This window comes from Erigeron canadensis, chromosome 3 (assembly GCF_010389155.1).
Source record: "Erigeron canadensis isolate Cc75 chromosome 3, C_canadensis_v1, whole genome shotgun sequence".
Taxonomy (NCBI): Eukaryota; Viridiplantae; Streptophyta; class Magnoliopsida; order Asterales; family Asteraceae; genus Erigeron; species Erigeron canadensis.
In genome coordinates, this window is record NC_057763.1 from 23,054,503 (window position 1) to 23,161,996 (window position 107,494).

The 107,494-nt window shown below is 33.0% G+C and overlaps 8 protein-coding genes across 10 annotated transcripts; 5 read left to right on the forward strand and 3 right to left on the reverse strand.

Moving 5' to 3' along the window:
• The first annotated feature begins 19,385 nt into the window (after nucleotides 1-19,385).
• On the forward strand, nucleotides 19,386-23,701 carry LOC122594463. 2 transcript variants are annotated; one of them, XR_006323005.1, is made up of 4 exons: nucleotides 19,386-19,504; nucleotides 20,760-20,890; nucleotides 22,353-22,771; nucleotides 23,459-23,701. XR_006323005.1 is itself a non-coding variant. In XM_043766915.1 (3 exons), exons 1-3 carry the CDS (start codon nucleotides 19,490-19,492, stop codon nucleotides 22,675-22,677), a joined length of 471 nt encoding a protein of 156 aa, XP_043622850.1. In that variant the 5' UTR covers nucleotides 19,386-19,489; the 3' UTR covers nucleotides 22,678-23,070. The 2 variants fall into 2 exon arrangements, 1 of the variants encoding a protein (XP_043622850.1); XM_043766915.1 differs by lacking the exon at nucleotides 23,459-23,701 and having other exon boundaries at nucleotides 22,353-23,070.
• Nucleotides 23,702-27,409: 3,708 nt separating this feature from the next.
• On the reverse strand, nucleotides 27,410-33,966 carry LOC122591706 (RNA cytidine acetyltransferase 1-like). The gene is made up of 20 exons (XM_043763954.1): nucleotides 33,745-33,966; nucleotides 32,580-32,894; nucleotides 32,207-32,343; nucleotides 31,632-31,726; nucleotides 31,275-31,398; nucleotides 31,110-31,197; nucleotides 30,913-31,012; nucleotides 30,271-30,317; nucleotides 30,003-30,179; nucleotides 29,896-29,933; nucleotides 29,675-29,780; nucleotides 29,410-29,592; nucleotides 29,203-29,311; nucleotides 28,865-28,937; nucleotides 28,624-28,768; nucleotides 28,387-28,515; nucleotides 28,168-28,293; nucleotides 28,001-28,066; nucleotides 27,531-27,698; nucleotides 27,410-27,496 (listed from the first exon to the last, which is right to left on the reverse strand). The coding sequence occupies exons 1-20, from the start codon at nucleotides 33,964-33,966 to the stop codon at nucleotides 27,410-27,412; spliced, it is 2,535 nt and encodes an 844-aa protein (XP_043619889.1).
• Nucleotides 33,967-35,758: 1,792 nt separating this feature from the next.
• LOC122593163 (NADH dehydrogenase [ubiquinone] 1 alpha subcomplex subunit 1) lies at nucleotides 35,759-40,879 on the forward strand. The gene is made up of 3 exons (XM_043765532.1): nucleotides 35,759-35,950; nucleotides 36,045-36,155; nucleotides 40,578-40,879. Exons 1-2 carry the CDS (start codon nucleotides 35,840-35,842, stop codon nucleotides 36,135-36,137), a joined length of 204 nt encoding a protein of 67 aa, XP_043621467.1. The 5' UTR covers nucleotides 35,759-35,839; the 3' UTR covers nucleotides 36,138-36,155; nucleotides 40,578-40,879.
• A 14,907-nt stretch (nucleotides 40,880-55,786) lies between these two features.
• On the reverse strand, nucleotides 55,787-57,626 carry LOC122591156. The gene has a single exon (XM_043763374.1). The coding sequence runs from the start codon at nucleotides 56,963-56,965 to the stop codon at nucleotides 56,030-56,032; it is 936 nt and encodes a 311-aa protein (XP_043619309.1). The 5' UTR covers nucleotides 56,966-57,626; the 3' UTR covers nucleotides 55,787-56,029.
• Nucleotides 57,627-61,717: 4,091 nt separating this feature from the next.
• Nucleotides 61,718-74,698, forward strand: LOC122591155 (actin-related protein 4). Its single transcript, XM_043763373.1, has 20 exons — nucleotides 61,718-61,833; nucleotides 62,030-62,121; nucleotides 64,334-64,480; nucleotides 64,571-64,644; nucleotides 64,732-64,812; nucleotides 65,851-65,911; nucleotides 66,030-66,079; nucleotides 68,548-68,602; nucleotides 69,041-69,118; nucleotides 69,213-69,266; nucleotides 69,437-69,490; nucleotides 69,568-69,628; nucleotides 70,420-70,471; nucleotides 70,551-70,617; nucleotides 71,581-71,643; nucleotides 71,746-71,808; nucleotides 72,012-72,074; nucleotides 72,590-72,654; nucleotides 74,294-74,362; nucleotides 74,443-74,698. The coding sequence occupies exons 1-20, from the start codon at nucleotides 61,821-61,823 to the stop codon at nucleotides 74,486-74,488; spliced, it is 1,308 nt and encodes a 435-aa protein (XP_043619308.1). The 5' UTR covers nucleotides 61,718-61,820; the 3' UTR covers nucleotides 74,489-74,698.
• A 1,768-nt stretch (nucleotides 74,699-76,466) lies between these two features.
• LOC122592653 (RING finger and transmembrane domain-containing protein 2-like) lies at nucleotides 76,467-81,029 on the forward strand. 2 transcript variants are annotated; one of them, XM_043764934.1, is made up of 9 exons: nucleotides 76,467-76,672; nucleotides 76,886-77,574; nucleotides 78,279-78,364; nucleotides 78,490-78,658; nucleotides 78,948-79,036; nucleotides 79,139-79,303; nucleotides 79,405-79,482; nucleotides 79,698-79,801; nucleotides 80,694-81,029. In XM_043764934.1, the coding sequence occupies exons 2-9, from the start codon at nucleotides 76,920-76,922 to the stop codon at nucleotides 80,797-80,799; spliced, it is 1,452 nt and encodes a 483-aa protein (XP_043620869.1). In that variant the 5' UTR covers nucleotides 76,467-76,672; nucleotides 76,886-76,919; the 3' UTR covers nucleotides 80,800-81,029. The 2 variants fall into 2 exon arrangements, with proteins under 2 accessions (XP_043620869.1, XP_043620870.1); XM_043764935.1 differs by having other exon boundaries at nucleotides 78,288-78,364.
• Nucleotides 81,030-81,519: 490 nt separating this feature from the next.
• Nucleotides 81,520-83,020, reverse strand: LOC122591707. Its single transcript, XM_043763955.1, has 4 exons — nucleotides 82,761-83,020; nucleotides 82,403-82,579; nucleotides 81,915-82,079; nucleotides 81,520-81,825 (listed from the first exon to the last, which is right to left on the reverse strand). Exons 1-4 carry the CDS (start codon nucleotides 82,971-82,973, stop codon nucleotides 81,520-81,522), a joined length of 861 nt encoding a protein of 286 aa, XP_043619890.1. The 5' UTR covers nucleotides 82,974-83,020.
• Nucleotides 83,021-92,364: 9,344 nt separating this feature from the next.
• LOC122594050 (NDR1/HIN1-like protein 2) lies at nucleotides 92,365-93,352 on the forward strand. The gene has a single exon (XM_043766531.1). It carries the CDS (start codon nucleotides 92,477-92,479, stop codon nucleotides 93,110-93,112), a length of 636 nt encoding a protein of 211 aa, XP_043622466.1. The 5' UTR covers nucleotides 92,365-92,476; the 3' UTR covers nucleotides 93,113-93,352.
• Nucleotides 93,353-107,494: the final 14,142 nt, after the last annotated feature.

Here is a 107,494-nt window from a genome sequence, read left to right on the forward strand (position 1 = left end):
AATTAGGAAGAAAATGCATGAAGAAATGATGGGGAGCAAAGTGGAAATGTGACTAAGGAAAAAAGATGGGAGGCTGGCACCCTCCTGTAATGCCACGACCCAAAATAAAAATAGTGGGTATTTTACCCGCTATCCGCTAAAGTTCCAACTAAATAAACCCCATATCCAAAAATAAAATACTAGGAAATTATTTTAATGTAAAAATTACAAAAAGGGGTTAATTTATTTATCTTAAAATTATTGGGGTGTTACAACTCTCCCCCACTTGAAACGGATCACAACCTCGTGATCCACGCTATAATCAAAGATAATGATGAACAAGCACATCATTCTCGAATCTTCCAAGTATCAACTGTCATTAGTCTAAGCTTTCACCGAATCTTGTACGATCTCACAATTTACTTTAAACTCTTTTACGTTTTTCTTCTACTATGGCCATGGCTCCTCAGCCTAGTTCGACTTATTGTCAACTTCAATTTCTTCCAAAGGCAACTAAGTAGCATTATCAGCAAGGCACCTCCTAAGACATGGCATGTGAAAGGTAGACTAAACACTCGAAAGCTCATCGGTAACTTCTAAATGCTAAGCAACCTTACCAACTCTCACAGCGATTTCTTCATTATCGACTACATAACCACGAACTACACCTCTCTTATTCACAATTCATGATATCGGTATCGTGCATAACGTTTCTCCTTGCATACGATTCTAGCACCTCCCATACAAGAATCTCACAATTTGCTTGTTCCGGAATAAATGAATATAGCAAAACAATTTCGGTTTTGTTAGGTATGGGTCGACGAGCGCGTTTCTTAAGCTTCATGAAAAAGTTACATAACGTCAATAAGTCTAGGAAGGAATGATGGAGATTTCAAAATGACTAAAACAAGAGCGAAAACAGTGTTGGGGTTGCCTTCTTTGCACACTGAAATGGTTGATCACTAGAACATCGATCTATATTAGAACAATATGTAGCTCCTTGCCCTTGAGTTGTATAGATCACCGATTCTTGACAACGAATATGCGTTCTTGGTAGTCACCTTGTTGAATTCGAGATGATCGTTATACATCCCCTTGCTACTATCCTCCTCTTTGTTGAAAGGAAATAGCACACTTTAATGAGAGTTACCAAGATGAACGAAGCCTTTGTTGAGAAATGCTTGAACTTGCCTCATTACTTCTTGCGTTCCCATTGGAATCACACGGTAAAGATTTTAGCAATGGGGATAGTCCCCGGAAATTAAATCAATAGAAGGTTTTACTTGCCGTTTGGAAAGAATGCCCGACAAGTCTTTGGATAAAATATTGGCAATTTCACAGACAAAATGGCTTATTTTCACTATATGAATATTTATTTTTAATCTCAAAAATATGAGCAAAGTAGGCTTGACAACTGCAAGAATAATAACGACGACACGAGCAAAAGTACAAACGCTATAGAACGCACCCTTCGATTGTCAACCAAATTTCCTCCCTTAGAAGTCTTAAGTTTCACCGCCTCGTCATCGCAGATACAACTTACCGTTTCACGAACTTCACCGGTTTATACCTAATATTACAACCATTCTACCATCGGGATGGGATTTTGGGTTATATTGAGAGAATTTTGGTGATACATTTATTATACTCGTCCATCACTAACTGCATTTTGCTGTTCCTAACCTTGACTTGTAACGCGGTGCCTAAAAGTAATTTAAATACGGGAATAATATGAACCAAATAAAATGTAATATCCCGAACTTTTAATTAACGGTTGACTTGAGTCGTTAAGTCAACACAACGTGTCCGTTAAGTCTCTAAGAGATTTAATGTTTATGTGTGATTAATGTGCATTATGTGTAAGGTTTTAAAGTCTTAATGATTCATGTGTTAATGTGTTTAAGATGATTAATTGTGATTAAAGTGTTAGTAAGTATTCCCGTTAGGTTGTTTAAGCCTTAGATGTAAAGATGTGAAGTGAAGGGCTTGAATGTAAGTTTAGAAAAGTGTGTACAGCAGGTTTAGGGGTAATTAGACCCTAATTCCTGTCATTATTCAGTTCCAAAAACACATTCTTCAAGCCCTAGGTCGTCCATCCTCTCCTTGATCAATTCTTGTGCGACTTCATACGTTTTCGGGTGTGTTGATCAAGCCTTTTGCATCCTTTTTGTAATCTACAGGTAATATAGCTAATATTCTCCTTGAAATCTGATCTTATGAGTCATAGATGAGTATTCAATCCAGGCCATGGGGTTTGGGTTGGGTTAATTGATTAAACGGTTACCGATTTCATGTTACTCGGGTGATTCAATGATTGATTTATGTGGTAAATGATATAAAGATTAATTGGTATTTTCAATGAGTGATTTTGGTCTTATTTTAAGTGTATTTGATATTCATAAGACCTGGAGATGTTTTAAAGTCGTTTGAGATGTGTTTGGTTAGGTTTTGGGGTTGTTTTTCACGACTGGTCGTCGTAACTCCCGTTACGGTTGTGTAACTCCCGTTAGCTGGGTAATTGCGATAACACCTCCACGGTAACTCCCATTACAAATTTTCATAACTCCCGTTAGGTGCGTAACTCCCGTTACAAATATTCGTAACTCCCGTTAGGGACTAATTTTTGTTAACATTTTTAAACGACCATAACTTTTGAACCGTAACTCCGTTTTTGAGGAATAAGCTATCCACGGAATCGTGAGAGAGTCTACTTTCTAATGGTAATGCTTTTTAAAGTTTAGGATGATGTCAAGTTTACAGAAATGTTAATTTAGTGAGTGATTTCCATGTTCCGTCGAGTTATGTAAGCTCTAAAGTATTAAACGAACCTCCGATGCATCAAGTCTTGTCATGGGTGATATTTATAGGTATCTAGACTTGAGTCATGACCATAAATAGTGGGTAATTGATAGCTCATTATGTCGTTTAATGATTATAGGTAGTCGGGAATACTTGCAAAGCTCGGTAACTTACGTTATCATTTGTTGTGTGCTTCTACGAGGTAAGATACACTACTTTGACACGCTGAGGGTTCAACATAAACATAGTTTTCATATAATAACATCCCAAATGGTATCTTGGTTGCTTATGGGTATTCGGGATTATACGGGAGGTGATATGGGCTATGTAGATGCATATAAAAGCCTGAAATGCTACCCCAATGATACGTATTGCTAAGAGATGTTATGTATGCTTAATAGATGATATGATATGAAATGATGTACGATCTAAGATGATAAATGTTATGCAATGTTGTAATGATATACGATATGCAATGATATATGACGATGTACGTGATGTAACAATGTATGCGATGTGATGATATGAAATGAAATGCTATGAAATGTGATGTATGATGATGATATGTGAAATGTGCATGATTACATGGCTTGTTCATCTAGTTCACTAGATTTATTAAGTTGCCATGACACGTGCACGTTTAAGGGCCCAAACGTAAAAGATGTATATGTGATGATTGTTTAGGTTGTGTAAACACCTAAACTATATGTGATGTGAAATCGAGCTCGTAAATTTGATGTGAAAGTGTTAAGCTTAACCCGTACTTGCCCTAGCCCGGTTAAGTGCGTTGATGTGGTTGCTTGGGTGGCTCCTTGCAACATGGTACAACGTGAAGAGTAATATGGGAGGTCTTACTAGCCCCATTGTCATTGAACATACGGATTACTCCTGGATTGGCTTGCTATTCCTTAACGACATTGATGTACTACTGAATGGTGGTTCATCTAGTCGGGTGCGACTTATGTCACACTTAACGAGATGCATATGTTATATGAGATGCGTGACTTTTGTCACAATTATAAAGATATCCAAATGTGATATGTGATGATGCAAAAGATGACTAGGCACATTTAGGATGACCCATCCTAATATGAAAGATGTTGATGCTATGATATGTATGTGAGATGATATGTTTGATGATATGTGCCTTAACGACTTAATATGACTTTTATATAATGTTTTAAATGGACAAACGTTTTATAAACCATGTGTTATCTTACTTAGCTAATTCGTTAGCTAACACTTGTTTCTTGAAATGTGTTGTGCCCTCAGGTCCAACATAGTGAGCAGATAGATGTGAGAAGATGTGAGGCATGGGTAGATGATCTTGAAGCTGGCTGTAGTTTACCCATAGTGGTTGTTCGCATTAGATGTTCATTTATGTTTAGATATTTACGATTTGTATTTACTATAATGTCGGTTGTTTAGTGTTGGGCAACCGATGGATTTCCATTTAGACTTGTTTTGACGATATGACTAGTAACACCATTTAATGAATAAACCAAACTGAATTTATTGGACAAGAACTCCTCATATGTCGCCCTTCAAAACATTTAAAACACATGATCGGCTTCTCCGACCCCGCCCTACAATCTCGACTCATATGCCCCAGTTGTCCACAATTATAACAACCCTTCATTGATGCCATGCACACACCTGAATGGTTCCTTTACATTTGACAAATTTCAAAATTAACAACTTTTGTTTTTCTTCAAATTTGTAAGTCGAAAGTTTGTCTTAGTATAAGAGAGCACGACTCTTGTTGAAACAAAGGCCGTGCTCTCACTGCTCATATCTAGTTTATTCACCAAGCGTTCGTTACATATGCTATTGACCCGAAACTTGTTCCTAAGCCTTATAGTATCATTCTAAGGTGTTTGAAAGTGTCAAATTAGAAATCTAAACACTTTGATTGTTCACCAAAATTTGGAGGCCAAATTTTTTCAAAGTGTTGAAGGTCAATAAAAGTCAAGATTGTTGGAATGGTCAAAATTGGTCAAGAACTTATATATATCAGATTTGTATTTGAAGTTAGTGGGATTGTGTTTCATTTTCATTACTCATCTTGTGACTATCCCATTCCCCAAATCTCCCTCTCTTGGTAAGCATCCTCTTAACTTTCTTTCCTTATCTTTTGAAGTTAATATTGGTTTAGGAAAGTTATTGTTGTAGTGGGATTTCATGGGAGGATGCAAAGGCTTTTTGTAGATCTCCAGGAAGAGCACAACTCTTGTTTGAAGCACAACTCTTGTGCCATGGAGGACGACCTCAGTTAAGAGCCGTCCGGGTCAAACGGTCATAAAGCATTCTTTGATTATAAAATGATGACTTGGGCTCATTTGTACCTCACCTCTTGCATCTACTACTCCTGGAAAATACACATTTATATCTCATATCTCATATTAAAGATCAATCTAGAAAGAGTGATATAATTGTAGTGAGGAAATATTTGTGGAATATTGATTAGCCTACAATTGTGTAATTTATCATAATAGTGAGTGTGATAGTGGGTTGAAGTTCTAGTGGTTAGGATTTCATCTTCATTGATATCTCTAGTGGTTAGAGATTGTATGTTCATCTCTTGAAGTGTCAAGAGTTTGGTGTATTCTAGTGGTTAGAATACTTGGTGTAATTTCGGATTCTCCACCGGGTTTGGAGAGACTAGTGCTACAAACTCTCGATTCGTGAATCGGGGAGTGGATTACGGCGAATTCGTTAACATTCGCCTGAACCACTATATATCGTGGTGTCTCTTGATTTGGTGATATCTTTCTTACTCTTGTTTTTCATTTTAATCATATTTGCTATATAATTGTTGTTGGGTTTTATATATTGCACAAACAAAGGATTGAATTGATATTTTACAAACAATCTTTCAAAAAGAAGTTAAAATTTGGTATAATCTATTCAAACCCCCCCCCCCCCCTTCTAGATTACACTTACAATTGGTATCATAGCACGTTGCTCTAATTTTTGCAAAAATCGTAGTTTTTCAAAAAATCTTGAGTTTGAATCCATAGACAACAAAAGTGATAATTATAATGAGGGTTGCTCAATGCAAAGACCTCCTCTCCTTGAGGCGGAAGGTTTTTGTTATTGGAAACAAAGATTTGAAACCTATGTTTGTGCAAAAGACATTGACTTATGGGATATAATTGTCTCCGGGGATTATGAGCCAAAGGAATGGTCGGTTGCGAATAAGGTTTGGGTTAAGGTTGAAAAGAAAGATTGGAAACTCGAACACAAAAAAAGAATTGCTAAAAACTATGAAGCTAAATTAATGTTGTACAATGCTTTGCCACGTAAAGAATACGAAAGAGTTTTTATGTGTAAAAGTGCTAAAGAAGCTTGGAAAACACTAATTGTCACTCACCAAGGAAATGCACAAGTTATTGAAAACAAAATTGAACTACTTGTTGCACAATATGAACAATTTACAATTGGGGAGGATGAAAAAATAGATGTAGGATATTCAAGATTTAATACTATTTGCACAAGTTTGAAAGCTCTAGGTACAACCTACACAAGCAAGCAATATGTTCGGAAATTCTTAAGAGCACTACCGGAAAAATAGAGACCCAAGGTGACCGCCATTGATGAAGCCAAGGACTTTGAAAAATTGACCTTGGATGAACTTGTGGGCAATCTCAAGGTTCATGAAGTAATCTTGGAAAAAGATGAAGAGATTAGTAGATTGAAGAAAGAAAAATTCAAGTCCATGGCACTCAAAGTCAAACATATTGAATCATCTAGTGATAATGGAAATGATGAAGAAGAAATGGATGAGGATGAAGAGTTGGCTTGCATGGTGAGAAACTTCAAAAGAATTTTTCAAAGAAACGGAAAGTTCATTAGACAACCTCAAAATGACTCAAGAAAACCTCCACAAGATTTGAAGAAAAGAAACACTAGAAAGTGTTTTAATTGTGGTGATCCAAATCACTTGGTAAATGAATGCACCAAAAAGAGAAATGAAAGGGCATATGTGTACTCACGTGTTTTGCACGTGTGGAAGTTAACGACCATTTTTTAACGACGTGTGGCCAAGGGACGTCAATTGAAAAACTTTGCCAAGTTTAAGGTCAATATTGTAATTTTTCACTTTAAGATGAAAAGTGCAATACGTGCTAACTTCAGGGACAAAAAGTGTAATTTACTCTTATATAATTGTACACAACAAGGACAAGGACATGATATCACCACAAATAATATTACATTTGTTCATACTTTTAGTTAACGTAACAAAAAAGTTATCACGTTTTTATGTGTGTAAAAATATGAATAACTAAAAGTGTGTATAAGTTAATCCACACTAACTAAAAGTGTGACAAAAGTTTTTAATTTGTTCACACTAACTAAAACTGTGGACGTATGCAACAATATTTGTAGTGTATGTAATACCAGTAGTATATGGACATCCTTTAAAGTTAAAAGCAACTTTATAGGTGAAGTTGATGATCTTGACTTTTAGCTTAAAATTAAAGGTTAAGATTTATATATTTACTATTAAATTTTGACCCTTTAATTTTATCTAAAAGTCAAGGATCCCTTGACTTTAGCTATGAAGTTACTTTGAACTTTAGAGAATCTCAACCCGTGGTATATATATATATGTGTGTGTGTGTGTTGTGTTCCCAGTTCCACATATATACTAACTGGAAACAGGGTACTCTGCTTTAACTCAATAGGCAAACTTAATATGGAGAACGTAGACCATGATCCAAGTGTCCTTACCGCAAGAGATCGAGATGATCAGCTTCCGGTTTTCATGACACTTGAACGCCCAACTAGGTGACTCTACCATTTCCTTTTCTGTTTAAACTTTAAATTAGCTGTCTACTTGTCTCCGCATCAATCAAATGCCTCAATAACAATGATAACCGTTTATATATAGGTTTTTGATGGTCATTTGATATAGTTTCTATAGTCAACTTAGATTTATATAAATACTATAGTAATAGTTATAGTTTCCCTCATAGAAAAGTTACAACATGATAGTTGGCAAACGGGCAACAAGTTGCGCCGCCACCCTTTTCTAAATAACAAATTCTATCTTATTGAAAACAAACCCTTGGTCCCTGGCGGTCAAGAAATTGCTACGAACCAGTTTTTAGTGTGATTTTAATTGCTTTGCTCTTGGTAAATTGTTTTAAAAAGTAAAAACGTATTCCTCAATGGGAGTTGATCGTAGGTATTTTTCTAGTTTAGCCAACGTGCTTAATTTCATATGTAAGAATACGAGATTAGTTTACATTAAAGTGAATCAAGACTTTGATGATGATATCTCTTTTGATTTTGTTGTTCATATTTTGAGTATTTTGTCAGATTTCACGAGAATTCAAAAATGCTACGACATGTGTATGCTGGGATCTTTTTCGTCATGTATGTAGCATTGATTGGATTCATTCAAGTGAAGTCTCAAAAGCAAAACTACTCCCCTCTTGAAACTCATGGTTTCTTTATAATTATCTCACTCACTGCATTGCCTTGCAATAATAACTTCAGGGATTCTGTTTTTTACAAATGATGATCGATTAAAATATACCGACGGGGAAAATATACACTACAAGCTCCTAAAAGCTGTATTCCTCTTTTCAACTATTCTTGCACCGCTCTCCCTTATTCAGGTCTTGTTCATTCCATCCGAGCTTAACTGGATTGGATATTTGATTATATGTACCTTTTTTTCGGCCATGATTGCATATAGCTTTTGTGGTTATGCAAGTTTACCCTAGAAGAAGCATGTATCCAACTTTGAAGCTCATCAAATGGTCTAGAGGCGGGGGCAAGACCAGTATTGTATTTGACAGGAAATGGGCTCCGATTAATACAATCCCTGATCATGTACAAATTGTGTAGTATCATTAATTAATACAATGTAAATATATGATGCAATTACTTTCTTTGTAAATATATTTGTGGTCATTGTTACTTGTATGTAAATGTAAATTACATTACCATATATATGCCATCGGTTGTAAGGTTTTTATTAGGTTTGTTTCTTACTAGAAAGGAACCCGCGCGTTGCAGCGGTACTTCTTACAAACTTGTGGTTAAGTGTGACGGTACGTGTTGTTAGGTGAATATACGAATTAACTCATGGCTTTTATATAGTAGGGAACACACTAATATGAATAAACATGATTGCACCTGTTAATGAAAATAAGAGCATATACCGTTATATAGATTAATACATGTAAAAAGAAATCATACGTTTACATATGTGGAGAGATTTTTAAGATAATGAGTATTATATTGTGCAAGCTTTAGAATCTAGAACCTGGAGGACAGTAGGCGGTGGTATTCATCAGTATCAGCAAGCTAATAAATAGGTTGAAATTAAAATGTACTTCACAAATGAAAAGAATTGATCAAAAACTTCAAGGATACAAGGCTAAAACAGTCACGATAATTATAGACAACACTACATTTCAAACCTGTTGCAGAAATTCTAGAAGATCCATGTTGGTTAAATTGACATCCAAAATAATAAAATAATGAAGATATTTTACCAATAAAACCAGTACAACTTGTTTTCATTGTAAATTACAAACAGGGAAAGGTCATTATATTTGTACGCCAGAACGCAAAAGGATCATTTAATTAAGATGAACATATAATAGGCAATGCATTTAGAACCGGGCCGGACAATAAACTGGCTCAGTGAGTGGTTCATATGGTCCAACCGGTTGTACTGGACCGAAGAACGGGTCTTCCTTTTAAAAATAATACATATACATTCAAAAAATAAGCTATATAGGGTAGTTCAAGTTTTAACAACAAAATCCAATGTGGTGCAAGTGGAAGGGCCACAACCTTTCATGCACGTGGTCAGGAGTTCGATTCTTAGCAGCTGCTACCACTTTAATTAGTTTTTGCATTAACAAAAAAAATCTAATTCTTGCATGAGCATAATTCTTGCTTGAGCGAACCGGACCATTAGAACCCATCCCATTGACGATCCAACCGGATAGTGAAAGAAAGAGAAGGAACAGGGCAGGAAGATTAAAGTGAGGGGGAATTTTGTAAGGGTATTTTAGTCCAATTCAATAGATGGGTATATAAAGATATATTAAGATGAGGGGTAATTTAGTCTTATCAGGTTCTTAATTAAGGGAGTCTAGTTCCCTTTATAAGGGAGTATAGAAGTAATAAAAAAGATAATGAAATTCTGCTAGGTAAATGATAATCAAATGTGAAATATATGTATATGTAAGAATATTTAATTTATATGACTGAATTGATAAGATATCAAAAAAACTGTTGTTGATGGGGTAATCTTAATCTGTGCAACTATCTAACCTTGACTTCATATAATCGTTATCATCTTCATATAGATAATTATACATAATCAATTCTTATATATAGGTTAGTTAGCCGAATTCAAGAGAATGGATCGTCTAATATTACAAAAGAAAAATACATAAATAGGTAGATTTGTGTTACAAAATCCACATAACAATAAGTGAATTGATTCATTACTTTGGTAATAGTAAAGAAAAAAAATTAAAAAAATAAGCACCAATAACTTTGTGAAGCAAAATCACAATGACAACATCTACATTTACATATATTACGTCCCTCGTAAATATACTTTTTAAAATATATCGGATGAAATAATAAATAAATTGTAATTGTATATTTGATATAATCTTTACCTATCTAATCAAATCTATTTATCTATTTAAATTAAATAAATATATACAAAAAAGTATGGAGATGCTACATAGGATAAATCTTACGTGACAATGTTTTAAGATGGGTTTAAGATTGAGGAGGGCTTTAGAAGGCTAGGTTTCCTACTCTTTTAATATATATATATATATATATATCAAAGATAAATATCAAAATAACAAATAAAAAAACAGGTGAAAAATAACTGTTTGGACCTAAAATAATTGGCTCAGTCACTAACAAGATTAAGGCACAATCACTATGACTCCTGATAAATCAGTGCGAACCTAACAAACTCTTAGCGAGTCTAAGGTGACAGTGATTGTGTGATGAATTTGATATGATTGATTCTTGATTGACTATAAGTATTGAATGCGATTGAATTGAATGTGTCTTGAATGTGTTCCTGACAAAGTATTTATATATGAATAATCAGGAGGGTGACAAACCTCTTTCTAAGATTCACCCACAGTAAATATCACTTTTGTAGTAATAATGTAACGTGTACGTATTTGTAAACCTGATCATTTATAAATGTGCTCATATATATCAAGTAAGATATAATGTATAAGAATTGCAAGTGAATTAGGCCAGGCCCATGTGTTAGAAAGGCTTAACAGCCATTTTAGTCTTATGATGGTGTATTCGAGCAACACATATATTTAAAGTAAGGAAGCATTGCTTTGTTATCTCTAGGGCATTGTCATATCCCGAGTCTACTGCATCTCGAGGAAGGTACACATCAGGTGCCTAGTGTTATCTCGAGCCCCTCCTTTCCTTGTTACATCTTGAGCCCCTCCTTTCCTTGTTACATCTCGAGCATATCTAATTTCTGTAAGTCCATCCCTTAATTTAAAACTAAATATATACCCTATATATTAGCTTGAGCAAGCATATCTCGAGCTTCTTGTTTACTCGAGCCAGGTAATTTGTTTCTTGTATCTCGAGCCTCCTTCCTTTGTCATATCTCGAGTCTATCTAATATACGTGGATCTTTTTAATTAGAAACTGAATATATATATATATATTCCGGGTACTCGAGCCCTTTAATTAGAAGCTAAATATACATATATATACTCGATCTTGAGCAAGCCTTCAGACCTTGAGCATTATATTGCAATTAGTGTATGTCATATCTCATACCTACCTTTGCATCTCGAGCCTCTTTGTCTCGGGTTATTTGATAATTGCTTTTATCCAATGGTTTGCTTTTATCCAATGGTTTTAACATTATGCTTAATCTCGTGAATATCCATACACGATCAATAACAAAACATGCAAAAAAAAAAAAACAAATGTAAAAGAATAAACCCTTTTATAATAGAAGAATAAGTCATAAACAAACTACAATTAACAACAAACTAAATAAAAGAGATGAAAAATAACAATAACATTGCAATTAATCAAATAATAAACAAACACAAATAAAATACCCAAAATAAAATTAAAGTGGGATAAAAAAAGCCGTATGTTTTTTTTTTATTAAAAAATTTCCTAAAATTGATTTGTTTATTAAAGATAGAAAAGAGAAGAATATTACGAATAAAAATGATGGTGGCAAAACATTAAAACATGGTGGTTGTTTTTATCATCTCCATCCTCTTCAACTACTTGCTTTTAGTGTGAACTCGAGACGGTATTTTTTATTGGTTTAACATTGGTGGCATTTTCACCCGACCTGTCACATCATCCTGTGTTCGTGGAATACCAAGGAACTTGTTAAATATAGGTACGATAGCTTACAAGGTTAAATATGAGGTTCAATGCACAACATTTGATATAGAGTAAACAATAACTTGATGTTAAGGCCAATAAAATGGCAACTCGTTATAAACTTGGAGATCCACATTTGATGGGGCAGCCTAAAATAGGTGAACAAAATGAGTTAGCATAATTGAAATCAAGTAAATGAGCCAACTTAAAAGGTTTTCTATTTTTTACTTTATTAACAGTTGCCCTTTTATAAGGATAGCCTCGATAACACTATCCTCATCGGAGAACTTATTCATTATGTATACATCATGGTCTCGAAATTGTAATTTGAAAAGTTGATTTTCCAAGCAAAACTCTTACCAACAAAAATATCGGTTGTTGTATCTTAATATAGGATAGTAACTACATTTAGGAAAGAAACTATGAATTACCTGGTACATTCGAAGTGGATGACCCATTATGAAATATTCACAGAGGAGGATATATTACTCGCGAAGAAGGAGAATATAATTGTAGGGAAAAAAGAATTGACAAATACGGTTTGATGTATATGGGGTGGGTTGCATGAAATTAATATCCGCCTACATGGATGAGGATCCATAAAGGATATTTGGATCAATATTCTCTGAAGGTAAAATACGTCTTCTATTCACCGAACGGTGATGTAGCTTGGAAGGTAGTATTTGTGGTTTAAAATATGCTTAAGCTCGCTAAATGTGGCCTACGTCCAGGAAAAGAGTTACATGGTCTCCTTTTTTCGGATAAAATAATCCTACGGTCCAATCTTGCTTGACTGCAAAAGTAAAGGATCCATTGCTGGAGGTTTTCACATTTGCTGAAATAAAAAAAAAAGAGGGAAGAAATGGTGATTATATTTGATTTTTTGAGATTTAAAATTGCACATGGTGTATGGAAATGGAAATGGAAATGAAATGTGTTAATTATAATTCAATCATTGTGATTCAATCTATAATTCAATGTTATGTAAATGTATTTATAGTTAAGATGTCGATGACATGTTTCTAATATTGGTATTTGTTTCCATGTACATTTATATAATATTTAGTAATTTACTCAATTTAAAGTAAACAGATTACACATATTGTAGTAAATTATCATTCATTATATATATAAAAATAAAATATGACACTATAATTGTAGATACGTACCCCTTACAGTAATGTTGTAAAGTGTATAGTAGATACAATTATCCAAGGATCACCAAGGCAGAGTTCACTTGCTCGAAGCTCCCTATTCATTCCATCCGGAGAGACCATAACCAATGAGCCTTGTAAACAAAATATAGAGTTACATTGATTGAAATGAACATAAACATGGAATCCATGCTTTAAGCCAACAATGGTCAGTTTGAGTTTTGCAAACGCGATCGTGACTAAGTCTGGCCATCCTTACGATCAACACAAAGGTAAAAGATATTAAGAAAACCAGATGTAAGACATAAGCAGTTTGACTTCTAGAGTCAAACCATATGATGTGAAAGGTTAAACCATTTATGAAGATAACACTTGATTTGATCTCAATCATTTCTAGTATCGGGCTAGTGAAATAGAAAAGCTTAAAACTGGTTGGGCAAGGATTAAAAAACGTGAGCAGAAATACTGCACTGGTTCAGTAGCAGAGCCCCGCGACTAGCAAATATTGACGATTTAATAAATCACCAAAAACTCTACGACTATTATCACAAACCACAATCCAAACTTGGTAACAAACTTGAGCGTGACTTAATTGTGTAATAAAAAATAAAGAGTTGAACTATGGTTTCACATATCACAAAGCCATCTTAAGATACTGCAATAGTTTCTGTTTATATTGAGAACCAAATATTATATAAACTTGAAGCATAAGGCCAAGAGCGATGGTGAACACCGGATCATCTTTCTTTATCAGCAATGTATACCAAAAAAGTAAATTAGTAGTCTTCGTATTTATCAATTCAACTTACAAACCATATAAATTTTAGTAGCTTATTAGCATACATCAAATTCCAATATTTCTCTTATTAATTTAATTCGGAAGTGTACCTTCATATGGATGGTTGAGGAAACTTGCGTATCATATTTTCAACCCTATATTTACAAAGGGATAGCTTTGTTTCAAAACCTAGATGCGACATCAGCAAGCATATAAGAGAAGAGATAATACATCAAATCAAATATGTTATTGTCAAACATACAATCAAAAGAAAATGGGATACCTTACCAGAGTCCAAAGATGGTGTAAGCGTGTAACTAAACTCGAAATTAAATCTGTTTTATTGTTATTAAATTTTTTTTTGGTTGATCGTAGTGAAGATTTAGAGCATGGAGGTTTGATTGGAATCTAATTTCAGAAGATGGGATGATTATGCTTTCGATATATGGTTGAAGAAAATGACATGGGGATAAACAAATATGTTGTTGATCATTTTGGAGAACATCCATGGCAGGAGAAGATGTAAAATAAGGTAGAAGATAAGAAGAATTGAGAATAAACTCTGAAGAAACAAAATTAGGTAAAATAAGATAAATACGTCATTGCTTCTAGAAAGTTGCGTAGGAAAGGGGTTGGGGTTTGCCACGTCATAATTTTTAATTTTTTTTTTTCTGGAAGCTTCTTTATAAATAAAAGAGATTGGGTTTAAAATTTTGTTTGGTGTCAATGTAATAAATAATGATGTATAGTGTAGAGTATACGAGATGCTTTCCTGTTTTAGTAGTGAGATGGTGGGCTTAACACCAGTTTCTTGGGCCTTGAAGTGTTCAGTACCAAATGGGTCGCTTAAATCACATTGTAGAATTAAAAAAGCTACTGGACCAGCTTCATCGTGAAGCCTGTAGTAGTCGAAGTTAGACCTTTTCTCATTGTTCATATTTTTAAATCATCATATACCCATGTCGTTGCATATTGTATCACTACTCATCTACCGGTCTTATTGCTGGCTATTTTATTCTGTTAAACCGCTCATGCCCATGAGAGTATTTTAGTTTTCTTACATCTAGTACACCCTCTCTGTTCCTTCATCTTCTTTTTCGGATGCAATTTGATGAGTGTTTTTTAAATCCAACCACCAAATAATCATTCAATTCTATATCTCATTATACTTCTATAAACCAAATAAGCATTCACATAACAAAATCGCACAACAACAAAATGCAAAATATTTCATTAACAGATACACAATAATCAAAAATCCAAATTAAAAATACAAACTTTGAAATTAACATTAAAAAAAAAAACCTTTGAAATTAAATTCAATATTAACTGTGTTAACAAAGAGAAATGATTCCCTCTAAGTTAAACAAAATACACCAAGTATATATCATCAAATGAGATGATGCCCAGATATCAAATTTAATACTTACTACTACTATTCTTTACATTTCTTTTTAATTCTGATAGCACGATGCCTAGGTATCTCTCCCCCTCTCTCTATATGCATATACATCACCAAATTTTGGTGCTTTTTTTTTATTCTTCAATTTTGTGGGGAAAAAAAAAAAGAAGATAGTTTAATATATTAAAAATAATTTTTGGATATTTAGATTATTTACTTTGTCAAATGGGTAGTCACCAATCAGCCCAGATTTTTAGCATTTTCCCAAACGGGAAACCGGTATCCAAAATTCCAAACAGTGGCCTAAAGTTACAGGCACATAATTAAATAGCCACGTATGAGCCAACAGTACTTAACCTGGCACTCCTCATCTGAAGGAACACTCTCTTCTCTTTAATCGCCACCAACCAACTAATGTTAACTCGTATGACACCATTAGAGTTAATACATAATCTCATTCACAGTAGTCAAATCAGCCCCAAACCTTTGCCGGCGTCTAACCCAATATAAATTAACTAGCTTTATACCCGCGCGAAGCGGCGGGACATAGGAAAAAAACACTGGTTATTTAGTGGTACCTGCGCGATTACCGGATCACCGTACCTATGTGGAAATGACGACTATTTTGGGGGGCGATGGCTATGTGTGTTTTAGGGGAGGCGGTTTGTGGGGATGTATGTGTGTGTTTTGTTCTGAGGGATGTATGACTGTGTTTTTTGGTATAATATGTGAGCAGCTTCAAAGGAAGGGAAGGGAGACAAATTGGGCGTAAGGTTTTCTTAAGTGTATTTTCGATATTTCAGGATTAAAGTGTTTGGTGGTAGTGTAAATTAAAAGGGTAAAATAGGGAATTTAAAGGTAGAGTGTTTAATTTAGAGAGGGGTAGTTTGTTTATATAGGGAATATAGATATCTCTATACTAAATAAAAGACAATTGTCTTTTAAAAATATTTTTAAAAAAATTGTGAAGCAAGTCTACAATTTTTCTTAAAAAAGTCTTTATTTTAATTATGATGTCATAAATATATTATAATATTTTAAATTAAAAATAGCTCACTAATACTTATTTAAAGTTCTTAATCTTTTATTACAAATAAATAAATTTTTTTAATAATTATTATGTTATTCATTTCATCATCTCCATATCGATTTATAATATATTAATGACAAAAATTACATGCATATTTTATAGTTTTATAATTTTAAATAAAACGTTCGGGTTGAACCCGGGTAAATTCGCTAGTTTGTTTCATAAAATTTAGAAAGTACTCGTAGTAGTAGAAAGAAAAAGTTCTGAAAACCTGTTAAATTTCCACCGATTAATTGATCACTGCCACCGTTTCCTAATTACCTCCGACGTCCACGTAAATTCACTCATAAAAAAGTAAAAACCTTTTTATTTTATTATTATTAATTAGGTTACCAAATAAAACCAAGATTAGAATTTGACTCATAACCTTTAAAAGTCAATTTGAACTAACTCGATCGGATCGTAATCAGTGAAATCTCACAAATAGTTAATTTAATGGGATGTCTCCTTCACTAATTCAATATGGCCGGTGGTGTGCTAGTGCTAGGACTTTTTTTAATAATTTTGGGTTTGTTTGGCGTGGGGGGGAATTAAAATAGCCTTCCTTGACACATCAGCAATGAAAGAGTATTAGATAATGGACAATAATCTTGATGTGGGAAGCTAGCTAGTGCTTAGATTTGTAATTAAGCTTTCTTTTTGCATACTGGTTATATATAATACTGGTCAAACCGCACGCTTCCTTACATCTTTTGTTAACTGTACGTTTTACCTGATCATTTGAGTTTAAAATGCATGCAGCTAGCTAGCTAGCTTGAACAACTAATTAATAATTATATATATATAATTATTTACGGCATGCATGATTTAGTCGATCGTAAATAAATTTCTCATCAGGTGTTTTTGTTTTTCCTTGATGAAGGTTTGAATCTCCTGATAGCCAAAATGAGCAGCCTATGATGATGACAAACTTAAGCATCCAAGATTCATCACATCATGATGATCATTCAAGTATTATTATCGAAAGAGCTGAAACTTCACCGGTAATAATGAAGAAGATCAGAACATTCATCCAAGGCCGCTTACAGAGTAAGTTCTCTTTAATTTGCCAGTTACATATATATATATAGAAATTTGAAGGCAGGTAGCCGTACATGCGTGTATATATGGAAGAGTATTTGAAGGCAGGTACGTACGTACGTATAGACATGTATTTTTTTTACCGTGGACTTGAGTGATCAGATAATCTTTTAAGACCTTTGGATTATATAGGGGTTTAAGTTAGGGAATCAATTATGTTAGCCAGGACTCTCTAACACGAACACGGCTAAGACAATATATACTTGTCATGTGAAATATATGAAAGTGGAACAATGAAAGATTGAAAAGGCACTGCTTGATCCGTTCCGAATTTTTGATAAGTAATGATAATTCTTTTTTAATCCAATAAAAGGTATATACGTGCGCTTTTATGGGTTAAATTATATGTTTTAGTTTTTAGATAATTGTTAAAGTTTACAATATACATAAATAATTACACACGTATATACATAACAATAAAACTAGAAAATCGCCCCCCCTAAAAAATCGGGCCTCGGCCCGTCGGCCACTTTGGCCACCCTCTAGACCGCCCATGCTAGCGATGGTAGAGAGCCCCTTGAACTAGAAATGCCTATTTCAAATACCCAATTGGAGGAAAACCCCCTACTAATTCGCCCGAAGGCACGACGATTATTAGGGGTAAATCCTGCCCCCTCATACTTGAACTTAGGTATACCTAATTAAGTCAAACCCTCATAGAAGGACTACCTATATCCCAAAGTTGGTGGAATTGGGATTCGAACCTGAGACCTATAGGTCATTAGGGGAACTCTTAACCACTACACCAACTCATCATTGATACGGAAAAAGATAAATTTTTAATATGGAAAGTATAACTTTCTTTATGCACATTAATAGCAACTTCTAGGGCTATAGTTAACATTTTCCATTTTGTATTTAACTCAAATGCTAATTAACACATAATAAAATATAAGGAAGTTATTGTCGGGTATTATTGATAACTAGATGCATGTTACGTGATGCAACGACTAGTGTAAAGTATGAAAAAAAAAGCGACATTCTATATTTCTTTTCTTTTTTATTTTTACTTTGGTTGAAAAAAAAATGTTGATACGTGATACATATTTGAAGGTTAAGGTTGAAAGATTCAATAAAGTAGGTAAAGGGATAGATGTGGTTATTAATATAAAACTACTCGTAAATGATAAGATGAAACTTCTTTGACATCAACTTTTATTTACGCACTGAAAATTTCAATTCTAGTATGTATGCACTAACTAATTTAGTGATACACAAACTTAACACATTAATTTTTTTTACCATTAATCCTTACAGGAAACTTTAGTTTGTTGGTTTCATATTATCATTTATATTATCATTAAAAACCACATTATATTAAATTAAAAATATATATTTTAAATTAAAAAACACATAATATTTAATAAAACTTGTATCATCAATTAATAATTAAAACTTAATATAAGAATTTTTTTTTTAAAAAATTTACAGTCATCTCTAAACATTATAAAAAAAAACGATCAGCGAAAGTATAAAATACTTGGGGGTTGAAATAGTTATAAGATAAATAGTTAGAGGGTTTAAGTAAAAAGTCATAAAGTCATGATAAAAAGAAGACAAATAGACAAAATTAAATTAACCTTAAACAAACATACACGGGGGAATCTTTTTTTCTTTTCTTTTTTTTAGTATCATTTGATTACAAGAAATATGTATATACCCCGATAGACCCATCACATGCCCAAAATCACAGCGCCATGGCCGCGCGCTGGGGACAACGCTGGGGATGATTGGATGAATATGCTGAAGCCATTAACCAATTGCGCCGATTTTCGGACGTATTGGACCGAATACACAGAGCAATACGCCTGGCGTTAAAGATGGTTTTAATCCAGGTATCTTCACTTTGTTGTTTTGCTGAGTTTATTCAATAAACAGAAAAGAGAACTATTATCAGATTCTATCTTTTTGAGAGGGCATGAGCTTGATTGTGTATCATCAGATTATCACTTGACAATTTCTCACACTAACACATATGACATTATAATATATTATACATAGGGGTGAGTATTATGGTCCACATATTTTTCGCACCTTTGTATCTATTTAGTTAAATAAGAAAATTCATCCAAAGCATTCAAAATGCTTTATCTCACAAACCCGTAAATTGTTAGATGAAATAAAAAGTATGGGTAATCTTAAAATTTCGTCCTCTTTCATTTGAGATGCAATTAGATTTACTTTTGATGACTTTTTCATTTTTGTTTTCTTTTTGATACTTACACATAACCTACACATATGTAAGCTGAACGATAATTGTGATTTGGAACGGGCTTCGCCCTTAAGGATCTTCATAAAGGGTAGCTGGTGGGGTGATAGGGGATAGAGGGTAATAGATCAGTGGGGGTGAGAGTGATCTACCTAACGGGTTTTGCCCTTAGCCGCTATGGCTCCGCCATGGACTGACAGGCTCCGCCCTTGGCCACCATGGCTTCGCCATGGATTGACGGGCTCCACCTTTAACCTTCATTGTTGTTTGCTGTGTACAGATGGTTATTTACTAATTTAAATGTGAAAACAAAGATTCTACACATGTGTAGGTACACAAGTACAAAGAAAAAAAACAATAACTAAAAAGTCATCAAAAGTATATCGAATTGCATCTCTAATGAAAGAGGACGGAATTTTTAGACTACCCATATTTTTTTTCATCTAACGATTTACGGTTTGTGAGATAAAACATTTTGAATAATTTGAGTGAGTTTTTTTATTTAATTGAAGAGAGAGAAAGGTGGGGAATATATGTGGCCCAGAATTGTTCTCGCATTCTTTTTTATTTGTGAGTTCTTAAATAACCCTTCCTCATTTTACATAATCTCATATTGGTTATTAAACGGACGAATGACCAGTTGAACTAGCATTATGCGAAGCTTCTAGAATTACTCATCTATGATTATTTATATGAGTATCCTTAGATGAAGCCCAAATTGTAGTGTAACTGTAAGTTAGTGTTTTAGTTCGACACCTTAGCAGTTGAGCTACATATAAGATCTCATGTTACCAAGTAATTGCTTCATCGGTCCCTTTAGTTCATTATTCTTGTATCATTTTCTTTTTTAAGATTTGATATAAGATAATCTTATTCAGTAGGAATGTGCACCAGACATTGAAAATCAGATTGAATTCACATTAACAACCATAGAGAATCCAGAGAATGATTCAAGTAATTATCCCCCACTGCCACTACCGACCCTGATTGCAACGACCCCACGCACTGCGCTGTAAGCTCTTTATCCTCTGTTTTCTGTTTTATAGATATCTTTTTGGAGGTGTTTATGCTTAAGGTTCATAGGTAGGTATTTTATTTTATGGATGTTTTTAGTGTTTGAATATTTCTTTATCTTTGCCTTATAAAGCTTTCTTTATGAGCTTATAGCGACTTGCAACGCCTTTTAATTTTTAATGCAATTTAATAAAGAAAAGCAAATAACATATGTCTTTGTTTTATGTTGATTCCCTAGATCCCCTGTGTTTGTAGTACTCATTTTGAGTATCATATTCTATTAATTTCCTATGTAAGTGACAGAGCGGAAATTAGTCCATGTCTAAACAATGTAGGTTTTACCCCAACTAAAATAACTTGACACCCAACATATCATAGCACTTATGCTTGGTAGCAACGAGTTTGAAAAAAAATTGTGATTCCATTCCGACTTAATTTTGAAATCTGAACTTTATTATAGTTGCTATCAAATCTTTCATTGCTATTTACTCAAGTAAGTTAAATTATTCTCTTACATTTCTATTAAACCTTCTTTTATGTATTATTTGAGTATCCTTATAGCTAGTTCACCTTTGTGGATTTTGTGACCAAGTTGATTAATTTTTAATCATACTATTTATTAATTAATTAGTAATTTATTTGATTGTTCTAATCATAGTTTACTTATACTTCGAGTTATCAAACTCATCTAAAATGCTGTGAAATGTTGATAGTCTGCTTCTTTGTATTGGGAAAAATATTGATGCAACTTTTAGTTTAAATTTAGTTCTGAATTAATCATGCCCAAGCTGTATTTGGCAAATAGGTGATAGTTTTCGTAAGTAACAAATTTATTACATTTTAGTGCTTTTTTACCGTACATGGATTTTTGGATAAATATATGTTATCTATTCTTTTACTCAAAATAAAAGAAGTCTTGGCTAAGCTACTGTGGTACCTGTTGTGAGTTCCATATGGTTGTGATGATTAAGTGATTATAATGCATTTGCTTCCTTGCTTTATACCAGTTTGTTAGAATGTATCCTTTTGCTAGCTAAGAGATTTCATGCTAATATGTTGTTATCTTGCTTACATCGACATATAAATGTTGTCAATAAATTTATCCACTTTTTTTAGCCGTTTTTTCTATGGGAAGAGGACGGGATGGCCTGATTTTAGTGGTAAACTGTGGGATTGAGATCAATGAACATGATCTCATTTTTGAACTCTTTTTGCATTTGTTTTCTTTTTTGATTGGTCAGAGACTCAGAATGACATACATAGAATTCTTTACCCAAAAAATGACATACATCGTCAGCCCATCAATCAAATTGCATTTATTCATTGTCATCTTTTTACATTGCACGTACAGACGTACTACTTTTTATTTAATGTATAATTCTCTATATTGTTGATGTGTTAGTAAAATACAATCTCAGACTATCTATCTTTGTTTTTTTTTTTTTTTTGTCTCTATGCAGGTTACATAATTACTCTAATCCTAAAATCGCTACATATTTTATTGGAGTGTATCCAGCATTTTTAGCATACACACAATTGAAGTTCATAGCTGCAATGTATTCTCCTTTTGACACTCACAAATCCTTTATGATCCTCTCCATTGTTGCTTATCTCATGGCTATTTTGGATTTAAAGATTCTATTTTGCATATACGATCATCTAAAAAAACCATCTAATCAACACTTCTCCCCTGTACATTACAAAATCCTAATGCATGTTTATTACATCTTGTGGATTCTTGCAATGTTGTTGGTTTTGCCAGCATTATTCACTCCTCGACGCTAGATTTGGTTTTCAGTCTCAGTTGCAGATGGTCTTGGCGTCACCACTCACCAGTGATCCTGCTTGGTGTACGTTAACTAATAGCAAAAGTCAAAAGGTAAACTATTGGGTCTATTATGTAGTGAACAAGTTATATATTGGGTTTGTCATGTAACTATGTATTTATGTAAGGGTTGATTACGGTTAAAAATCAAGTACTTAACCCCCAATAGTTGTGTCTATACATATTCGGGTATGAACCATTATAAACAACGGGTTCTTATAACTCGGTTATAGAAGTTATCTATTAACAATAGGTAACACCGGTTAAGGATGTACCGGTTAGAGGGTATAAATACCCAACTTTGTAACAATTTCAGATCATCACTTTCATAAACAAAGTCAGATTTACTTGCATTGTTCTTCCTAAATTGTGTGTAAATTTATTGAGTGGTTATTTGTTGCACAATAGATGTGCACAGATAATTGAGTTCAAAGCCCTATGTGATCCTCCTGGGTCAACACTTAGGATCTCTACAACTTCTCAAAAGAGACAACACTTTACTGCATACTAAATTATAGGCATAAAACCATCTTATGCAGAACTTTTGATTTATTGCTATTGTATTATTATGGGCTTATGTCAATGTAATTTAGTTTTATGCTGATGGACTCATGCTTGAGTCTTGGAAAATTGAATATGGTATTGACAGATTGTTTTTCAGTAGATTTAATGTGCTCGGTCAGTATATATTCGAATTTAATAAGCAATTGTTTAATTTTTTTGTTGTTTCTTTTCTTTAAGGTGAATCAAGCAACTCAGAAAAAAGGATGTGTCGATTAGAGCTTGTGATTGTAGAGAGTTGTTTGAAAAGTAGTTAGTTGTCAATGTTACATGGTTTTAAGGTTTAGATTATCCCGAAAGACATGGCTCTTAGTATCTTGGTTCAATCGTTGATTTTGCTTATAAACAGGTCATTTTTGGATATGTTAAAAACAAAATTATTGTATTTTGAGTAGTTAATATCTAACATGTTTTGATGTTTAGCAATAAATATGGGTAGTAAGGTCATGCCAAAGTTTGTAATTTTTATGGATCGATAATTTGTGTTATTTCTAGCATGTGGCATAGTTACATGTACATATATCGAATACATATTTACTATATGAAAAAAATATAAAAGTATAAGTTCTAAATTAGGTATTATTCCATCTACCCACACAAGTGACAATTGGACCCTTTTGGTCTTGCCCATCTCATCTTCTTGGTGATTCACGAGCCAAGAAGATGAGTTACTATTAATGACTTTCCCGTAATGAGTTGGAGACGAGCCCACAACTAGACCCTTGGCATAGGTCTAAAGAAATAACAAAAATAACAATCTTGTAAGTAGTTTTATTTTCACAAAATAGATTAAGGACGATCAATCCCGAAAAGCACGGCTAAAATTCAAGAATAAAAAGATTAAGTTGAACCGAGAAATTTGCAAGTTGAAAATAAATAAATACGGAGTAAAATATACATGAATCAAAACGCCGGTGTGTGAGATGGCTATGTTTGACACAAGCTTTTCAAGAGCTTTTCAGGAGCTTTAGCTTTTTATTTTAAACTAAAAGCTCCTAAAACAAATAAAAGCTTTGTTTGGATGCAACTAACTTTAGCTTTTATTTGAAAGAAAAAGCTCCAAAATGAAACGCTAATTGAAGTAACGTTTCAGGAGCTTTAGTTTTTCGAATGAACTTTTAATCTTTAAAACTACACAAATACTTCTTGAAGTTGCAGCTACAACTATCATACCAAACACTTTTAGAAAATAAAAGCTACAACTTACATCTCAAACAAAAAATTACAACTTACCGCTCAAACTAAAAACTACAACTACTTTTGCTAAACATAATGACATAACTTTCATAGCGTCATATTCACAGCAAATTGTGCTATGACCAACTATCCTAACGTCATGCTTACCAAAATTGGATGACGTCGCCAACAATGACTAGTATCAAACCGCTTCATTGTATGTTTTTTTTTTCTGTTTTATTAAAATAAGAAGTTTATTTTCACCTAACCAAATAGCCTAATAATCCTTCTAATATATTAAGAAGGTGATATGTGATATCCACTAATTTTCATTCCTAATCTTGCCCCCTGGTTTTATACGTGTCATCATCTCATAGTTAGGAAGATTATTAGGCTACTAGGTTTTTGGCCCGTGCGTTGCACGAGTTAACCGAAATTTCTAACGAATAACTTAACAAAAACTCGATATAGAAAAACAAATTTCATAGAAAAGTGAACATATTTTTTGAGAAATTCAAGTAATATGTCAACAAATCACAAAATAATAAAACAACATTATAAGAAAAAAATTGTAAATATCATGGTGGACACCCTGTTTTCCACTCCTCTTCATTTTTTTCATCCCTCTTCATCTTCTCCCCATTTAAAAGAAGACAAAAAAAACAAAAATAAAATAAAACAAATAAGGTGGAGTGTGGGGAAAAAACTGGACACCACCATCACCACTTTGCTCCTCGTTTTATAGGTACCTATAAGGTGGGGCGGTGTTCTACCCGGTTACCTGTCAGTTGCCACTTTGTTACCTTACGTACTCCTGTCACTCTAAAAAAACTAAACATAAAGTATATAGAGACATATGTTCAACTTAAGTGAAGACAATATTTTTCATGATAACCCGTAATATGAATAATAAATAAAAGGGAATACATTATGTATTAAATGCTTTGTATACACTTATAAACAACTTTAACCATCTCACTCTCTTATATAGTAAAGCTATTTGGGAGGTTACACATTCCTATGTGCTCACATACACTCTAATATCTTTTTTTAGATAATCAATCTTATTTTATATAACATGCAATAACTTTAATGGGACGGTAACATAGACTACAACTATGAAAAGAATAATAAAAAGACCACCAACAACTATCCTTTTGATTATTTACACATAATAACATGTTTTGATAAAAAAAAAAAAAAGTTGGAATGCTAGTGGCGGGATCTAATTGGGGATTGCGAGTGTGCTCTTTAGGCGGACTCAGTCAAAACAACGTCATCGAATTTGTTCACTCATTATTAAAAGTTTGATGATAGTTATATCAATAACGAATTTTTTTAGACAATCCCTATTGATAAATTATTCACATTTTTAATTATTTTGAATAAATTATAAAAGTTCATCAAGTGGCCGACCCTCTATGGGGCCCTCTATGTTGGCTTGGTGACCAGGTATAGAATCTCAATTTCTCATGATTTCGGGCATTACTTCTTTAGATGCGTGCAGGGCGTGTTATCGCACCCTTGGTCTCCAGGGATGCCTTCGGGTTCCAACCGCTGGCAAACTACTCGCTTGGATATCACTGTTAGGGTTCAAACCACTAACCAACTATCACGCCGTTTTAAAAAAAGAAAGAAAAATGTTTGTCATGCTTTTATGTGTGTAAATCTATATTGAACTAAAAGTGTCTACTGTGGACAAAAATGATGTGACAAATTAGATATGAAAATCTACACTTAAAATTTTTTGATTTTTAAAACTTGACATTTTTTTAGTTTGAATATAATGTGACACACTTTTATAAATTGTTCACGCTAACTAAAGTATGGATAATTGCAATATCATTTATAGTGTTATATATATGTTTTGAGATTTATATAAATATTTTATACTATCTTACCAAATTTTATCTTACCAAATTTAATCTAGATACAAATTTGCTTAAAAAAGAGAGTATTTGATCAAGAGGTTAAGTTGTATGTTACGACTTACGTAAAGCAATTAAGGGATGGAGGAATACTTTATTAGTTATGGGACATGTATAAATTAGCAAACACTAAATTAGATGAATTGGTTAATACAATTTTTATAAGAAGTTGAGCGCACAGGTTCGAGACCCATTATGGCTTTTTATATATTTTTAATAATAGAGATGTTATAATAAATAAATAAATACAATATGTGTTGGTGGTTGCTTACGTGTCGACCTCTGAGATACCAACAACGTAGGAACGTCACGTAGGAAAAAGATGATGTGGCGATACCGGAGATATGCCACATCATTACTTTAAGATAGAGAATTATATATATATAGAGATTTGGTTACGGGGATTAATCATTTTCCATCTAACTAGTCTTAATACTCGTACACTATACGATTGCTATATAGATTGTATCATAAACAAATTCGAATATGTCTTTTACATAATTCGTGAATATGATATAAATTGTGGTTAAAATAAATCGATGATCGAAACTAAATTATATTAAACAATGATGAATATAATATATGTTTAGTTAGAATTTTGGATTTACCATAAATTTTTAAAACCACGTCAAAATCGGAACTTGTAAGCATAGCGGATGATAAACAGCTTTGTGATTTCGAGATGTAAACTTAACTTTTTGAAGTTTTCATGTTAATAAGTTATTATAATTAATATAAGTAATAGGAGTTAAAGAATTTTGAAATAAAGACAATATATTAGTGACACTAAAAAAAAAGTCATTCAGAGACAAATTTAGCGACTTATAATTAAAAGTCGTTATTTTGCGATGTTAGTGGAGACTTCTTTAAAAAGACGATTCATTGTCGCAACTTGAGTCGAAAATCGAGTCACAAAATATTTCTAGTTTACAAAGTCGCAAATATTGTAAAGGCGGCGGCAATGGACGACTGATGAAGAAAATGAAAATGGGGGCCTCTCCTATAAAGACCAATGAGTAGAATATAATTAGTCCATTAAAGATGCTTTTCTTTTCTTTGTTGTTTTCCCGTCAGTACTCTTGTCTAGTTTTTCTGACTTGGTTTTATTAGACTTGACACTAACTATACCATCCCAGGGTAAGTGGAATTTCTGACTTGGTTTTATTAGACTTGACACTAACTATACCATCCGAGGGTAAGCTTCCACTGCCGCCATTTTTCAAAGCATTCTCAAAATCCACGTCTTCGTTGGAAATAGCATATCTATGATAAGGCTCTGGATTCAACAAAGCACCACTTTTCACTTTGAAGTCGTCCTAAATTATATATCATCAGAAGACAATTCATGTAAGTTCAAAGATCAGGCTGCAAGGCTCTTAAACTAGTGACGACAATTATGACTATGTTACCTACGAAGACGATCAACAAACTCCTTAATTCATACTTATTATTTAGCGCGCACACACACACATATATACACACACACACATGTCCATCAAGATTCAGTAAACAATGAAAAGAAAAGGAAAGGGATTTTCAGGTAAATACGGCGCAACCATTTTTGCCCTCGATAGCAGCAATGCAGCATAGGAAGATAGAAAGTGAGGCCAAAACAAACCTTGACTTTCTTTGCGGCTTCAGCAAGATCTTCATCAACTGAAACCAAGTGTGGCCTCAAGAAAGCCTGGTAGCCAATAGACATGCAAAGGAATAATTAATCCATGTACATTGTAAAGTTTGGGGGAAAGGAGCTGCAAGAGGAATGTCTAGAATAAAACTTCCTACTTTTTTGACTGGGGGCAAATTTGCGCTAAACTGTTGTGTAGTTACCGAATCCAAATACTTGTAAAATTTCTTCATGACTTTCATGAAATACGACAATATTAGATGTTTTTCTAACGACATCACCCCCTGTAGAAAATAGGCAGATGGTATACAGCCAAATAGAAAAAACTATTTAGAGTTAATTTAAAACAAATCAATCGAAAGACTTGAGGAACAAACCTCGACATAAGATACATCTTGGTTCTGCAAGCCCATGCATAACAACACAGAAGCCTGAACACGCGATAAGTTAACCGGTAACTTCTCTTGGAAGTACAGGTATGCAAGTGGCAGTTTGAGATCTGATATCTGTCAAAGTTGGTATATATATATATATATATAATGAAAAGGATTATTATTGATACCATATGCTAAGTAGACAAAACTGGTTTGCAACATTTAAATCTCTTTAATTACCAGATGGTGATGACCAAGAGAATTCACATAAGCTTCTAGCTTTCTCATACTGATGGGAGATTTAATGATATCATCATATATACCACCATGTGCGATGGTTGATGTAGACTTACTATCTGTGAAGTCGAGTTTTGGATGCAGAATACTACAAAAGAAAACAAAACAAAGAAAAAAACAATATATATATTATTTAGAGCATATCAAATTACCAGATGATAAGCTAAAATTTCCAACAAACTACCTCATTGCAAGCTTATAATCCATTGTATTAAAACTTGGAGAGCACAAAAGTCTAGTAAAAGATGACCTGAAAGCTGAGAACATGAAAAAAAGAGAGAAAAATGGTCAATTGTCAATCTCAGAAAATCCTAGATCGATTTTTGAAAATTAAGGAAAAAAAAAAAAAGTTTAGGTAAAAGTGGATTGGCAGACTCATTTAATGAGCACTAATCTCCTATGTTGTTTTACTCAAAGATATAGATTTTAAATGTAACTATGTATTTTTTATATCATCATTATATATTAGAACATTGGAAGCGCCACATCTACAGAAAATCATTATTTGATAGAAACGCAAACCTCGATAGAATGGACCAAAAAATCCAAGATCATCTGAACTGTTAACTTCGATATCATCCGTGTCCAGTGTTTTCAGCATCATACACGTATGCTCTCCGGTCACAGAATTCTGAAAAGCAAGCATAAGCAAAGTCAGAATTGAGCAATTGAATGGAAATATATGTATATGCCAGAAATTAACAAGCTTAATTGAAGACAAGACTTAACTGGAACTTCACATATGTAAAAGGGAAGAAACTTATGTTTCCCCCAGAAACGAAACAAGTCCAAAGTAAGCCCAAAAGAGACACCCAAGTAGTGGAGCTTCTCAGGTTGTTGTCTTATATCAACACGCTCAAAAAGCAATGGAAGACCCGACCTGGGCTTTATGTTTTCTTCAAGCAATGACGCCTGGCATCCATACATATAATTTTTGTCAGGAAACAGTAATACTGAAAGAAAAAAAAGCTAACCACTAACAATAAGATATTACTTGCTTGGCAGCTTCAGTAATCTTGAGAGGTACAGATTTTGGAACGTTCATGACATCTGCTTCGGATTTGGAACTATTTGTCTTTACAAATTGACCCTTGAAGTACCTACAACAATATATCATAATTCAGGCTGTGTGTTACCAGTACACTTGAGACTACTAGCTAACACGTTATAAAAATTCAAAAAACATTTAATATGAACAGCACATGTGTATGGTACCTTGCCAGCAATTCTATCGCAACTGATCCGTATCCTTGCTGCAATAATGAAATATGATGATCATTTACACTACAAACATATATAGCGAATAAAAGAAAATAAAATACCCTCATTGCATCTGGATGTGTCGCAATGCGGACGATTCTAGCACCAGAAAGACTTGCAAAGTTTGTATCTTGAAACTGTTCGCAAAACTTCCATGGAATTTGGTCTCCAGAAGGTTGATGACCAGCACTTAAACTTCTCATGACTGAAGCCTTGGAAATATTTCCTTCAAGACATACCTTTACAACAATCACCAGACAACTATATAAATATGAAGCTCGCACCGTCGGTATTAACTTGTAAGTTTTTAAAAGAGAAAGAAAAGCAGACCTGGATAACACAAAGGATATCTGGGTCCTTTAACTTGTTGAAAGGGCCTGCATATTTATAACTTCTTAGTAATATAATGTAGGGGTAATAGATATGAAGTTATGAATGAATAAGCAAAAAGAAACAAACAACCTATGTGTCAAACTATAAAATGTGAAACAATATTTAAACTGTTTAGATTTCTGAAATATGATAAATATAAAAAAAATCAAGAAAAAAGTGTACCAAGTAGCAATTTAACATAGGGCTAATAGATATGAAGTTATTAAGAAATAAACCAAAAAGAAACAACCTACGTGCCAGGGTGTCAGACAATAAAATAAGTAAGTAAACACCCAATGCCGTCTTCCACGGGGTTTTGGTCCCAATACCGTATGGGGGAGGTTGAAATGCAGACAGCCTTACCCCTGCCACGACGGTGTAGAGAGGCTGCTTCCAGGTTCTATCTAAATGATAGAAAAGGACCTACAGCCTTGCAAGGCATGAGGAAAAAAACCTTGATCTCTGTCTCCAGAGGCAAGGGTGTTAACTACTTATCGAACCTGGCTGGTTGTGTTAGACAATATAATGTGAAACAATATTTTTTACTGTTTTTCAGCAATACGATAACTATAAAGAAAAACCAAGAGGAGAAAAGTGTACCAAGTAACACAAACAATTGATGAGCTGGTGCGTCAGCCAACAATTGAAGATCATTTGGAGAATTCTTGTAATGAGAAGCAGCAAATAAAGCCATCATACTCTGAATAAAGAGTATGCGTGAGAGAGACTACGTAAACAGATCTAAACATGGATGATTACATACAACTAAAAGCATGATCAAATGGAACCGTCAATACCTGCAGAAATAACTCGGTCGATTCATGATATGAGAAAAGCGTATCTCGATTAACATAATAAAGATCACACTCACTGGGGAGAGGCAACCTATTAGAACAAACAACAGAATATTGGTGAATATAAGCAGCTTAAGTTATCACAAAATTTTTAAAAAGTTTTCCCACCTTTTGATTTCAGGGACGGAATTTTTTATGTCGAGACAGAGTAAATTGTTAAGCCATGATTCAACTGGATCACCAGGTGCATATCTGATAGCTTCACACAACTCTATCTTACTGAAACGTCGGACTGCAATTGCACGAATCAAACCAGATAAGATTATTGTTGGATCATAAACCCGATGTGATAAAAGTTAGTATTGGATCATAAACATTATTTGATCAAAACTCAACTAGTTATTTCAGCCTCTTTCATATTAAACCTCTTAAACAAATCAAGTCTAGAAAACTCTCATTGCTAATAGTTATATGCTATCGATAACTAATGCATGCTAAATTTTCTAAATCACGACAGTTTCATACCAGAACGAACATCACTCGTATCTGTAGATGTTTCACTTTGCTGTTCCAGTGGCTGCAAAAGCTTTAAGGATAGAGATCGCCCCGTACCTTCATAGCTTCAAGAGATAAAAGATACACACGAGTTCAAGATTATGCAAAAAAATATGTGAGGTATATAAAACATATTGCCACCACCCCCACTGTATGCATGACTCATGAAGGAAAGCCACGAAATAGATGGTATCCAATATGCGTTTCAGTAGTAAAATTTGGATGTAAATGGTTTCGGTAGAGACCAGTTTGGTACTGGTTCAGTACCGGAAAAACCAAACTTGGTACCAAAAGTTAAGAATATAAAGGTTTTTATATCACCACATGTGTTTGACATTTTATTACTTTTGATAAGATGTATAAATTCGGTTCCATACAGTACCATATCGTAAAACAGATTCTGGTACCGCCTTCCTAGTCCAGTTCGGTCTTCAATTCACAGATTCAGTTTCTGTACGGGATTGGTACCGAGATCATCTCTACCCACCGTATGTACACGTATTTTGTAAGTAATAAAAATGTGTGTGCATGTGTTATATTCATACCCATTAACTGTGGAAGAAAGAAAAACCAAATAAGGCCCAATCAAAGACTTGACAACTGACAGTGGAATAGCCGCAGCTTCATCAACAACCAAAAGTTCAACTTGAGACAGTTTACCATGTTCATGAGGTTGTATATACTACAAGCACAGAAATGGTTGTAAATATCGAGATGGAACTGATCCAGTTCAGTAACCAACCAATAAGCAAAATCAAATCGTGCAAGAATGAAGCACCCGCTATAAGAGATGACATAAAATTGTGAAACAGCAACTTATCACAAAACAAAGTTTGATAAGTTACACTTCCCCTTGCAAAAACTTGAAATACTCGTTGTCCTTCTTCTTTTGAACCTCAGCCCGCTCCTTCAGTATACTTGCCTTCTCGGTCGTATGGGTTGATAAGGTATCACGAACCAAACAACGGCTTGATTCTTCACTGGTAGCCTTTTTTTCCCCCTTGATTGGCGGGATGGAGCAGGATCTTCATTGAGACACGGCAAAGGAACGTTGAATTCCATTTCTTCGCCCATAGATGGCGGTGTTGGAGTAGCGTTTGATCCAGATGGTGGTGTTGGAGTAGCGTTTGATCCAGATGGTGGAGTTGGAGTAGGGTTTGATTCGGCAGACTTTCTTTTTAAATTCGAACTCGACGACTCGTGCCCGCCACCAATACATGGTTGTTCTTTCCACTTCGGATTATCTTTCACAATGTTTCAAGCCAAGATGTGAGTAAACGTCTTCTTGTGTTGTCTCTCAAAATCATCATTCGCTTTGTTTCGGATATTAATCTCATTACACCCACTTTGCTTCATACGTGTCTGCAAAATTGTAAAATGGTAACTACATATAGATATATGTATACATATAGATTCGACAGAAAGCAAGAACACATATATATACATCTATACATGTTCAACAGAAAGAACAACCATAGATACATATATATATGTGCTCGACAGAAACCATAGATATATATGTATCAAAGAAAGCAAGAACACATATATATACATATATATATGTTCGACAGAAACTATGGATATATATGTATATATGTTCCAAATCAACAAATTTCAATCACATAAACCTATTCAAACAACTTTCAATCCATAAACCAAATCAAACTTCAATCGCATTTCTATGTATATAACCGAATCACATTTCAATCCAAATCAAATCACCAACAAATTGAAACATAACAAAATCACAAAGCAAAACGTATTCAAACATCAAGCAAACACATATATATAGAAAACCGAATCAAACAAGTTGAAACATACCACCGCTTGATGGTATCCATTGAATGATTGAATTAACGGATTCATAGCATTCCATTTCGAGTTGAGTTGATACTTGGTGCGTAAAGTACCCATAACATGTCCTTGAAAGTGTTTGAGAACCCGCTTCCAAAATCCTACCTTTGTTTGACGGTCACAAACAACTTTGTCAACCGAAACTTTAATCCAACACTTTGCTAGTGCCTCTTCTTCTTCTTGAGTCCAAGGCTTCCTATCCAATTTTTTTTCCTCCCATGGGACGCACCTCGGGCACTTCTTCCACTTCCACTTCTTCCTCTTCGGCTTTGTCTTCCCAATCATCCTGTGTTTCTGGAATGGCATCAAGTCCTGCAAATTCTTCATCTTCCTCAGCATCGGCAATGGCCTGTGGGTCGCGTGGAATCCAAAATGGGTCGATATCCACATTGCCCATTTCAGCCGCTTCAGGCCCGGTGGAGTAATAAATGTTTGGAGATTCGGGAACCATTCGAGGACGATAAACAGGATGGGAATCGATCGATTGTCCGCGGGTGGTTTGAGGTGGTGTTTGACGGGTAGGGGTTGGAGTTGGGGTTGGGTTTGGGGTTGATGTTGGACTCGGCCACGGGGCGATCTGATAACACGTTTGGGTTTTCTTGGATCCATTTTTATGAAGATAAATGGAGTTGAAGAGGAATGGAGGTTGGAGGAGATGAAAGAAATGGGGGTGTAGGTGAAGAAGAAGAGGTGATTAAATAAAAAAAACCATTAATTTCGGTCAACACTCTTTTATTTAGTCGTTGGACTACCTCGATTAACAAAGCAAGCGAGTAGTGGACCGCGTAGTGTGACCACGCATTTTTACCCCGCCACGCGTGGTCAGGCGTTGGCGGTGGTGTTCCGTCATGGTGCCGCAGTGACCACTCGTCGATAATGCACCCATTGCCAACCCCCTTAGTTAATTTTTATAAAACTATAACTAAACGTCAATATTTGAATTTAAGTTAGATATTCAAAAAAGGTATACTTTCTATCTTTACCAGTGAACCCGTGAACTATCCGACAAAGAATTTGTGTAAGCTAAAGAGCATAGAAACCATTTGCGACATTATTTAACTTTATACAAAAAATAGAAGGGCCATTTATGCAGATATGTGAATTTATTTAATTTAATACAAGTACAAGAATTATTGAAGAGTGGGGAGTGTGGGACGGTTAAATGCAATTAAGAAAATTTGTCAAGACCAAAGCTTGGTTTTTCTTTAGGCGCCGAGACACCGAGTGGCGGCATGTTCAATCTGTCATTTCTGTTTGCCACCCATTCCCACTACTTTTCTTTGTTTATTCTAATTCTTATTCTTGATAAATTAATATTTCAATATTATTTTTTATTCAAGATTATATATTGATTTTACAACTTTCAAAATCAATTTCATACTAACTTCATAATACAAAGGTACTAGTAGTGACGACGTTTTGGTGGCAAGGACAATAAGGTTGGCCACAATGTCAAAGTGATATAGACTGAGATGTTTAAAAAGATAATAATTTAGTGTGAAAATTAATAAAATAAAAATTTGAAGTGTAAATTATTCTATTAAGGGCAGATTGCGAAATTTCTAATAACTATTTTCATTAGAAGAAATTCATCAATCACAATTTTATCATTTTCAATGTAAGAGTTTTTTCTTTACTATATCTAAAATGAGAGACAAAGAATTTCTATAAAGGAGTAGAGATCACAAAGGATGGTCTTTTTGCTTGTAAATATATCAGCTTGTTGATGTTTGGAAATAAGAACGTGTTCATTTGGTTAAGTTCTTTTGGTTCATGAGGAGTTAAAGGTTGACATGTTCTCATGTAATATGTAAATGATAGATTGTTGTTGTTGTTTTTTTTTTTTTTTCATTTTTGGTCGACGGCCTCTCAAGCCTCATTCTCAGAGCACCCATAATGGTAAAAAGTCTTTCAAAGCTTTTTCACATGCCACCTTATTAATACATTAACTTCAAATAATAAAAAGCTATCTTTTCCGATGGAAAGCTTTTTCCAAAGCTTTTTTCTTCCCTTGACTTAAAAAAAATTCTCAACCTATCCATAAAAAAGGTCATCCAACCTGTGATCTAGAAATGCAAAATAACCTTGACCTGTGACCCGGCACGCTAAGGACTCGGGTGGTCCGGGTTGGTTACGGGTGGTCCGGATTGGTTACAGGCGGGCACGGGTTTACGGGTCATTTTGTACACCGTAGACGAGAATCAAAGCAATACACTCGACCCGACCTGAGTGAGTGAGTATATCAAGTTATCAACTTGTACACCAGCTAAAAACAGAAAAGGAAAGTAAAAAACCCTAAAATAAAAAGTCAGAAAGAGAAGGAGATGGGAAAGTTCCAGTTTTTGGAAGCGGTACTGCCGTTGGGAATCATCGCCGGATTTCTATGTATCGCCGGAAATATCCAGTACACCATCCACAAAGCTGCTCATGGCCGCGTAATCATCATCTTCCTTTTTATATTATTTTATTTTTCTAAAGATCCCTCTTATTCATACTACTAATCATTTCATTGTTATATATATAAAACAGCCAAAACACATCGGTAATGATATGTGGGATGTTGCAATGGAAAGACGCGACAAGAAGATCGTCGAGGAGAAACTTTCTCCTGCCTCCCAATAATTTCGGCCCCTTTTTAAGGTTTGACTTAACATTTCTGCTTTTATTGTTTTATTTTTTTAAACGGCCAACTAAAAAAATCGCCCAGGTACACCTTACGGAATGGCCAATCTAGCCTCACGGATACCCCAAGTTACTCGCGATCCGGGGGAATATCCAATAACTTGGTCTGTTAGTGCCTGCTTATGTGGATACTTTGTTTGCAAACCAAGTCGGTAGTAATGTATGACCCTAGTCTTCCCTGATACATTTTGAATAACTATAACGATTAGGCATTTCCATCGTTCTTGAATATAGTCAAATGCTTTTTTATACTGCTATTCTGTATCTAAGAAAGTAGCAGATGTGGTCTTTTTAGCTCTGTCTATGGACTCATAGATTCATCCAATGGTTGTCTATTTTCACATCAACCACTGTAAGAGACCCCGCCAAGTTAAGACCATATACATATTTATCCCACATTTTTCTGGGGGCTCTACTCATAGATATGCTTTAAACATGATATCTCATTTGTGTTTCCTTAATTAAAATCCCAACATACATGATGCAAAAAGTGTGTCTAGTTGGAAGTAGCTTTGAGGTGCCCGCTATAGACATTGTTGCATATAATGTTGATGGGTATCCAGTTGTACCTTTTTTCGCACATAATGTATTGGATGCAATGTCTCTCAATTCGGATGCATATTTAAAAACAAGATTCATGTACCCGTAGTCCGTACTTGGCTCTAGTTCCCAACTTCCCATTCTTAAATCATGCTCTTGCTCTTAGTCTTTACTAAACGTGTTGTTCATCAGCCTCTTTCCAGCTTTGATACTTAGCTCTTGTTCAAGTTCAAGTATGAATTTCTCCTAGTTTGTGTTTCAGTATAGTCTGTGTTACTGGTCCTTGTTCCCGCTCACTGGTCTCTGTGCCAGTTTTGTTGCTGTCTTTGCTGATCTTTCTCCAGATATTCTTGCTTAATAAGGAGGTGTTGTGCAACTTCGGATTGATTAACATTACTAGTCCCACTTGAGGAGGAGCATCAAGGATTTCACATTTTTGTCAAGCATCCGTCTAGTCTCACTCTGATATGTATCAGACCAATAATAAAGAAGAAAATAAAGTTATATGATAGATAAGTTATTGGATTTGATCTCCGGTAGCTCCACAATGTCTCATACGACAGTAATAATATTCTCCACACTAAACACGGTGGCCTAGTGGCCTTATTTAAGCAGGCTAAGTTGTCGCCCTAACTTGTACCCAAAATAATTACCAATTATAATTAAATAACTATTGTAACTTGACACTTAACTACCCTAGACTTTGTTTCTGTTTCCTGATACGTATCATTACTCCCCCCCCCCCCCCCTTCCCAAAACACCTTGTCAGGTGTTGATTGGAAGACCTGCGAATAGTAATTCCTGGATCCCATATTTTGATGTGTAATGCTGCCTTTTGTGGATTAGAGGAATGCAGTAAAATAATTGTTCTTTTTGTTAAATAGTAATATTAGGCAGCACATTAGTAAAACTCTAGTCATGCATAGCTGTATGTTTGGAAAAGATGCATGATATAGTTAATGATGGAGTTGTTAGAAGTTGGATCAATACGATTCAAGTGATACTTGGTTAATTTTGAATTCGTGAAAGACATGTAGATGTAGTTAGAAAGAGAAAGCATTTCTTGTGATCTCGTCTTTTAGATGTGTCGGAAAATAGTATTTTAATACATCCATTATATTAATAAGCATTTGTCTTCGGGATGATTTAAACTTCTGATTATATTTATTTAAAAAAATATAATCATCAAATAGTCAATCTACATGAATTAGGTATATCTTCATTTCTCTGTAGAGTTTTAGCTAATTTTTAAGGATTCATTATCTTAACATATCCATAACCCAAGAGTCTGAATTGGGGTTTCTTAACTCTGAGATTGGAGGCAACATATCAGGGCATTTTCACATTTTATGAGCGTTAGTGTTTTTTTTTTTGAACGGCTTTATGAGCATTAGTATTCCTCTTATTACTAGTCACTTAGCCTGATATCGCTAGTCAGCATCCCTGTTGCTGCTACCTGCTGACGATTTTGCCACTAGTGAGCAGCCCCCTTGCTGCAGTTATCGACTCTCTTGTTGCTACTTGCTAGTCACCAAATCTCTTGCTGCTAGTCACTGTCTCGCGGATCCTATTACTACTACTTGGAACCCTTGTTACTATTAGTATGCAGCCATTGTTGCTACTTGTTACTACTATCAACAATTACTTCTAGGCCAAAGGCGCCAAAAGACTCTGCTACAGAACTGGAATCAAGAATCTAAATCCAAATTTTGTCACACATTAGGGACGGATGAACTTAGTGACATCACATTATCATGTGCTTTTAGTTACTCAGCTACACCTATAATATTGAATTCAACTAATTTAGCTCGACATCATTTTGTTCAACCCGAACTTGAAAGTCGGGACAAAGATATGTATATGTTCAAGATAATCTAACTCATAAACATTGGTAGTGGAAGCGCCTTGATATTAAAATTCCTTTTGGGCCGATGGAATGTGATGGAACCTCTTAATTTGGATATAGTCTAAAATTACCTTCTACAGAGAAAGCTGGGGAGTGACAGCAGTCTTTTTCTCGGCCAAGGAATTCCTGTCCCATACTTGCATGCTTTTCATGTCCTACTTTAGATACAACTATGCAAGTATGGTGTCGCAAATCTCCAATAGTTCACTCTAGACAGACTAGGTAAATCTTTGTTTCTTTCTTGAGACTCTAATCATCCCCATGTGCTTCATATGTTTTGCAGGGTTTAGTTTGGGGTGTAAGGCACTAAGGCATCCAAAACTGTAAAAAAAGGATTGGTGAATTTGGTATGATATTTATAAGAATTGATTTTTGCCACATGCCAGGCCAATAAGCCTGTATATTAGGTGATAGGTGTGAAAGTCCAACTCTTTTTTTTTGAGAGAGAAATAAAGGGAGGGGGGAGGGAAGGCATGCTTTAAATAGTATTATAGACAACTTTTAAGTAGAGATGGCCTTTGGACCCAAAGGGTCGGTTTGGGTTGTGTTTTGTATCGTGTGAGTCGAATCAGTGTAACGGATTAAAAGTTGCACAGAACCTATTTTGGCCTCATTACCTAAGCCATTGGACGACCTACCTTGCCGCCTTTAGTTGTAAGTACTGGATGTGGGTTGCTCATGTGGAACTAAGGAGTTGTCATCATGACATGACTCCGCTCACATGGCCCTGTGTTGGTCTCTTGAAGCAGGGGCTCATCCGGATGCAGGCAGGCGTAGATCCTCGTGACTGTTTTGAAAGTGGTTGGCATCCACGCTATTACACAACTTTGAGCTGGACCAGTCACCTTGATAGGGTTAGATGTATTCAGAAAGACTAAAGAAAGATGTATGACAAGAATTTAATTAAAAAACTCCATAGGGATAGACTCGATACCTCGCTAGCATAGGCCTGTCAGTGGAGTCATGTCTGGTGGTAGTTGCAGATTTGCAGGCAGAGATCCTCCTGATTCTTATGATGTAGCTGTCATCCATGCTTTTACCCTACTTTTAGTTAAATCAGCAACCTTGGTAGGGTTAGGTATAGTCGGAGAAGACTAATAATAGATGTATGCCTAGAATTTAAAAGTAAAACTCTCCATGGGGGTAGACTAGACACCTCACAGTGTTGTTTGGATATCGAAATTGGGAGTTCCATATATTTCTGGATGTATAGTACTAATATAATCTATTGATTTGTCCTCAATTCTTGAAAAATATTGTGAACTGAAAACAATATTTCAAGGATAATTTAGATAATGAGCTATTTTTGAGGAGACTTATTAGATTTTTATCAGATAAGTGACACAAGTTCAAGTTGGTAGGATAGGTTCTTTCATTCTTATCTGTCGTTAAGTTTTCCATTATAAGTAGGCTGTTCAAAACTTCTATTATTATAGATAGAGGCCTAGTAGGTGGTTTCAAAGAGTTTTTTTTTTTTTTGAACGGTAAAGTTTGATTAGAATGTAATTTTGTTAGCAACCATATCTGCTGGTTATGTTTTCTTTCCAAAACAAGAATTTTGATTCGCTAAATATCTGATTCTTATTTGTTCTCATTTTTTGAGATAATTTTACACCTACTAACAGTTCCTTTGCTTTCATTTTTTACTTTAGCAATAGGAGTCTCTAATTACATACTAAAAAATGTAAAGCTAATTACAGAAGTGGAAAGACAAAACTACCCTACCAGCTTGTATTTAAACCTGGTTGTAATCCATTTTGAAATATTACATCCGCCTTGTAAATAATCAGGAAATTTGCTTTGCCTTTAGATATAGAGGAATCATTCTTTGTATTCGATGAAAACTAGGTGTTATTTAATGTTACCTGTTTGTTAAATTATGTGAATCTAATTTTGTACATTTGAGTTGCTGACGTGACATGTATGATCTGCAGGAAGCTTTGGCAAAATATGATGCAAGAAATGATGGCAGAATTGAATCTACGGCAATGTGGTCACTTTTGTTATGATGGAAACATATTTCAAACTTGAATAATAAATTTGTTTTTTTCTTTTAGTTTGGAATTTCGAAGTGGGTTTGACAGATAGCTGGATTTAAAGCAAACAAATTATAATGTTGAAATTCATGCTTTGCTACATCATGGATAGCACTAGCACCAGCACTAGTAATTGTGCCATGAGACTTTGTCAATGCTTTGTTCTTAACAGATAACACATCACATGTGTTTTTTGTTGATCCCAGGGAAAGTGGTACTGTTTTGCAAAATGATTTAAAGTTCTAAAAATGTGGGTGTAGCCGTGTAGGTCGATCGGTTTTCTTATTTTGATGCGAATCACTATGAGATTGTCGTTCCTAACAAACCATTAGAGTCCCTAAGTTATGAATGATACTGTTCCGCTTTAGTTGTGTCGTTTGTGAGGAAGATATGGAAACCATCACTGTTATTCATACATCATTTTTACATAGCAACTTTATGCACAACATTATAAAATATAACTTGGTGGCATACGAATAAAATTGGTGGTACGTGCGATGTCCCTTTTATTGTATAGCATAGTAACAAGTAAGAGTTAATTAATTGGAAATCGTTCCAACTTACGTTCATTTTTTATTGTATGTGTCTATTTTTCAAATTTTTCTGGTACCCATTCATATGGGTAACCGCGTAATGCAACGGAAGTGACGGTGACATGCAGCGGCGTGATAGCGCTGTTATTAATATAAAAGTAACTAATGTAAAATGGGGTGCAGTTATTAAGGGTTGATTGATATATGTTGTAAATAATTTTATTAAGGATATTATAAGTACTTTTTATAATATAGTTTGTTTTATAAGAGTAAGATGATGTTTGTTTCATGACTTAATAAATAATTGTAATTTAATCAAAAATACTTTATCCATTAAGTCATTAAAAGTGTTCGTTTGTTTTTTTGTTTTTTTTTTGCATAATAAACAAAAAATAACTGTATTGACGTAATGCATACAGACAATGTTTTTTAATTCAGACATTTTATCAATTTATTTATTTAAATACTCAAACAATCAAGCCCTAAAAGATACTCCATTTTACTGTATGCATTAAAAAAAAAATTTTGATTAAAAACCATTTAAAATACTAACAATGATTTTTTTCAAACTTTAATTTAAAGTTTTATCTGTAAAAAATGATATTAATTTTTCAAATAACCATTACCGTTAAGGCATTACCACCACACTTCTTACAAACATTTTTTTTTTAATTTTAAATATGGTATGTAATGGTTTCGCATATACTCTATATATTTAGGCGTTAAATTGTTGAAAATGTTATCTGAAAATGAGATCATTATGAGTCATATCCAGGTTTTTTTTCCCATTCTATCATTTGCTTTGTATTATGGACTTTCAAGCTTTGCAAAATACTAGCCCTACATAAATGTAATCTTTTTTTAACTCTTTCAAATTCACATTGTCCGTTGGTCTTGAAGTTTAAAATTATCTTGAAAACACTATCATTTTCAGCTAACAATCATTGACTGAAAACCTAATTTATAAGAGCCATTCTGTAAGAAGTCCTATCTCAAAAATGGTCTCGTGATATTCACAAAACGTTAATTTTGACGAAACCAAGTATTTTAACTAGTTAACCCGGACGTTGCCCCGGGACAGATAACGCTACGTAAAACATATAAAGGAAAGAAAATGAAATTTTCGTGGTTGGAGTTGGAAAAGTTAAAGTTATGTGGTAAAAAGTTAAGAATATAAAACTCTGTTAAGAAAAGTTAAAAATCCAAAAGTGGTGAAAAATAAGGAAAATGGAACTTTCGTGTCGAAAGTTTTAAAAAAAAAATCATAAAAAGCAACGAATAGAAAATTTTCGTGAAAAAAGTTATAAAATCGAAAGTTATGTGACGAAAACTCAAAGTTAAATGGTAAAAAGTAAAAAACAAAACTTTGGTGGCTGAACTTGAAAAACCTAAATCTATGTGCTAAAAAGTTAAGATAATGAAACTTCGTTGACAAAAGTTAGAAATCTAAAAGTTATGTGGTAAAAAGTAAAGAAGATGAAATTTCGTGTCAAAATTTAGAATTAAAAAACGTATAAAAAGTAACAAAAACAAAACTTTCGTGCAAAACGTGAAAAAAATAAAAGTGTAAAAAGTAAATTAAAGAAAACTGTCGTGCAAAAAGTAAAAGAAATGAAAGTGATGTGGCAAAAAGTTAAATGGTGAAAACTTTAGTAAATTTATGTGATAAAAAGTAAAGAAAATGTTCCGTGCCAAAAGTTAGAAAAACTAAACAAAATAAAACTTTCATGCCAAAAGTAAAAGAAACTGAACTATGTGAAAAAAAAGTAAGAATGTGAAACTTTGTTGACAAAAATTAAAAAGTTACGTGGTGAAAGTAAGAAAAATGAAATTTGCGAGTTGAAAGTTAGAAAAGGAAAAGCGTAAAAAGCACGAAAGTTTTGTGGTAAAAAGTTGAGAGAATGAAACTTTCGTGGCAAAAATTAGAAATATTAAAGTTTAAAATGTTAGCATCTTTTGTAACTTCAGTTAAACACCTTAATAGAGCATAAATGACCGTTAGCTAATGAGGATCATTGTTGCAAAATATTTGACCACAGGGACTATATTGATAGGACTGTAAACGAACCGAACAGTTTATGAACCGTTCAGTGGGAAGTTCGTTCGTGTTCGTTCGTTTAGTTAAACGAACGAACATGAACACAAAAATTCAACCTCTGTTCGTTGTCGATAATATGTTCGTGAACATCCGTTAATATTAATATTAACATTAATATCTAAGTATTATATAATTAAAGAAATATTAAATATAACTCTGATAATGGGTTCAAAGTTGTAGCTTTTAACTATGTTTTTTTTTTTTTGAAATGAGAGGATATAAACCTCTTTTTTGGTTAGATAAATGAAGTATCTTCGTATCATAAGCAGGAAAGTTTCGTAAAACTTTTAGCCAATCAAGTATTTTGTAACCTTGAATATGAAGTCTAATATTTCTAATTATATATTTGTAAATATTTATAGTTATATGTTTGTAAATATTAGTAGTTATATGTTTGTTCATTCGTGTTCGTCTGTTTTCGTTGTGTTTGTTCATTAGTGTGCATTCGTTTGTGTTCGTGAACATTCATTCATGAACACTAATGAACGAACATGAACAAACCATTATGTTCGTTCATCTGTTCGTGAATACAACATTATGTTCGTTTATCCGTTCGTGAACCGTTCGTTAAGTTAAACGAACGAACATGAACAAGCTCCCGTTCGTGTTCGTTCGGTTCTTTTACGGCCCTATATATTGAGAGAAAATAGTTTACAGCCGTTAGCTAAAAAAGACCATTGGTGCAACAAATTTAACGACAGGGACTAATGTTGTAGAAAGAAGCAGCAGGACGGATTTCAAGTAACTCAAATCTATATAAATATTAAAACAGTAAGAATCCTAGCATTTTAAAGCCCTCTTAAATTTAAAGATATTTTTAAAAAATTGACACATAAAATTTTATCCTATGTGGCATCTTTATATTTTTTTTACAATATTTTTAATACATTTCTCTAATATATCGTCTCATAATATATGTCTTAAAGAACTCTTTCTTATCAAAAGATTCACTTTCCAAAACACATAGAAAGAAATTGTATCAGGTCCTATAGTCGATTGTAATTATATCAATTTTGTTATAGAGTTCATATAATGCTATGGGAATGAGACGGACATGTAATAGAGATATTAGAAGTTTGAAAGATAAACAAAAACAATTTCATATACCATTTGTCATTTATAGATTGAAATGATCAAACAAAAACAATTTCATATACCATTTATAACTAATAGATTATTAAATTGATCAATCATATTTTCTTCTCAATAATCCCAATCAAGCATGTTTTTATTGATTTTCCCCCTCACATAACATATTGAATATCCTCTCATTTTTCAAATAAAATCGAAAGGATAATTTTTTTTATTGGTTTATACTCATTCGTATGATATGGTAGTTATGAGTGTTTCACTAAATCTGCTATGCGGGGCCTCGGAGGAGTTTACTCCAAGGTCTCGAGTTCGAGCCTTGGTAGGTTCTCCTCGACGGTATTTTCCAATTAAGGAGGTGGTATGGTGAAAAAGCTATTTAAGATCCGCTTAGTGCGATATCCTTTCGTTGTGCGATTAGCACACATCATACGCGTCTGAGGTAAAGTTCACTTGTCAAAAAAAAATATAACTTATTTGTTATCACATGTTCAGTAATATATTGCCTTGACCATGCAGCTCTTTCGATGGTAGTTTTTGAATTTGATAAAATTAAATCAAAATGTATGTTATTTCTAAAAATGTTGCTTTTGTTCTTGGTCAAGAATGTGTTAAGTAATTTATGTTTTAATATTTAGTTGATTATGTCAAAGTTATCAATTAAGAGGGTTAAACATATTTGTGCATTGTTTGCTAAGTTAGTTTATTTTGTCACACAGCAACTTATGCCCATTTATGTTAATTGTTTATTGTGAGAAACATATAAAAAAGAAAATAAGCATCAAGCTAATAAAGTATTTCTTTTATAACTTGCACTCTTGCAGCACTTCGATATCTCCATACAGAACTTAAGTTAAACTAACATTGTTTACAAACTCATGTTCGAAGAAAATAAAATTAAATCAACAAAGACTTTATAATCACTAATATAACTATACTTTTGACTTCAACAGGATATACAAAATATACAAAATAAGCAATAGAAATACATATGATTGTCTTCCGTGATAAAGATTTCTTTTGTATCTTACCAAATGGTTATGTATAAAATGGTGAGATGAAAAAGAAAACACCCAAAACATTATCATATTTATCTAAGCTTTTATTTTCCAACCTTTTTAAACAATAAATATAACAATCCACACAATATTTATCTAAGCTTTTATTTTCCAACCTTTTTAAACAATAAATATAACAATCCGCACATCGTGCGGGTAGAATACCTAGTTATATATATATATATATATATATAATAGAAACAAATGGATACTAAAGAAGGTAAACGTTTTGGCATATTAATTAGTCCAACTTACATGATGTAATATTTAAGGGTATTGTAATCATTTTTCGTAGGTTTTAGTCTATTAATAATGCATATAATAGAATGAAGTCTAAAGATGAATGCATATAATAAAAATCTTGAAAAATAGATGTATACAATAGGAAATAGTTCAATGCATTTTCAATTAGTTAATAGCTACCTTACAAATGGAATGTTTGTAAGTTAATTCTACTGAATATTAGCCAAGATTCATTAGTCTATGATGGTGATTTGTGAATTTTGGAATCTAAAGTCAAATTCTGATTAGTTTTATAAAATGGAATCAAACAAAAAAGTTTCAGGTATTCTGTTTTCAAATTTGGTTTGTGCCCTCCATCCAGTAGTGGTTACAACAATAACAATTTTTTTTATTTGTTTCTTTGTTTTATTGTGTATGTTAACTGTTAAGAGAGAAAAACGGATTCTTTATATTATATTAGATTCAAACACTTTTATTATCTCCAAACTATAATCATATGGTTTTTGAAAAGAGATTAATACATTCAAATGTAACTGACCTTATAAGAATTATTTATAATATGTATCGAATTTCAGTCATGTGTATTAATATGTAATGAGCTTTCAAATATTATTTGATATTAATAGAATTTTAGAGAGTACACTTTGTACTAAAAATGATTGATACAATTATACATTATACTGTTGAACCTCTATAAACTGCTCCTCGATAAACTAATAACCTCGATAAATCTAATAGTTTTTTCGGTCACAATAATTAATAAAACAATAAAATAATAACTTTTTTTAAATCTCGGTGTATTTATATTGATCACAACAAAACTATAAATTAACAATTATTAGGAACTTCTAAATTTTAAGATGGCTTATTAAAAAACCACTTGTTTTATTGTTTAACTTCAAATCTATATTGGATTTATCTATAAATCTTCTCATTGTACTCAAGAGTTCCGGCATTGTTTTTTTGTATTGCAACAAAAAGTTGTGAAGAGCTATTGCTGTTTACAATGCTTCTTTTTTAAATTTATTGGATCATCTTCAACTTCGTCATCAACCAGATTTTGAATGATTTCACTATAATTTCTTTTATGCATTGAACCTCATAACTTTCATTATTTACATCAGGAATTAACAGGCAAGTGATTCACATTTATTTTGTGCTGATAATGCATATCCGTAATTAAGTTTTCAAGCTCACGAATGTCTTCTTTACAACTTACATCATAAAATCTCTTTAAATTAATAAAATACTAATTAATCAATATAATAATATTTCACTAAATTAATAAAATATCTCGATCTCGACAGACATTTTACTATATATATATTGTTGCCGGTGCGTGAGAGTTTTTATCTATTTATGTCCATCCGATTAAGATTAGAATTAATCATAGCCTTTGAAAATCACCCATTTAAAACGGATAGTTAGTTACTCATATACGAGTAATACGCATGTGGAAAAAGAAAAAGAAGATAAACAACTACAACTCCTATTTTTCAGCCATGTAACATTATCTTTTGATCTTCATCTCTATAAATTGAGACAATAGTGGTTTTTAAATCCTTGCAGAGCCTCATTCTTTTTTTTGATTAACACCAAAAAGTAGTTTCCGGTGGTTGTGGTCTTAGGCAGTGTTGGTTGATGGTCACCGGCGGTGATGGTGATTTTTGGTCATCGACGGCGATGATGGTTGAGATAGAAAGCCATGTTTTTGAGTGAATATCGTTGTGTTATCAAGGAAGGATTCCTTACAAGAGAATAAATATTGATCGAATAAATTTTTATCACCCGGATCGAAGAAACTTTTAATGTGTGTTTGTGTTTTGATTTTTTTTCCCTTCTTAAACAATTAAAAGATATTTTTGTTGCTTTTTTTATTTTATTTATTGATTGATATGATTGTAGTTAATCTTTATCGAGATGTTAGGATTTAGAGAATAAGAATACAAGTTCAGAGAGAAAAAGAAGAAAGTTTATGTTTGGTACAAGTGAGTTTGCGTAGATCTTAATCAATGCACAACTTTTCTATCTGCTATGTGTGTGTGTTTGGACTTGTGGATATACGTTGCAATCTGTTGAGCAATCCACTGCACACTTCAATTATTACAGTTTACAATGGAATACAAAATAGTTTACACAAAAAATAAAATATATACAAATAATATAACAATTTTATCATTCTTATTATTAATTAAATCTATATTTAATAAAAAATATATATGAAAGAAAAAAAAGGATAAATTTAATTTTGAATTGATAATGTTACCGGTAATTAGCAAAGGATCAGAAGTACCCTCGGGTTAAATTATATACCAAGATTATGCCATATTTAGAGACCGACATTAATATCAGGTTCATTTTTAAATGATATAACTTTTTTTGTGTTATGTTTTGGCTAAGATAATTATGTCAATGGGATTGATGATTAATTGGTAAAGTATTTTACCTTATACGATCCATCTGAATTTGAGTCTTACTGTATATATTTGTTGACATTGATTAATAAGGGTTTTCTAATAACAAAATGCGTATTTAGGAGTAGGATCCAGTGTCATAAAAAAATTTATAATAAGATATTCATTAATCAAAGTATATAGAGTATAAAAGTTATCGGTTGAGTTGTGTGACTTATAAAAAGTAGTTTATTAAGTTTAACCTGGACAACGTATGGGTATTGTGCTAGTTATTTAGGGGAGTGATAAATCTACAACAAGATTTTGTCATCTACAACAATGCACGCTTTATACAGTTGTACACTGTGCAGTAGTATAATATGTAGATATATCATTCCCCTATTATTTATCAAACTTCTTGTATAATCGACGGAAATTATTCTTTCTCTATGTGGTTACACGCCGAAAGCAATCAATTATATATATATATGGCTACCATAGTCAAGAGAAAAAAAATAATTTTATCTTTTGATCTCAACCTTTTAAAATAAACTAAAATTCTAATCCTTCCCATTGAAAATAAAAACCTAATATAGGCAAGTAAGTAATTACACCCAAAATTTTCTTTTCAAACTTAAATGTTGTGTTACAAATAACATATGATAGTTCCAATGTTTTGACTTTAACATTGATTTAAAACAAAATTGATTAAATATGTTTATCATGGAAAGTAATTAAAATCATCAATATGAAGTAAAAGAAGACATTCCATTCTCCATGCCTTCCTCCAATGTTGTCCACGAAGTGACTTCAAAGCCGAAGTTATACATACAGTCTCTAAGTTATATTATTGGTTGGGTTATTTTTTTTCATTGATGTTCATTTATAATTTAAAAAAATATTAAAGGTTGCAATTAATCATAATTTGAAAATAAGATTTTAATGATACATACAGTCTCTAAGTTATTATTGGTTGGGTTATTTTTTTTTTCATTGATGTGCATGTATAATTTTAAAAAGTATTATACGTTGCAATTAATCATAATTTGAAAATAAGTTTTTAATGATAAGACAGTACGTCATTTAAAAAAAAAACCTTGAGCAACAAAAAATGTTAACCATTGTGTTTACTAAAACGTATTGCAAAGAAATATCCATTTAGCTTATTATGTTTATCAAATTAATTTCCGCCAATATATTTCAACATTGACCATTTTTTATAAATAAAATCCAAATAAATCAGGTTAATAGGTTGGAGGATTGAGTTTCATATTGTCAGGTCAAATAGATTGTTGTGTTGATTTCAAGTTAAACATGTCATTTGGGTTGTGGGTTAGTGGGTTGATTTTAAGTCAAATGGGTTGTAAATTAGTTGTTGGGGTGACGGGTCAAATGGTTGGCGGGTTGACTTAGTAATTATTTATAAATAAATAATCATAATTGAAAAAATGATTTTTAGAGTAGGATAGTATGTTGTTCTGAAAAAAATAGCAACAAAAAACGTTAATCAATGTGTATACGTTGACGTATTGTAAGAAAATCCATTTAGCTTATTATGTTTATCAAACAAAAAAAAGTCTCTTGATGAAGTTTAACATTTGAAAAGGGTTTTCAACATTGATTTTTTTAATGAAAAATCCAAAAAATCAGTTTAGCGGGTTGGAGAGTTGACTTTTATGTTGATGGGTCAGATAAATTGGTGGGTTGATTTAGGTCAAACAAGTCATGTGGGTTGTAGGTTGATGGGTCGATTTTAGTTCAAATGGGTTGTGGGTTGTAAGTGTCCGGGTTGACAAGTTAAATCGGTTGGGAGGTCGACCTATTATGATTCAAATTTTTTAGGTTGTAGGCTGACCTGCAAAGAGTCAATCCGAGCTTAGCCCCCCCGAAAATTAAAGTTGATGGGTCAATATTTCATAAACCTAACCTGATTTTTTTAAATTGTTTTCAAGTCGGGTTCAAGTTGAGACGAGTATTCACATCTCTTATATATGATGTACTTTCGTACTATGTAGCACCGAATCGGATACGGCAAAGGGGCACTGGAACGATACGGGAACAGGAAACGGCAAAACTAAAAAATTTAGGATACGGGTACGGCAAAGATACGACAATAAAAAATATATATATATATTGATTTTATATAGAGAAATACTTGAGACTTGAGATATTATGTATAATTATATACATATAATTTTATAACATATGCTTTATGGTGACCGGTGATCACAGATTAATTTTTTAATAATCTTTTTTGGAATAAAAAAAGCCTGATGGTGATCTCAATTGTAAAATGTAGTTGATTTGTGTTTGGGGTATGCTTAGTTGCAAGATAACAGTCGTTTTTGGAATAGCTAAAGCTCATTAAAACCCTAATATTAATTAGATTCGGTAAGGAAGCTTCACAGAAACGTTTCGGTATAAATGGAAACTTCAAGGAAACGTTTCGTATGAGTTTCGGTTCTCATGGAGTTTCCGAAACGGGTACGTATACCTGTATGGAGTTTCGGTGCATCATAGCTTTCGTATCTAATTAGTTATAAACATTGTTTAAAATATCATGATATATATGTACTATATAAAGCACGGAATTTTCAAAGCAGGGCAAAAGTAAACATTTATTTTAAAAAAATTATAAGATCTTTTTGTGTTTTCAATGTGTAATAAATAAGATGGTGGGTTGATTTTAGATTACATGGGTTGGTGGGTTGGTAGGTTGACACTTTAAATGAGTTAGTGGGTTAGCAAGTTGATGCGTTAAATGGGTTAGCAGGTTTCTTATTAACACCAAAAGTCAACCTAACCCCAACCCAAAAATATCAAGTTGAAGGGTTAGCAAGTCGAGATTTCACAACCCTAACCTAATTTTTCGAGTTGGTTTCAAGTCAAAATTCGAGTAGGATCGAGTATTAACAATTTAAATATATATCAAAGTGATTGAATTCGGGTAACTCTCTAAGGAGGATCCGGTTAGGACAATTAAATTTTATCTCTTTGCAAATTTCACAATGTCATCTTATACCAATGACGATTTCAATGTAAGATTATTTTGTTTAAGATTTTATGAGATAAAGTTGATCGTGTTTTGTATGCTTATCAATATATTTTATTGATTCTAACCCGGTCAACGACCGGGTATAGATCTAGTTATCCTTGACCCCGCATCCATTATTTTGATATCATGAAAAAGAGGATAAATTATACAACAAGCTTTATTCTGCAACTTTCTATTCATATGTAATTTCGCTTGAATTTATAATATAAGGGTTTGGAAATGTGGATGTGGAAAAACAACTCAGATTACCACTTTATTAATTACTATCATCACTAAAATTAATAGAAAAAATAAAAAAATTTAAGGGATGTTCCACTTGATTCGGTTGTCCAGACTAGAATCACATCTTATTCCTATGTGATCACCATACATACCATATATATGCAAAGGACTTGACAACTATTAGGTAGTTATGAATAAGATAAGATTCATCGATTTGAGTTGTCCGTACAAAGTTTGGCTAAATATACATATTGTTATTTACATTAGAGCAAATATGGAAATATGCCAATCGATCAAACGCAGTAATAGTCTAGTGGCACATACATGTAGCATAAAGCTAAACTACTTGGTTGGAGGTTTTCATTTTTGAAATTAAACAAATACTCTTTTCACATTTTTTTTACTGTAGATTTTGATATTTTCTATATTTGTTAATTTTGTAAGTACGTTGCCGCTATAGTTACCGTGCCAATAATCTATAAAAATAAATTTTCTAACTAATAGTTCTTAGAGGCTGCCTTATACCAGACTCATCCTCAGGAGGAATAGGCCTAATCAGCGTCACATCAGCAAAATACCATCCAAGGACTAATCCACCTAAATCCAACTTTATACCTAAGACTAGTATTAGACCAATCTTTTATTTAATTTTACACTTTCAATCCCTCCAATATTTAAACATAAACTAAATAACACACATAATTTATTTCACATTACAAATACAAACAAAACACACATACAATTTTATTTTTAAAAACAAAGTACTTAGAAATCAAGGCTACATGAAAATAAAAAGACATAACAATTATTAAAACATTTGATATTGTCGTTCCGCCGATTTGTTCCAGTTCCTCAATGCGAAAGTCGCACTGTCAAGTTGTTCAATCGCATTTTGGAGGTTGTCGATCTTCCCTTGCAAGTAATCTATATACTGAAACTCAAGCTCAGAACATTTTAAGTCCCCCCAACGTTCAAATTTCAAAGTTATTTACATTTCAAGTCCCTCTAACGTTCAAATTTCAAATATAGTTACATATTTAGTCCCTAAACGGCTACTTATTTATTTGGCTATATAAACACGATTCCAACATAACAGGGACATCCCAAATTCATTTCAATTTCAATTTCAATTTCACGCTTCATATCCAAATGGCATCATCATCAAACAACGTTCACCGACCTCGCATGACTGTGGATGAGATGTAGACACTAATCATGGATGATATCAAAGAAGACACCCACATTTAGCAGAATTATCTGGGATTATGGAAGGTTTAAGGGAGAAAAGGCGACGTTGCGAAGGCATGTCGAAGGAATTACAAGCGCCAAACCATGAGATGTCAAAGCATGAAGAGCAATACTGCTATTTTCTAAAGGATGAGATTATGGGGATCAAGCCTGCAATCAAGGATGTATTTGATGTCGCTCACACGTCGGGAGACCAGTGTACTTGGGCCGAATCGTACCATGATAATTGCGGCGAAGACAAAACCATCGAAGAAGTCAGAATGCCGCCACATGACCTATGGTGGCTCGACCTAAACGCTCACCATGACATAGGAAGTATGTCACTAGAGGATCGTCGTGAGTAGTTAATTATTACGTAATGCGTTTTTATTATGTAATATATTTTTATTATGTAATGTGTTCTTAGTTCATGTAATGTGTTTTGTTATTAATAAAATGAATTTATTTAAACCTTTGTTTATTTAAAAGTATGATTTAGAAATAAAAGGATAAATAAACATAAATAAAAAGGACTAAAGTTGTCAAATAATTAAACATAATTTTATGTATTTAAATTTCAAGGGACCAAAGATGTAAATCTGGAAACTTAAAAAAAAAAAAAAACAAGCCGCAGACATTCGTTCGTGGGGGGACGAGCGAGAGGGGGACGAATCAAGGACGAGTCCAACACCGTGGTGTTGGCTTGTCCTTGAGGAAGGGACGAATGGAGGACGGAGGCATAAGGAAGCCTCTTACAAGTTACAGATCCAGCTACTATGTCAAACATACTGTAATTAAAATATTACATCATTTTTTTTTATGTTATGATATTAATTAAGAACATAACCTGTAACTAATCAAAATATTAGCATCTTATGAAGTGTTGTGCATGTTGATCAAGGGTGAAACCGCTGAAACGTCATAATCATGTGGGGTTTGAGGAGCAATGATATAAAGGTAAAAATACATAAACAAAACAAGTACATTTTTGTGCATTTAACGTTTGTCATCTTAGCAATATTGTAAGCTTATGAATTTCATTTCTACACTATTATGGGGGAATTGATTTTTGATGTTTGCCATCAATATTTCACTTTTAAAAAGGTTTAACCAACAACTAATGATGTACTTAAGCTATAGCTACGTATTCGATAAAATACTTATCTTGCTCATCAAACTTGTTTTTACCTTAAATGACTAAATCTCGAGACATCATCAAAGTATCAAACCACATAACTACTATCACGTTAACACCACTTTCTCATCCTATCACGTTCCTTTTTACCCTAAATCATTATTAACCTTTTACCTATCACACCCTAACTATCAACTCCCCGTCTATTGTTAAACAGAAAAATAAAAAACACCTCCCTCACCTCTACATGATCACCTCCCGATTATTAATACTTTGATAATGAGAGTTGATCTTCGTATCACTAATTTTAATTAATGTACCATTATATATAAACTTTATAACTCACTGTATAAGTCATTAATGCATGAAACTTTATAACTCACTGTATAAGTCATTAATGCATGAAAGTGTTGAGAAGTGCTATTGAAAGTAAATATACTACACATGTCTTTTACCTGATAAATATATCAATATTTCTAGTAGTAACATTAATTCTCAATTTTTAAAGATTACTCGGTTATTAATTTAACAGATTACCCTTTTTTAATTCATGGTTTAGTTCGTGCAAGTATTAAATGATGAATGTAGATAATGAACAGTCGGCAATCGGCAGACGACCCGATCTCAACGTGTTTGCTGCTTTCTTTGACTATCTAATCTATACCCATTCCTGTTAACAATCTTTCACACCCATTTTTATTTTTATTTTTTATTCGTTAATATAATATTTATAAGAACTTCAACCAAATGGCATATTCTTTTTCTGCAAACGCTCAGTTAACCTTTTTAAGAGGACTTTTTCCTTTTGTAGAAAGAGATCACAGGTTCGAACCTAAGCCCTAACGTTGAAAGATCGTAAACATTGTGCTCGCAAAGAGTCGGGATAGGTACAATGTACCATAATGTTTTGTTTTTTTTTTGTGGAAATAAAAACTTGTTTGGTTTCAAGTGTGTTATCTAACCTAAACAAATAACTCAAATGATAACTGGATACAGCGAGTATACTAAACAAAAGCAAAATAAACTAGTTATTAATAATATCATGAGTACATAGTTTAATGTCTAAGAAAGGAAAAAGGTGTAAACATGATTTTAATATGTATATAATACAAAATATATATGTAATATATAAAATTTGGAAGAAGAAAAGGTTAAAGACAGCCAAAGGGGACAGCAAGATGTGGACTTGTGAAGTGTATATAATATGGAAGTATAATACATGTGTGTTTGTATAAACATGATTTTTAAAACACCAACTTTTCTTCTCTTTATTTTATGTATTATGTTACGTTATATATTTCACGAGGCTATTACAGACTAGTAAACCCAAAGTTAAATAGTAGCATTTTAATCAATAAGGTATGACACACCGACAAACAAAAGAAGGGGTACAAAATGTGATCCTCCCCACCTTGAATTTTAGTTGTTTTCAACGGGGTTTTTTTTTTTTTTTCTCTTTCCTTTAATATATACGACTAAGTATTACAGAACAAAAATTAGTCACATACAACAGAAAATGAGTTTTCCGTAGCATTCGAACTAGTTGTGTATGACAAATATGTATCGTCTCTCGGTATATAATCAATAGTAAAATTTACCCGCTTCATGCATACTTGTGGTTCGTTATGAATAACAGACCAAGGTTCAAACCAAATGACGAATGTTCGTCTTGGACATAAGTACATTCCTTATAAGGATAAGAGTTCGTGTGAATGATACGGTGAAAATGAAGATTATATACCAAATTCGTCAACAAAAGGTCGGACACCATGGTTAAATAATGCCCACCAAGTTTTTTAGGCAGATAATTGTAACATGATTTGGTTGGTTTGACTGCTGGCTGTGGTTATGAATTTTGTTCTAGTATGCACAGATTGTAATGCAATAATTGATGCCAAATGCCCCGAGCAAAAGCAATTCAAAAAGCAGTCTAAACTACTCTTTTTAATCATTAAAACTTGGCCTTCAAGATCAACAATCATAAAAATATCATGTCTTTGACACATAGCTACAACTGAAATCTTGAATTTTGAAGAAAAAAAATACAATCAGACTGCTAAAAAAGGAGAATTTATTCTTTGACAATGTTTCACAAAATTTACTATGAATAGAATTATCACTCTTGACTAAAAACCTAGAATTCACACACACTCAACAAAATGTTAAACTATCAACAGGTTTTGTGAGATTAAAGAGGTAGTTATTCACACAACATTACATCACAAAACATTTACCAAAAGAATTATGTAACTTGGATGAATACCTTTTTATGATCAATGGACCAAGAAATATGAACATCAAGGGACGTATTCGGTTTCCAAAGTTGGTTGTGTTCTTGTAGTCGTAGCCAATGGTGCTTTCGTGTTTCCAACCATTGTCATATGCAAAGCTTCACCTGCGTCTGCAGCCTTTTCCATTCTACGCATTTTCTTCCTCTTGTTAAATCTCCAAACCCACAATATCAACAATGCCAACAACACCAATAACGCAATGCCACCAACTATAGACCCAACAATAATCCAGACCCGAGAACCGTTCCCTCCACCGCCCTGATGGGACGGTGTTGGTCCTGGTGGTTGCTCTGCCGGAGCAGGGGAAGGCGCAATAGATTCAACTACAATTGAGAAATGCCCTTGTTCATATGTCACACACTTGTTCCCGGACTCCACATTTGTAAAACTCACAGTACCATTTAGACCAAAAAGCACACATCTTGCAACTGATCCATCAGGCACACTTCTTGTTAACGTAAACTCAATCTCAATAGGTTCTTCAGACGCACGTATTTCCAATTCTTTTGGATTCTTGGCTGTCAAATCCGTCGCATCATATGCAAGAAGACCCAAAACAGGAGCTAGATACACATAATCAGTTAAAGGGTAATACACCATAGACCAATTCGCAAGATTTTGATAAACCAAAACTAGCCTCTCAACATACGGCGTTTCTATAACCCCAACCGGTATAACAAACTCATTATACATTTTCACACCCCTAGTAAACAAACTACCACTACGTAGCCTCATTACCGATACCCGAATCCCTGTCAAGTTCAAAGGGGGTACCCCATCATACTCAACACCAGTTTTTGGTCTAACAAACGCACGATAACCATAATCTTGCAGAATAGCATCTAGACCTCTTGCAGGTGTTGTTTGAGCTTCTGTCCACCCAAACAACATAACACCAACAATCACAAGCAGCATCGTGAGACTTCCATTTAGAAGTCCCATCAATGCTAATATATATATATATATATAAAGGGTGAATGCCCAGGAACCCTTAGTCCCTTAGAGGAATTTTTCCTCTCAAGCTAGTGACCCTGCGCTGCCTGACCGTGAGACCCAGAAACGTTGGCCGGTTGAATATGCTTTTGCAGGGTATATCTATATATTTATATTTATATATTAAGTATATGTATATATCACCACTAATAAATCTTGAAACAACAATTGGACCAAGTTATATAATTATCACAGGAATAAGAATAATCCAAAGGGAAAAGGAAGAAGTTTAACGGATAACTAATAAAGCAAATACAGAATGCTTTAAATGGCTTTTCAATGAAAAGCATTATTTTCTTTTACAATGTCATATAGAATCACATTATTTGGTAATCACCTGATTAAGACCCATAATAAAGTCTTTGACTTTCCATCATATAATCACATTATTTGTGAAATTAAGCTCATTTCAAGGCCACCAAGAAAACCCTAAAGCGAAATTGTTGTCAACACCCAGCTGCCGAAACACGTGGCAGAGTGAAATTAAGAGCTGATATGAAATGGGGTTTTTTAAAGATTGAAAATTGATGGGAGATTGTTGAATAAATTGTTGAAGAAAGTGAGTGTGTATACAGAGAAAAAGAGAGAGAGATAAATGATGAATGGAACCAAATAAGAGAGAATGAGAAGAAGACAGAGTGGAAGAGAGAGAAAGAAAGGAGGAAAGAGAAGTGTATAGATATATGAATATTTGTATGTATCGATGAGAATTTTTTTAATTTACAGACTGTAAAAAATGTTTTGTGTTATATTTGTATTTTAGAACAATTGTTGTTTGTTGTTGTGTTAAATGACATTGGCATGTTTTGTGTCGACAAGGGGTACAGGAATGGGTTGTACTCGTACGTACAACTATTTATACATATGGGAATGACAAAGGGTCTAAAGTTTTTTTAGCGTGGATACGGTTATGATAATATATGATAAATTACTCACTATGAATAATTCACATCTTTTTAAAAAAATAATAAATCAGTTCAAGCCAATGAAACGCATATTAACTAATAAATTTTAGAGATCATGAGAAAGTCGTTTTTCAAATGCAGGTCTTGGTTCGACTCCTTATAATAACAAGTTTGAAAGATTTTTTTCCCTTCAATTACTTGGTTGGATTCTATATACTGTTCCGGTTCGAAAATTGAACGTTAGAAAAGATCAGTTGTAGACCAATGTATCAATTCGACTGATTTAATAAACCAGATTATGTCATAATTACATTGTTTAGTTTATGGTAACATCATGATATCAATTTTTAGTTCTCACTTTGTTTCATTTTAAATGTGTCATGCCTTCCGTAGCTGTTAAATTGGTGGGTTTTCCCTCCCCTGTGGTCCCAGCCTGACCTCGTGGATCGGTCACTAGTGACTGTCTGCCCATATGTGACACGAACGTTCAAAAAAAAATTCTAACTTTTATATTATTTTTTTAAATTTTGACCGTTTATCATTTTGTTTCTATTATATATTAGTTGGTGAAATATATATATTAATGAAAGGTACATTAAAAACTTAATCTATTCGTCTATTCATTTTATCAAGTGTTATATAACACAAACAAAAATATATATTTACGGTTAAAGTTAAAAAAAAAAAAATTTAAAAATCAAACTTGGATATTTAAAATGAGACGGAATGAGTAAATTATTAGTTTGCTCGATGTTACTATGAATCAAACAAAGACAGATTTACATAATTTATAATGTAATTTTAGTTTGTTATAATTTAATTTGTTAGAATAAAAATATCTATCTAATCAAACAATATTATAAACCAGAGTTTAGTTTATGCTAACACCATGATATCAAATTTTAGTACTCTTTTTGTTCTATTTTAAATGTCCAAGTTTAACTTTTATATATAATTTTAATTCTGACTATTTATCATTTTGTTTCTATTGTATATTAGTTGGTGACGGATATATAAATAAAAGGTAAATTTAAAACTTAATTTATTTATCTATTTTTTTATCAAGTTTTATATAACACAAATAAAAAAAATTACAGTTAAATTTTAAAATTTTTTTTATTGAAAATCAAACTTGGATATATTAAATGAGACGGAATGAGTAATTTATTGATTTGCTCTATGTTACTATGAATCATTGAAAGACAGATTTACATAATTTTTAATGTAAGTTTAGTTAGTTATAATTTAACTTGTTAGAATCTACAAAAACATAAATGGCTGATTAAAAAAAAATATCTATCTAATCTAACAATATATTAAAACGGGTTTGAAGCTTTCGTTGATCGACACTTGACCCTTTCGTTTCTTATCGTGTACATGATTATGAAGATGTTGGAGATCGCCGATTGAGTTTTGCCGGAAAACGTATTCTTCATTCAATCATTTGGTAGTGTCGTCACACAATGTACAAGTGTTTGCAAACTATATCTGCTCCGAAATAGAGATTTTTTAAAGATAATTAGTGAAGAATTCAGTTTATATAAAAGAGCTCAAAAGCGACGTTATTTTTGTTCGCGGACGGAAATGACACAACCGTGTCATGATTGGAATTATATTATACTCCACTACTTCAGAAGAGGTGAAAAGTGCAACAGACATGATTGAAGAAAGTTTAAAGATGAAAAGTGCCCTTATTGCAATGTTTTGGAACCATATGATTGCTCTTATTGAAGACTCGAAGGTACTATATAAACCATATTATATATAAGATTTGATTAACACTCACTGCACTAGTTGTATAATGTGATTCATCCGTCGGTAACATGTTAAGTCTCTAGTACGAAAGAGTCAAATTGCAGTCATTTTCAACAGTTTTTTTGAAGTCGTTTGCATTGTTGATTACTTACTGTACTTTATTTTGAGGACAATGTTGTTATTTTGTGGAAAATAAAAAATTAAAAAATTGCTAACTTACAAAAACAATATTTGCGCTTTTTGTTTTCTTTGCTATCTATTAAATTCTCCTCAAAGTGGCTCAAACCTTGTGATTGTAATTTCTTTTCCCCACCTACCGTTGCATTTTCATTGAGAGTATTATCATTTCGAATTTCATCTTGACTAACAATATTAGTTGTTTGTTGTGCATTTGACTCATTAGCTACTTGCTTGGATACTTTCAATAGGAAGGGAAATATATAGTAGAAATCTCACCTTGCGTTTCGCTATTAATATACCTTACATGTAGTATTATTAGGTACCTGAACTTTAAGTAAAACAAATTGATTGATAAACGTAGGAAAGCATTATTCAAAAGATAGTTATTATTCAATAGAATTGAATTTTATATGGCAACTTGTATCAGACGGCCATTGAATGAATAAAGGTTAACAAGCATTATTTTCAAGCATTTTTTTTATAATACAAGTGAAAGCAATTAAAAGTATAATGATGGGGAATTGTGGGTTTTTCCTCCAATTTAATGTTGTGCCTTCTGTAGCAGTTAAATTAGTGGGTTTTCCCTTCCATGTGATCCCTGATTTCGTGGATCGGTCGCTAGTTACTGCCTGCCCGTATAGATGTAATGGTTAGCCGTCCCGTGACATGAACGTTTAAAAAAAACATAAATACATGTTTATTTATATTAATCAATTTAATTTTATTAATACTTTTATAATTTAGCAATAGCATGAGATGACTACATAAATTGAATATTTTTAATCAAATTAATGAAAAAAAGATTTATAGTTATGCCAAATCAGCTTTTATTTAGCTAGCAAAGTCTATTCCCAGGGTGTGACGGGCGGTATATACAGGGCTCGGGTATATGTTCACGATTACTAACAATTCCAACTTCATGTTTCCTTTAAGAGCGTATTTGGTTCATATAATATTTTTGAAAGAATCGAAATCTTTCAAATAAAATGAAATCTAAAAGAATGGAATTTGACGAAACGTTTTTGATTTTTTGAAAATTCAAGTGACGGGAGTAGAGGTGTAAATGAGTCAATCCTGCTCACGAATTATTCGAATTCGATTCGGAAAAAGCTTGTTTCGAGCTGAGCCTAAACGAGCTCGAGTCGAATTCAAGCTTAACTATTGACTCGTTTACTAATCGAGCTCGAACTTCGAATACATAACTCGTATAAGCTCGTGAGCCTATATATAATATAATAATATATTAATTAATATGCAATAATATAATAATATATATGCATATTAATTAATATATTATAGACTATTAATATATTATAGACTAGCTTATTTCACGAACTTTTGATAATCGAGCTTAGTTAACTTACCAAGCCCGAACTTGTAGAGTTTTTTTGACAAACGAGTCGAGCTCGAGCTTTTTTAAAGCATCGCGAGTCGAGCTTGAGCATAAACAATAAGGTTCGATCAAGCTCGAGCTCGAGCCCGAGCTTCTAAAACGAATTCGAGTTTTAGCTCGAGCTTGGCAGTATTCGAGCTCGGCTCGGCTCGTTTACACCCTTAGATGGGAGGAATGAAACTCCTTCTTTCATCCTCAAGGAATAGGGATTCCATCAAATGATGAAATATTTACATTTATACGGAATGAGATTCCTATTTTTTTGAACAACCAAACACACTAAAAAATAAAATTTATATTCCATCAAATTCAATCAAATTTTATGAACCAAATGCGACTAAAACATTTGGTATGAACTTAATTTCAAAACAAAAAGAACAGATTCTCACCAAATTAAATCTAGTAAAAATATTATTAATTTCCTCTTAAATAAGAATAAGAAAAACTAGCAATTGTTGTCACGTGCAGGGCAGCTTGCGATTCTTTCACTTGCAAAACAAAAACCCCAATCGCCCCACTCTCCAAACGAAAAACCCTTTCAATTTCAAAATCATATCAAAAAAATCAAATCATGTACGGTGGAGGTAAACTAACACACTCAATTTCTATACCTTTTAATTCAAATAATATCTTAAAATTATTACATTCTTTTGCATTTTACTATTATTATTATTACTACTAAACCCTAGTTTTCTCACATTCATGAATTTTGTTTGTTTTTCTTTTGTAACTTTCAATATATATATATATATAATATTATTATTATTATTATAATTACAGATGAAGTATCTGCAATAGTAGTGGATTTAGGTTCACATACTTGTAAAGCTGGTTATGCTGGTGAAGATGCTCCTAAAGCTGTTTTTCCTTCTGTAAGTTCTCCCTTTTTTTATATAGTTATGTTACACTAAGATTTTGGTTCTCGATTTTACGGAAACACGGCATGATAAGTTAATTTAGGTGCCGTGAACTTTCCGGTTTTAAGTATGGAAGGTGCATTTTGTAGAGTTGAAAGTTCATTTGTTGTTTAGAAGACCCAACTAAATATGTAAATTTGAATGCTTTCTGGGTCATTACCGCGTATGATGTTGTAATAGTTTCTGGGTACATCATGATTTATAACGTCTGCAGGCTTTACGAAGGCTGAAGCCGGTTATATATATATATATATAGTGACAATCAAATGAGAACACTTAAAAACTACATTTTGATGCATTAAAAGTCCATAAAACTGACATAGTGCATAACTAATTATCATTATTTAAGTGTTTAACAACACATTGATCCGTCAAAATCGAAAAAATCTCGTTTTTTGTTGGATGCATCATATTGATGAATATGCATCCAAGATGGATGCAAAAAAAAAGGGTGATTTTTTCGATTTTGACGGATCAATGTGTTGTTAAACACTTAAATAACGATAATCAGTTAAGCACTATGTTAGTTTTATGGACTTTTAATGCATCAAAATGATGTTTTTAAGTGTTCTCACCGTTCTTATTTTAAAAGTATTCTCACCGGAGTGTTATATATATATATATATATAGGGCAGGGTTAATGTGAGAACAACAAATATGGAGAAAACCGTGAGAACCACTAGTTTCCCTCCCGCTCTCTTCTTTTTGGTGTGGTTTATAATTTTTTGAATTTTTTTTTTGTTTTTTATTTTCTTTTAACAAAAACCCATTCCAAAATGTTGTTTTTTTTTTTTTTTTTTTTTTTTTGTAAAAAATCATATGGGTTACGTGTTGAAAATGTATGGATATCCCTCATCCGTTCTAAAGGGGTTGTCACCGGTCACATATGGGAATGATATGGATTTGATGGACGGCAATCCAAGAGATGGTGGCGGTTTGATACGGTACAGACGTAGCCCTTAACTCTAAGGGCTAAGCCCTTAGAGATGTTTTTTTAGTGGTTTTCACGGTTCTCACTTGATCCCTTCACTATATAATATGAATGTTAAATCACTTTACAACGAAACAATCTAAGTTTTGTGATGATATAATGCTGTTGGCATAAGAATGTACACATGTTGATTAAGTTGTAAAGGAAAACTCATGTTCCAGAGCTATTGAGGCTCGAGTACAGAACTTTGTATTTTAACAACAATTCATCTTTATTACCCGTTGAATGTCTGTTGTTGAACCTGTCCAGGTTTGTTAAACAGCTTGCCTATTGTTTATTTTACGTACCTGCAAACTTTTCTCGGTTTTCACTAATACACATCTTCTTGAACTGAATGAATGATTTCACTTGTCTAAACTAAGTAGCAAACTATGCAGTAGATAATTCTGGTTAGCCGACAAGACTGTTAAATGCTTAATATGGTACCATGAATTTTATATGGTTCAACTGGGTATTCTGACGAGGATAATGAGACGTGATATGAAAATATATTTATTGGGTTACATGCAGGTCATTCATAGTAAGGTATTAGGATTAGAATAGTTCCGTTAAAAATAAAATTATGGTTGTATTCATGCATGTATTTCATAGATTTATTGTTTGATATCTATACATATTGCTAAAGTAATCCTTACAGTGTTCTGAAAATTTTCATCCATCAATTAAAAAGAGCTGAATACCGCTAAATGGGTCAAGCAGTCTTCTAGTACTTACTTAGGGATTTTAAAGTGAACACACTAGTAATTCATCATAATCTATAAATTATTGTTACTTTTAGATGATACAACGTAGCAATGAAATTCTAAGTTGTAGAATGTTGATTTGCTACTAGAGTTTCTTGATACTTGGGAGTCTCACTTCCAAAGTCTGTTTAGCAATCGTTTTCACTGGTTTCTAACTGTTTATCGTTGTATATATTTGTTGCATTCTCCCGCTATTTAATGTTAAAGGTAATTTGATAATAACTAGGGTCTTAATATGCCATAATCATGGATTTGATCATCTAGTTGATGCTGTTGCAGCTTTTTTAGTTCTCAGCACTAGAGATGTTTCATTTTGTTGAGATCTGTTATGAACATTATGGCTTAGAACGTAAACCAAGAAATGGTTGGCTCATCTATCGTTTAGCTGTTTCAGTGTATATCTCTTATCATATCCTCGTTTCTACATATGTAGGTCGTTGGAGCAGTCGATCAAATGGAAGTCGATGAGAATGATGACCCAGAAAAGAATAGTGGTGCTATTACAGACCCTAAGTCCAAGGGAAAACGCAAATTGTATGTAGGATCTAGTGCAATGGGATACCGCCGGGATCATATGGAGGTTTGTTTTTCAAACATGAGAATATGATAATTTCTGACATGTATCATAGAAATATAATTTATGATCTGGTATCTGTTGATATTGATCCAGGTTTTACCGTCAATAAAGGATGGAATTGTTACTGACTGGGAGATTGTGGAAAGCATTTGGGATCATGCCTTCAGGTAATCAGTAAATTGTTGCTTGTAATGTCTGAGTCCTGAGAGTTCAATTTTATTTTACTTTTGTTAATCTTGGTCTTCAATTGACAGGGAATGCCTGCTAGTTGACCCTAAAGAGCACCCAATGCTACTTGCAGAACCATCTTCAAACACTCCACAACAAAGAGAAAAGTAAGCAGTTACGATATGTCTTTGTTGTCGACATACTTTCTGTTGATATATCCAACTCCTTTTTATTTATTTATCCAATTAGTTTTACTATCAAAACTCTGTTACATGTTACATATATTGGAGTTGCATGAATTATTGTAATTAATCGATTAGCTAATAATTTGAATGAAGCATACAGAGGTGGAAGTTTCAGGAATAGTTACCTTCAGCATATTCGTATTCTATAAGATTAAAGTTTTTATTTCAACTTAATGAAGAATAAGCAAAAGCATTGATTATTTTTCTGTGAATCAACTGCAAGAGAAAGCAAAACTACCCGAGAACTTTTTTTATAACAGAATCTGAGCACATTTAAACAGCTTCATAATAAATCGAATCAGTAGGATTTTATGGATATCCGAGTATCCGAGTGATATCGTAGGAAGTTTGCCCAAGATTAAAAATGTTGCCTATAATTTGGGACCCCCCAAAATGGTAGTTCCTTTTTTTTAGTGGTTGGATGTTTTGTCTTTTGACGCAACATATAACGTACGATTATCAGAGATTATACCAACTGTTTGGGGAAAAACTTTGTAGTGCCTCAAGCTGGTAGCCTATGAACTGACGACTAAACTGCCAAGCATACATGTAGACTGTTAGTAGGTCCGAGTTCTTTTGTCGTTTTCTATAGAGAATTTGGATGGGTGCTTGTTCCTCATTACAATTTGTAACCGGTCTATATTACAGATTGGTATATTTTGAAGAAATTGTATGTCATTGTGGATCGTGTCTAACTATTTAGGAATAGAAGTATCTCAATTGGGGAAGATTACTAATCGTTACTTTGCTGTTAAACCGGTTATAAATAAAAAGGATTACAGATTACAATTCATATGCACGGGCTCAATTTGTTGGTCTTTTCTCGTTAGTTCATCTTTGCTCTGTATTCTTGGATAATTGATGTTAATTCATCCAAATCCTATTAGCTTATTCACTCTATATCTAAAACATCCTATGCGGTGCATCTTATAATTTGTTTTTTACTTGTAAATATGACAGGACAGCGGAACTTATGTTTGAAAAGTACCAAGCTCCTGCATTATTTCTAGCCAAAAATGCTGTATGCTCTGTCCTTTTCGTAACTTTTTTCTTGTAAATTGATTTGTAAGGCTGAAAATCAATAGATTTATCCGTCTTCAGTTTGAACATACGATGTTATCTTGATTGCTTCTTACCAGGTTCTCACATCTTTTGCATCAGGACGTGCTACCTCATTGGTGGTTGACTGGTATGATTTATGAAATCTGCTTGTTAACAGTCTTTCAACAAATCCTATTTGTTTTCTTTATTTATGATTGCAACTTTAAAATTTTGCTTGTTAGTTCCTTTTGGGTTAATTGACCTGTTGATTTATTGATAATAGACAAAAAATTTGACAATAGCCTGGCATCGTTTTAACATATTACACCTTTTTATAGTGGTGGCAAAACTGGTGGTTGGTTAATCTGTCTAATTGGACTTGCCATATGGTAATATTCTAGGCATTTTTGAGTAGGTTGTCCTCTTTTGTTCCTTAGTTATTTAAATGTTTCGAGTATTATAAGTAGGTTGTCCTTTTTTGTTTCTTAGTTATTAAACATATCATAACTGTCAATGTTTTAAGTATGATATCATTGAAATGCGAATCTTTTAGAGGCTGCTGTATGCATTTTGATACACTCCGGCTCACTTTCCATTTGCCCAATCCGTATGGACTGTTACATTTTAACTAAGTTTCAAAAGATTATTCATTTGGTGTGTTATGGATAAAATATAATCTGGATCAGCCCATTTCTAGGTGAATAGGTGAAGATGACAGATCTAAACTTTATCCATTTTGGATCTCATTTTTCTTTCCTAGGAGGCTAGGAAAGATTCTGCAGCTACTTTTCCATGTCATTACGAGTCACTGCAACATACTATGAGCCTGTAGCTTTTAACCAAAGTTGTTAGCTAGAGCTTTTATTTTTTAGAGGCGTTTGGTATGGTAACTGTAGCTACAACTTAAGAGTGTAAAATGACAAAACTGGATTTTAAAAGCTCTAACCGAAAATTATGAAAGGGATTTTTGTGTAGTTATAAAAATTAAAAGCTTCCAAAACGCTACTTTAAGTAGTGTATCATTTTGGAGCTTTTTCTTGCAAATAAAAGTTCAAGCTAGTTGCATCCAAACAAAGCTTTTAAAATAATAAGAGCTTATTGTTCAAAGTTTAAAGCTAAAGCTCCTTAAAAGCCCTTAATAAACATGCCCTTTATGATATAGCTTACATGGTGAATTAAGAAGATTTAAGTAGTGTTGGTGAATATAGATGATTCGGAGAATCTGAAGTATTTGAAGATTCTTGTGTCACATGTATATTATCTTGTGGCTGGATATATATAGAAAAGGACATTCGTAAGATTAGAAAATGTTGTTATAGTTATTGAGATGATCATCTTTTATCAGATTGATGATCATTAGTTTTTCTTTCTATAGACGTGTATTTAAATGCAAGGAAAAAATCTGTTCAGCAGTAAGTATGTTACGGAGTCAGAGTTCAATGAACTTATATTTAAGGTTACTTACATCGACTACCATATGTGTCCTGGATACCAAGGATTCAGATTAGGAGAACCGTATGGTAGTCAATGTAGGTTACCTCAAATATAAGTTCTCTTAATCCGAATATTTGGTACCGGAGGCATGTATGGTAGCTGATGTAGGTTATCTCATATACAAGTTCATTGAATTCTGACTCACTGATGTGCTTAGTGGTTGGACAGTTTTTTCCCTATATTTAAAGGCACATGTGTAGAAAGAAATCTAATGATCATCAATATCAGTAAGTATTACAATTCTTCTCTAATAACTAAACATTTCTATATAAATGGTAACAAAGGTTTATCATAATATAAATGTTAAAAAAAATATAAAACGTAACGAAGTTTTGTCATAATATGTACTATATAACATGTACGTGGGTAGAGTAGGAAATTCCAATAAAGGATTATGTACATATCTAAAATATTTTCAGTTCAGCAGTTTTTGTTTGGGTTAGCCCGGGCCGGACAGAGGACCGTTTTTTGAAAAGTAAGGCCCGTGGATCGGGCCGGTTATAGGCGGGCTTTGTTAGGTTTCGGCTTTTTGAGGGCCAGTTCATCGGTTTTCTCGGGCCAGCCTACGTTTTGATCACCCCTAGTTATAACATACTTTGTTGCCTTGATAATAGCATGAGATTTGATCTGCTTCATAATAATCAATAATGTTACCGATCAGTTTTTTGCACTGGATAGAGCTAGTAAGTTGAACTGTTAGCTAACACAAGAATGTACATGTTACAAATTTTAAATGATATATCTACTTTGTGAGTTCTCAACTCCTACCGATAGTCCTATCAGCGAATAGAGACTACAGAGGGAGGTGCAGTATGATTAATACTATCCACTAGTAATGGTAATTTATGCAATACATGAATATTATACCCATATGCTTGACTCCAAGCACTCATGGTCATGTAGATTCATTTGGAGTGTGAATACTTTCACTCATTTTTGACCAACACTAGAACAATATATGATATCATGAACATGAAGTGTGAATTTGAAAAGTCCATGATGATCCAGAGGTAAAGCTGATTTATACAGGCTTAATTTCATCTGCTGTTGGTATAGTGTATATTTTCATTTTGCTATTACTTGAATGGATTTTAATGCTTGGATTGCTTAATGATTTTTCAGTGGTGGAGGATCAACTATTGTTGCCCCTGTTCATGATGGCTATGTTTTACAGAAGGTATGCATTTCAGTCATAGAAATTACTCCTAATTTGAATCGTGTGTTTTGCTGGTATATGATAGAGTATTTTCTGTGCAAAGTTTAGTAACCATCTTTCTTTAGTAAATTGTAAAGGGTTATCAACAAGTTGAATGGACCAATGCAAATAACATTAACACAATACAACAACGATACCCAATCCCACTAGGGTGGGGTATGGGAAAATAAGTCACTATAATACGATAAAACAAAATAATTTTGCGACCGTAAGCACGACCCAAACGCAGATTCATTTACATTGTAGGCTACTACCCAGCAGAAAGTATTGTTGCAAATTGGGGTTACATAACCCATATCTGCCTGTAGAGTATATATACAAATGTTGAACTATCTAGTGAAGCATTTAATGATATATTTTGCATATAGAACTGATTTGAATGTTTTAATCTCGCAATAGGCTGTCTCAGCGTCTCCAATTGGAGGAGAATTTCTCACAGATTGCTTAATTAAAAGCTTGGAAAGCAAAGGAGTTAAAGTGAGTTCCTGTTTAGTACTGATTGGAACATATCTTGCTGATGATTAATGTGGCATACTATACTTTTGTGTGTTTTTGCCTATTTCTGAAACAGATAAGGCCTCGATACTCTTTTAAACGGAAGGAAATTCGACCTGGAGAGTTTCAGGTAAGCTATAACTTTATTATATGCTTAACGATCAAATTCTGAATTTTTGAATCACTTGTCTCAATGTAGTATACATAGTAGATACAGTAACTAAGCCGTGGGTTTCTTTTATTGATTATGTGGATGGTGTTATGAAACTATTATCGCACTTACAACGTTGATTTTGACAGACTGTAGATGTTGATTTTCCGAACACAACTGAAAGTTACCGGCAGTACTGCCAGGTTTGTTATCATGTCGTCTAATATTTCTTATGGATTTTGTCTGAGATCTGTTTGTAAATGTGACGTATTTTTGACAGAGGGTTATTGCCAGCGATATAAAGGAATATGTGTGCCGTGCCCCTGACACTCCATACGATGGTGTGCACTTCTTTCATATATTTTTCCATTTCATTTGATAGTGTGTCTATGTTAGGCATACGCATATGTTTTCAATGGAATATTGATTTGATATTTTCATTCTCTTGTTTTATCATGGTAAAGTTTTTTCGTTAATCTTTTCCATGAAATTAAGAGCATGAGAAATCTTTTAACACTACCAGAAGTGAGGTGTACTGCTACATAGTCTTGACAGTCCTATAAGTATGGTGTCCGTCACTTTGTAAGTTTACTAGGTTTCATTGAGCTGTGTATATATATATTTGAAAGTATATCTTCTACTTGAATGTTATCTTATAAAAAATGTCATTTTCTGCTCTTGTTTAGCAAGTATGTTTACTTTGTCTAGCAGGTAGGTCTACTATCTATTTCAAAGTTATTAGTATGCATTCTATCTCAGGGGACATAATGGAATACCATAATTATCTATAAGATTATAACAAATTTATAGTTGAATTTGTTGGATTTTTAAGTCTTTAGAGAACTAAATGTTAAGTAAGGTTCATTATTTAATAGCACCATGAATTAATGATCGACTGCTAGATAATTTTTGCTTCCATAATTCCATTCTTTGGCCATTGAAACTGAATATGACTATTGACTCCTAAGGAGCTAGGATGCCCCTTGACTCATCATAAGGCATGGTGTTATTTTACACTCGATTACAACTGCACAATCTTAATATCCTTTTATTATTATTTCTGAAAATAGCAAGTAATTCCCTTGTTAGAGGTTTAATATTCTTATCTTCTTGTATCTTGTTTTGATTTCAGATACATCCTATTCAAACATTCCGATGACATCATATGAACTTCCTGATGGACAGTAAGTTTAATGCTTGATATTGGTTTTTGGATTGTCTATATTTCTAGAGTTACTGGTATTGAATCTGTTGGATTCACAGGACCATAGAAATCGGTTCTGACAGGTTTAAAACTCCTGATGTGCTGTTCAATCCGTCCTTGGTAAAGGTCAGTCGATCATATTCTCAGATATTGGTTATTGTTGAAATAATCTATTTGATGCCATTGAGGTTGCATTTGTTGTTCATCAAAGTAGTTTTTTTTTATCAAAAAAACGTCCCACCAGGCTTTGTACCTGCTTTTTTTTTTAATATCTATGTCTATAGTTACTAATAAATCACTTTGGGGGTTTTATTTTTAGAATGCCTTAAAAATTGAGTTATTAAAAATGGCCATATTACCCCTCTTCTTATTTACACCATATATCCATTATTATCTAAAATACTTACCCCCCACTTCGTTTACATCAATTCCTACACTACCCGGCGCCGCCACCACCACCAGTCACCACCACCACTGCACCGCAACCAGATACTCCTCTAGTCTTGCTCAAGTTGTATTAAATACCAGTATGTGTTAAATTCTGAAGTGGATGCATATACGAAGGGAAAACCGCTGCATATGAACTACTTACAAAAGTAGAATTTTAGAACAACGCACCACCCAATTTTTAATCAAAGAAGTCATGTTTTTGTAGTTGCGTGAATAAAGTACAAACCCAAAGCTGAGTACTAAATACTCTTTACCTGAATATTTTTATTCTTATAAATCCAAACGTGTGATAAATAATGTATATATTTGTAAAATATATATTAACATGCTGTCTCACAGACTATGCATGTGGTGTATTGGACATTATGCCCAAAATAGTTTGTGTGATGTGATACTTATTCTTCCAATTCTCCACTTTGAAACAAAAAATCCCTTTGTTATTGCTGTTATGGTATGAATAGGGTCAACACAAAACAGAGTGTTTTAACTAGTTTGTGAAGTTCAAGCAAAGGGTAGAATGATTTATGGAAGAAACAAATAAAAATGTGATTTGTACTGATTTATAAGTACTTGCATAATTTGAGAAGGTTACCCTTCATGCAGTTTTGATGATGTATCTTGTTCTAAATTTCATCTCAGACTATACCTGGTATGGAAGGTTCTGTAGATATTGCTGCTTCTGTTCGTGGCTTGCCACAAATGGTATAACATTTTAAATTTTGTATAGTTATTAGGTATGAATTTGTTTTGTTCGTTTTGTTTTCCAAGTAATCAACTATGTGTTGTTTCTTTTGATCTTTCCAGGTTATAGAAAGTATAAATAAATGTGATGTTGATATCCGAAGAGAGTTGTTCAGTAGTATCTTGGTAATACTCAGATTTGACTCACAACTTTAAGTTTTTAACTTTGTTAAATATTTGTAAACAAGCTAATATAGAATCGGGTGGTTTTAATTTGTGCTGTTTCCCCCTTAAGTTTTTATTTGCTGAGTGCTTACTATTATTGAACAGGCTATGAATGTCCTAATGGGTTTGGTTTTAATCTAGTTTTTTTCCTTATGTTTCCGCAGCTTGCTGGTGGCACAGCAGCAATGCAACAACTGAAAGAGCGCCTTGAGAAAGACTTAGTGGAGGTTCAGTTTTACAACTCATCATGCACACATTATAAATTTTTGCAAAGCAAAAAGGATAAAATATTGTTTGCATTACCCTCACATCAGGGCTATTTTATACCTAATAAACGTGTGACCGGGGATTTTTTTTCCTCTCAAGGAATATTGCGTATAGAAAGTGTTTGGAATACCCTTATATCAGGGATGGGGAGATGAGTTGGTTAGGCAACAATCCTTTTTAACACAGATCGAGATGGATTGGATAGACCAACACACACTTCTCCATTTTGCAAAATTTTCATAGATAATTAATGCATTAAGTATGAGCACAAAAACATTAAAATACAAAATTAATGAAGATCTTCGAATAAAATGATTTATAAAGGTAACTTTAAAATTAGCATCCAGGTAACTATAACTGTTTGATCCTTTTTAGCTAAATTTCTAAATTATAGACATGTGGAGCAAACGATTTACGGAATTACAGCTATGATGTAATATACATGTATTTGATCCTGTTTTTCTAATCTTTGTAGGAATCCCCTCAAGCTGCTAGAGTAAAAGTTTTAGCTAGTGGCAACGCAACTGAAAGAAAGTTCAGGTAGAATTTCTCATTTTTTTTTTCTTTCTCAAACTATAGAATTCTTGTGATTTTGCATTGATGGTTTTCATGCGTTGGGAAAGTTTTATGTAGCTTCCTAGTAATTGATTTTTATTAATCAAATTCATATTTTTTGTTTTAAATGAGACCAGTTCTGCAAAGGAAAGACACATTTTTGATGATAGTCCAATCGTAATGCTACTTAACTTTGAGTGCAAACTTAAGTATCATGTTCTTCATGTGGAAATATAGATTACTTTAAGAGGTGGCAAAACAGGTACAGGTAAGGTAAGGGGTCAAATTGTGACTGATAGAAGTAGTCCAGAATAACTACTGCAGCTGCCGTGTAGCTTGCCCTGATCATAAATATTTATTTTATGTCACCAATTTCACCAGCAAGTATAGTTTTGGGGGGTTTGGCTAAGCCTTTCTGAGTGGTTTTGTAGCTTTTGTGTTTAGATAAAAGCTAAAAAGTCCTTTTCGATGGAGACAGTTATCTAAACAGCTTATGCATAATAGCTTTCAGAAGTTTGAAGCCATGTTTTCTTGGCATTTAAAGGATGCTTTTTTACTTGTATATCCTTTTTTTCTTCATGTTATATTTTCTATGTGAAACTAAATAAAGTCTAATTTTTTTGTATATTAAAACAACTATTATAAGTTATACACCTGTGTTTTCTTTATTATGTCTACTAACAATATTTTCTTTTTTAACAAAGCATAACAATAGTAAGTTATTGTAAATTATGTAATGTATCTTCTTAAAAACGCAAATTTGGGAGAATTTTATGGTTCTAAAAACTAACATGGAAAAGATGGCGTTTCTTGGGTGTGGTTGACTGGTTGGTTTATATATGGGAATGGAGATTGGTATAGATTTGATTGAAAAGAACAATAGATGGAAAAAAAGTATTACTATAAAAAAATCATGTTCTTTTTGGTCATTTTACCAGCAGAAACAGAAATCGTCAAACACTGTAAACAGCTTTTTAGCTTATTGTGTTTAGATACAACATAAGCTAAACCAAACACTATATCCTATATTGTGTCATGACAATATATAAATTAAAAAGTTAAAAAACAGTAACAGTTATAATAAAAGCATGGCCAAAACCCCCTTGTTTCTATAGTTCTATTCTTGAAAAAAAGAAAAGTGGGGTGGTGAGGATCAAGGGTTAAGGAAGTTAATTACATGCATTGGTGATATTGAAATAAAAGTTAAGTCAAATGCATTGCATTTTTTTAATATATTTACATTTGTGAATCGTTAATACAAGAATAATATCTCAGTTGTGTCCCTTGAGCGATGAGTCATACTAAGCCCACTTTTTTGCAATTACGTGATTGCCAAAGCTTTATTGTAACGACAATAGTTATACTTATTTTATAAAACAATTTAGGTTGTTTATGCTATTTAATATATATTTGTCAGTTTTGGACAGTTTCAGTCTGTCTTTTATTTATTTATTTATTTTTCCAGTTTAGTTCTATTTGACCCGTTAGAGATAAAACATACTCAGTTGTATGTAAGTAGGTCAAATGGGTTCTTTAACTGATGGACTTGCTTGTTTTGTACAATGATTTGCTTTTATTGATTTTTCAAACTATTCTGAATCCTTTGGATGTGGCATTATCACAGCGTGTGGATAGGAGGGAGCATCTTAGCATCTCTTGGGTCCTTTCAGCAGATGTGGTTTTCCAAATCTGAGTAAGTTTGACCTAGAAATACTGAAATTCCACCAACTAATTTATACTATCAATTTAATCTAAACGATAACTTGATAACAGGTACGAAGAGCATGGCAGTTCTTACATTCAAAGAAAATGTCCTTAAGTCTTGTTTGAATTTGGATTATTACTTGGTGTGGTAGTAGTAGAACGATAATCTAGAAGAGGGCTAACAACTTGTTCATTGAATTAAATGTTTGATGCAGTTGAAACTATTTATCTAGACATGCATCTCAAATTCCTTATGTTGTATAACCATATTATTAGTTCTATGGATGAACTTACTATTAGCTTTGGAATGAAAGTACTTTCTAAATGGACGTACTATTCGTTTTGGATTCATTTCTAAAAGAACTTGGCATAATACACGTATGATGGGTCGGAGCATTGTTTTTTCTATTCATTCTAGTGCAGGTGAAGTGTCTGATTCGGTTGCAATCTCACTGAGATTTGCACATAAATTTATCACAAGCACACCTTCTATAAACCCCAATCTTGTATAAAGTTTTCATAAGTACCAAGCTCATCATGTCTGGATCCGAATTATGGGAGCTGATAACTGATTGTAAACCCAGCAGATTACTGAGAGAGCGTTGAGCAAAGCGGTGTTATGTGTTGATGTTATCAATTATATTAAAATTGAATGGTGTGGGTTTTCTCCATTGATTCATTATTGCAGTCTTGCAGATTTGCAGCTTGTCCTCAGCAGATTTAATTTGTTTAGAAATGAGTTTGAGTTCATGTTACATAAAGTTGTCGAACGTCTCATAATTAGTTATATTTAGTTTTTTAGATTACATCTTTTCACTCACAAGTATTATATAAAACGCATTTACACGAATATAAACTCTCATTGTAATTTTTATAAAGAAAAGTTAGCCTAGCTAGTTTTTATTATATGATGTATAGTCTGGAAAGAAGCCATGCTTCACGGAAGTAATATATTGACAAGTTTAGACAAGTTTAGTTTAAACAATCAGTTATTATTTGTCATCAAGTCACACTTTTTCATATAATGGTTTTGTACGTATTTTAAATTATTAGATGTAGACCATGAGCTCTTACACATAATTTAGTAAAAAAAAACCATATTTGTCATTTCAAAGAATAAATTCAAGAACTGTACAGAGGATTTGCAGGCTTTATACAATTAGTGAAAAAAAGTAAATCTTGAATGAAAACATATAGATGATATATCAACATCAACATAAGATATAACAAATAGTTTCACAATTAATTGTAGGGAAACTCAATTAATATAGTGACTTTTTGTAACTGATTATAGAAATTTTACAACAAATGGAATTATGGAAAACAACAAATATAGTAATGTTACAACAAACGTAGTTATTATCTAGCAACTAGATTGATCAAGAGTGGTCAACTCGTGCCAAAAGTTTTCAACACCGCCCCACAAAAAAATTTAGTACTTCAAAAAGGTAAGGAAAAAAAAAAAATACAAAAAAAGATATTAAACAAGAATTTGATACGCTTTAGGGTAAATAGATCATTGTCAAGAACCTTGCAAAAGTTTGAAGCATGAATAAACTCTCACGAATCATATAAAATTACATCATACATATGACAAGAAAATAAACACCTCTTATCCATTTCAAAGTCGAGCAATTAAATGAAATCACTTTAGTGTGTATTATTTGACAGTGTACGGGGAGGTTGATATATAGACAATCCTACCTCTCCCAAAGTTAAAGAGACTGTTTCCAGGTTTTCATAAAGATAGAAACGGACCCCAGCTTTGCTAGGCATGAGGATCGAACCTATAATCTTTGTTTTCAGATGCAAGGGCTCCAACAACTGATCCAACCCATTTGGTTTTTAAAATATTTGTGAACAACATACTCTTAATAATGATTAGTTTGCAAGGTTTTTGTGTTTTCTTAATGTTATTCTAAGCATTTATACTAATTAATGTGTTTATATTTGACTTTGGTATTAATAAATAAAATGTGTTTTTGATTTGACATAATGTGATTGTAACTTTATATGATATTATTAAATATTAAATATTATTGTATAAGATAATTTATATACAAGTTTTTTAGGCATATGAAACAAACAAGGGAATCAATTTCTTTTTCCCAAACGTTTGTTTAATTAGCAGTTAGCAAGTACTCCACTATTTTTTACTTACTAACTATAATAATATAATAATAATAATAATTACCTCCCTCCCCCTCCAAAAACACACACACAGACACACACACACAAATAATTACCGTGATAATAATATTTACAGCGACGGATCAACGGAGCTTCGATCAAACTCCAGGCAATCATTTCTTTAATTTACATTTCCGTTTCATTCTTATTTTATTTAATTATATATTTACTTTTATTAATTGATCGATGATAACAATCGTATATATTATGTAATTATAATTATAAATATTGTTTATATAGTTTTCTGTGTTTTTTTAGATAATTATTCTTTTTATCTGAATGTTCAACTGATTATAAATATTATTATTTTTTGTGTGAATAGAATTAGTGTTAGGAATATTAGGTATAGGAATAGAATGGAAACGTCATCATCGTTATCGTCGTCATCCGTTACGGCTTCGGTTCGAGGTTCTTCGGCAAGCACAAGTAGTAATTCCACTAGTAGTAGTAGTAGTATTGAAGATAATCTCTATGATGTTTTTAGAAGAAACAATAACAACGTCAACAATAGCCGTTTCTCGACTTCTAGATTTTTTCGATCACCTGTGTCGACATTTCTAGACTATATTGGCGTATTGCAGCCTGCTACGACTCGTTCCCAGTCATCAGATAGTTTGAATAATGGTGGAAGGATACGGAATGATGATGATTCTGGGGAGTTGTCCTCGATTAGGATTGTTGGTAGTGGAGAAGAACATAATGAGACGGTTAGGCAGAGTGAAACGTTGGTGCAGTCGTTATCTAGAACGGTTTCTGCAATGGCGCTGGATAATCAAGGAGAGTCGAGAAGTGGTTTAAGTAGTATTAGAGGTAGTTCGGATACGGTTGGTAGTGGGAGTGTTGATGTGGAAGCGGGTGCTGCTGCAGACGGTGTTAATAATATCAATAATAATAATAATAATAATAGTCCTTATCAGAGATATGATATACAACAGGCCGCTCGGTGGGCTGAGCAGATTCTTCCGTTCTCTTTTTTACTACTGGTCGTCTTCATTCGCCAACATTTACAAGGTACATTAACACACATAAATTTTCATTTTTTTTGCGTATATATCTATCGTATTCTTCAACTTTATACACTGTCTGTCAAGAGTCTATTCCAGTTTTTGGATTTGTTGGAATACCAAAAACAAGAAGACTTTGCACCTTACATTACAGAGTTGAGTTAAGACGACCACTGTTGATGTATAATACTTTAGCTCTTTATTTGTTTGAGATTCCTTAAGATTGGTACCGGTTTCTACCTTAAAAATTGATAAACTAGTTTAGGCGAAGAAAATAGCTGGCGATATGTGAAAGATGATGTGTCTGACATCTACCATGATTTATTTTTTATTTATTCATTACCTCTAACTGATAAACCTCGTTGGTCTTTTAACTTCAACTAGCCGAGGGGATTATTTGCGTATCTATTTGGATTTCCTTCCACTTGCTATTCTGATTTCAGTTATTCAAAAGCTGTGAGTGTAGGCTGAACCTTCATTCTGGCCGGTCATATTTGTAACTGAAGCTACATAACAGCAAGTAAAATGGGGTTGATACAAATAATACTAAAATATGGGTCATCCATTAAGTGTCAAAAAAGTGTATTTCTCAAAAAAAAAAAAAAGAAAACTTTTCCGTGTTTTAGCATTAACCAGGATTCAAAATATCTAATACTTTAATAAGGGCCTTTTGATTACGACCGTTTCTCTCATTTTGGTGTCCTTTGCAAGGGATTACAGGTTTCTTTGTGACATTCTATATTGCTGCTTTTTTGTTCAAGTCCAATGATATTCTTCGTCATCAGACTTCTCTTAAGGTGCAAATGGTTCTGAAGTTCTGGTTTCTATAATCTTATCTATACAAGGAGCTTCATATTGTCTCCATTTCATCCTTTTAGACAAAATGTGTTATTACTTATGAGGTACATTGAATGGTTTTCAGGGAGAGAGGAAGGTTTCAGTTCTTGTCAGTCTTTCTTTTGTGTTTACGCTTCATGTGGCATGGGTATATTGGTGGTGTCAGAAGGATGAAGTACTGAACCCATTAGTCATGCTCCCTCCTACAACTATACCTCCTTTCTGGCATGCAATTTTCATAATAATGGTGAATGGTGAGTTCCTGTTATCAACCTATTTAGTAAAATTGTATTTTGATTGTGGCATACACATTTTTTTCATCGTTAGATACTAGGACTTCCGCACATCCTACAATGCAACAATTATCGCTGAAAGTTACTGAGTTATGGCTGATAAGCATAAGCTTATTACATTTAGACTTATATGATTCTCATGCTAAGGCTTTGGTTTTTCATGAGAAACAAGCTCCATGTATTTGATTTCTTATAAGGGAAGCATATCTGGTGTCTTCAGGAAATATCCTAAAGTTTTCTTGGTCTTCAGATACTATGGCAAGGCAAGCAGCAATGGTGCTCAAGTGTTTTCTTTTAATGTATTACAAGAATAACAGAGGTCGAAATCGTCGAAAACAGGTACAATAAGATACTTGAAACAGACCTAAAAGCATAAATTAATAACCCGTATACATTATTGCTTAGCATATACATACTTTGACCTGAGTTTCTCATTGATAGGGTCAAATGCTGACTTTAGTGGAGTACTTATTTCTGTTATACCGTGCTTTGCTGCCTGCTCCAGTGTGGTATCGGTTCTTTTTGAACAAAGAATATGGAAGTCTATTTTCGTCTTTAATGACTGGATTGTATCTTACATTTAAGCTGACTTCTGTTGTCGAGAAGGTGAAATTACTCAAATTTAATTTTATTATTATTGTCTCTTATAAAGCAGAAGCTCATCTTCATGGTATTTTTCTTATCATCTAACTTGCTTTGGTCTGCAGGTCCAGTCATTCATTTCTGCAATTAATGCATTGTCACGTAAAGAGATTCATTATGGAGTTTATGCAACGTCTGAACAGGTAAGCTCTACTCCAATAAGTTTACACATGTGAATCATAACTAACTCAGTGTTATATTGTTTCTGTAAAGTTGGTGCCTGTTAGAACCATGATCAAGGGAATCTTTACATAATAAGAGAACCCTTATTATTAATCATTGTTTTATGGCAGCTTAAACTCAAAACCTGTGAAGATTGTAAGTCACTAATAATGTCTTTAACTTATGATAAGTGCAGGTAAATGCAGTTGGTGACCTTTGTGCTATATGCCAAGAAAAAATGCATGCTCCAGTCGTGCTTCGTTGTAAACACGTCTTCTGTGAAGAATGTGTATCAGAGTGGTATGTTTTTATTTGCTGATGTTCCAGTATCTTTTTTCTTTTAATTCTAAACATGGGTTCGTTTAACTATCAAGTAATTTTGAGGTATTTGTTTTGTTGCTTGCTTGAGGTAGCTTACTTTTGTTGAGTTATAAATTACATGTGAAAAATGTTTGTTAATCTTTTTTAAATATATGTTTGCAAGAAGAACTGTTCTAAAATAATTATATGGTCTGGAAATCAATAGTAGGGAAATTCTCGTTTTATCAGATTTCTAAAAAATGATCTTTAGTTACCCAGTTAATCCAGAAAATTGGATAAATAATTGCTGTACCAGTTTTATAAATCATGGAATGTGATATTGCTTCTAAAAACAAGTTACATAAAACACAGAGTAAGCTTCGCTGTGAATCCTGTAAAGATATAAACTGAAATATTATTGAATTGATAATGACACGTCTTGCCTCAGTAAGTTGCTAAAGACTTTATGAATGACCTAAATAAGTAAAGTTTATGCTCTTGTGGCTGCTAGTGTTTTTGGATGTATAACCTTGTCACACAAATTCCAAGAACACATGTTTGGAGTACCCTAGAGTAGATTTGTCTTGGATTCTACCATATAACCACTATCACACACTGGAGATCTACTAGTGCCATGATGAAACATGATTAAGACATTCCACTTTGATAATAACACTCATTCATAGTGTTGGCTATTTGGCTTCATAAATGGAATTGAATCGTGTGATCTGAATAACGGAAATTAGTTGTGTCAAATAACCAAGTTGGAACAGTTATTTAATTTCTAAAGCTTCAGGATATTTTTTGCACTTAATTTATGTCTTGATCTGATGCGTTTTGGTTCTTATAGATAAAATTAATGTTTTTAATAACATTGTTGATAATGTGATAGGTTTGAAAGGGAAAGGACATGCCCGTTGTGCAGATCATTGGTGAGACCTGCAGATCTGAGATCGTTTGGTGATGGATCTACTAGTCTATATTTTCAGCTGTTTTGAATTTTGAAGCCCAAATGTTACAACACTCAAGCAGCTTGTTAATATTATATTTTCTAGAGTTATATGAAATTTTGCTGCTGCATATTCTTGTGAGTTTGGTAGATGTGTTAGGATTGCGTGTTCATATGATGCATCAAAAGGTTTTTACGAGGTACTATGTAATGCATTCGCTAAATATTTAGCAATAACTTGTATATGGTCACATTGCCTTCACAAAACTTTTCTTGAAATTATTGTTCTTTAGCCTTCTCTGAAGAACTCGCACCGTTTTATTTTTATATGTTGCTAATATTATATTCTAATCGACTTTTAACTTGGGTTTATGTAACATTAGAGCTCATGGACACCCACGAAACAATCTATAGCCATAACGGTTAAGGGTGTACAAAAGGGCCAGGTATACTTAATTTTGACAAATAATAAAAACAAAATATAATTATCTATATATAAGACCCAAATTCACATCTCACCAAAGGAAAAGTTGCATTGATGATCTAGTAGCAGGCATAATTTTACATGTTATAGATTCACATCTTGCAAGTGTTATCAGCTTCTTAGAAATGATCCTTATTAGTCAAGAGGCCTGAAACTTTTCGGGGCGATAGGAGTACATTTAGGTGACCCTTTGACATAGAGACCAGTAACTACTTGATAAAAGTGACAAAGCACCACTTAAAGTTGCCGTGCAGTGTTATTGAGACAGGCAATTAACAACCAAGCCTAACTGCCACCACGGTTTGTGGGAATTTTATCTAGCGTTGGAATATCATTAATTTCTGGAATACTTGTCTGAGACAAACGGCGTGGAGATGAAGGCAACGGTGGTGAGACAGAAAGTGTCCTGGATAAACTTGGATTTACTTCGGCAACCTCTTCGATACCCTCATCCAAGTACACAACATCTTGCATACTCAGGTTGTGGTACTTTATTATTTCCCTCAAGCAGCTATTCTCACGTATATACACTGAGTTCTCATGGGCCAAACGAGCCTTCTCTGCTAAAAGGGTCTCAAGTTGGAGCCGTATCTAATCACACAAACATCATACATAAGTAAATTAACTAAAGTTCAAATGAAAATGATTAATTCAAGATAATACAATAAGTAAAGTAATACCATGTCATCGTCTGCTGGATGGTCTCCTTTTTCACGAGCCTCTCGAAGTATTTTATTTTCTTCTTCGAGCTGACAACTTCTTTCTTTTGCAAAAGCGAAATCCGCTTTCACAGTTTTAATCTCCCGAAGAAGTAACTTTGCTTTAGCAGCTGTTGCAATCGCCACCTATCACACAAAACAAGTGGCCACATTTAGAAGTAGAGCTGGATTAATGGACAGGTTGGGCGAGACGGGTCAGAGGTCAACATGGGTAATCTGAGTCTTAGTTTGTTGGGTTTGTCAAACAAAAAGAAAACTACTTTCTTTTTTTCAAAATGGGAATTTTAGTTTATTGGGTAATTTCAACCCATTTGATATCCTTTTCTGTATATTTGACAGTGGGGTGCTAAGAGTGAGGGTTTGAAACTTTTGTAAAGAGAAAAACTTGTATCCAGATTTCTAAAACTTAGACCATAAATATGCAATTACACATTAATTTGCCACCTTACGTCGCGAGATGCATTGAGTTGATCCTGGCTTGTTTGTGGTTTTGCAGATTGGGTTATTCTATTATCCTGCCATTGATTCTGCAAGAAAAATTCATCGTTGTTTGTCTCGATTATCTTGTTCTGCAACTTGTAAGCTTCTTTGGTATCTTGACTTCTCTTCACAATGCTACCCCCTCCCTAATAACAAAATTATACAACAAAAGTTACAAAACATTTATACTAATATGTTTCATGACACACAAGTAAGACACATCAAACATTTTGAGTAACCAACACATCAAAAGTGCGAAAAAAATCCTAAAAACATTATCGTTGTACATATAATGAAACATACTCAAAGAGAAACAGAATGCAAAACCTTGGATCTGTTGTGCAAAGAAGATTGAAATGCTGAATTGTTATGGCCAGAGGATAATGGAGATTCGCGGTGAGTATCAGAAACCCGGCCCCCCTGAGAGGCGAGAGGAGACGTGGGAGCAGAGTTGGAGGTGGTTTCTTCTCGAGGAGGACGACGAATGTCTTCCTTGAACGTCGCGGATCTTGTAATGCCATGTTTTCTACGGTACGCCATGGATCGGATTGATTGTGATTTATAATGCAGGAAAAGGAGGCTATGGAGGCCCGGGAACCATTGACGACACTCTTAAGGCTTCATGGCTGGTGGTTTTCTTGAAATCATTGTCTTTCTAACTAACTGTCCGAATCTCATGTTAACCGTTATTTCACAAATAAGAAATTAACATTTTTGGTATATATTTTTCTGTTTTTTTTCGGGTTGTATAGCTTAATGATTTTACGACTTAAGGTTATGAATAAGCGAATAACACTTTAATATATTGCATGGTCTAAAAATAGTTCTCAACATTCATGTACAATTCTTTATTTTACAATGAAGTAAACGGGTAAACAATTTTTTTCCTTTAAAAACGGCTAATATTAAATGTTTAATGATGCAAACCAAGCCAGTAACATCCATGGGGACAATAAATTAAAAGTTGGAACCCTCACACTAATGCAGAAAGTTGGAACCCTCACACTAATGCAGAACTGAAGTGATAACACATATGTCCACACGCTCAAACGGTAAATGCCCGAAACTATGGCGAATCAAGATTCGATTTCGGGTCTCCAAGCCAACATCCTCTCTGCTAGTTTCCTAAAGAAGGCTTTTCCTATTCCGGCTTATACGAAAATGGCGAGTCGCACACCCACATATAACCATTCATGGTTGGTTGATCGTTTTATCTAGATAGGAGAAACTTTAGAATTGATTCGAAAAAAATATATATCCCCATGTAACACGAAATTAGTCCCCATTTAATTGTGAACTCTAGCAAATATTTTTTAAGGCAACATGAATAAAAGATTGTAGTTTCTATATTTAAAGCACCTGCTTAATTTTATTATGTCTACAACTATTCTACACAACTCAACTACACTCCACATGACTCTATTATTAGCAAAACTTTTATTATATTTTCTAGAGTATCGACATAAATCGTTCATGTGGTTTTCTAAAAACCTCATGTTTCATTTCTCTAGTTTAATGACCTCATTGATAGTTATAAACAATAAAGTTCGTGTTTCATTCTCTAAGTTAATGACCGTTATCTCACAACAATATTGTGCCTCACATGTGAGGGTAATTTGATACTTTTCAAAGCATACAAGACCAAACTTGATACTTTTTTCATCTTTTCTTACAACTTATTGTGCCACATCTTAGATCAGATGGTGCCACGTTAATATCCGACCGAATTATTACACGATTCATTTAATTTTGCAAGTTAATCACATACAATGATCCAGATAAAAGCTGTTTTCATACAATAAGAAAAGCGTACAAGTTACATACATTCCCAAATACTTTGTCCTATAATTAAAAATACTACCATATAATTATCTTATAGATAATTGTCAAACAAATCGTCATGATATGATCTACTTTAAAACATGCATAATAAGCCACTCTAATTTTTGTTTCTTGCCTTTGTAATTTTATTGAAAGTTCGCACTCACATTTAAGAGGGCTCTCCTTGGTCGTACCAGAACCATTCACACCCCCAAGTTCGTGTGGTTAAACTGATCGGGAAGAATCGAACCTAAAGCGTGGGGTCTTTAATGGCATCGTCGACTTCAAAATCACATCTACTCATCCCTCCTTTGCTATTACACGGGGTCCTTTGGAGTTTGGCCTCACCAAAAAGGAAAGGTTGATTCATATTTTTCAATCAAGGTTGACAGGAGACATGTCTTTGCCTCTAATTCACTCATTAATAAACTCGGGTATATATGCAACCCATGTTTCCTCTGTTGTTGACAACCTAGTAAAAGGTGCACGCTTGTTAACCCAAGAAATCGCCCCCATAGCGGCCAGGCTCCTTATGTGTTAGAATAAACATGATTCGATTCGAGTGATAAAACATCCCAAATCATTCTGTGGAACCCGTAAGAACATTAAAGCATAATTGCTATTGATTTCGGGTTCCCATAACAAGGTGATTGAGTAATAATGGGATGAGTAATTCGGCTGGAACATGATGCACGAATTTGAGAGGAATATACACACGAATTTTAGAGTTTATTATGTGTTGGGATTAACCTTAACTTAGAGTTAATTACCCTCTATTTATAATGAGAGTAATTATACATTCAACCCTTTAGTATTTACACATTCAACCCTTCTGGTGTTTAATGTGTGTATCATTAGTCCTCTTAGTTACAATCACCTAATGGGAAACCCTATACTACGTCTCTAAAAGTAAATACGCCCATCATATATTGACCTAGACATAGGGATTTCAGTTATCGTCAATTATCATATCAGGAATGATACATGATCAGTGACGGTCATACTAACGTGGTTCCAACATTCTTCCACTTGTAACACCCATCATTTAAAAACATGGATTTTCAAAAAATTTCACCTAATGGTGTCAAAGAAAGCGGAAAAAACATTTAAAAGTCCAAACCAATAATTTTAGTTTAGTTTATTCATCAAAATGGTGTTACCTGTCCTATCATTGAAACGAGTTTAAATGGAAATTCATCGGTTGCCCAACATAAAACAACCGATCACAAGTCATTACAATTCATAAACGTCTTAACATAATTCAAAGGTCTAAAGGAGCAGCCACTATGGGTAAATTATGATCATCTTCAAGCAATCTACCCATGTCTCGCTCTTTATTCATCAACATTCAAAGCTTGCTAAACTTGAGGGAACAACACATTTCAAGAAACAAGTGTTAGCTAACGTGACATGCGGCGGTTGTCGTGGTAGCGACGGTGTGGTTGTAGGAGCGATTGTTGGTGGTGGAAGCGATGTTGAGTTGTGCACATAATTGACATAAAAGTGAATGATCTAAAGGGTTAAAGAAGATATTTTAAAATATAAAGGACTGATAGTATAATATAGAGAAAATTACATCAATAGCCAAATTTCGTTGCAATTGTACCAATATAACCAACATACAATGCAACGTTGTCGGTTGAAACACTACTATAATTCATGAATCCATCAACATCTTCGTTGTCATCTAACAAATAAACTTTGTCATCTTTCAAATAAAATAATTTAATCTCACTTTCAAACTCTAAACTCAACTTCTTTGCAACATGTAACACTAACCCTTTATAAGGTTAAGTTTTTAAATGACAATTTTAGTAAAAACATTTATATATAATGGTAAATACTGTAAATAATCATTCACATTCTCCCATCATCTTCCAAAACATTTGATGGTAAATACTAAAAAACAATACGATTACTCTTTAACGTCATCGTCTTTGATTGACATTTTTCCTAATCCACGGTAAGCTGTTTCATTTGCCCACCACTTGCTGTGTTCTGGGCATTTGACTTCCCATGTTGATTTGTCTTCTCCGCAGTTATCGTGGTACGATTCCGCCTAAGTGCATTGGTCGGTCAATGTGTGACCGGCCTTAAAGACATGGTTGATGGCCCTCTTCACCCTTTTACTCTCATCCTGCAGAAGATAAGAGTATGTCTGTTCATGTTTCGACACCTTGAGGTCTGGTGCTTCTATTTCCTGAACGGCCTGGTCGCATTGTTGTCTCTTCTTCCTTAGGTAATCCAGGACCCCAGAAAGTTCAGTTTGAAGGAGGGTGTCCTCTTTGATATCCGCCATGATTCGTGTTTTCATCTCATCTTCAGTGAGACGAGGTCGGTGAACATTTGTCTTTGATGATGATGAAGCCATTTGCAATGGTGAGTGAGTTAGTCAGATGAAACAAGTTTGTAGAATATTTTGAGTGGAATGGTGATGAAACTGGTTAAGGCTCTGGGTAGCTATTTATAGATTGATAATGTAGGTAGCCGTTAAGGACTGTAAATGTAAATATTTTGAAATTTTTGGCCGTTTCAGGGACTGTAATTGTAAATTTTTTGAAGTGAACGTTGGTAGGATTGTAATTGTAAATATTTCGAATTTTGAATGTTGGAGGAGCGTCTTTGACTTCAGGCTATAAATATTGCCTCTTTACCAGATCTTTCTTTTCAAAACTCAAAATTCTATACATCTGCAATGGCTTCTTTATCAAATGCCCCTAACCTGAAACCACTAATGACTGTCGATCAAGTTGATAACAGTATAATAGCTGATATCCTAGATCACCAAAAGTTAAAAGAAGACCTTGTTGAAATTGGTGAAAAACTTCAAGCGAAAAAGAAATGGTATGAAGAACAAATAAAGTATATACATACGGGCCATTGTACAGAGCTTGAGTGTCAATACTTTACTTATTTGCAAGGGAAGTTTGACAAGTGTAAAGAAGCTGTGGTAGAAATTGCTTGTGCGATCATGATCTTGAATGAGTTCATCAGCTTTGCCAAAGCAGTTTATGCCCAGAAGAAATAAGCAGGCTCTTTTAATGTTATGTTGTATGTTTTTATTTAAGCAGTTTGTAATGTTTTTAAAATTATGAATAAACTTATGTTCTTAAAGTAGACTTATTTTATTAAAATACTTAAAAACATTACAATGAAAGTAGAAACAAAACACATAATTCAAACTAAAGCACACTTAATAAAAGTACAAAGTCTACTTCATAATCCAGAACAATCTAAAACGCAACAAAGAGAAGCTGCATGAAGACATGCTCGTATTTGAAATTCCTCCCATGCTTCTACTGATACATCCGATTCGTCGTTGCATAATATTCCTCATCATCTTCGTTCCTGGGATGTGCAATCAACTGCATCCAAATTGCCTCAAACTCTTTACATTCTCTCCTCATCTTGCTCCAGTGACCATCCAAATTTTTTATGCTTCGTTGCATAAAAAATTGTTTTTTTTAATTTCGGACCCACCTCTCTCCTTCCGTTCGCGTCTGATTTCGGAAGCAACCTCCCAGACGCCGCCCGGACGCAGCCGGTGCTACTAGCGTCTGGGGAGAAACCCGCGTCGGACGCTAAATGGACGCACGCCTGGAAGTTTATAAGGTGCGGCCTTAGTATCAAATATAGGGAAGTGATATTGATTTCTTGATTTAAATTATTGGGTTAAAAGTGTAAAATTATGATGGAAAACCAAAAAGTATATATTAGATTTAAAGGGGTATTTTTATATAATCATGAAAAGTATAAGTATTAATATTGTCAATTAAGAAAGATAAAATAATTGAATTTGATCTAATGACTCTAAATTAAAGATGAAATTCATCCAAAGGTCCAAAATACATATTAAACTCTTTGCATTTCCTCCTCATCTTGCTCCAGTGACCATCCAAATTTTTTATGTTTCGTTGCATAAAAAATTGTTTTTTTTTATTTCGGACCCACCTCTCTCCTTCCGTTCGCGTCTGATTTCGGAAGCAACCTCCCAGATGCCGCCCAGACGCAGCCGATGCTACTAGCGTCTAGGGAGAAACTCGCGTCGGACGCTAAATGGACGCACGCCTGGAAGCTTATAAGGTGCGGCCTTAGTATCAAATATAGGGAAGTGATATTGATTTCTTGATTTAAATTATTGGGTTAAAAGTGTAAAATTATGATGGAAAACCAAAAAATATATATTAGATTTAAAGGGGTATTTTTATATAATCATGAAAAGTATAAGTATTAATGTTGTCAATTAAGAAAGATAAAATAATTGAATTTGATCTAATGACTCTAAATTAAAGATGAAATTCATCCAAAGGTCCAAAATACATATTAAACTCTTTGCATTTCCTCCTCATCTTGCTTTAGTGACCATCCAAATTTTTTATGTTTCGTTGCATAAAAAATTGTTTTTTTTTATTTCGGACCCACCTCTCTCCTTCCTTCGTGTCTGATTTCGGAAGCAACCTCCCAGACGCCGCCCAGACGCAGCCGGTGCTACTAGCGTCTGGGGAGAAACCCGCGTCGGACGCCAAATGGACGCACGCCTGGAAGCTTATAAGGTGCGGCCTTAGTATCAAATATAGGGAAGTGATATAGATTTCTTGATTTAAATTATTGGGTTAAAAGTGTAAAATTGTGATGGAAAACCAAAAAGTATAAATTAGATTTAAAGGGGTATTTTTATATAATCATGAAAAGTATAAGTATTAATATTTTTAATTAAGAAAGATAAAATAATTGAATTTGATCTAATGACTCTAAATTAAAAATGGAATTCATCCAAAGGTCCATAATACATATTGTACTTTAAAGTTAGTAATGCAACATTATTGCGATTTATATGGTACTTTATTAGATGGATACATACGATAGTTTAAAGTTGGTTATCTAATATTTGATTTTGTGTAAAGAAAAAAGATTATGTTTTTTTTTATAATTATATTTGTTACACTAAATAAAAATGTTTCATCAATATTTAATTTTACATTGTCATTATAGAAAAATATATAAAATTGCCGAACTATTTACGATAAAAATTATTTTCTAATAACAATATTATTGTTCTAAAACCATCAAAGTACGTGTAGCTAGGTCGGCTATTATATTTCAACATGTCTTAATCTTTAGCTACTAATTATGGTATTATGAAAATTTATCATGTTTATTTCGCGTATTACGCGGGAAAATAATCTAGTTATAATTATAATACTTTAACCAATGAATTAATTAAGTTTTTTTAATTCATCAAATCATAAGAATATATAATCATTGGAAGGTGATTATAGAAAAAAATCAAACAAGTTTTTTTGTTATTTTATTTTTATTGAACGGCAGAACAATCTTTAATATTTTATTAAAACAAAACCCTTAATTTTAAATTGAAAAAGTAAGGACCATTGATTGAATTTCAATCTTTTATTCTCCACCATTAGATCATTTTGATGACATCATCATTGACTAAAGAATTGATCAATTACCCTTTTGGTCCTCATAGTTTTATATAAATAAATGTGTCATATAAAGTATTCTATATTTATTTATTTTAGTACAATAATGATAGTTCATAGTCTTTAATGTACATAACTTATAAATAAATAAAATCAATTATATAGGATATTATATTTTCATGTATACAAAGTTTATATATTTGTATTTCTAATGTGGTGCAAATGATACGAATATTTGACAAAATATCCATTTAGAATGGGTTGATATGTCTATTACATTTCTTTTTTCTATGTGATTGCATAAATTAATCTAACACCTTTGGTACTCCTAATATGAGAAAAAGTTATGTAGTTATAACTTAGTGTTAATAAAACTATGTATTTAATATCTCATAACTAATATAATGGCGAACTTGGGATCTCACCCAATGTTGCAGGGTCGTTAGCTTGAGATGAAAAATTATTATACGGGACTAAGGGTTCCTGGGCATTGACCATTTTTCTTACACACTTATTGGAATATACGTGTTTTATGCGTATTTTTAGTTTTATGGCTGAAAACATTATATGTTAACCTTTTATATTGGCAATGAACATAAATATTATTAATGTGGTTCAATAGTTTGTAAATAGTTATTTAGATGTTAATCATTTTATATATTAAAAGTTTTTTATTATAAAAATAATGTAAAAATCCCGCGTATTACGCGGGTAATAAGCTAGTTTGTATTAAATAAGCGCCAACTTTATTTTATTTAATACTCCCTCCATCCCATTTTAAATGTCATATTTTGATTGGTCAAGTCTTTTTCTTCCGACTTTGACCGTAAATATCTTTATTTGTGTTATATATTAGTTGATAAAAGTTATATGAATGAAAAGTACATTTAAAACTTTATCAATTCATATATGCTATATGAAGTGTTAGATAACACAAACCAAGGTATTTACGGTCAAATTTGAAAGAAAAAGACTCAAAAAGTCAAACTATGACATTTAATATAGGACAGAGGGATTAGTAAAATTAAGTGTTTGATTTTACTTTTGAAAGGATACAAAATTTTGAAAGGATTCTGTTTGTATTTTTGAAGTCGTTAGAAATTAAGGATTTTTTTCTTGATTCGGTTTGCCTACTTCAATTCTCATGCCCGCCACCAACACAGTTTAAGTAATCTATTATAGTACCCAAATTATTAAGGGTATTACTTGTGTTAAATCGGGTAAGTCCCCAACTAATTAATGAAAAAGAATAATGAGATATATATCCATCACCATTGTAATACATATTCCCAAATCTACACAGCTACCTCCCATGATCAATGATATATGTGTTGGAACCACATTAGTGTCACCGTTACTGATCTTGTATCATTTTTGATATGATAATTGATGATAACTAAAATCTCTATGTCTAGTAAATATATAATGGACTTATTTACTCTTAAAAACGTAGTATAGGGTTTCCCATTAGGTGATTGTAACTAAGAGGACTAATGTTGCACACATTAAATACCAAAGGGTTTAAAGTGTAAATACTCTCCTTATATATAGAAAATCATTAACCCAAAGTTAAAGGTTAATCTCTACACACATAATACCCTAATTTTCGTGTGTCCCTACTCTCTAAATTCGTGCATCAAGTTACAGCCGGATTACTCATCCAATTATTACTTAATCATCTTGTTATGGGAATCCAAAATCAATAGCAATTATGCTTTATGCTCTTACGAGTTCCACAAAACGATTAGAAATATTTTATCACTTGAATCGAATCATGTTTATTCTAACAATAAAAATATGTTCCAACGACTCGTCCTCCAAACCACACTACTCCTTCAAAGAATATGTACACATTACCTGAGCAGATTATTTTTTTGAAAGCGGCTTTTCCCAACCACAATATCCTTGCCAAAAAGGTAATTTGGCCCACTTTAACGATACAAAACTATTATCGATAGTACTTTGGTCCTAAGAGTACATGCCGAGTACCTAGCTACATAAACTACAAACATCATTTCTCTAGGTATCCCTCTCTCCCCCATCCCAAGACAACATTGCATGCTTAAAATATTCAAATTCAAGTCATTTTGTAAACTTAAATTGTATCAAATCGCCATTATAAAACCAGCCGATGTCATACCATAAGGGTATTTGTTATTGTGATTACAAAACAGATTTTGCGTTTTCAAAACTGCGTTTCGAAAAATCAGGTAGGTACATGCTTCTTTAATGCGTTTTCATAGCAGATAATCACTTTTTTCACACAAACACTTTTTTAAATTATATGCATTTTACGAATGTAATAATCAGATAATCACTTCAAAACGCATTTCCAAAAACCATCCATAACTAACTTAATTAACATGATTTTATCATACCGTAGTTCGGGTTATACAATGTTTAAAAATAAACAACTTTTTAAAAGTTTGATGAAAGTATTAGTTAAATAAAAAAGGTAGACAAGTCGACCAAATAATTGTATTTAAAGGAAAAGAGAATCTTAAATTGAATTAATCATTAAAGCTAAAGGAAATTGAGTGGATGAATAAAGTCTTGGAAGAGTTCCTATCATCATCCTCCAAGATTCAAAAGTAGTACTTGTATTTATTATAAGAGCTACAAATACTTAGGAAGTACACAAGTGTATTGTCCAAACCCCCAACCGTTACCAGATTCCATTCAATTCCCAATACTTTAGTCAACAATCTCTCCATCCTTACATATTTAATTCAACAACTTTCCTAAAACAAAAACACAACTCATACACACACACACAAAAAAATGGACATAGAGAAAAAAGAAGAAAAACCTCTTACAACAATCACCACCAACCAACGAAAACACAAAAGTCGTAAATGCCTTTGTATATGCATATCACTAACAATTGGAATTATACTTACAATCGGTATTATCATTCTCATTCTAGCTCTAACCGTATTTAAACCCAAAAAACCCGTTACAACAGTTAATTCTGTCGCGATAAAAGACTTAGACGCGTCTATCAACCTCCTTCCGCCGCGTGTTTCATTAAACGTATCACTTGATCTAAACATCTCTATAAAAAATCCTAACAAAGTTAGTGTCAAGTACCGAAACAGCTCAGCTAGTATTTTGTATAAAGGGGACGTTGTTGGTGACGTCCCCATTCCTGCAGGGGAAATTGGCTCTGATACCACGAAAGAAATGAATCTTACGCTTACGGTTTTTGCTGATCGTTTGTTGACAAATATGGATGTTTATGGTGATGTTGTAAAAGGTGAGTTGCCGATTTCGACGTATACTAGGATCGTGGGTAAGGCCAGGATACTAAGTTTGTTCAATATTCGTATTGTTTCGGTTTCAACATGTGATTTGGACATTAGTATTACAAATCGGAGTGTTGCTAATCAAACTTGTCATTACACGAACAAAGCATAGTGATTTAAGATATTATTTATTGTGTAACAATTCATGATTGGTTTTTCTTTTGGGGTTACATAAGAGTTTTAGATCTTGTTCCACTATGGTCATTTATATCGAGGATGTATAATGTTTTTTTAATTTTTATTTTATTGTAGCTAATTTTAGTTTATAATAGAATTATTCTTGCTATGGATCTTGTCATCTATTGTACATGGAGAACGTAAAATTTATACTTTGATCTAAAGTTATATATTTTATGATTTTAGTCTGTCGGTGTTACTAAAAAATGAATTAAGTTAAAGTTTACTAAATAGAATAGGTAAAGAAGAGTTCAAAGACTCTTGAATTTGGGCTAATTTGATGGGTTTCTTTCTCATGGGCCAAAGAAAAAAACAATAACCCAACAGTAAGTCAGCAACATATATACAAAACATTGATCATTAAGAATGACTCAAGGGCCTTCAATAAAAAAAGAAAAACGGACTCAAGTTGTTACATTTACTTTTATGTAATTGATGTTAATTCATTAAGCCGACTAGCCCAGCTGCTTAGATCTATTCCAAATTTACCCAGGGACTTGTTACGGCTCACAATCAATATCTTGTTGTCTAGAGTACATGCAAAACTTTCCCATTTTTACGGTAAGGTTTCTTTGATGTTGGATCCTAATTGAATATTCCGGGGGGAAAAATCATTTAAAAGTATGAACAAATTCATTTGTTTTTCCCCTAAATCAATTGCTACAATTGTAAATCACCTGATAAATCTGTCTAAAATTCTATATCATGTTGACAACATAATTCCCGTGAATAAAACTGATTGAGTTTGCCATTAATAAGAAAATAAAATAACTGTACTGATTGGTTAACCAGTCGGTAAAACCTGTGAAGTAGCCTACAATCGGTCATTCGGTTCACCGTAATCGTTCTTTGAGTACTAAATGCATCAAGAAAATAAATTTGATAAATATAAATGTAATTCTCAAACTCAATGTAAATTTGAAAATAATTTTCTTTTAAACCGCTTTAAACTCTTGTAATTATAAGAAGATATTTTATTTACTAAAATTTTTTTTACCTAAAAGTTGAGGGGAAATCGAATATGCAGCGGACTGCAGCTTTCATGGCTGTAGTCATGTACAAAATTTTAAGTTTTTTTGTTTTACAATTTAAACCTTTTAATTTATACAAATAAAAAATGTTCCCCTAATTTCCATCTTGCTGCAACCATTTTTGGCTGCAGTTGTTAAGCCTAAAAGTTAAAAACTAAAAGATCCTCAAAAGCTCCTTACAAAATCGTGGCCGACTTTTTGGAGGCTAGAAAGGGCTTAAGTAGTCTGGGCTCAAAATTATGAGGGGCCCAAAATTGTAAGTAAATTTTAAACAGAACTTGAGGAGATAGCTCGTATTACATTACATGGAGACATGGAGTCATAGACTACGGAAGAAACAAAAAACTTCGAAAGATTTCAAAACTATTATGAATAAATATTAGATGGAAGTCCATATATGATAACTAGATATTTGTATTGTATTTAGAGATTTGTTTCTTGGAGTAGACTCTTCCTTTGTATCTATATAAACATATGTATTGGTGATGTTAATGATAGATTTCTCCATTGTCTCTACTTCTCTTGTCTTTTTTATTGTTATGTTTCTTTCGTTTTACAACACGTTATTAGCACGCTCTAAATCTTAAGTTAAAATTTTGACCGACAAATTCGTCTATTTTCAGTTCTTGTAAAATATGATCGGTTTAAACTAGATTGCGTCGGCTGTAAATTTTTTATTTGTTTTGGATTTTCATAGTGGATGTGTGTTGGTGGTCTAAGTTTTTTGTGGTCTTGTTTATGGCTTAAATTTCATTACATGGATATATATATTTTTTAAAAGTTAATACAGTATCATACAATATAATATTTTTTATTTAATGGTTTTGCTTTAATTCCACCGCATCTTTTACCACTATAGTAGTATGCTTGTAATTTTGTTTTTCAAAACAAGCACAAATTAATTTTACTATTTGAGGCTATCTTTGACATATGGATCTTTATTCACCTGTTATTCATCATCTAAGTTTGTTTTTGGTTACGAAAGAAAAGATTTATCTAAATTATGGTTGATCGATAAAGCATAAGAATTTGTCTATCTTGAGTTTGTTTTCGCATTAGTATTATGCTTACAATTTTTTTTAGTCCGCAATCTTTAAAGAAAAATAAAAAAGATGTCAACCGACTTCAGCCGCATCAATAAGCAATAACACTGAGACAAATCAATATGGTTACAAGTTCCAAATCTGATGAGATTGAAGTTCACAGGCGAAAAAGGTATTATCAGTTGAGGTAAATCTTCAACTTTGTCACATGTACATCTATTACTGCAACATTAAACTATTAATTAACCGTTTGATCTTATTAAGTAGCGTGAAAATCTTGATTAAATATACTCACGTACGGAGATTTCATATGTATATGCTGCATGAACTTCATCAATTGCTTTGGTATATGCTTCACACATTCATGATGTTTGCATCTATATCATCTTTGTATTATTGTGTTTAACTTGTGGTATTGTTGAGGTAAATTATCCACTTATTTTGATGCTAATCTAATTACGAATCTTTTAATTAGTTATAATTTTCTACAATAAATATATTATTCCTTTATTGCATCGATCTATTTTTTTAATCAAAAAGAAAAAAATTGGAGTTATATATGATAATTAAAGTTTAAAAACTTGAAACCAGGCATGGGTTTATATCAGAAAATACATGGCGAGAGTTTTCGTTTAGAATTTCTATTTTATGAGACACTATTCGTAGTTATATATTTTTCCATTGATATAAAAGATTTAATATATTATTTGATTTAATTATCTATATGTATGTATTGAATGATTTAAGTTAAGTATTTGCAGATGATTTGCGAATAGATTATATGGCTTATCTATTTATTAGATTTTGAATATTACAAAAACGACATGATATCTAGCTAATTCAGTTTTTTTAAGGCTAAGATATAAATACCAAATTGTGATTTGTTTTTTTTTTAAGAAGTTCAGTTTTAGTCAAAATCTTGGCTTGCAACTAGCTAGATTATAAACAAAGACAGAGATTATAAGTTTATTTGGCTAGAACGGATTAGAATACATGCATGGCGGATCATATTTAGTGAAATAGAATATATACTTGATAGTAATTGATCCGTAAATAATTCATATTGATTGTGTTGCCATAATATATATTTTACATGATGATACCGTAGCTAATGGGCTAGTATTGATCATAAAGTTAATACGAAATCATAAATAAATATATACATCGCAAATAAATGATATAACATCTCGATTGATTTTGGTTGATGCATACATATGCAAGTTTAAGTTTGTGGTATAGTGATTAATGTAATGAGCATGGTTTAGACATGTTTTATTTGTTCCTATTTGAAATATTTTGATAGTCCAACAATGATAAATATATATAACTCGAATTGTATGTTCACTTTATATGACTATAAGTCAATGAAATATTGTACTTTTAAGTTTATTAAATTATGTGAAATCTTTTGAGGAACTACTATAAATTTACATGAGAAACAAATGTTTTGAGATATACAATTAGCTTGTACGAAGCACAATGAGTCTAACGAAGGTTTATAGATTTTGATTATTTGATTAATTGGCATGACCGGTTTGACCATCCCGGGTCAATGATGATGCAAAAGAGTAAAGAGATTTGAGTATTTAAATTGAGGTAATTTGCTCTATAAGAAAGTATATGCCAAGAAAGATAAGGACTGAATCCTTTTAAATTAATGGAACATATGCGAAGGAGATGTAAGTAGGCTTATACATCGTCCGAAAGACCATTTAGTGTTTAAAATCGATGCGTCGTCTAAATGGGTCACCAAAGTCGCAACATGATGTTTGCGTAATTAATTGCTTATCTTGTAAGATTGAGAGCATGTTCCATATTATATTGGCAATAATGATTATTGAGAGCAAATAAATGACTATAGATTGGGGCCATGTTACTTAACATGCAATAATATGAACTTGCATCATGCCAATAATGTTCCTCCCATTGAAATTGGTTTATGGTCAGAAACCAAATGTCTCATAAGAGTTTTGAATGTGCAATATATGATTAAGTTGCTCTACCAGAATGCACAAAGATGAGACTTTGAAGAATGTTGGAAATAATGTTGGGAAAATAGACGTGCCTTGAAAGTGTGTAGGCTCATGCTTTAATTCAGTTCGAAACGTCTGATTACACTAGACATTAGTATGGCTGTTTTGGGTATGAGTTGAAACATGAAAGAGGTGTACGTATTCAATAAAGCCATCATTGTAATATTTGTTTATGGCTTAAGTTTTTCATTGACATGATTTAATTTTCCCAACATTAGGGGGAGATGTTCCCAACATTAGGGAAAGTGGAAAGCAGCTAAAAAAAAAAGTAAGAATGAATTATCAAAGATCCTCACACCAATGAATATAAGCTTAAAGTTTGTGGGATAATTCATTCAAAATATTTAGTAATTGCCAGCAATGTTAACTGACCAAAAAGCTGCTTATGCTCCGATTGATAATGAGTGATAGAAAAGTCGATTCCAAAATAAAGCCTCGAAATAAAAGGAGCATAAAATTTAGATGGTCAAAGTCGAGGTACGAAGTCCCCAAAAGAGATTGATGATGAGAAACTAGACATGGAGGTTTTTGATAAACCCTGGGTACCCGGAAATAATGAGATCTCAATGAGTGTATCATGTCTAGAGAATTGTGGAATCGAAATATAAATAAAAACGATGTCGAGATTGATTGAATATGATAGCGCTAAGAGTATGTATAATGGTGATGATTTTGAAAGCATGCATGCACATAAATTGATATGTTTGAATGATTGGCCAAGATGAAAAGACGCTAGTAGTTTGGGACATGGAGTCTAAACACTTGAAAGTGCAGAAATTATATGGTGGAAGCAACTAAATTAAAAGTCAGGCAAAAATGAGAAAGTATTGATTCGCGTCTAGAGTATAAAATTATAGCTCATTTGATATTGAGATTACATGAGGGATATAAAATGCATGAAGCATGTCTCGTGATTAAAAATGATTGAAACGCGTGTGGAAAATTCTCGAGAATATTGTTTGTCGATGAAATTATTATGGTTGAACTTTATAAAGAAATAGGGATTTGGATATGATATAAATTTCATGCAATTTTGATGGAACTCTGAGGGAGTGTCCAATGGTGATTGAATGAATGAATGGGAGATGAAAGACAAGGTTTGTCTTAATTTATGAATTTTAATATCTTAAGAATGAATCAATGTGCATCATGACAAATAAGAGAGAAATGTAATAAATATACTTGATACTGATAATGAATGACGCTCATGATTATGAGGTCACATGATGCTTAAAATGCCCCTTTTATGACTTTTTAGATAATGATCACATTATTGGTTTAGAAGTGTCATTGAAACACTAATTATTCTCGCAGTTCAAACATGGATTATACATCATTTACATTGAGTTTATTGGCAATGTGTAACTTGTGAAGTACGAGGATGTACTTAAATGAGATGCATGATGTATTACTAATCCTCAAACATGGTATGTGAATATATGTAAAGAGAATAATATTTGAGGATTTCATTTGTACGAGAAGCAATTAAATTTATATTGTTAAGATACTTCATATGTCAAGCATTGAAAACATTTGGTAATATTGAGAATTTTTAAGCGATGTGATCATGAGGGGGAGAAGATACGCGTTGCACTCTTTTTCCCTTGAGCAAGGGTTTGTCCCACTGGGTTTTCCTGTCAAGGTTTTTAACGAGGCAACATCCCCAAGCGTATCAAAAGAATTATGTACTCTTTTCCCTTCACTAGAATTTTGTCCCATTGGGTTTTATCTAGTAAGGTTTTAACGAGGCATAATGTTTTTAGTCGATGGACATCCAAGGGGGAGTATTATGAATAAATATTAGATGGAAGTCCATATATGGTAACTAGATATTTGTATTGTATTTAGAGATTTGTTTCTTGGAGAAGACTCTTCCTTTGTATCTATATAAACATATCTATTGGTGATGTTAATGATAGATTTCTCCATTGTCTCTACTTCTCTTGTCTTTTTTATTGTTTTGTTTCTTTCGTTTTACAACAAAAACAAATTTTTTATATCTTTTTGACGAAGAGAAGTAAAAGGTTTTTATTGTTAGCTTTCGAACAAAAAATAACGTTACAAATGCTCATTGGATTTTCTTGTCTTTCTTTGCTACTAGAATATTTCAATATTATTGCTTCAAAAAGATAAAAGTGGTCTTTAGGGACGTCTATCATTTAGTTACTAAATAATAAGTGTTTTTTTTTTTTTTGTCATCATTAAAAAAATTTATCTTAATTTGACCATTAAACAAAATTAGTTTCCTGGAAAATAACCTTTTGTTTGGTTTCTAATGAAATTGTGACGAGTGAATAGTGATAAAAAAAATGATCACTGAAATTTTGGTCTCTAACATCAATAGTTTATAACATCAAATTTAGCTTTTTAGTGATGAAAACTTGGTCATTACATCGAATTAGTTTTCGTCACTAAGACTATGAGGAGTGGAGAGTGAAGAGAATGCCCCTCCTCCACTCCTTGCTTGACATGTGTCCACTACTAATTATAAGGGGCATTCCCCCATTCCTTTGGGGTGGAGGCATTCCCTTATTATTATTTTTTTTTTAATTTTGATTTATAAAATAATTTAAATAAAACATACTACTTTTTATTTTTTCTAAAAAAAACATACTACTTTTTATTAAAAAAAACTTCACACTAAAAAACATTACATAAAAACTCGAAATAAAACTAATCAGAGTTGTCGTCGTCGTCGGTGTTAACATATATATATATATATAAATCCAGGGGCTAAATTGAAAACATATATAAAATAAAAATATATTATTTAGATTATATATTATAAAGTTAATACATTTTAAATAAGTATTAAAAATAAAAATAAAAACTTCCAAAAGTATAAATATTTATTTTGTATATAATTAAAAGTCAAGGGACTAAACTGAAAAAAGATATATACATGCATTGGAATCCGTTTGTATTGGAATCTGTTTGTGTTGTCTTCTTCATGCTCCCACCTGCATCTTAGTTAAAAAAAAAATAACCTGCAACTCCAAAAACAAATTTTGAGCAAACCTTTTATTAAAATCACTTTGATATTCATATATGTATATATATATATACTATATATATATATATACGATATCCATCACAAATTAACCACCCAAACAGCCAAGGCCCCACAGAAAAACCGCCCCATCTAACGCGTTCGAATTTGTACGAGGCTCGCTTTTTAAGAGGGCGGAACGCCCTCGGGATCGAGATAGGGAGTTCTGGGGGCGTTCCGGGCAAGGTTGTGGAAGTCGCTAATCGCTCCCAGGTCGGTCGATGAGCGAGTTGGGAGTACTCGGGTATATGCGGTGAGTACTCGGGGGTCAAAGTGGCCAAGTCGGGGAGTACTCGGAGTAATCGGTTGACTCGACACCTTACCTTGTAGAGAGTACTCGGAGAGTACTCGGCTCTACTCGGTGGGTTTTACAACAATGGTTCCGGGGAGTTACGCACGAAAAAAAAGAGTAGGAATGTCCTCATAGTCTAATTAACATCTTTCTTATAGTGACTATTGAGACCTCCTAATATATTGCATGTAAAGATCTTAGAATGCTATCGATCCACTAGTTCATCTTGGAGGTCAGAATCTTGTTAATGACAAAATGCTTTTTATAATTATATGAAGGTGAGTAAATAATAATTGAATTTGGAAGATGGGATGTACCTTGCGATGAACGGTGAACAAAGGACGGCCAGAAGCATTCATGAGATCGAACGATCTCACTTTTTCCTGGGGCGACATAGTTTGTCTACTAGATAGGCTAGATTAATTTCCTTTGGAGTCAATACAGTTGCGGGTACACGTACACCTTTGTCATGATCACAAATTAACGAAGTGCGTATGTAAAATGTAAAAGCAGATCAGAAGGAAGTGATTGAGAATGGTTTAGATATTTTGTGTTGTTCTATATATGCACGGGTATATGGGGAGATCGTAACGAGGTTCTTGGTGCTTTTATCATAGGTATGCAAATAACGTATATGTGCGGTATACATCTATGTTGCACGGGAACTGGTACGGCAACGGGAAACGGGTAAGATACGGGAACAAAAAACGGTAAAACTCAAAAAATCAAGAAACGGGTACGGCAATGAAAAATATAAAATATAGTTATGAAATTGAAAAATAAATATACACCATAGTTTCTATTGGGGTTTTATATATAAAAATAATAATTTATAAAATTATCTATAATAAAAAATTAAAAATATATTAAAAACTTGAAACTAACATAATTGTTTGAAAATATAAACATAATACTTCAAATTTAGAAAATTAAATACAAGATCAGTTAATATTAACAAACATATATAAGTTTAAATAACTAGTTTAAGTTTATGCTTTAATTAATAAATACCCGTAAAACAAGTTAAATATAATTGGTATTAAATAATTAAGTAATTAGATAGATATAGATAATATCTATATATTAAATAATTAGATAGATATAATTAGTCATGAGTTCATGACAGCTTATATTTGTCATTCCAAAAATCAAAAAAAAAAAGAAAGAGAAAATAGCGTGAATACCCAAAAATTACTTTAAATATACGAAAATACTCAACTTTTTTTGAATTTTCATAAAATACCCATTAAATCGCAAATCGCAAATCAGATTTGCGATCTACGATTTGCGATTTTGAGATTTTTTAAATTCATGCTTGATATAAACAGATCGATATCCAACTCCATTACATCACCTAATGTTAATACTTTTCTTCAAGTGGCAAAGGCAAACGATGTGTCGATGTTTTGCTTTAATGAAAAGGGAATTCTATTTTTATCCAGCTCCATTGTCCACCGTAGCAATGTCAAAATGTCTACTTGTCTTCTAGTCTAGTACAATACAAACCCATGAAACAAACCATAACTTGATGATTTGATCGATATTAATTTCGGCTATGACAAAGTGGCAACTGGCCAAGTTCACGTTCTTCATTAACTGTCTCACTAGCACAATATACCGGATGCAGACATATTCACCAAAGTTCTACAATCATCCCCATGGACCCTATTTTCTTAATTTTTTATTGCAGTTTCAATGCAAGGGCGTATTGATATTTACTACTACTACTATTATTGATATATTTAATACGAGTAATTTTGGTAGAATAATTTTCTTGTTATGATTGAATTACTTGAATACAGAGTTTAATAATATCGATATGTATATATGAAATTTGTAACCCTAATTCAAACCAAAGCATCGACACATCGTTTGCCTTTGCCATTTGAAGAAAAGTACTAACATTAGGTGATGTAATAGAGCTGGATATCGATCTGTTTATATCAAGCATAAACTTAAAAAATCTCAAAATCGCAAATCTGATTTGCAATTTAATGGGTATTTTATGAAAACTCAAAAAAAAGTTGGGTATTTTCGTATATTTAAAGTAATTTTTAGGTATTCATGTTATTTTCTCAAAAAAAAACAAAAGCTGACACATAGTACATATAGGGGTATAAAATACTTTTTCCCCCCTTTCTTCCTCAACAGATCTAGCAACCACCACCACCAGAGACCACCACCCCGGTGCAACTTTCCCACTGTCTCTTCTAGCAAAGCTTCGAACTACAGTTTACAGTCAACGATTCCGGCGAGAAGCTTATACAATACGCCTTGAAAACTTACAAGAAACGCCCCTGGACTTCTGGAAACCTTTAAAAAACATCCCCAAAAATAGAAACGGTTCAATAAACGTTCGTTGACTTAAGGAAACGGTCAAGAAACGTCCAGGAAACGTTTCCAGCCGTCCCCGTACACGTTTCCGTCCCCGGGAAGTTTCTGGTACGTGGGACGGCACCTTCTTGCCGTTTCCGTGCATCAGAGGTATAAATTAAACATAACTTATAATAATAATAAGGAGAATCTCAGACATGTGATGGTTTGACTACTATAAACGTTACTAGTCACGTTTTAATCTACTAAAACATGAAATGATTTCAAGATTTGCATAATTAAGTAAGAATCATAGGGCGTGATATATATATATATATATATATATATATGCTAAGTTGACATTACATGTATAGCAGCCGCAAAGCTCAACTGGTCAAATTATCCTTAATTGGTTTTTTCAAAGGGCTTAAAATTCGACTATTTAGAATGACAAGTCTATAGGTTTTTCTATAAAAATTACTTGTAACGACTCATGATCTACATCTCTTAATCTAGAGTATGTACAAGCCCAAGGTTTCACCATAAATGGTATGGTGATATGTCCCTTGATGTTAAATAACGATTGACTGTTGAGAAAAAGATATATATTGCAACCCAGATCAATTTATAATTACTTGGAAGTTAATGTAAAAATATAGAGGTTTTTACCGCTCGAAACCTAACTGATTAAACTTGTGATGATTTTATAAACAAAATTCAATGACGTATAAATTTATTGTCTTTTAAAAAAATGTAAAACAATATTTAGTGTAAGAATGATAGAGTGACATTAACTCAAGTTGACCATCCCGAAAGCCAAATTATCAATTGTTAGATGCACCTGGGTTAACCCACATGTTATTGATTCGAACGTTAATTAAGTTGACATACATGTGAAATCTTTCATTGGAGAGCCATTAATTCTACGGTAGAACAAACCCGGTTAAAATAATATATGTTGTTAATTTGACCGCCATCACCCTTGTACGCAGTGGCGGCCTTGAGAAATTTAACGCCACAGCCGAGCAAAAAAAATTAAGCCCCTAACTTTAACCGAATTTAAATACATATAACTTTTTTTATAAACGATAATTAGCATTATAGCAAAAAAAGTATATATGCATAATAAGATCATAATTTTAGAATTACATACATGGGGTTAGGTATTGTAAAATAAATAAAAGAAATAAAATAAGACAAGATTTTGACCGTTAGATCATGATTAAACTGATACACGAAGATTCACGAAGCAATTGATGCACGATTATTTTCATGATACACGGTGATTTTCAGTGAAGAAAAAACTTATTTTGTATTTGTTTCACTTTAATGCATAATAAGATCATAATTTTAGAATTACATACATGGGGTTAGGTATTGTAAAATAAATAAAAGAAATAAAATAAGACAAGATTTTGACCGTTAGATCATGATTAAACTGATACACGAAGATTCACGAAGCAATTGATGCACGATTATTTTCATGATACACGGTGATTTTCAGTGAAGAAAAAACTTATTTTGTATTTGTTTCACTTTAATACTAATTTTATTTTACCTAAAACCTACATACCCGATGATCTGTGAAGCTCTCCTAGCATTTTTTATAGCAAATTGGTTAATTAGTTATTCACAATTTAAGTTCTTTAAGATTTCGTTCTCGATAGCTATCATGGCCAATCCACTAAGTATTTCTTGAGACATTGTTGATCGTAAATAAGATTTCAATAACTTTTAACACATCTTTTAACATATTATACATATTATATTATATTATATATATATTTTAAAAATATATGCCCCCAAAATTTATGCTCCGGCCGCCTTAAGCCTCCCTTGCTTGTACGTACGTTAATTTAGTTTCAAAATACACCAATAAAAAAACTCAAACCATTAGATGTATAACATTAATTTGTGTAAGAATCATACCATGATAACTCAATTTATTTTTCTTTTCTTGAATTTTTTTTCTTTTGAACATCAAATCTAGCTAGTCTACTTATTTATTATTCAAATATAAACACTAAAAATTGGTGTCACTTAGTTATTGAGCCTTAATTTTTTTCCGCAAGAATGTAAAAAACCTTTTCTCAATTATCAATTTAAAGTGATATATCTACATTACTTTTTAGCCATCTACAATAATTGCATATACTTTACAGTACAATATATAACTGTTACATATATTGTTGTAAATGACAAAAAGTAGTTGTAGATATATACACTTCCCATTTAATTAATAAACGAAAGTGGTTTTAGAAAACATCAATTAAACTGGAGACGTGAGACTTAATTATGGTCTTGGGTTTTGAGAGAAAGGTTTTCCCGGAAAATAGGTGGTTTCTTATGAATAAATTCCAGATGAATATATCGTTTCGTTAAAAAAGAAAAAAAATGCTTATTTTCATTCGATGGATATATATACAATTTGTCAATGCACTCAAGGAGTTGACTGTAACTCAGCCGAGCAGAGCTGCGTAACAGAATCGAAGCAACCACTACTATTCAAACGGGAGTATTTCTCTTTAAAATTTTGTAGATTAATTACCTATTAATAGTGTAGGTAGCTTAGAATAATCACTTTCTATCGAAATTGCTAATTAGTGAGGGGATACGATGCTTTAACTTTACTTGTGTTAGTGTACATTTCTTTTCAAAATTCGAGACTAGCTAGTGCAAAATAATAACTTGAGTAGTATTATATATATGTCTTTTATAAAGCAATCTAAATAATGAAGAAATTTTTTTTGAAATAGTAATTTATGAAGGGTGTTTTGTCAAACAAGTTTTTGAAATTTTTTTTTAATGGAACCGGGTAAACCGGCTTTTGAAAGGCCGGGTTCAAAAAAGTAGGCTTGAAACCGGCTTTCCAAAAGCCGGGTTCAAAAAAGTACAATCGAAACCGGCTTTTCAAAACCCGGGTTCAGGTGGAGCTGACAAGTTGCAGGAAATCTTTGACCGAACAGGAGGACGTGATGGTGATGTGACTAAAGCACTCGTACCCGATTTTTCAAAAGCCGGGTTCGGCCTAACCCTAACACGTGTCAGAAGCTCATGAAACTCTAATACCACCATGTAAATCTAATTCATTATTTATCTATATATAGTATATGTGATGTATCTTGAATGATTATCAGTATTTCAACAAATACTTTCAGATAACATTTCAAACACTTTCATAGTTATATTTTATAAAAATGGCATCTTCATCATCATTCAACCCAATTGTAGTTCAGTTAATATGGGATGACTGTGTATCATTCGTAAATGGGATCCTTCAAAATGGAGATCCATCGAAAAGAATAAGTTTTTCTCTTTTTCACGTAATGACTTATTCACAAATTTGTGATATGACTTACAGTTGTTAGTTGCAACCGTTCGACTTTCTCTAACAAATATGTCACGTACCTTCTGTCTAATTTCTTTAGATTGTTCACTGAGTTACGTTCAGCAATTTCGGCCTTGAAGGCCGACTTCCTTTGTTTTAAACCTTCAATTATGTCTTCCATGTCCTTTTGAACCTTGAAATCAGCAGTCATGTGAGACTCAATGGAGTTCCAAGCTCCACCCCTAGTGATATTTGGGTATGCACCACTACCAGAAGATCCTTGACCGGCCATTGCTTTTGTTATTGATTGAAAAGTGAAAAGTATATAAGTGTTTTGCTTGTGTTCGTGAACATCTCAGAATATATGCATGTATATATATAAACTAAGACCTCAAAAAGCGTTGCATGTTTTTTTGTCCTTTTCTGAACCCGTTTTTTCAAAAGCCGGGTTGGAGTGTCAAGTCACATCAATGTCGACATCGTCCTGCAGCTTCACTGTTCCTCCTGTAGCTTCACTGTTCCAGTCAAAGATCTCTGAACCCGGTTTTTGAAAAGCTGGTTTCAAATGTACTTTTTTGAACCCAGCTTTTGGAAAGCCGGTTTCGAGCCTACTTTTTTGAACCCGGCTTTTCAAAAACCGGTTTACCCGGTTCCATAATTTTTTTTTTCGAAAATTTGTTTGACAAAACACCCTCCATAAATTACTATTTCAAAAAAAATTCAAATAATGAATCATAATAGAACTTGCATGCTCATACCATATAACAACTTGATGAGAATTGAAAACCCATTTCAATTCATTGATAAATTTGATATTATAACTTATAAGTGTGTGTTAGTATTATTATTATTCTGGAGACACCAAATAAACCCTTTGATCTATTATTAGCATTTATTTTTAATGCTAATAAATAAATATTAGTGACCAAAACCAAACGTAAATGAAATCATGTATTGTGAACTTGTTGCCATCACCATTCAGCCAAACCGCCACCTAGCTCCTTTTTTACTCGTACTTGAAGATTTTGAAAGATCTAGGTTTCGTTAATTTGTGAATGTGTGTGTGTGCGCTTTTTTGAATATGTAAGTGTAGTTTACGTACTCTTATAGGAAAAGGTAATTAAGTTTATTACAGCAATTTGTTTTTTCTTCTAAGAATAGCAAGATACTAATAGAGATCCAAACTACAAAAACACCAATATATATTTACACGTGAAACCAATTAGCT

Bases quoted from the DNA above. Each gene is read 5' to 3' on its own strand.
- LOC122591155 (XM_043763373.1), top strand. The intron at 65,912-66,029 runs GTATGCTCTGTC...GCTTCTTACCAG, and splicing joins TATTTCTAGCCAAAAATGCT to GTTCTCACATCTTTTGCATC. The intron at 72,655-74,293 runs GTAGAATTTCTC...GCATTATCACAG, and splicing joins GCAACTGAAAGAAAGTTCAG to CGTGTGGATAGGAGGGAGCA.
- LOC122591706 (XM_043763954.1), bottom strand. From the start codon at position 33,966: ATGGTTCCCGAATCTCCAAACATTTATTACTCCACCGGGCCTGAAGCG. The intron at 29,593-29,674 runs GTAATATCTTAT...TATGGATGCCAG, and splicing joins TTACTGAAGCTGCCAAGCAA to GCGTCATTGCTTGAAGAAAA. The intron at 28,516-28,623 runs GTAATTAAAGAG...CAACTTTGACAG, and splicing joins CTCTTGGTCATCACCATCTG to ATATCAGATCTCAAACTGCC.
- LOC122594463 (XM_043766915.1), top strand. The intron at 20,891-22,352 runs GTAAGCTCTTTA...GTCTCTATGCAG, and splicing joins ACGACCCCACGCACTGCGCT to GTTACATAATTACTCTAATC.
- LOC122591707 (XM_043763955.1), bottom strand. From the start codon at position 82,973: ATGGCGTACCGTAGAAAACATGGCATTACAAGATCCGCGACGTTCAAG. The intron at 82,580-82,760 runs GTTTTGCATTCT...TTTTGTTATTAG, and splicing joins CTTTGCACAACAGATCCAAG to GGAGGGGGTAGCATTGTGAA. The intron at 81,826-81,914 runs GTATTACTTTAC...TTGTGTGATTAG, and splicing joins ATCCAGCAGACGATGACATG to ATACGGCTCCAACTTGAGAC.
- LOC122592653 (XM_043764934.1), top strand. From the start codon at position 76,920: ATGGAAACGTCATCATCGTTATCGTCGTCATCCGTTACGGCTTCGGTT. The intron at 79,304-79,404 runs GTGAAATTACTC...TTTGGTCTGCAG, and splicing joins TGACTTCTGTTGTCGAGAAG to GTCCAGTCATTCATTTCTGC. The intron at 79,802-80,693 runs GTATGTTTTTAT...ATAATGTGATAG, and splicing joins GAAGAATGTGTATCAGAGTG to GTTTGAAAGGGAAAGGACAT.
- LOC122591156 (XM_043763374.1), bottom strand. From the start codon at position 56,965: ATGGGACTTCTAAATGGAAGTCTCACGATGCTGCTTGTGATTGTTGGT.
- LOC122594050 (XM_043766531.1), top strand. From the start codon at position 92,477: ATGGACATAGAGAAAAAAGAAGAAAAACCTCTTACAACAATCACCACC.
- LOC122593163 (XM_043765532.1), top strand. From the start codon at position 35,840: ATGGGAAAGTTCCAGTTTTTGGAAGCGGTACTGCCGTTGGGAATCATC. The intron at 35,951-36,044 runs GTAATCATCATC...TATATAAAACAG, and splicing joins ACAAAGCTGCTCATGGCCGC to CCAAAACACATCGGTAATGA.